The 144,179-nt window shown below is 44.0% G+C and overlaps 2 protein-coding genes and 1 non-coding gene across 3 annotated transcripts; 2 read left to right on the top strand and 1 right to left on the bottom strand.

Annotated features, from left to right (window-relative positions):
* Positions 1-35,340: 35,340 nt before the first annotated feature.
* Positions 35,341-35,434, bottom strand: trnai-uau. The gene is made up of 2 exons: positions 35,397-35,434; positions 35,341-35,376 (listed from the first exon to the last, which is right to left on the bottom strand). It is a non-coding gene; the product is annotated as a tRNA-Ile (tRNA).
* Positions 35,435-42,373: 6,939 nt separating this feature from the next.
* On the top strand, positions 42,374-61,332 carry LOC124038165 (3-hydroxyanthranilate 3,4-dioxygenase-like). The gene is made up of 10 exons (XM_046353685.1): positions 42,374-42,567; positions 42,843-42,921; positions 49,351-49,434; positions 49,599-49,705; positions 51,454-51,543; positions 51,647-51,690; positions 59,993-60,138; positions 60,450-60,518; positions 60,686-60,768; positions 60,996-61,332. The coding sequence occupies exons 1-10, from the start codon at positions 42,479-42,481 to the stop codon at positions 61,066-61,068; spliced, it is 864 nt and encodes a 287-aa protein (XP_046209641.1). The 5' UTR covers positions 42,374-42,478; the 3' UTR covers positions 61,069-61,332.
* Positions 61,333-80,527: 19,195 nt separating this feature from the next.
* On the top strand, positions 80,528-87,937 carry LOC124037194 (hydroxycarboxylic acid receptor 2-like). The gene is made up of 2 exons (XM_046351864.1): positions 80,528-80,676; positions 85,443-87,937. The coding sequence occupies exon 2, from the start codon at positions 85,542-85,544 to the stop codon at positions 86,547-86,549; it is 1,008 nt and encodes a 335-aa protein (XP_046207820.1). The 5' UTR covers positions 80,528-80,676; positions 85,443-85,541; the 3' UTR covers positions 86,550-87,937.
* The last annotated feature ends 56,242 nt before the right edge of the window (positions 87,938-144,179 follow it).

Genomic DNA, 144,179 nt, shown 5'->3' on the forward strand with positions numbered 1-144,179 from the left:
TCCTTGAGCTCTGCTTTAGGCCACAAGTGGACAAGATTGGACGTGATAAAACTATGAATAATTACTACATGACTGAATTTGCCTAGTTTAATTAGAGGTTCTATAAGATTCGGATCTATGCCAAACATGTTGGTCACAATATTATGATGAAACATGTAGAGAAAGAACTGTTTTAGGGAAAAACCTTAAGCCTTTACTTAAATAGAAGGTATTAGCTAAATCCAAGATGTTGATTGATTCTAGTCCAAGGGCCCTGTTCAGTCAAAACCCAGAACGGCTAATAATTAAATAAACAATTCCTCCTCCACTGCAGACCACCCAGTTTTTGCCCTGGAATCCCAATATACAAATTCATACCACAAGAGAAACAATGTTTTTAACTTATGCTAGTTAGAAGGTTTGATGGCATTTGGGCAGGTTAGGTCACAAAGGGAATAAAGGTGATAAAGTGAGTGCTGTCACAAACTCTCTTTCTCAGTGAACTCTGTATCATTTCACCAGCCCCGTAATGCGATTGACTAGTACTCCAAGGGCCGGCCTGCCTGCCTGCCTGCCTGCCTGTAGTTGTCTGGGTGAGTGGGTACATCTGAGGGAAGACAGCGGGTAACTCATGGCCCGAGCCCTAGGGTAGTAAATTCGGGCTGTGGGGCTGGGGGGTCAGAGGGGTGGCTCCAGGCTTGTGTTGAGTCCTGAGGAGCTCCCCTTCTTGGCCCTTCAATCAGCAGAGCAACATGGTGGAATTCTCACGTCATAACTCAAGGGTTAATAACTCTTGCTCCTCCCCCGCCACAAATGAGGTGATTCTAGGAGCTGCAAGATAATCTGCTGGCACATGTTGACCTTTAGAGAGTCAACTGTGATTGGTCGTCTCAGTGGGTGAAAACCCCATATCGCTAGGTATTTGCTGCTTTTGTCAGCAACTTCAAAGTCTCTGGGGAGGGTTGACTGCAAGTGAGGGATAGTGTATGTGTGTGCGTTTGTGTGGGGTGTGTGTTCTTGTGTCAGTGTGTGTATGTGTGTGTGTATGTGTGTGTGCGTGAGTGTGTGCGTGTGTGTGTACGTCTGCGTGCATGTGTGTCTTTCAGCTCACATGCACTGCTCATAACTGACTTTCACAGTTCAATAGACACTGACAGGCATGATCAGACCTGTACTTGGCACACTGAGGTGTGAGTCAATCATTTTTAATAATAAGCCCAGGGTGAATTAACTTAAATCAAAATAACCTTGACAACACCTCTTGCTTCTTGGAAGACTCTCTGGTATATAGAACAGGTTCTGTTGGGTCTTTTTAGATGTCGGTCATTTTGAAATCCCCCAACACAGATAGAGTGCTTTCAGAAAGCATTCACACTCCTTGACTCCCCCCCCCCCCCCCCCCCCAAAGACCATGGATGTTTTCCAGTGCCTCGCGAAGAAGGTCACCTATTGGTAGATACAAAAATAAAAAAGCAGATATTGAGTATCACATTGAGCATGGTTATTAAGTTATTAATTACACTTTGGAGCAAGGGTAGAGGCACCCTTCATACTGTAACTCCGGAGATGAAGGAAACCACTCAGGGGTTCTTTTGGAGAGATTGGAAACCCAAATTGGTCTACACGGACAAGTTCTGGCCTGGTTTAGATCTTATCTGTCGGAAAGATATCAGTTTGTCTCTGTGAATGGTTTGTCCTCTGACAAATCAACTGTACATTTCGGTGTTCCTCAAGGTTTTGTTTTAGGACCACTATTGTTTTCACTATATATTTTACCTCTTGGGGATGTCATTCGAAAACATAATGTTAACTTTCACTGCTATGCGGATGACACACAGCTGTACATTTCAATGAAACATGATGAAGCCCCAAAATTGCCCTTGCTAGAAGCATGTGTTTCAGCCATAAGGAAGTGGATGGCTGCAAACTTTCTAATTTTAAATTCGGACAAAACAGAGATGCTTGTTCTAGGTCCCAAGAAACAAAGAGATCTTCTGTTGAATCTGACAATTAATCTTAATGGTTGTACAGTCGTCTAAAATTGTCATGACTTCTACCGAAGTCGTTGCCTCTCCTTGTTCGGGCGGTGCTCGGCGTTCGACGTCACCGGTCTTCTAGCCATCATTGATCCTTTTTTCATTTTCCATTGGTTTTGTCTTGTCTTCCCATACACTGTTTTCAATCCCATTCATTACCTGTTGTGTATTTAACCCTCTGTTTCCCCTCATGTCTTTGTCAGAGATTGTTTTATTGTCAGTGTAGTGTGATTGTTGTATAGGTGCGCGTCGGGTCCTCGTACCCATGTTTGTTTGTTTATGTACAGTTAGTGTTATGGAGAATACTCGTTGGACTTTATTAAAAGACTCCATTTTACACTCCATTTGACTCTCCTGCGCCTGACTTCCCTGCCACCTATTACACCTATGCATGACACAAATAAAACTGTGAAGGATCTCGGCGTTACTCTGGACCTTGATCTCTCTTTTGAAGAACATATCAAGACCATTTCAAGGACAGCTTTTTTCCATCTACGTAACATTGCAAAAATCAGAAACTTTCTGTCCAAAAATGATGCAGAAAAATTAATCCATGCTTTTGTCACTTCTAGGTTAGACTACTGCAATGCTCTACTTTCCGGCTACCTGGATAAAGCACTAAATAAACTTCAGTTAGTGCTAAATACGGCTGCTAGAATCCTGACTAGAACCAAAAAATTTGATCATATTACTCCAGTGCTAACCTCCCTACACTGGCTTCCTGTCAAAGCAAGGGCTGATTTCAAGGTTTTACTGCTAACCTACAAGACGTTGCATGGGCTTGCTCCTACTTATCTCTCTGATTTGGTCCTGCCGTACATACCTACACGTACGCTACGGTCACAAGATGCAGGCCTCCTAATTGTCCCTAGAATTTCTAAGCAAACAGCTGGAGTCAGAGCTTTCTCCTATAGAGCTCCATTTTTATGGAACGGTCTGCCTATCCATGTCAGAGACGCAAACTCTGTCTCAACCTTTAAGTCTTTACTGAAGACTCATCTCTTCAGTGGGTCAAATGATTGAGTGTAGTCTGGCCCAGGAGTGGGACGGTGAATGGAAAGGCTCTGGAGCAACGAACCGCCCTTGCTGTCTCTGCCTGGCCGGTTCCCCTCTTTCCACTGGGATTCTCTGCCTCTAACCCTATTACAGGGGCTGAGTTACTGGCTTACTGGGGCTCTCTCATGCCATCCCTGGAAGGGGTGCGTCACCTGAGTGGGTTGATTCACTGATGTGGTCATCCTGTCTGGGCTGGCACCCCCCCTTGGGTTGTGCCATGGCGGAGATCTTTATGGGCTATACTCAGCCTTGTCTCAGGATGGTAAGTTGGTGGTTGAAGATATCCCTCTAGTGGTGTGGGGGCTGTGCTTTGGCAAAGTGGGTGGGGTTATATCCTTCCTGTTTGGCCCTGTCCAGGGGTGTCCTCGGATGGGGCCACAGTGTCTCCTGACCCCTCCTGTCTCAGCCTCCAGTATTTATGCTGCAGTAGTTTGTGTCGGGGGGGCTAGGGTCAGTTTGTTATATCTGGAGTACTTCTCCTGTCCTATTCGGTGTCCTGTGTGAATCTAAGTGTGCATTCTCTAATTCTCTCCTTCTCTCTTTCTTTCTCTCTCTCGGAGGACCTGAGCCCTAGGACCATGCCCCAGGACTACCTGACATGATGACTCCTTGCTGTCCCCAGTCCACATGGCCATGCTGCTGCTCCAGTTTCAACTGACCTGAGCCCTAGGACCATGCCCCAGGACTACCTGACATGATGACTCCTTGCTGTCCCCAGTCCACCTGGCCGTGCTGCTGCTCCAGTTTCAACTGTTCTGCCTTATTATTATTCGACCATGCTGGTCATTTATGAACATTTGAACATCTTGGCCATGTTCTGTTATAATCTCCACCCGGCACAGCCAAAAGAGGACTGGCCACCCCACATAGCCTGGTTCCTCTCTAGGTTTCGTCCTAGGTTTTGGCCTTTCTAGAGAGTTTTTCCTAGCCACCGTGCTTCTACACCTGCATTGCTTGCTGTTTGGGGTTTTAGGCTGGGTTTCTGTACAGCACTTTGAGATATCAGCTGATGTACGAAGGGCTATATAAATACATTTGATTTGATTTGAGGGGTTTCACCATGAAGTCACCATGTGACTTTAAAACATCACAGCTATTTACATATTTTTTTAAACAAAAACATGTACACATTTTAATAGCTGTGATAGGAGAAAACTGACAATGGATCAATAACATTGTAGTTACTCCACAATACTAACCCACAATAAGATTGGACACACCTACTCATTCAAGGATTTCCCCCTTATTTTTACTATTTTTTACATTGTAGAATAATAGTGAAGACATCAAAACTATGAAATAAAACATATGAAATCATGTAGTAATGAAAGAAAAGTGTTCAACAGATGTAAGGGTGCGTGCTGGTGGCAGGGAAGTCAGGCGCAGGAGATCGAACTTAGTACAGAACAGAGCAGTATAATAAGTGCTCAGAAATTCCAAAAACCAAAATATACAAGATAATACAAGTGGGTACAAAACCCGTCGCACACCAGAACATATCTTGCACATAGCTTACAAACAAACAATCACCGACAAGGACAATGAAGGGGAAACAGAGCGTTAAATACACAACATATAATGAATGGGATTGGAACCAGGTGTGATACAAGACAAGACAAAACCAAAGGAAAATGAAAAGAGGATCAGCTATGGCTAGAAGGTTGGCGACTTCGAACGCCGAAAGCCGCCCGAACAAGGAGAGGGACCAACTTCGGCGGAAATCGTGACAACAGATCAAAATATATTTAGTCTTTGTGATTATTCAAAGGAGCCAACCTTTGCCTTGATGACAGCTTTGCACATTCTTGGCATTATCTCAACCAGCTTCACCTGGAATGCTTTTCCAACAGTCCCCACATCTGCTGAGCACTTGTTGGTTGCTTTTCCTTCACTCTGTGGTCTAACTCATCCCAGTTGTGTTGGGAGGTGTGTTGGGTCATTATCCTGTGAAAAACAAACGATAGTCCCACTAAGTGCAAACCAGATGGGATGGGGTATCACTGCAGAATGCTGTGGTAGCTATGCTGGTTAAGTGTGCCGTGAATTCTATATAAATCACAGACAGTGTCACCAGCAAAGCACCCTCCACACTATCACACCTCCTCCTCCATGCTTCATGGTGGGAACCACACATGCGGAGATCATCTGTTCACCTACTCTGCGTCTCACAAAGACACTGCGGTTGGAACCAAAAATCTCAAATTTGGACTCATCATACCAAACGACAGATTTACACAGGTCTATTGCACATGTTTCTTGGCCCAAGCAAGTCTCTGCTTCTTATTGGTGTCATTTAGTTGTGGTTTCTTTGCAGCAATTCAACCATGAAGGCCTGATTCACACAGTCTTCTCTGAACAGTTGATGTTGAGATGTGTCTGTTACTTGAACTCTGTGAAGCATTTATTTGGACTGCAATTTCTGAGGCTGGTAACCCGAATGAACATATCCTCTGCAGCAGAGGTAACTCTGGATCTTCCTTTCCTGTGGCGGTCCTCATGAGAGACAGTTTCATCACAGCGTTTGATGGTTTTTGCGACTGCACTTGAAGAAACGTTCAATGTTCTTGAAGTTTTCCGTATTGCCTGACCTTCATGTCTTAAAGTAATGATTGGCTGTTATTTCTCTTAGCAAATTTGAGCTGTTCTTGCCATAATATGGACTTGGTCTTTTACTAAAATAGGGCTATCTTCTGTATACCACCCCTTTATGTCCTGAATACAAAGCCTGAAGTTTGGGACAAATCCAACACAACACATCACTGAGCTATACCACTCTTCATATTTTCAAGCATGGTGGTAGCTGCATCATGTTATGGGTATGCTTGTCATCGGCAAGGTCTATGACATTTTTTTTAGGATGGAAAGAAAAGAATAGACCTAGGCACAGGCACAATCTAGGAGGAAAACCTGTTTCAATCTGCTTTCCATCAGACACTGGGAGACAAATTCACCTATCAACAGGACAATAACCTGAAATACAAGGCCAAATATACATTGGAGTTGCTTACCAAGATGACATTGAATGTTCCTGAGTGGCCGAGTTACATTTTTGACTTAAATGGCAAGACTTGAACATGTCTGTCTAGCAATGATCAACAACCAGCATGACAGAGCTTGAAGAATAAAAAATAATAATAATGTGCAAATATTGTACAATCCAGGTGTGCAAAGCTCTTAGAGTCTTACCTAGAACGACTCACCGCTGTAATCACTGCCAAAGGTCATTCTAAAATGTATTGAGTCAGGTTTGTGAATAGTTATGTAAATGAGATATTTCTGTATTTCCATTTTTAATACATTTGTAAACATTTCTAAAAACATGTTTTCACTTTGTCATTATGGGGTATTGTGGGTGTATATGGGTGAGGAAAAAAAGCTATTTAATCCGTTTTGAATTAAAGCTGTAACACAACAAATTGTGGAATAAGTCAAGGGGTATGAATACTTTCTGAAGGCAACGTAAGTCAGTCAGAGCTGAGGCTGTGTCAGATCTTTCAGTGTCAGATCCAGCATCGGAATCTAGTTTCCATCTGCTTCTCATTGATATTATCACCTCATTATTTCCTCAGGAACACCCTTAACCACAGTGACGTGCACAAAACAAAGAAGTCGGGTACATTTCAGCACATACACATGAGGCTGTACTGACTACTGACACATCTGAATGGAACATGAACTGCCCTGAAATGGGCCGGTGATAACTGGCAATCACAACAACTCACACGAATGTGAGAAAGTGTTCGCGGTTCATGGCGGCCGGGCATTGTGCTGAAAGCTATGTTTCTGTTGTTATTGTTATGATATTGAGTAGTTAGGAGAAAAGTGAAATATTTATATTTTTAAAGAGGAAGTAGGCATGGTGGCACATCGATATCCAGCTGGTTTGGCTTCCTCTCTCCCCTTTCACCTCTCCTGCTCTTTAATGTCATTGTGGAAAGCGCCGTTGAAAACAAAGCAGGACAGAGACAGCCTAAACTTCCCATGGCACCACCACGACACTATGGGCTGGGGGCCATGGTGAGAGAGAGCTTCTGGCTGGTGGGAGCATTGAGGATTGTAGAAATCTCTGGTCTGTGTCTCTATGTTTCTTAAGACCATATGAAGAATATTCTTGAATGATTCCATTAGCTTTAGGATTGGGAAAGCTAATGCTAAGCCGAGGCTGTTGAAAGTAACTAAATAATCCAAATGGGAGAGTTCATCCAAATTACAAAATAAAATATTGGTTAGTTTACCCTGTAAGCAATCTTTGGACAAGGTGTGAGAGCAATCTATGCTTCGGTTTTGTTTACCTGGCCCTGTTTCCAAATGCTAACTTTATAGCCTTTGTGGCACAAATCCAATGCAAGTCAATGGTACATGTTAGCATTTATTTTTTGTGCTTTCATCAATTAATCTACAAGTAACTTCATTGAGCTACACAATACATTTGATATACATACTCCTTGAGTATACATACTCCTTGACGTATTCCATATTTTGTTGTGTTACAGCCTGTTGTGTTACAGCCTGAATGTTACGCCCTGGCCTTAGTTATCTTTGTTTTCTTTATTAATTTGGTTAGGTCAGGGTGTGAATGGGGGATTTATATGTTTTTCTCTGGTCTAGGGCTTTTGTATGTTTATGGTGTCTTTTTTCCCTAGTCTAGGTGTTTATGTAAGTCTATGGTTGCCTAGATTGGTTCTCAAATAGAGGCAGGTGTTTATCGTTGTCTCTGATTGGGAACCATATTTAGGCAGTCATGTTCTTTGGGTATTTTGTGGGTGATTGTTTCCTGTGTCTGTGCCACACGGGACTGTTTCGTTGCCAATTCACTTTGTTATTTTGTATTTGTGGTCATGTTCAGTTTTCCCTATTAAAACATGGACACCTGCTATGTTGCATATTGGTCTGATCCTTGTTTCACCTCTTCAGAGGAAGAGGAGGAAATCTGCTGTGACACTGAATTAAAAATGTTTTTTATTCTCACCCATCTACACACAATACCCCATAATGACAAAGTGAAAATGTTTTTTCTATTTTTTGGCAAATTGATTGAAAATTAATTGAAGGAATATCAAATTTGCATAAGTATTCACTCCTCTGAGCCAAATCAAATCGTATTTGTCACATGCGCCTACAATAGGTGTAGACCTTACTGTGAAATGCTTACTTACATGCTTGCCCTTAACCAACAATGCATTTTAAGAAAAATAAGAGGTTCGGAAATTATTTACTAATGAAACGTCATTAAAAAGTTTGTAAAAAAAGTACCACAACAAAATAAAAATAATGAGGCTATATAAACAGGGGGTACCGGTACTGAGTCAATGTGTGGGGATACAGGTTAGCCTAGGTAATTGAAGTAATATGTACATGTAGGTAGGTGTAAAGTGATTATGCCTAGATAACAACCAGAGAGTAGCAGAGGCGTAAAGAAAGGGGGGTCAATGTAAATAGTCTGGGTAGACATTTGATTAGCTGTTCAGTAGTCTTGTGGGGGTAGAAGCTGGAGCCTTTTGCATGTTAGAATCACCTTTGGCAGTGATTACAGCTGTGAGTCTTTGTGGGTAAGTCTCTAAGAGCATTGCACACCTGGATTGTACAATATTTGTACATTATTCTTTCGAAAATGATTCAAACTCTCTCAAGTTTGTGATTATTGCTAGAAAGCCATTTCCAAGTCTTGCCATTTAAGTCAAAACTGTAATTCAGCCACTCAGGAACATTCAATATGTTGTGTTGGATTTTCCCCAAACATGGCGCTTTGTATTCAGGACATAAAGTACATTTCTTTGCCACATTTTTTGCAGCTTTACTTTAGTGATATATTGCAAACAGGATCCATGTTTTCGAATATTTTTATTCCGTACAGGATTCCTTCTTTTCACTCTGTCATTTAGGTTAGTATTTTGGAGTAACTGCAGTGTTGTTGATCCGTCCTCAGTTTTCTCCTATCACAGCCATTAAACTCTGTAACTGTGTTGAAGTCACCATAAAGTAACTGTGTTAAAGTCACCATAAAGTAACTGTTTTAAAGTAACTATTGGCCTCATGGTGAAATCCCTGAGCGGTTTCCTTCCTCTCCGGCAGCTGAGTTTGGACGGACGTCTGTATTTTTAGCAGTGACTGGGTGTATTTATACACCCTCCAAAGTGTAATTAATCACTTCACCATGCTCAAGGAGATATTCAATGTCTGCTTTTTGCTAATAGGTACCCTTCTTTGCGAGGCATTGGAAAACTTCCCTGGTCTTTGTGGTTGAATCTGTGTTTGAAATCCACTGCTTGACTGAGGGTGTCACGTTCTGACCTTAGTTCTGTTGTTATGTCTTTGTTTTAGTATGGTCAGGGCGTGAGTTGGGTGGGTTGTCTATGTTAGTTTTTCTATGATTTGCTATTTCTGTTTTTGGCCTGGTATGGTTCTCAATCAGAGGCAGCTGTCAATTGTTGTCCCTGATTGAGAAGCATATTTAGGGAGCCTGTTTTCTATTGTGTTTGTTGGGTGATTATTTTCTGTTTCCTGTTGTGTGTCTGCACCAGCCAGAACTGTTTTTGGTCGTTTCTCTTTGTTATTTTTGTTATTTCCGTGTTCATTCTAATAAATATGGACACAGACCACGCTGCACCTTGGTCCTCACCTTCTGCCACCAACAATGGCCGTTACAGAGGGACCTTACAGATAATCGCATGTGTGGGGTATAGAGATGACATATTCATAAAACAATCACGTTAAACACTATTAATGCACACATATTGAGTCCATGCCATTTTATTATGTGACTTGTTAAGCACATTTTTACTCCTGAACTTATTTAGGCTTGCCATAACAATGGGGTTGAAGACTTATTGATTCAAGACTTTTCAGCTTTCCATTTTTTATTAATTTGTAAAAAAAAAAAAATGATAATACATAATTCCACTTTGACATTAGGGGCATTTGTGTAGGCCAGTGACACAAAGCAATGGAACATTTCAAGGGATATGAATACTTTCCAAAGACGCTGTAGGTACCATTGACTTGCATTGGATTTGTGACACAAATGCAAAGAAAATAGCATTTGGAATTGGTGGTAAACAAAACCAGAGCATGGATTGCTGTCATACCTTTTCTATAGACTGCTATATGTCATGTAATTTGGGTGAACAATCCCTTTAAATAATGTCTGACTCAAATCAACAACACCCCAAAGTGGAAAATCGTATCCATCAGTAGTTTAAGTGAATCATCCCTTGAAGCCCATCCTAGAGGAAAGGAGAGGGATGGTGTTCATGTTAAACCTGCAGGCTCTGACATCTTTCAATTTGCCAAACATTTACATTTCACACCTGGAGCTTTAGGCTAAGGGGACTTTGGTGGGCAGGGTAATGATTTAATGAGAGCATTAGGGCTGGGGCAGTAGCATGGAAAAATGTGTCTGCATGCCCCACAGACCTACAGCCCCCCACCCCACCCCCACCCCAGCCACTTTAGAGCAGCTATCATCTGTTCACCCCAGGGGCTCTGGACCAGGTACCAATTAGCCTCTACACACACGCACACACACGTGCACACAGCCACAAAGACAAACACACACAGAGACAGACTACACATGTGAACTCTCACACACACACGCGCGCGCGTCTGTTTTCAATGTGTCTTCCTCTCCAACGAACCCCCACCCCACCCCACCCCCACCCTCGTGAACATGGCCTGTTGTGTTTTAGATCCAAAATGGATTACAGGTTGTTTTGTTTTGTTTTCTCCTTCCCCAAATTCAATTTGCTAACATAGGCCTACATGTGGACTGTATGTTTAACGCAATCATCCATTAGGTCATATTGTTCAACCATGACATGCAGGCTGTTTTTCTCCCGATTGAGTTACAGTTAACAGTACAAATACAAGACACCTCATCTCACCGTGAAGTGTTATCTCCAGAAACCACTGGACCCAACATGGCTGTATATACACTGCATGAATAGATGACCAGTTTCTGGAAAAAGCCTCTGAGTTCAATTAGAAAATGGTAACTGCCGTACACACATTGGCTCTGCAGACTCCTCCTCCCCATAAAGATTGGGTTTGAGTGAAAAACACACAACACTCTACATTCCAGCTGTGGTTCTGTACGGCTGTCTAGCTTACATATGAACAGGATTTATGTTCTCCTGCTGGCATGCTATGTTCTCCTCCTTACCGTCTGACGCATGTGAAAAAGCATCCGATTTCACCATCAGCATCCCCAATGGAAAACACATTTGTAAAAATGTGAAAAGATAAGAAATGATAAAACGAAAACGTCAGAAAGTGAACGAACATAGCTTGTCAAAGTTGATATGTGTTCATGTATTTCTGTTGAAGCAGTGGTAGGACATCATGGTCCGGGGGGGGGGTAGAGATATCATTGGCACCAGTTTGGCAGGTACCGCCAGCAAGTGTAGGAGGATTAGAGGGGCACAGCATCACTCTCCAGGGGTAGAGGGGGCTCTGATCTACTGCTAAATGTGTGCTGAGAGACTGGAAAGTGGAAGAGTAGATGCCGGATTCCTCACACACATAGGCCTAGATATACATGCGCACTTACGCACACACACAGCCCAGACTTACCTTTAATTTATTTATTTTTACTATTTTTTAACCAGGCAAGTTCTTATTTTCAATGACGGCCCAGGAACAATGGGTTAACTTGTACAGGGGCAGAACGACAGATTCGTACCTTGTCAGCTCGGGGATTTAAACTTGCAACCTTTCGGTTACTAGTCCAACGCTCTAACCACTAGGCTCCCTACAGTAGGAACCACAAAAGATCGTACAGATGTGGAGGCATATAAAGCCTGAAACCTCAGGGAATACAAGTTGATGACCTGCAGTCAGAGGTACATGATTCAGACTGAGCCGCCATGGAGTCACTGCTGCAGCCTGGTGCTCCAGAGGTATGCTGTGTACTTCTGGGACTGCCTCACACATGTACTAAAGAGCCAGGCATTTCCCTTGCAGGCATTTCTGCGGGCGGCTATAGCTCTTTAGTGGTTATAATCCAGACGCAAATGCAGTCAGAAATAAGCTGCATGGAAATATCAGGCCCTCATTAGCACAGATGATTCAGCCCCTTTCAGAAAGACCATTGGTGAGATGAGAGAGACAGAGAGAGAGAAGCTCAGAAAAGGGGAGAAACCTGGCGAGAGTGGAGAAACAGAGTGGACCGTGTGGGTGTGAGAGCGTTAGGTCGATTGTTACAAAGGTTATGACCCTATATAAACTGGTCTCCGCCCTAGGGGACACAGGGCTGCAGGTGACCACAGTTGTGCAATCATCACAAGGGTGTGGTTTACAGGTAGGTTGGGGTCAAAGGTAAAGAGGCAGTGACAGTGTACCATAATGCATTGCAACTCTGTTAATAACTGTTTGTCTTGTTAGTCCTCGAGTAAATGTACAGGGAGAGAAAGAGAAGTACAGAAGTACAGAGGAAGGAATGAGAGATCCGGCCACTAAAGGAAAAAAGACGTGAGGGATTTTCCTCGAGTCTGTAGGCATTAATTAAACTCTGTTATTAAACACGGTTCTGTAATTAATGCAGCTGAAGGAATCTTTAAAAAATAGGCTCAGTCCCCAAAGCCCCTCCACAGCACCCGCCCAAAACTGTGAACACCTGAGGGCATTCTGGGATTACCCCCCCCCCTATCCCCAGCTCCAGCCCCATTAAGAGCCAGCTCCAGGAAGAAACACCCACTTCCTCAAAATTCCTGAAGGATTTTCCATACAGTGTATAGTAAACAAACCCTAGCGAACAAAGACCCGAAAAAAGAACACGTCAATGTTATTTCCTTCGGCGTAGTAAATCAAACTTGAGCACAGGAGATTTTTCTTTTGTGAGTTCGGAGAAGCTATTTACCAGCAGGAGCGGTGAGGGAACAAATGCCCAGATGAAGGCATGCCCTCCCCCCTCCCCTCCCCCGCATGGCCGCCCGCATTCACAAACACCAGCCTGCCACAGCCATGGGGGAGAGGAAGGCCTCCTTATCAGCTTTCAGCATGGGAAACTCATGTGTTGTTCACCGACTCGTGTAAAAATCTGGATCAGAACTTGAGAAGAGAGAGAGAGCAAGAGAGAGAGAGATAACGTAGAACATAGAACAGAAAGACAGAAAGAGAGCGAGAACGGAGAGGAAGGGCCAAATTAGAAGAGTTAAACAGTCAGTTGAGCCGTTTACTGACAGCAAGTAGGAACAGGAGACAGACAGACGTACGGACGGACAAACAGACACATGGACAGATGTCAGATGTCAGAGTAGTAATGAGGAGGAAAGGTAACTAGAGGGAGAGACAGTACATTTTTCCCACAGGCAGGTGAGTAGGATGGGGAGCCATGGGTGACATCTATTGACGGGGGAGAGCGTGGGAGGGCAGTTTGGGTTGAGCCGGGTGTTGAGTTGAGTCTGGCCCGGGTGGGGCCTATAAGGAGCAGCAGTACTGAAAACTAGAGGCTCCTGGGAGAGAAGAGAGGGGAGAAGAGAGGATAGAGGAGTGGCCCGCTGTCAAGCAGCTGTTGACTTTTAAAAGGTGGCTTTTTTAACATTTGTTAGCGGTTTAATGATCTCACACTGGCACAGACCCACACACAGCTACTCCACTCAGAGATTCCCAATAATTTGCTGTGGTTCACAGTATCAGAGGGCAGGTAAAGTTAACTAGAGATGCTGTCCAAAAACTATAAAACAAATCATTCTTCTGAAATTGTTCCCTTTCCCAGAATATCTGCTCATATTTTTTTTAACAATATATTTGAACCATCTGTGATCAGTGTCACATAAACCAAGTGTGAATGACTCATCTATAGCACAGTTCTTCTGTCTTAGTGGCCCTTGGTGGGCCTTTTGCACAATCCCTCTGGTACAGGCCAGGGAGAGCAGATCCTGTCTCAGCTTGTAGAGCAGTTGGGCTTTGTTTTGACACTGGAATGTACTATTGAGAAAGCACTTCACCACAAACCCCTCCCAGCCTTTCCACCCCATAATCACATCCAGTCTGTCAACCCCCATCCCGTCTCTAATGTCTCACACACACACACACACACACACACACACACACACACACACACACACACACACACACACAGACAGCCACACACACACAACGTTGACATTATAAAGACAGGTTGGTTGTTTGGCTTACATTGTTGACAACATATAAACTATATTTAGTCTCCAATGTTTATCGAAAACATAAATACATTTGCACAATGAGCACGTATAGTCTCTCAAATACATTGTTACAGTTGGTTAGCTAGCTAGTGAATTTTTGCCATATTAGCATAGACCTGACATCAATCAAAACGCGCAAGACCAGGTATCAAGAAAAAGATTAAACTCGCTGAAACGAGCCACCAACGATTCTTCACAAGGCAGCTTCTTGTCAGTGACAGTATCTAGCCATCCAGAATCACAACATTGAAGCACGCACACAGCTAACCCGTCTAGAAGTCAATGAATATCCATACGCAAATTCAACAACTATCAAGCAGGCCAGCTAGAAGTAACTTTATATAGTGGAGATTCATAAATGTACAATACAGGAAGACACACAACATCATAGAGATGCACACTCTGTTATGCAGGTGAATGAGGACCCAAAAGCGACTTGGCGAAAACAGAGTCTTTAATCCAGTAAAGGAAATATGCAACACTCCTAGACAAATCGGAGCGGTAAATAAAGCATAAAAAACAATTCCACTCATAATGACGAGAACAGACTGGAGACTCGATCATAAACTGTAGGTTGCCTCGGGAAGGCACTTGACCGTAGCAGACTCAGACACCTGCTCACCACGCAGCATCTGAGGGAAACACGACACGACAGGGCAATACAAAGACACAGCACGGTGAACAATATACAAGGATCCGACAGGACAGAAACGGAAAATAAGGGGAGAAATAGGGACTCTAATCAGGGGAAAAGATAGTGAACAGCAGTGGAAAGACTAAATGATTGATTAGGGGAATAGGAACAGCTGGGAGCAGGAACAGAACGATAGAGAGAAGAGAGAGAGGGAGGGAGAGAGAAAAAAGGGAACGAACCTAAAAAGACCAGCAGGGGGAAAACGAACAGAAGGAAAAGCAAAATGACAAGACAATATAAGACAAAACATGACACACTAGGATAAAGGCTTCCAGATGAAGCTATGTGGACTTATTGGGTAGGCTATATGAGATTTCCCTCTAAACATAGTGGGTAGTCTGTCCATGAAGGAGTCATCATATTGTTTAATCTGTTTCATCACACACACACACACACACACACACACACACACACACACACACACACACACACACACACACACACACACACACACACACACACACACACACACACACACACACACACACACACACACACACACACACACACACACACACACACACACACACACACACACACCCGATTGGCTATCATCACTTCTGTACCATCCCTCCTTCCTTCCTCCGTCTCCAGGTCCAGAGAGCAGTCAAGTGTGGATGAAAATATTTCTTTAAGCTCCTTTGTCTCAGGAAACCCTGCCAGCGGGGCTGTTTTGCTAGCTTTCATTAAGTTCCGGGACCACACCCCTTTCCCAAACCGCAGCGTCGATTACATAAGGCAAACCTCGCAATACGGAGTAACCAAAAGGTGTTTTTAATAATTACAGATATATACACACACATCTGTCAATTCAGGGAACATCTGCCGTAAATCTACAGCAAACGACCAAAAACATTGCTAAAATAGGAATGACTCACGCACACAGAGTTACACTGCTCCATTGTCGGTACCGGTCTATTTGCAAGCTGTTTTTTTTTTTTAGCTGGTCACAGCTGCGGAAATGAATGTCAAATGTGGTTCTGCTCTCCTAAGTCATAACTGTTCAGCGCGCTCTGGGTCTCTTTCCTCCGTCAAAAAAACAGAATTCACGGGGTCGTGTGCGTTACTAGGAACAATGTCTTTAACTCTCTCCGTAGACCTCTTCTCTAAGGCGTGTCTCGGAGCTGAGGGTGAGAAGAGAAGGAATCTGTTGAACACAGACATAGACGTGTACACGGTGTGAAGAACACTGACGTGCTGAACAGATAAGGTGAGGCAGGAGCAAGAGACTGGGCACCACATCAGAAAATACACAACTCAGTCAATAAGCACAGGGGATAATGTGAGGAAGTGAAGCCGCATGTGCACCACATGATTTTGGCTACGATTTAGCTGTCCCAGACAAGCTTTTGAGATCAGAGACCAAATACCCACGTCGTTGCCAAGTCGTGGCGCATCCGTCTCCGACCCCTTCTCCGAGCCATCCCAGACGTCCAGATATATTCTCGCAATGCTCTTGCGGTGTGAGATGTTCAACAGCAGGTTTTGAGAACGGTGGTCAGCAATAGCCAATGAGAGCTGACAAGAGAAGAAGCCAGTGAGAGGACGACGTTGTGTAGCACATAGACATCCTAATAAATGATTCCTAACTCTTTGGTATCACATCACCCAGAATGTGTAGACTCTCAAGCAGGATCGATGACTACAACTAGTATGCGTCTGTCCATACCTTTTTAGACAAAACCAAAGCATTACAGCTCGGAAGTTCACACGCAACGTTATTCAACTCAAAATGTAGACTATTGGATAGATATTTCAACTCCGGGTGGGAAGCGTGAGGGCCTGACTGAAACGTTTATGAGGCTGTCTTGGAGCCACAGTTGGTTGTAGCTTATCTAATCACATCACTGTATGACGTTATTGTCTTGTCACTGCGTGATATCGAGAATCCTCACGACCAAGTGAAGAGTCTTGTAGTGTGTGACCCCTGTACTGTGCCACATCGTTTAGTGTGCGCACCACTACGCTGTCAAGACAAAACACTACAGGAAAGAGAGTTGGTTAAAGTGAGAGGCTAAGGATGTTGAAAATAGTGTAAACCTGGCATTTGTATTTAGCTAGGCAAGTCAGTTAAGAACAAATTCTTATTTTTAATGATGGCCTAGGAGCAGAATGACAGATGTTTTACCTTGTCAGCTCGGGGATTCGATATTGCAAACATTTGGTTACTAGTCCAACGCTCTAACCACTAGGCTACCTGCCACCCCAGCCTAAGGGGAAATATTCTGCTATCTGTATCTATTTACGTACTCTAACTTCACAGTAATCTATCTAGGATATCCAGAGTGTTTGACATAATACAAATAACTCCTCATATGCTGTCACACACAGTGTGCCAATCTATCCATTCCACCAACTCCCCATAGCAGTACAGCAGGATGGCATGCAGGCCAGGCCCTCTCTGGGAACACCCCACACTCCACCTCTGTCATTCTCAAAGAATCGTCTGTCCACAAGACCTTTAAGCCACGAAAGTAACGTATTACATAAGAGATGGACGACATTGAAAAGTACATTCAGAATCACTGTTCAAAGACTCTGGAGACAGAAGGTAAATATGTGTCGCATGTAAACCAATAGAGCCAAGCATGTTTAATCACGCCATCAATCCCGACAAAATAAACAGGAATCAAAGTTCACCAAAAATAACCATCCACATCAGGTAAGAAGTTTAGGAGTGTGTTACATAACAACAATGCTATCAAAGGCATAAGGGCTTGCAGATGGATGGAGATCACGAATGTACTGAATACAGAATCAAACATGATCTTCTTCCATTAAGAAAAACAAACTTCCTGTTTACTAAGGTCACATGACAGGTAAGGTCAAGGTCACAAAAGGCTGCTTATAGAACACCACTAGCAGGGTGGGAAAACACACACCCCAATGGTAAATGCATACCCATATAACAGAACAATCACTCAGAAGTACAGTGGGGCCAGGAGTTCTTGGTCACGTGACCTGAACAGGGAAAAACACTGGGCCCTAGTTTTAGCCTACCTTGGCTCTAAGAATAAGATTTAGGCAGACTATAAAGAAAGCTGGGACCTGTTCAACTCGCTAGTCACTGGTCTTGACTACTGTTGAAATGTAGGCTAAACCACCCTGCTGAAATGTATTGTGTGAGAGGGGCTGTGCAGGTGTAGGCTCATGTGGCCACATCTCCCACCCGGGGACACGGCTCTATAGCCTGGCTCTCGCTCTCTTGGATTAAGTCGGATCAAACGCTATCCAAACGTTGTCCTAACCAAGCGGCGGGACCAAACCAACAACCAACCTTGGGCCCGTAGCGGAGCACAATGGGGCCCGGGCGAGTGTTGATTTAACAGGTCTGAGGGATATGTTGCTGGGGCCCTTCATAGTGCAAGGGTTCTCTGCGCTAGGGAGAGGGGGCATGGCTTGGGTGAAAGCCATGACCAAGGGGAAAGTGTGTGTGTGTGTGTGTGTGTGTGTGTGTGTGTGTGTGTGTGTGTGTGTGTGTGTGTGTGTGTGTGTGTGTGTGTGTGTGTGTGTGTGTGTGTGTGTGTGTGTGTGTGTGTGTGTGTGTGTGTGTGTGTGTGTGTGTGTGTGTGTTGTGTGTTTTACATGCGTGTGTGTGCCTGCGTACGTTTAGCGAGGAATGCGAAGGAGGAGAAGGGACCATGGGTTTGATCCAAACCATAAAAGCCAGGGTAATCTCTGCCATGAGCGCCGAGTACACAGAGGGAGATAGCGACAGAGGGCCAAGGTCAGGAGAGGGGAGCTGAGCACAGTGGAACGGCTCTCCTGCATCACTGAGCGATGGGTATGCCTTTGCATGACACGGTTAGACAGTTAGTCTCCCTCCATAGCAGGACACATATCCTATTTCATCCCAGCTCAACGGGCACCTGCTCTATAGCTCTCATCGTTCGCTTCCCATGTAGAGTGCTTCAATTGAACCTTTATTCAAATCTATTGTGGATGATTAGCCGATTTGATGACCTCACTCTGTACCAGGAGAGCAAGGGCTTGGTTCGCTTAGTTATCCTGAAAGCATCTCCATGAAATCGTGACTGCTTATAAAGACTTTGGCTCTCCTTGAACGTGTGCAAGTGCCTACTTGTGTGTGTGTGGGTGTGTGTGGTTAATTAACACATAAAGACATGTTTTGCCCAGGTTGTTGGTACCAGCAGCAGTGGTTAATTAAGACAAGGAGATTTACAGTTCATCCTCTGCCATAATTGGCGGTTCTTCTTGGAGTGATAATGCAACAGTGTCAGCCACAGGTCCCATGTTGTCTGTAATTAACGTCTACAGGGGCCCATGTAGAACCCACGTTGTGTGTGTGTGTGTGTGTGTTGTGTGTGTCTGTGTGTTTGTGTTGTGTGTGTCATGGCGGCATAATGACAGAGCCCCTGTGAAGTCTCCAGAATGTTTGCTCTAGCTCTAGCACCCGGGCCCAGTATGGCAGGGAAAACATCCCCTACAGCAGTGGCAGGAGTGATGTCATGTCAGCCTTCACCCCTGGCCAGGGCGTCAGCAACGCCCCCCCCTCCACCCCACCGGCCAGCGTGGATCAGATCAGACACTGGCACGCTGACAATGGGGAGAGAGGGATACCTTAGCAGACACTAATGGGCACACACTATTCCTTTATTTTGCTCTAGGGGCCTGATCGAGTTGGGCTGAAGTGGGCGTACTGAATAGGCCATTCATGTAGGACCGGTGTGAAAAATAAAAGAGCATGAATTAAACAGCAGGGGGGTGAATGACACCTGACCGGTGCTGCCAAAACATACCGTATAGCCACATCGAATAACAAGTGTTGTCATAGTCGTCATACCCAAGGTGTTAGCCTATAAATAATCATGTGGAAAGAAACACGAAGTGAAACATTTGTTGAGTCGTTTTGGGTGAGAACAGGGTGGCACGGCAACAGTATCAGCCGCCAAAACGCGAGTTTGTGCTAATAACACGGAACATCACACCACGAGGTGAGGGTCCCGGTAGAAAGAACAGGTATTAGTAGAGAACAGCGGAGCTCTGCTCGACCAGCCAATGGAATAACACTGTTACAGCAATGTTCAAAATGATATTACAGGACACAGCCAATGGAAAAAGCAGCAGTACTGGGCCAACGAACCGTCCAACTCTGGATGAATCTCTCGGGGCAGAGAGGAGGAGAAGGAGAGAGGGGGGAGGTGGAGAGGGGTGTGCAGCACCTGTAACTCCACTTGCCTGAGAGCCCTGAGAGCAGGGGGGGGGGGGTCTGTGCAAGGTTTTAGCCCTGTGTTTTCCCAGGCCGAGCTCTGAATGGGGAGCGTTGTTCCCTGTGCCGGCTCTGCTCTGCTCTGCCAGGATCTTACTGGAGGATCTCTTTGAACTGGGCGGTGTCAGCAGCTCCCGGCCCAGCCGCCATACCGGCCTTGATGTGCCTGTAGAGAGTGAAAGCATGGGCGCCGAAAGATCCGCCTGCCTTCTTTCTACCCCCGTACCAACATGCCTGCTTTCTATGACCCCTACACACACACACACACACACACACACACACACACACACACACACACACACACACACACACACACACACACACACACACACACACACACACACACACACACACACACACACACACACACACACACACACACAGTTCTTGCCTCCCTCCCCCTCTGGCGTCACTACCAGGGTCATCTGGGGCGGCAGGGTAGTCTAGTGGTTAGAGCATTGGACTAGTAACCGAAAGGTTGCAAGTTCAAACCCTGAGCTGACAAGGTACAAATCTGTCGTTCTGCCCCTGAACAGGCAGTTAGCCCACTGTTCCTAGGCCGTCATTGAAAATAAGAATTTGTTCTTAACTGACTTGCCTAGTAAAATAAAGATAAAAAAAGTAAAAATCTAGTTGGGAAGGGAGTACAGGTATACTACCAGGCTGTACAGCCTCTGCTGTCTGGATACTGCATCTTCTCCTATTCACACACATGGCTATGAACCACATTCTGTATTATATGAGACCATCCTAATCTGGTTTCACCTCATTGTGTAATATTAATGTTGATACATTCAGATCATATTGAGCATTTAAAAAAATGTACGAAACGCAGCTGCGCAAGACATAATGATGATTGGGAAGTTATAGTCACAAAGTTTCAAACACAAAACACAAATAGTACGGCAACAAACACACAATTTATACTGACCAGAGGGGGTCTGTTTGTTTCACTCAGGCATGGTCAAAGCAGATGTTTAAAATCAAACTCAGTGTGTGTGTGTGTGTGTGTGTGTGTGTGTGTGTGTGTGTGTGTGTGTGTGTGTGTGTGTGTGTGTGTGTGTGTGTGTGTGTGTGTGTGCGTGTGCGTGTGCGCGTGCGCGTGTGCATGCGTGCGTGCGTACCTATGCTTGTGTGAGGTAGCTCCGACGGTCACCCTGCCATCCGGGTATTAACAGGATTTAACAGGGGCCTTGCTCAGATGAGCTCAGGCCCGTTTGGGGGGAGCTGGCACCAACACACTCCGGGAAAGGAGAAAAAATGCTCCGGAGGATCCTGGACCTGCATCAGGACACACACACATCCTCTGCCAGAGGCCATGCACGCACATAAATCACAAGCAGCTACTTCCAATGAACAGCCCATTATTCGTGACATATATCTGGATGGGCTGTGGCGGTAAGAGGATGTGGTCTGCAGTCCGGTTCAGACTCACTGGCCAGACAGAGAGGGGTGTGGGTGGGAGAGAGAATCTCTGGCCCACAGTTTTAAACAATCTTTTATTGATAAATGGCCTGGAAATTCAGGCCCCTAAAAGCCAGTAGTAAACCAAGCAACAGCACTGCCACAGACAGTTACAGTGCATTTGGAAAATATTCTGACCCTTTAACTTTTTCCACATTTTGTTACGTCACAGCCTTATTCTAAAATTGAATAAATCGTTTTTTCCCCCTCATCAATCTACTTACAATACCCCATAATGACAAAGCAAAAGCAAGTTTTTAGAAATTTGTGCAAATGTATTACAAATAAAAAACAGAACTATCACACTTGCATAAAAATTCAGTTCCTTTACTCAGTACTTTTTTGAAGCACCTTTGGCAGCAATTACAGCCTTGAGTCTTCTTGGGTATGATGCTGCACTCTTGACACACCTGTATTTGGGGAGTTTCTCCCATTCTTCTCTGCAGATCTTCTCAAGCTCTGTCAGGTTGGATAGGGAGCGTTGCTTCACAGCTATTTTCAGGTCTCTCCAGAGATGTTCAATTGATCGGGTTCAAGTCTGGGCTCTGGCTTGGCCACTAAAGGTTATTCAGAGACTTATCCCGAAGCCACTCCTACATTGTCTTGGCTGTATGCTTAGGGTTATTGTCTTGTTGGAAGGTGAACCTTCGCCTGTCTGAGGTCCTGAGTGCTCTGTAGCAGGTTTCATCAAGAATGTCTCTGTACGTTGCTCCGTTCATTTTTCCCTCGATCCTGACTAGTCTCCCAGTCCCTGCCGCTGAAAAACATCCCCACAGCATGATGCTGCCACCACCGTGCTTGATCGTAGGGACGGTGCCAGATTTCCTCCAGATGTGACACTTGGCATTCTGGCCAAAGAGTTCAATCTTGGTTTCATCAGACCAGAAAATCTTGTTTCTCATGGTGTGAGAGGCCTTTTGGTGCCTTTTGGCAAACTCCAAGCGAGCCGTTATGTGCCTTATACTGAGGAGTGGCTTCCGTCTGGCCACTCTACCATAAAGGCCTGATTGGTGAAGTGCTACAGAGATGGTTGTCCATCTGAAAGGTTCTCCCATCTCCACAGAGGAACTCTGGAGCGCTGTCAGAGTTGTCACCTCCCTGATCAAAGACCCTTCTCCCCCGATTGCTCAGTTTTGCTGGGAGGCCGGCTCTAGGAAGAGTCTTGGTGGTTCCAAACTTCTTCCATTTAAGAATGATGAAGGCCACTGTGTTCTTGGGGACCTTAAAAGCTGCAGACATTTTTTTGGGTCCCTTCCCCAGATCTGTGCCTCGATACAATCCTGTCTTGCAGTTCTATGGACAATTCCTTCGACCTCATGGCTTGGTTTTGGACATGTACTGCAACAGTGGGACCTTAAATAGACAGGTGTGTGCCTTTCCTAAATGAATTAACCACAGGTGGACTTCAGGGAAGTCATCAAGGATGATCAATGGAAACAAGATGCAACTGAGCTCAATTTCGAGTCTCAGAGCAAAGTAAAATCAAAATCAAATATTTTTTTTATATAGCCCTTCGTACATCAGCTGATATCTCATTAGTGCTGTACAGACAACCAGCCTAAAACCCCAAACAGCAAGCAATGCAGGTGTTGAAGCACGTTGGCTAGGAAAAACTCCCTAAAAAGACCAAAACCTAGGAAGAAACCTAGAGAGGAACCAGGCTATAAGGGGTGGCCAGTCCTCTTCTGGCTGTGCCGGGTGGAGATTATAACAGAACATGGACAAGATGTTCAAATGTTCATAAATGACCAGCATGGTCAAATAATAAGTCTGGGACAGGTAGCACGTCCGGTGAACAGGTCAGGATTCCATAGCCGCAGGCAGAACAGTTTAAACTGGAGCAGCAGCAGGGCCATGTGGACTGGGGACAGCAAGGAGTCATCATGCCATGTAGTCCTGAGGCATGGTCCTAGGGCTCAGGTCCTCTGAGAGAGAGAGAGAGAAAGAAAGAAAGAAAGAAAGAAAGAAAGAAAGAAAGAAAGAAAGAAAGAAAGAAAGAAAGAAAGAAAGAAAGAAAGAAAGAAAGAAAGAAAGAAAGAAAAAGAAAGAAAGAAAGAAAAGAAAAGAAAGAAAGAAAGAAAGAAAGAAAGAAAGAAAGAAAGAAAGAAAGAAAGAAAGAAAGAAAGAAAGAAAGAAAGAAAGAAAGAGAGAAAGAGAGAATCAGAGAGAGCATACTTAAATTCACACAGGACACCGGATAAGACAGGAGAAGTACTCCAGATATAACAGACTGACCCTAGCCCCCCGACACATAAACTACTGCAGCATAAATACTGGAGGCTGAGACAGGAGGGGTCAGGAGACACTGTGGCCCCATCCGATGATACCCCCAGACAGGGCCAAACAGGAAGGATCGGATTACAAAGGATCGGAATATCTCTGTAAATACTGCATTTCTGATTTTAATTTCTTTCTTTAATTTCTTTAATTTAATTTCATTTGCAAACATTTCTAAACACCTGTTTTTGCTTCGTCATTATGGGGTATTGTGTGTAGATTGATGAAGAAAAAAACACATTTAATGAATATTAGGCTTAACAAAATGTGGAAAATGTCAAGGGGTCTGAATTCTATCCGAATGCACTGTATGTGTGGCGCTGTAACTAGAGTGTTACATGGAGAAAACATTTCCCAGTTGCAGAATTTGAGGTATCTAGCTACGTACATACAGTGGCTATTCACCCCCTTGGCATTTTTCCTATTTTGTTGCCTAACAACCTGGAATTAAAATAGATTTGGGGGGGATTTGTATCAGTTGATTTACACAATATGCCTACCACTTTGAAGATGCAAAACATGTATTATTGTGAAACAAACAAGGAATAAGACAAAAAAATAGAAAACTTGAACATGAATAACTATTCTCCCCCCAAAGTCAATACTTTGTAGAGCCACCTTTTGCAGCAATTACAGCTGCAAGTCTCTTGGGGTATGTCTCTATAAGCTTGACAAATCTAGTCACTGCTCCAGCTCCTTCAAGTTGAATGGGTTCTGCTGGTGTAGAGCAATCTTTAAGTCATACGACAGATTCTCAATTGGATTGAGGTCTGAGCTTAAACTAACTAGGCCATTCCAAGACATTTAAAGGTTTCCCCTTAAACCACTTGATTGTTGCATTAGCAGTATGCTTATGGTTATTGTCCTGCTGGAAGGTGAACCTCGGTCCCAGTCTCAAATCTCTGGAAGACTGAAACAGGTGTCCTTCCAGAATTTCCCTGTATTTCACACATTCCATCATCCCTTCAATTCTGACCAGTTTCCCAGTCCCTGCCAATGAAAAACATCCCCACAGCATGGTGCTGCCACCACCATGCTTCACTGTGGTGTTCTTGGGGTGATGGAGCTGTTGGGTTTGCACCAGACATAGCGTTTTCCTTGATGACCAAAAAGCTCAATTTTAGTCTCATCTGACCAGAGTACCTTCTTCCATCTGTTTGGGGAGTCTCCCACATGCCTTTTGGCGAACACCAAACATGTTTGCTTATTTTTTTATGGTTATGGCCACTCTTCCGTAAAGCCTAGCTCTGTGGAGTGTACGGCTTAAAATGATCCTATGGACAGATACTCCAATCTCTGCTGTGGAGCTTTGCAGCTCCTTCAGGGTTATCTTTGGTCTCTTTGTTGCCTCTGATTAACGTCCTCCTTGCCTGCTCCATGAGTTTTGGTAGGTGGGTCTCTTGGCAGGTTTGTTGTGGTGCCATATTCTTTCAATTTTTTAATAATGGATTTAATGGTGCTCTGTGCGATGTTCAAAGTTTCAAATATTGGTTTATAACCCAACCCTGATCTGTACTTCTCCACAACTTTTTCCCTCACCTGTTTGGAGAGCTCATTGGTCTTCATAGTACCGTTTGCTTGGTGGTGCCCCTTGCTTAGTGGTGTTGCAGACTCTGGGGCCTTTCAGAACAGCTGTATATATACTGAGATCATGTGACAGATCATGTGACACTTCGATTGCACACAGGTGGACTTTATTTAACTAATTATGTGACTTGAGGATGAGGGTATCTTATTTAGGGGCTTCATAGCAAAGGGGGTGAACACATATGCACGCATCACCTTTCCCTTTTGAATGTATTCTGTTTTTCATTTCACTTCACCAATTTGACTATTTTATGTATGTCCATTACATGAAATCCAAATAAAAACCCATTTAAATTACAGGTTGTAATGCAACAAAATAGGAAAAACGCCAAGGGGGGTGAATACTTTTGCAAGGCACTGTACAGGAAGGCACATACCCACACACGTACCCACACGCATGCATGCAAAGAGGTATTGTTAGAGACCTGAGGGGTAGTAAAGCAAGTCTGAAGTGCTATAAATCCTGTCAATCCAGTGTACTTTCTAGAAAGAGAGACAAAGAGAAAGGGGAGGAGACAAGGAGAAAGGGGAGGAGACAAGGAGAAAGGGAGTAGAGTGTGTGATGGGAGTTTGCGAAGGAGCAGGGCTGTTGGAGTGATGTTTAATTAGCTTAAGGAGGCGCAGGGGGAGGTGAGCCAATGGACCCTATATTCTCTGGACACCCCCCCTCCCCTCATCCATCTCCATAGTGTACTTGGCTCCTCCACCTCAACACAGTGTTCAGCACTGAGAGTTCATCAGGCTGAGAGTCCTCTGGAAGCTACCACTGCCTCCCTGCTACTCTCTGCTACGTTATCAGAGAGCCTTCCTAGCCACGTTGGGATCGAGCTCACAGAGGAACACAAACACACACCCATACGCACTGTTATTGTCATGTTATTGTGAGTATGTTTGAGGCTTGAAACATATCATGTTTATTGTATTTAGGAACTGTAATTAGGTTTTACATTTGACCAAGTTGTTAGTGAGACACACAACCGATAAACTTCACAAAGTCTTATACTAAAGACTAACATACGTGGGCTGAGTTTGAATCTCCAACAGCAGCACACACCTGAGAACTTCTAACCAGAGAACCAAGCAAATTCAGCAAGAACGTGGAGAAACTGAAAGAGAGGAACTGAAATGAAGCAGAAACTCTCCCTCGCACCACAACTCCCTCATCCTCCCTGTCCTCGAGTTGCAGCAAAGAGAGACAATCTGACAAACCCCAAACTCTGACCTCCAGTCTGCTGTTCTTCTGCCTAGAGCGCCATGACATCACTTCCCCTTGGCGCTCTGACAGGCTCTTCATCACCAACCTGCCCGAGGTGCGAGCTCTGTGGGAAGGAAATCAAAATAATGATAATAATTATACCTTCACACATAATGAGTACAGCCCCACGGGCCACTATGTCACTGCTCCCAGACGCCTAGCACTCAGTGCTAAGCAAAGACACGTGAATTATAGCTCATGACACATAGCTCTGTCGTTAGTCACGAGGGGCCCGAGATCTAAAGATTATATGCGTACAGTTGCATGAGGCCTTTCAAAACATTGAATCGCCTGAATTCAGTCCCACAGAGTTGCGGGACAACGTCTCCCGACAATTAGAGGAACTGACTGACATTGTTGTACGGCAAAAGGGTTTCGTTTCATTTGACTGTAAAATATGCGATAATGATTCTGTTTTACAGAGTGGATGTATTTCCCACATCCATTTTATACGGTTACTTCACTAGTCTTGGCAAACACACAGTGAAAACAGCTGTTTTGAATCCAGTGTTGATGCTGGGCTCAGATAAAATTGGGAAATTCATATTTCAACCATCTGTTCCTCGAATAAAGGAGTGATCGTGACAACGAAACTAAACAACTATAACTAAAGGATTTCCAGCATCTATAACTACAACTAAATACTAATAGGATTTCCTCTTTTGTTCAAAGCTTCACTACATACTAGCAGGAAAGGCATTTCATCAGAGCACGTGGCAATAGAAATGTGAAACTTAATATTGACTGCTCTGTCTCTTCCTAAACGTTGTGTGCACATACAGTCATACGGGATCCAGTCTTCCCCATGACTATGTTACCACACCACTGCAGTATCCTTCGTCTTAAGGGGTTTTAAAGATGAGTCGGCTAAGAAAGAGTGATGGATTGATTGTCCACTGAATGATTGGTCGGATCACCCCAGGGTAGATGAATGAGGAGATAAAGAAACAGGCCCAAACACCACGCCCAAAAACGCTTCGCACGGTGTTTATTTTCAAGTCTCGCCACCGTCTTGCCCTTTCACAGGTCTTCTCTCCCCCGAAAAGGGTCTGACTAGAGTTTCTGTTTGAACCCTGGATGCACCGCAACTTCTCCAAAGCATCTTGCCTGCTCAATGTGTACATTTCTGTTTTTATTCAACTGTAGCGCTTTGTATTCTATGTTTCAGACGTGTCTTTGTATTCTATGTTTCAGACGTGTCTTTGTATTCTATGTTTCAGACGTGTCTTTGTATTCTATGTTTCAGACGTGTCTTTGTATTCTATGTTTCAGACGTGTCTTTGTATTCTATGTTTCAGACGTGTCTTTGTATTCTATGTTTCAGACGTGTCTTTGTATTCTATGTTTCAGACGTGTCTTTGTATTCTATGTTTCAGACGTGTCTTTGTATTCAACTTAATGTGCCGCTACTGTCTTTTGGTCTGGTCTGTCTTTAAAAAAAAGATTAGTAATCTCAACGAGACTAAACTGGTAAAAATAAAGGTGACATTTTTATTTTATAACAATAAGTTGATGAACCAAACCCTTACATTAGCTGCTAGGCCTAAATCATGCCATATTTAGTCCTCAGACTGAGAAAGGTGATTTTAAGAGGAATTTAGCTTTGATATATGGAGACTGTGTGAAATCAATGCGACAGAACACCATCCAGCACAATACAACTCTGGAATGGGAAAGACTGTGTGAAATCAATGCGACAGAACACCATCCAGCACAATACAACTCTGGAATGGGAAAGACTGTGTGAAATCAATGCGACAGAACACCATCCAGCACAATACAACTCTGGAATGGGAAAGACTGTGTGAAATCAATGCGACAGAACACCATCCAGCACAATACAACTCTGGAATGGGAAAGACTGTGTGAAATCAATGCGACAGAACACCATCCAGCACAATACAACTCTGGAATGGGAAAGACTGTGTGAAATCAATGCGACAGAACACCATCCAGCACAATACAACTCTGGAATGGGAAAGACTGTGTGAAATCAATGCGACAGAACACCATCCAGCACAATACAACTCTGGAATGGGAAAGACTGTGTGAGCACAATACAACTCTGGAATGGGAAAGACTGTGTGAAATCAATGCGACAGAACACCATCCAGCACAATACAACTCTGGAATGGGAAAGACTGTGTGAAATCAATGCGACAGAACACCATCCAGCACAATACAACTCTGGAATGGGAAAGACTGTGTGAAATCAATGCGACAGAACACCATCCAGCACAATACAACTCTGGAATGGGAAAGACTGTGTGAAATCAATGCGACAGAACACCATCCAGCACAATACAACTCTGGAATGGGAAAGACTGTGTGAAATCAATGCGACAGAACACCATCCAGCACAATACAACTCTGGAATGGGAAAGACTGTGTGAAATCAATGCGACAGAACACCATCCAGCACAATACAACTCTGGAATGGGAAAGACTGTGTGTGTGAAATCTGGAATGGGAAAGACTGTGTGAAATCACCAGAACACCATCCAGCACAATACAACTCTGGAATGGGAAAGACTGTGTGAAATCAATGCGACAGAACACCATCCAGCACAATACAACTCTGGAATGGGAAAGACTGTGTGAAATCAATGCGACAGAACACCATCCAGCACAATACAACTCTGGAATGGGAAAGACTGTGTGAAATCAATGCGACAGAACACCATCCAGCACAATACAACTCTGGAATGGGAAAGACTGTGTGAAATCAATGCGACAGAACACCATCCAGCACAATACAACTCTGGAATGGGAAAGACTGTGTGAAATCAATGCGACAGAACACCATCCAGCACAATACAACTCTGGAATGGGAAAGACTGTGTGAAATCAATGGAATGGGAAAGACTGACAGAACACCATCCAGCACAATACAACTCTGGAATGGGAAAGACTGTGTGAAATCAATGCGACAGAACACCATCCAGCACAATACAACTCTGGAATGGGAAAGACTGTGTGCGCCAGTTTGCTGGAACACATACCTGTGTCACATAAGAAGTGCACACAAACAACTACATGAACAACACAAACACACATTCAGCGCTTCAGTACAGTCCTGCTCATCATTTAGCCTACACAACCCACACAAAATCTTGTAGCGAACAGAGGGGGCAGGAAACACACTCAGGTCTCTGGCATAAAAGGCAATCACCCTACATTACACCAATAGGTTTAACCCTTTTGGTGGGAATTGTAACGCGGGCTCATATCGAGAGGATCACTGCACAGGCGTTTTAATGTGACACTGCACAGGCGTTTTAATGTGACACTGCACAGGCGTTTTAATGTGACACTGCACAGGCGTTTTAATGTTACACTGCACAGGCGTTTTAATGTTACACTGCACAGGCGTTTTAATGTTACACTGCACAGGCGTTTTAATGTTACACTGCACAGGCGTTTTAATGTGACACTGCACAGGCGTTTTAATGTTACACTGCACAGGCGTTTTAATGTTACACTGCACAGGCGTTTTAATGTGACACTGCACAGGCGTTTTAATGTGACACTGCACAGGCGTTTTAATGTTACACTGCACAGGCGTTTTAATGTTACACTGCACAGGCGTTTTAATGTGACACTGCACAGGCGTTTTAATGTTACACTGCACAGGCGTTTTAATGTTACACTGCATAGGTGTTTTAATGTGACACTGCACAGGCGTTTTAATGTGACACTGCACAGGCGTTTTAATGTTACACTGCACAGGCGTTTTAATGTGACACGGCACAGGCGTTTTAATGTTATACTGCACAGGGGTTTTAATGTGACACTGCACAGGCGTTTTAATGTGACACTGCACAGGCGTTTTAATGTGACACTGCACAGGCGTTTTAATGTTACACTGCACAGGCGTTTTAATGTTACACTGCACAGGCGTTTTAATGTGACACTGCACAGGCGTTTTAATGTTACACTGCACAGGCGTTTTAATGTGACACTGCACAGGCGTTTTAATGTGACACTGCACAGGCGTTTTAATGTGACACTGCACAGGCGTTTTAATGTGACACGGCACAGGCGTTTTAATGTGACACTGCACAGGGGTTTTAATGTTACACTGCATAGGGGTTTTAATGTTACACTGCATGGGGGTAGCGGGGAGCTGCACAAAACAACAAACCTAGCCTGAACCAGCTACCCATAAATCCCAGTACAGCAGGAGGCATCTCCCCAGAGAGATAATAACGAGAGAAAAATGGTGCTCTTCCAACTAGCTATATCCCCAATCCTACGTTCAGCTTCCCCCTCTTCTGTTACCACGACAACATAATAAACAAGGAACGTGACTGGTGCTGCCAGCCAGGGGCAGGGTCGGCTCACCCTACCACCTGAGGGTCTCTACAATACGTTAGTGAAGAACCCATGCCTAATTTACCCAAGGGCACATTTGAGTTGAGTGAGAAGTGAAACGTGGTGTGAGGAGAGGAGAGAAAAAATAAAACATCTCAGAGGAAAAAGAACATTCCTGGAAATGTTTGGACAGACAAGTGCATTGTGGTGACGATGGTGTGTTTGGCATGTCTCCATCCAAACCTGTCTGTGCTGAACAGACGAGCTTGCATTACAACACACTGCCTCCACAAGTGTAGACAGGATATGGTGATGAGGGACTCCATTGCTGTTTGTGTGCATGCATGAGAGGGTGCATGTGCAACTTTAGAGACGGCCTGCATGGGCAGAGAACCGCAAGAGGGGCCTACGACTCCCAGGGTGCAGTACAAGAACCTGTCTTACTGGGGCTAATGCCTCCACTATGCCAACAGAGGAATTGCAGACTCAAAGAAAACCTGCAGATTGAGCATATTATACCGAAATATTCTGAGAAGTGGCCACCTAAGGGCCTGGTTCTCGTGTCCAATTGTCCACTTGAGAACTCTGACTGACAATTTGTTGGAGACGCTACATCCCTTCAGGAAATAAACAAAACTCCTCCATACTGAATGTAAGGGAAAAAGGGTAAGCTACAGAGCTTGTGAGAGTCTTGAGAGTACTGGTGGGAAGATGGTTTTTCATTTTTGTAGTGCACGAGGGACAAGTTCCTCCCCTCCTGTGACCTTGTTTTCCACTGATCTCATGCTAATTGCATCTGGCCTCAAGTGTTCCTGGGAGGGCACTAAATGAACGAAGGTTAAATCCCTCGACAGACCATGTTTTTTAAATCAGCTGTGTTCTTTCCGTGTAACAGTCAATTATATGAATCTTAGTCATTTAAATTGGGATGATGTCGAAATCTGAGTGTGTGTGTACTGAGGTCGGGAAGAGGAGGAGGGGGAGAGGGGAGTAGACGGGGAGGCCAGCTGCCAAAGCTCTCTGCTCAGTGCTCAGTTTTCTCTACAGTAAATCTCTCATGTGTTGCTCATCTTCAAAATGGATCCATCCACTGAAACTCACTTATACAGTTGTAGGAGCCCTATATAGCAGGGGTTCAACAACGTTTTTGCTTTGTGACCCACTAAAGGGGTTGAGCGCTGAAAAAACATACAGACCAAAGAATAAGTACAAAATATTATCTTGGCAGCGGACAGAAACATGTGGAGTTTAATAGCTAATCTCCTGTAATTCCACACATCCTGCCATGGAGCTGAAATAACTTCTTTAAAAAATTCTACACATTTTGACATGGCTAATGCTGTGTTCTTACCCTCAAACATTATAACACAATCAAAGGGGGCCTGATTGTCAAGCTTTTATTTAGTTGATTGTAAATTCTCAAAGACTATAAACTATTATTGAAAAATATACACTGAGTGTACAAACACCTTCCTAATATAGAGTTGCACCCCCTTTGCCCTTTGCCCTACAAGTCCTTGAAAGCGTTCCACAGGGATGCAGACCATATTGACTCCAATGCTTCCCACAGTTGTGTCAAGCTGGCTGGATGCCCTTTAGGTGGTGGACCATTCCTGTATACACACTGGAAACTGTTGAGTGTGGAAAAACCCAGCAGCGTTGCAGTTCTTGACACATTAAAACCGGTGTGCCTGGCACATACTCCCATACCCTGTTCAAAGGCACTTACATCTGGACCATTCACCCTCTGAATGGCATGCGTACACAACCCATGTCTCAAGGCTTAAAAATCCTTCTTTAACCTGTCTCCTCCCCTTCATCTCCACTGACTGAAGTGGATTTAACAGGTGACATCAATAAGGGATTATAGCTTTCACATTGATTCACCTGGTCAGTCTATGTCATGGAAATTCCTAATGTTTTGTGCACTCAGTGTGTAAGTCCATTATCTTTGCTACATACTTTCTGTTTGGTTTTAGTGATTGAAGTTTACACTGAAAGTGTATTTCTATCTTGTTATGGAGGTGGGGGGGCAATGTCATCCAGCAACCCACCTTTGACCCCTGCCATCTCGACCCACAGTTTTTAACCACTGCTCTATGGGACACCACACGCACTAATGTGCGTCGTCCTATGTCGTCCGATATAGAGCTAACTCACATAAGGTTGTTTAAATGAATTAGGTGCTACCTAAAAAAACAGCTTAAAGCCTATTCCAAGAGAGTTTTCTTTTCAGCTTTTATACATTCCCCTAATCTATTTGTCCAGGTGTTCAACATGTTCTTCCCATTTATACTTCACAATGTTTTAATAGCCTATTGCATTTGTTTAACATCCAACTAGTATAGAACATTCTGATCAAGTTCAGGAAGCATTGTAATGTTAAAATGATAGACTGTTCATTTTTCTAACTGTCTTTTTCCTCAGACAAGCGCACACACACACACACGTAATCAGTATAGGAGAACATTCTTACATTTCAAACAAACATAAATGTTTGGAATGATAAATCAATCAAATGTGTCTCAATGCTGTTTTCATTCAAATAAAGAGTCGTAGCGATTCACTACCAGCCACCAAACCTCATTGATGTAACCAGAGATGGTACACCCCACTCATAGCATGGATAACAGCGCCCCCCAGCGGGAGTTGATACAAGACATAACAGGCAGGCAAGAGAAATAGAGTATAGTAACTACAACATTCTAATGTAATCTGGTAGATTACCTCAATCAATCAAATCAATCAAATTGATTTATAAAGCTCTTTTTACATCAGCCAAATCACAAAGTGCTGAACAGACACCCAACCTAAAACCCCAAACAGCAAGCAATTCAGATGTAGAAGCACGGTGGCAAGGAAAAACTCCCTAGAAAGGCAGGAACCTAGGAAGAAACCTAGAAAGGAACCAGGCTCTGAGGGGTGGCCAGTCCTCTTCTGGCTGTGTAGGGTAGAGATTATAACAGTACATGGCCAACATGTTAAAACATTCATAGATCACCAGCAGGGTCAGATAATAATAATCACAGTGGTTGTAGAGGTTGCAACAGGTCAGCACCTCAGGAGTAAATGTCAGTTGGCTTTTCAGAGCCGATCATTCAGAGTTAGAGACAGCAGCTGTGGTAGAGAGAGAGTCCAAAACAGCAGGTCCGGGACAAGGTAGCACGTCCAGTGAACATGTCAGGGTTCCATAGCTGCAGGCAGAACAGTTGAAACTGGAGAAGCATCATGACAAGGTGGACTGGGGACAACAGGGAGTCATCAGGCCAGGTGGTCCTGAGGCATGATCCTAAACCCCACCCACTTTGCCAAAGCTCAGCCCCCACACCACTAGATGGATATCTTCAACCACCAATCTACTAACCTGAGACAAGGCCGAGTATAGCCCACGAAGATCTCCCCCACGGCACGAACCCGAGGGGGGCGCCAACCCGGACAGGAAGATCACGTCAGTGACTCAACCCACTCAAGTGTCGCACCCCACCTAGGGACGGCATGGAAGTGCACTAGTAAACCAGTGACTCAGCCCCCATAATGGGGTTTAGAAGCAGAGAATCCCAGATAGTCTCAACTACAGTCCCTCTCACCTTGTCCAAGAACAAATGCAGTTCATTATCAAAGACCAACCCCTCTAGTGAAGTAAAACTGCAAGTCATTCATGCTGCCTCCTATCGATAATAAGAGGGAACTACTTCAGCTCAGTTGAAGAAATACAGTATGAGTTCACAACAAACATACACGTCTGACATTTATAGCTAAAAACTAACACTACACTTGCACGTTTATATAAGCAAATTCATCCCACCAAATCATAACACAAAAGCAGAATAACTACAACATTGATAGCCTATCATGAAAAGATTTCGCATAGAAGTCAGAATATCAATACTCTTATGAGGGAAAGGGCAAGAAACATGCCTACACATTGAGGTGCGTTGCAAGGGAATGTGGATAATTGCTACTGTATTTTGTATAATTTCATTTTGAAGCAGGCAGGGATGTGAATGTGATCTTCAGGCTCCCCTTAACCCATGCATGATAAAATGTTGCTAAGAAATGATAGCGTATTCATCCAATTGTTACATGGTTACATGATGTACTAGGTTGAGGCTAGAGACAAGAAAATACAGTTCATACAGGGTATATTCTTTGACTATGCTGCTGAACTGTCGAATTGTCAGACACCGATCGTTTCGGTTACTGCGTTTAGGCTGGTCAACGTATTCCATGTTAATACAACTTCAATGGGATAATACATACCTATCGCTCTCTCTTAGTAAAAACACTGCTCCAGGTGAGGCTCGAACTCACAACCTCGGCATAGCTCTACAATGTACTGTCATATAAGTACCGCGCGCTAACCGATTGCGCCACTGGAGCTCCGCTACTTCGGCTCAGCAATACAGTGTATGAACCCTCTAATCTGGATGTTAGCTTCCTATTCTTCCGGTTTCTGATTTACTTAGAGATCAGTATGTTATGTGTTGCAACATAGTCAGCAACGTACAGTAACATGCATAGAAACTGATCTAGATCTGCCTAAACTCTGATAAATTACTGATTTGCCAAATCACTCGTTTGCGTTGTTTGAACATAGCTAATCTGGCTAGCTAACGTTAGCTCGCCTGAACTGTTTACTGGATTGATATAGCTGTCCGTTGTTGAGTGTATTGTGTTTTACAACTTCAACGGATAATTGCCTGTCTTAGTTGTATTGTCCCATATTGACCTGTATGTATTTGACACCTAATCTGGAAAGTGATCAACTGTGTGCTTGTAGTATGAGTGTTCATTTCATAGCAGGTTGCTAATGCTATCTGTGAAATACTGGCTGCTACAGGGTACCAGATTGAGACTTCCGCATAATGTATTTCTCACGCATGCTCAGTTTGTCTGAATTGGTACCGTTCGAAATTATCAATAAGGAATCATATTAAATAATATATAATAATATAATAATAATGTATATTTTACAGATGTTTTGATGTCTCAGCATGAATCAACATCTCCTTGTATAAACCATATAATTCTCTATTGACTAACCGTGTACTTTTTCTTAAGGCTCCATGACGTCAGGTTTGCCTGTATAGTAATATAACGACCCTGGGTTTATAAACGCATAAATCAACTCTGCCACATCAGTATGCTTTTGCGGCACAGTCGATAGCGCGCTGGACCTCGGGCTAGAGGGTCGAGGGTTCGAGACCTGATCCCCTGCTGTTTCATTACAATAATAGCCTATTTTTGGAAGTCTGCTTTGTTGTAGTAGTATGTACTAGTAATTTAAAAGAAAAATTATATATATAATTTTTTGTATTATTTGATTTTTTTAGTGGGTATATCATTTTCAATGTAATTGTCTACGTAATTTCCAATCTCCCATATATTTTTGGTAAATACAGACTGTATAATATATATATATTTTTTTATCTAGATATTTTCCTTTATTATTTTCCCCAAACCATACCATCCCTCCCCTAATTTGAGTAAACTAATGGACAACAACACTTAGGCTTCTACTTCCAGTTTATACACACTATATCCATTTTTACAGACCAAGTATTATTTTACAGTAGTTATCTTTTGATTGTTTTGAGTCCGACCCTTCAGCTCTACTCAACCCCTCCAATCTATCTCTGAACACCATCCAGTTTTGATTTATATTTGCCATATATCTTTGAACTGTGCTGTTTCACAAAAGTTCTGAAACTTTTATGCTCATAGATTTTGCATATTGTAAATTAAATATATATATATTTTTTGCTAAGAGTATTATTATATTATTGAACCCAGCAATGCTATTTGCAGATTTAGCTCCAGGTGAATGTTGCAGGTCTTCAGCCATTCCTAAACCTGCTACCAAAAACAAGCTACATACGGACAGTACCAAAACAAATGATCTAATGTTTTTGTCTCTTCACAGCCAAATCTGCAGAGCTGGGATGGCTGCATCCCCCATACATACAGTTCATAACATTCTATTGGTTGCAAATATTTTAGATCATAATTTAAATAGAAAAACTAAAAGTTTTGAATCCAGCGTTGTTTTGTGTATCAGTTCATAAACCATGTGCCATGGCATCGGTACCACAACAATCTCTTCCCAACTATTTTGCAATCTATATATGTAATCAATTTTGTGTTCATTTTGTGCCATGAAATGAGCAGCAGCAGCAGTACAGAACCATCATTGGTCTGCCATATTCTTCGCTTCTGTCTATTTGAGCTGGTCAGTATGTAATCCTGTCTAACGTGGCTTTAAAAAAATGTATGCCATTTTGCATTGCTAGTTATAGTCGAATGTTAGCTAGCTAACATTGAGCCTATTTGGTTAATTTTAGCCAGCTATGACAATCGGTTTGTATCACTAGTACTTCATGGATTAGGATTATGGTTCATTGTTTAGCTAGCATGTCTAAACAAAAGACTCCACTTCGCAAGATGATTTACATGACCCATCAAGATAGCCGTGTTTGTTTGTTGGTGATTACGGCTATCTATTGTATAATAATGCCAAAATATTTGTATCTGGAATTTGTCTTTCAGCATCAGTAGAACACACCTGATTCTCCTCCACCAGTCATACAAGGAGATTGGTCTAATGCCTCCCATCAAAAAGAGAGCTGGCCCAAGCAAGCACAGGTTACACATAAAGCGTGAGGACTTGCAGCGAGTGTTGAACTTCATCAACAGCTACGCAGAGGATAATGCAAAAGTATTACCAGGAAGCCACCCAGGACACAAACACTTTGGTGGAAAGCTGCTGCCATCCCATGTGACAAAAGTAGCAGTGTGGCATCTCTACAAGAAATCGATGACATCACTTGGTATGTAAAGCATAAACAACATATTTTTTATTATTTAATTTACCTACTTTTATTGATATTAAATTATTTCTGTATTCCCCAGAGGTACATGTATTCGGGTTGTGTTATCATTTTAACTTCCAGTTACCAAGAGGATGTTTCTGTATGCTGTGTTGCTGCTCAGCATTTGTAGGTAAGTGAAACTTACCTGATAATGATGCATAAAAAAAATGATGTTACGTTTTACATGACATTTTATTTTTATTAATTTATCTTCGTGTTTTTGTTGTTGTTTGCAGATGCACTATCCTTCTGACACTCCGCAGCCAGGTCCCATCTACTTTCGAACTCCTTGCAACTGCAGTGGCCAAAACATGAACAAGTTTGTGCTCTGGTATTGTGCCTGGCTGAACAAGCTCCACCACAGTCTGGACCTTCACTTCCTGATCACCAAGTTTGCCACCGACCGGTGCTTTGGCCTCGTCAAGCAGCGCTTCAGAAAGACCAGAGTGAACACATTGTCTGAGATATCAGGTGTTGTGAAGGACAGCACTGTGACGGGTCAACATCACACAGCTGGTTGGACTGGAGGATGGTACGGTGCTGGTGGAAAGCTATGGCTGGCAACAACAGCTGACTCTGCACTTCAGGCCGCTGCCACAGTTCAAGCAGTACTAGCACTTAGGTGAATATCATTTTCATTGCATTGTATGAAGTTATTCTTCTTATCTAAACATGGGAGGTGAATTGATGTTGTCTAAGGTTGTAATGTCGTCTCATTTTTTTGTGTTATTTCCTGTTTTACAGTTTCGATGCTCTGGAGCCTGGTGTTGTTGTCGTCGAGGAGCGTTCGGACTCAGTCAGGACCAGGTTTCAGCTGCTGCGCAACGCTGACATCCGTCCTCCCATAGATGGTCTACAAGCACCGCCTGGACTGGACACAGCAAGACAAACTTTTTGAGAAGATCAGGGAGTTTTGTGACGAAGAGGCTATGGACATCACATGCCCTGCACCAAAGTCAGGGGCAGGACAGAAACAGGCTCTCCGAATATAGATTCCCTTGTTCATGCATGGTTCGGACAGACCAGTCATCAGCACTATCTGCAGTGCCTCTATTTAAGTGACTCTCTCCTAACACACGTTGCTGCTCCTATTATTTTTGTATCCTGCTGCTCAACCACTTTACCCCTGATTGTATGCATATAACTAATCTATCAATGATATTGATATTGTTCTTACTGTATATTATTATATTTTGATTGACACTTTCTATTTCTGATTATGCTACTATGCAAGGAACCATTTGGCTGTACCGTTTACACCTTCTGTAGAGACCCAGCCACTTGGCAAGATATGGATGGGGTTTATAGCATTTCTTTAGCGTCACCTAATATTTATCTGGACACTTTCTGTTTAACTGGAAATGTTCCTTATTGTAGGCTATTGGCCTTATTGTAAGACGGAATTGAGCCGGTTGGTCACATTTGTGGTAACTCCTTCAAGACTGTTGAAAGCTGGTTGAGAGAATGCCAGGAGTGTGCAAAGCTGTCATCAAGGCAAAGGGTGGCTACTTTAAATAATCTAAAACATATTTTGATTTGTTTAACACTTTTTTGGTTACTACATGATTCCATATGTGTTATTTCACTGTTTTTATGTCTTCAGTTTTATTTTACAATGTATAAAATAGGAAAAATAAGTAAAACCCTTGAATGGGTAGGTGTGTCCAAACTTTTGACTGATATTGTAGCTATTGGCCATTTTTACCATAGGTTTCCGATATAAATCTGTCACATGACCTTCCTCACCAAGGAGGCAGGCTAACAAGAACAAACCTGATTTCAGCAACAATTACATGTCTAGACTGAGCTCCCAACAGACTGTGACTCCTGCCAAGCTACAGGATATCGACAGAGAGGGGATGTAGTGTGGAGAGATGGAGCTCATTAACACATTAATGGGGAAGGAAACTGTGATAAACCGCTCTTTAGTCCACCTGGGGCTTGATTACTGTACCATTCAATCTGTGAGAAACAGGAAGTTTATTATTGGAGAGTGTGTGAAGATGATGATGCCATTTTGCCCTGCTCTACCCATGCCAGACCCTTCTCTCTGGGCCAGGAGAGACTGAGGGGATCAGAAGAGAAACGGATGTCTGGATATGCAGGTGGTATGTGTCTTCCCCACGCATGTATCTTATAACCATTCCTCAGCTACTTAGCTGTTACGCCAACTTTGCTCACATTTTCTCTTTATACCTCTCACATTGTCCTCCTCCTATGACTCTAGCCAATAGTCTCCTCAGTCTTCAGGAGAAAGTCTGCTCATTTCTTGACAGAGCCAGTGAGATTGCAATGTATATGTAAGAATACAGTAAAATATTTTACAGTAAATGCTAGTGTTTAAGAAGGTACAAGAGAACATTAAGAAGAGTACAGTACAGTATATTGTGTATTTCTTAGTTTCCAGTGGAGGTGGGCAGAGGAAGTTGCCCTAGTCATCTTAATGAGTGCAGTGAGGAAACCTAACCTCTGACCTCTGATGTCATCAACCTAGTTGTGTGTTGTAACTCTGGACCCAGGGAGTGAGAACAGATAGCAGGATAGTATGTCCTTATGAACCTTGAGATAATGTGGTAAAGTAAGGGGATTTTAAGGTGGTGACTTCAGCCAATTAAACAGTAGGCTATTGGTATGAACATACAAAGACACAGTCAATTCATACACAGTACCAGTCAAAGGTTTGGACACCTACTCATTCAAAGGTTTTTCTTTATTTTTACTATTTTCTAGATTGTAGAATAATAGTGAAGACATTAAATTATGAAATAACACATATGTAATCATGCAATAACCAAACAAGTGTTATACAAATCAAAATATATTTCACATTTTATATTCTTCAAAGTAGCCATCCTTGGCCTTGATGATAGTATTGTACCCTCTTGGCATTCTCTCAACCAGCTTCATGAGGTAGTCAACTGGAATGCTTTGCCAATAGTCTTGAAGGAGTTCCCACATATGCTGAGCATTTGTTGGCTGCTTTTCCTTCTCTCTGTGGTCCAACTCATCTATAACCATCTCAAGTGGGTTGAGGTCAGGTGGTTGTGTAGGCCAGGTCATCTGATGCAGCATTCCATCACTCTCCTTCTAGGTCAAATATCCCTTACACAGCCTGGAGGTGTGTTTTGGGTCATTGTCCTGTTGAAAAACAAATGAGATTCCCACTAAGTGCAAACCTTGTGGAATGGCATATCACTGCAGAATGCTGTGGTAGCCATGCTGGCTAAGTGTGCCTTGAATTCTAATTAAATCACTGACACGTCACCAGCAAAGCACCCCCAAACCATCACACCTCCTCCTTCATGCTTTATGGTGGGAACCACACTTGCGGAGATAATCCATTCACCTACTCCGCGTCTCACAAGAACACGGCGGTTGGAACCAAAAAAAATCTAATTTGGACTCATCAGACCAAAGGCCATATTTCCACCGGTCTAATGTCCATTGCTCATGTTTCTTGGCCCAAGCAAGTCTGATTATTATTTGTGTCCTTTAGTAGTGGTTTCTTTGCAGCAATTCGACCATGAAAGCCTGATTCACGCAGTCTCCTCAGAACAGTTGATGTTGAGATGTGTCTGTTTCTTGAACTCTGTGAAGCATTTATTTGGGCAGCAATTTCTCAGGCTGGTAACTCTAATAAACATATCCTCTGCAGACAAGGTTACCTTTCCTGTGGCTGTCCTCATGAGTGCCAGTTTCATCATAGGGCTTGATGTTTTTTTGCGAATGCACTTGAAGAAACTTGCAAAGTTCTTGAAATGTTCCAATTGACTGACCTTCATGTCTTAAACTAATGATGGACTGTCGTTTCTCTTTGCTTATTTGATCTGTTCTTGCCATAATATGGACATGGTCTTTACCAAATAGGGCTATAATCTGCATACCACCCCTACCTTGTCACAACACAACTGATTGGCTCAAACGTATTAAGAAGGAAATAAGTTCCACAAATGAACTTTTAACAAGGCACACTTGCATTCCTCATGAACCTGGTTGAGAGAATGCCAAGCATGTACAAAGCTGTCATCAAGGCAAAGGGTGGCTACTTTGAAGAATCTCAAATATAAAATATTTTTGTTTTGTTCAATATTTTTTGGGTTACTACATGATTCCCATATGTGTTACTTCACAGTTTTGATTATCCTACAATGTAGAAAAATCTCGGAATGAGTTGATGTGTCCCAAACTTTTGACTGGTACTGTATGTTTATGAAACATGATAGAAACAAAAATACAACTTATTTCATTGTATCTTTTAATCAAATGCATTGTTTGTTCATGTTCATTCTATGACGCTACAGACGCTCATTCTCACATGATTCCTGCTTCCTCATACTTTCCTCTTTTCTATTATATGACCGCCCACACCCAATCCCACTAGTTTAATTATTGTGGAAATGAAAGCAACCTTTGACCGTCATGCTGGACTCCTCCCCTTAGTTATACAATGGACTTTAACTCAATCAGGCTCTGAAACAGGAGAGAAAACACACAGAACTAAAGTGATTCAGCACACAATTTTCACAGTGACAATTTTGACATCGGGTTTGCAATAATGAGTGTGAAACCCCTTGTTGTGAATGTGGACAAATGGATTGCAGAGAATGAGACGGCCTTTTTGCCACCAGTGTGCAATAAACTCATGTGAGTAGCAGCCTGGGCTGGTTTCATTCACACATAGTTTCAGTTTGAGTTGAACACTCTGGTGTCGCTAGATTTGTGATGAATCACCAAATGAACTATAAAGGCTTTATACAGCATGCATCATAGATGCTTCACAAATGTAGTAATTGAGTTATTATCATGTTGAGCTGTAACAAGTACTGTTTACCCCCTGACTATCTACACTAGTCCAATAGTAATCATTTACACTATGTTGGCAAAGATAAGTGAATGTTTATATTATTTTTCTCCGCAAGGCATTTGTCACAGCTGAACATCATGTTTGTTGGAGGTCCCAACAGCAGAAAGGACTACCACATAGAGGAAGGGGAGGAGGTGAGAGAAAATGCCACTATTCACCTATCACATTGGCTAAATGACGTGGAGTTTGTGTGACCATTCATATTGCAGAAAATGGTATTCAAAACCTACGAGATATGCAATGTCCCTATCTGAAAGTAAAGCAACAAATGCAAGGACACTACCATACTATTTAGTTAGCAGTCACCTGGCCCTCTGTGACAATGCCCTAGAAGCTGGTGTTCGGAGGATTTATTGGCACTGGTGTTGTTAGGCCCGAGATAAAGTTGAGTATATCCTCCGAACACCGGCTTCGAGGGCATTATCACTTTCATACAATGGGTTACCAACATATTCAAATTATGATTGACATGTTTTCATTAAAAACGTTGTTTTGATGAATTTATTCATACTATTTCATCTTTCCACGAGATATAGTCCCAACATAAATCTAAGGTTGCTACCCATGCAGGCTGGTCGTTCGTTCTATTGGTTCGGTTGCCAGAGACGAGAGACCCTGTCATGTTTGTCATTTATTGTCATGTCTTGTCCCTGTGCTCCCCATGCTATTCGTTTCCCTCTGCTGGTCTTGTTTGGTTCTATCCCTCTCTCTCCCCCTCCCTCTCTCACTCTCTCGCTCTCTCTTCTCTCTGTCGTTCCGTTCCTGCTCCCAGCTGTTCCTATTCCCCTAATCATCATTTAGTCTTCCCACACCTGTTCCCGATCCTTTCCCCTGATTAGATTCCCTATTTATTCCTTTGTAATCCGTTCCTGTTCCGTCGGTTCCTTATATTGTATTCACCATGCTGTGATTGCGTTTCGCCCTGTCCTGTCGTGTTTTTTGCCGTGAGTGTGTATCACCCTGTTCTGTCGTGTTTTGTGCCTTCATCAGACGCTGCGTGTGAGCAGGTGTCTCAGTCGACTACGGCCTGCGCCTACCCGAAGCGACCTGCAGTCTGTGGCCGCTTCTCCAGTTGTTTTCCCCTCTACAAATCTAGAGGATGTCAGTTATTCCGTTTTGAACATTATTAAACTCTGCTTCTGTTAAGTCGCTTTTGGGTCCTCTTTTACCAGCATGACAGAAGGAACCGACCAAGGAATGGACCCAGCGACTTCAGACGCTCGTTACACTGCCGTCGAGTTCCAAGGAGCCATGCTCGGCAGACACGAGCAGGAATTGTCTGCTGCTCGCCATGCCGTGGAGAACCTGGCCGCTCAGGTTTCCGACCTCTCTGGACAGTTCCAGAGTCTACGTCTCGTGCCACCTGTTACTCCCTGGCCTGCCGAGCCTCCAGAACCCAGGGTTAATAACCCACCTTGCTACTCCGGGCAGCCCACTGAGTGCCGCTCCTTTCTCACGCAGTGTGAGATTGTGTTCTCTCTCCAACCCCACACATACTCTAGAGAGAGAGCTCGGGTTGCTTACGTCATTTCACTCCTTACTGGCCGGGCTCGAGAATGGGGCACAGCTATCTGGGAGGCAAGGGCTGATTGCTCTAACAGATTCCAGAACTTTAAAGAGGAGATGATTCGGGTTTTTGACCGTTCAGTTTTTGGTGAGGAGGCTTCTAGGGCCCTGGCTTCCTTATGCCAAGGTGAACGGTCCATAACGGATTATTCCATTGAGTTTCGCACTCTTGCTGCCTCTAGTGAGTGGAACGAGCCGGCGCTGCTCGCTCGTTTTCTGGAGGGACTCCACGCAGCGGTTAAGGATGAGATTCTTTCCCGGGAGGTTCCTTCAGATGTGGACTCTTTGATTGCTCTCGCCATCCGCATAGAACGTTGGTAGATCTTCGTCACCGGGCTCGTGGAAGAGAGCTCGCATCAACGGTGTTTCCCTGCTCCGCATCGCAACCATCTCCCTCCTCTGGCTTTGAGACTGAGCCCATGCAGCTGGGAGGGATTCGCATCTCGAATAAGGAGAGGGAACAGAGGATCACCAACCGCCTGTGCCTCTATTGCGGAGTTGCTGGACATTTTGTTATTTCATGTCCAGTAAGAGGCCAGAGCCCATCAGTAAGCGGAGGGCTACTGGTGAGTAGCTACTACTCAGGTCCCTTCATCTAGATCTTGTACTACTATGTCGGTCCATCTACGCTGGACCGGTTCGGGTGCTACATGCAGTGCTTTGATTGACTCTGGGGCTGAGGGTTGTTTCATGGACGAAGCATGGGCTCGGAAACATAACATTCCTTTCAGACCATTAGACAGGCCTACGCCCATGTTTGCCTTAGATGGTAGTCATCTTCCCAGTATCAAATTTGAGACACTACCTTTAACTCTCACAGTATCTGGTAACCACAGTGAGACTATGTCTTTTTTGATTTTCCGTTCACCGTTTACACCTGTTGTTTTGGGTCACCCCTGGCTTGTATGTCATAATCCTTCTATTAATTGGTCTAGTAATTCTATCCTATCCTGGAACGTTTCTTGTCATGTGAAGTGTTTAATGTCTGCCATCCCTCCCATTTCTTCTGTCCCTACTTCTCAGGAGGAACCTGGCGATTTGACAGGAGTGCCGGAGGAATATCATGATCTGCGCACGGTCTTCAGTCGGTCCCGAGCCAACTCCCTTCCTCCTCACCGGTCGTATGATTGTAGTATTGATCTCCTTCCGGGGACCACTCCTCCTCGAGGTAGACTATACTCTCTGTCGGCTCCCGAACGTAAGGCTCTCGAGGATTATTTGTCTGTGTCTCTTGACGCCGGTACCATAGTGCCTTCTTCCTCTCCGGCCGGGGCGGGGTTCTTTTTGTTAAGAAGAAGGACGGTACTCTGCGCCCCTGCGTGGATTATCGAGGCTGAATGACATAACGGTTAAGAATCGTTATCCGCTTCCCCTTATGTCATCAGCCTTCGAGATTCTGCAGGGAGCCAGGTGCTTTACTAAGTTGGACCTTCGTAACGCTTACCATCTCGTGCGCATCAGAGAGGGGGACGAGTGGAAAACGGCGTTTAATACTCCGTTAGGGCATTTTGAGTACCGGGTTCTGCCGTTCGGTCTCGCCAATGCGCCAGCTGTTTTTCAGGCATTAGTTAATGATGTTCTGAGAGACATGCTGAACATTTTTGTTTTTGTCTATCTTGACGATATCCTGATTTTTTCTCCGTCACTCGAGATTCATGTTCAGCACGTTCGACGTGTTCTACAGCGCCTTTTAGAGAATTGTCTCTACGTAAAGGCTGAGAAGTGCTCTTTTCATGTCTCCTCCGTTACTTTTCTCGGTTCTGTTATTTCCGCTGAAGGCATTCAGATGGATTCCGCTAAGGTCCAAGCTGTCAGTGATTGGCCCGTTCCAAGGTCACGTGTCGAGTTGCAGCGCTTTTTAGGTTTCGCTAATTTCTATCGGCGTTTCATTCGTAATTTCGGTCAAGTTGCTGCCCCTCTCACAGCTCTTACTTCTGTCAAGACGTGTTTTAAGTGGTCCGGTTCCGCCCAGGGAGCTTTTGATCTTCTAAAAGAACGTTTTACGTCCGCTCCTATCCTCGTTACTCCTGACGTCACTAGACAATTCATTGTCGAGGTTGACGCTTCAGAGGTAGGCGTGGGAGCCATTCTATCCCAGCGCTTCCAGTCTGACGATAAGGTTCATCCTTGCGCTTATTTTTCTCATCGCCTGTCGCCATCTGAGCGCAACTATGATGTGGGTAACCGTGAACTGCTCGCCATCCGCTTAGCCCTAGGCGAATGGCGACAGTGGTTGGAGGGGGCGACCGTTCCTTTTGTCGTTTGGACAGACCATAAGAACCTTGAGTACATCCGTTCTGCCAAACGACTTAATGCCCGTCAAGCTCGTTGGGCGTTGTTTTTCGCTCGTTTCGAGTTTGTGATTTCTTACCGTCCGGGTAGCAAGAACACCAAGCCTGATGCCTTATCCCGTCTGTTTAGTTCTTCTGTGGCTTCTACTGATCCCGAGGGGATTCTTCCTTATGGGCGTGTTGTCGGGTTAACAGTCTGGGGAATTGAAAGACAGGTTAAGCAAGCACTCACGCACACTGCGTCGCCGCGCGCTTGTCCTAGTAACCTCCTTTTCGTTCCTGTTTCCACTCGTCTGGCTGTTCTTCAGTGGGCTCACTCTGCCAAGTTAGCGGGTCATCCCGGTGTTCGAGGCACTCTTGCGTCTATTCGCCAGCGCTTTTGGTGGCCGACTCAGGAGCGTGACACGCGCCGTTTCGTGGCTGCCTGTTCGGACTGCGCGCAGACTAAGTCGGGTAACTCTCCTCCTGCCGGTCGTCTCAGACCGCTCCCCATTCCTTCTCGACCATGGTCTCACATTGCCTTAGACTTCATTACCGGTCTGCCTTTGTCTGCGGGGAAGACTGTGATTCTGACGGTTGTCGATAGGTTCTCTAAGGCGGCACATTTCATTCCCCTCGCTAAACTTCCTTCCGCTAAGGAGACGGCACAAATCATTATTGAGAATGTATTCAGAATTCATGGCCTCCCGTTAGACGCCGTTTCAGACAGAGGTCCGCAATTCACGTCACAGTTTTGGAGGGAGTTCTGTCGTTTGATTGGTGCGTCCGTCAGTCTCTCTTCCGGGTTTCATCCCCAGTCTAACGGTCAAGCAGAGAGGGCCAATCAGACGATTGGTCGCATACTACGCAGCCTTTCTTTCAGAAACCCTGCGTCTTGGGCAGAACAGCTCCCTGGGCAGAATACGCTCACAATTCGCTTCCTTCGTCTGCTACCGGGTTATCTCCGTTTCAGAGTAGTCTGGGTTACCAGCCTCCTCTGTTCTCATCCCAGCTTGCCGAGTCCAGCGTTCCCTCCGCTCAAGCGTTTGTCCAACGTTGTGAGCGCACCTGGAGGAGGGTGAGGTCTGCACTTTGCCGTTACAGGGCACAGACGGTGAGAGCCGCCAATAAACGCAGGATTAAGAGTCCAAGGTATTGTTGCGGCCAGAGAGTGTGGCTTTCCACTCGCAACCTTCCTCTTACGACAGCTTCTCGTAAGTTGACTCCGCGGTTCATTGGTCCGTTCCGTGTCTCCCAGGTCGTCAATCCTGTCGCTGTGCGACTGCTTCTTCCGCGACATCTTCGTCGCGTCCATCCTGTCTTCCATGTCTCCTGTGTTAAGCCCTTTCTTCGCACCCCCGTTCGTCTTCCCTCCCCCTCCCGTCCTTGTCGAGAGCGCACCTATTTACAAGGTACATAAAATTATGGACATGCGTTCTCGGGGACGGGGTCACCAATACCTAGTGGATTGGGAGGGTTACGGTCCTGAGGAGAGGAGTTGGGTTCCGTCTCGGGACGTGCTGGACCGTTCGCTCATCGATGATTTCCTCCGTTGCCGCCAGGATTCCTCCTCGAGTGCGCCAGGAGGCGCTCGGTGAGTGGGGGGGTACTGTCATGTTTGTCATTTATTGTCATGTCTTGTCCCTGTGCTCCCCATGCTATTCGTTTCCCTCTGCTGGTCTTGTTTGGTTCTATCCCTCTCTCTCCCCCTCCCTCTCTCACTCTCTCGCTCTCTCTTCTCTCTGTCGTTCCGTTCCTGCTCCCAGCTGTTCCTATTCCCCTAATCATCATTTAGTCTTCCCACACCTGTTCCCGATCCTTTCCCCTGATTAGATTCCCTATTTATTCCTTTGTAATCCGTTCCTGTTCCGTCGGTTCCTTATATTGTATTCACCATGCTGTGATTGCGTTTCGCCCTGTCCTGTCGTGTTTTTTGCCGTGAGTGTGTATCACCCTGTTCTGTCGTGTTTTGTGCCTTCATCAGACGCTGCGTGTGAGCAGGTGTCTCAGTCGACTACGGCCTGCGCCTACCCGAAGCGACCTGCAGTCTGTGGCCGCTTCTCCAGTTGTTTTCCCCTCTACAAATCTAGAGGATGTCAGTTATTCCGTTTTGAACATTATTAAACTCTGCTTCTGTTAAGTCGCTTTTGGGTCCTCTTTTACCAGCATGACAGACCCAGTCGTTTAGTCTTTTTGTTCTCTATCTAAATGTTCCATTTCCATACTGTCATATAAACTCAGTCAGTTCTTCCTACCACCATAGGGACAAATTCCACAAGAATGTTGCACTGTCACCTTTCGGTCAACACTATTTGCTCTGGCTATTTGTCTAGTTGAAGCCCAAAGTAAATTCCTGTTCATGTGTTTCTCTTTTTTTTAAATCTTTGGTAGGACGAGAATGTCCCACTTTAAACAAACTACAATTTATAAAGGCTTTATATAGCATAAATAAAGTCTTCATAAGTATAACATATAAGCTTCACAAATCATCTACAACCTTATCTCTTACTATGTAAAGGGTGACATAACAGCACAAAGCAAAGGATTGTAATTGCATTTTCAATAACATAATCTCGCCACTGGAGGTCAGCATAAACACATGCATATCATAGTGAGGACTATTGGCTGTGATTTGAAGCTGAAGACATCCTCCATATCTTGTATATGTACCTTTTCTAGTCTGTACTTTTCACTGTCATATCCTCTTCCTGTCTTATTTTTGTGCAGCTCTTTTACCAGGTGAAAGGGGACATGTGTCTGAAGTTGGTTGAGAATGGCAAACATAAGGATGTGCATATCCGCGAGGGGGAGGTGAGAGAAATGGCAATCATTCCACGGTTCTCTCACTAAGCCCACTGTTTAACATAAGTGACATATCAAGCTATGCAGATTTGTTACATTAGTGTTTGTGTCATACACACCCCATGTCCTTCTGTGTCCTTCGGTGTCCTTCTGTGTCCTTCTGTGGTCCTCAGATGTTTCTGCTCCCAGCTCGGATCGCCCACTCCCCCCAGAGACAGGCTAACACTGTGGGGCTGGTGGTGGAGAGAAGGAGGCTTCAGTCAGAGACCGACTGTTTAAGGTACCACCATCCACCATGTCATCTTATCCTTTACATGTATCTCACTCTTCTTACACATTCTTTATCCATCTACAGTTGAAGTCGGAAGTTTACATTCACCTTAGCCAAATACATTTAAACTCAGTTTTTCACAATTCCTGACATTTAATCCTAGTAAACATTCCCTGTCTTAGGTCAGTTAGGATCACCACTTTATTTTAAGAATGTGAAATATCAGAATAATAGTAGAAATAATGATTTATTTCAGATTTTATTTCTTTCATCACATTCCCAGTGGGTCAGAAGTTTGCATACTGTCAATTAGTATTTGGTAGCATTGCCTTTAAATTGTTTAACTTGGGTCAAATGTTTCGGGTAGCTTTCCACAAGCTTCCCACAATAAGTTGGATGAATATTGGCCCAATCCTCCTGACAGAGCTGGTGTAACTGAGTCAGATTTGTAGGCTTCCTTGCTCGCACACACACTTTTCAGTTCTGCATACAAATGTTCTATGGGATTGAGGTCAGGGCCTTGTGATGGCCACTCCAATGCATTGACTTTGTTGTCCTTAAGCCATTTTGCCACAACTTTGAAGTATGCTTGGGGTCATTGTCCATTTGGAAGACCCATTTGCAACCAATCTTTAACTTCCTGACTGATGTCTTGAGATGTTGCTTCAATATATCCACATCATTTTCCTTTCTCATTAAGTCATCTATTTTGTGAAGTGCACCAGTCCCTCATGCAGCAAAGCACCCCCACAACATGATGCTGCCACCCCAGTGCCTCACGGTTTGAATGGTGTTCTTCAGCTTGCAAGCGTCCCCCTTTTTCCTACATTATGGTCAAACAGTTCTATTTTTCTTTCATCAGACCAGAGGACATTTCTCCAAAAGGTACACTTTGTGTCCCATGTGTAGTTGCAAACAGTAGTCTGGCTTTTTTTATGGTAGTTTTGGAGCAGTTATGTCAATATAGGACTCATTTTACCTTAGATATAGATACTTTTGTACCTGTTTCCTTCAGCATCTTCTTAAGATACTTTACTGTTGTACTGGGATTGATTTGCACTTTTCGCAGCAAAGTACGTTCATCTCTAGGAGACAGAACGCGTCTCCTTCCTTAGTGGTATGACGGCTGCGTGGTCCCATGGTGTTTATACTTGCATACTATTGTTTGTACAGATGAATGTGGTACCTTCAGGCATTTGGACATTGCTCCAAAGGATGAACCAAACTCGCGGAGGTCTACAAAAAAAATTCTGAGTCCTTGGCTGATTTCTTTTGATTTTCCCATGATGTCAAGCAAAGAGGCACTGGGTTTGAAGGTAGGCCTTTAAATTCATCAACAGTTACACCTCCAATTGACTCAAATTATGTCAATTAGCCTATCAGAAACTTAAAGCCATGATATAATTTTCTGGAATTTCCCAAGCTGTTTAAAGGCACAGTCAACTTAGTGTTTGTGAACTTCTGAACCACTGGAATTGTGATACAGTGAATTATAAGTGAAATAATCTGTCTGTAAACAATTGTTGGAAAATGACTTGTCTCATGCACAAAGTAGATGTCCTTACCAACTTGCCAAAACTATAGTTTGTTAAGTAACAAGAAATGTGTGGTGTGGTTGAAAAACACGTTTTAATGACTCCAACCTAAGTGTATGTAAACTTCCCCTTCTCCTTGACCCCCTTACAAGAGAGAGCACGAAAGAGGGCGAGAGGGGTGAGAGAGAAAGAGTATGAAAGCATGGCTCTTTGTGGTTTCAGGTACTATGTGGACAACACTTCAGACACCCTTTTTGAGAGATGGTTTAACTGTGAAAACCTGGGGACCCAGCTGGTGCCACTGATTCAAGAGTGAGACTTATATAATTGATTTTAGTCTGGCATGAAACATAACACTTTCCAATGGACATTAGTGCTCAGCAGTGTTATACTCAGCTGATGCTGTGTTTCTCAGGTTCTTTGCGTCGGAGCAGCACAGAACAGGCAAGCCAAACCCAGGTGAGTCCCCATCTCACAAAATGACACAATGGGAATGTTGAGCTTCAATAGGTTGACATCAGTTTGGCACACTACTGACTGAAAATGCATTATGTCCCGATTTGCCCACCTTTTATTTTTGTGTGGTTTTACGTCGGGTCTGTAGATATTTTGCTGTGCTGGTGTATCCCACTCCCCGGGAGCCCTGGGCAACTTTCATGGGGACCACAAAAAATGTAACTCATCATAAACGGCCACAGTGGCTCGTGGATCTGAATACGCCATGGGGGGAGAGAAGATTTTGCATTTACCAATCAAAAAAATGTTAGCTGATATGGGCTAAATGAGTGACTGCTGATGCACAACCAAATTTCGAAATGGCACCTTGTGTATTCTATTATTCTAACTCTAAAGAGTAAGTTAAGACCCCAACTGAGTCCTCCCCCAAATAAAAAAAATCAATAATAAATAATAAAAAAAAAAAAAATTAACTCAGCAAAAAACAAAACGTCCTCTCACTGTCAACTGCGTTTATTTTCAGCAAACTTAACATGTAAATATTTGTATGAACATAACAAGATTCAACAACTGAGACATAAACTGAACAAGTTCCACAGACATGTGACTAACAGAAATGGAATAATGTGTCCCTGAACAAAGGGGGGGGGTTCAGAATCAAAAGTATCTGGTGTGGTCACCAGCTGCATTAAGTACTGCAGTGCATCTCCTCATCATGGACAGAACCAGATTTGACAGTTCTTGCTGTGAGATGTTACTCCACTCTTCCACCAAGCACCTAGCCCTCACTCTCCAATCCAACAGGTCCCAGATGTGCTCAATGGGCTTGAGATCCGGGCTCTTTGCTGGCCATGACAGAACACTGACATTCCTGTCTTGCAGGAAATCACGCACAGAACGAGCAATATGGCTGGTGGCATTGTCATGCTGGAGGGTCATGTCAGGATGAGCCTGCAGGAAGGGTACCACATGAGGGAGGAGGATGTCTTCCCTGTAACACACAGCGTTGAGATTGCCTGCAATGACAACAAGCTCAGTCCGATGATGCTGTGACACACCGCCTCAGATAATGACGGACACTCAACCTCCAAATCGATTCCACTCCAGAGTACAGGCCTCGGTGTAACGCTCATTCTTTCGGCGATAAACGCAAATCCGACCATCACCCCTGGTGAGACAAAACCGCGACTCGTCAGTGAAGAGCACTTTTTGCCAGTCCTGTCTGGTCCAGCAACGGAGGGTTTGCGCCCATAGGCGATGTTGTTTCCGGTGATGTTTTTATTTCACCTTTATTTAACCAGGTAAACTAGTTGAGAACAAGTTCTCATTTACAACTGCGACCTGACCAAGATAAAGCAAAGCAGTGTGACAGAAAAAACAACACAGAGTTGCGCATGGAATAAACAAGCATACAGTCAATAACACAATAGAAATCAATAAAGTCTATATATATTGTGTGCAAATGGCATGAGGAGGTAAGGCAATAAATAAATAGGCCATAGTAGCAAAGTAATTACAATTTAGCAGATTAACACTGGAGTGATAGATGAGCAGATGATGATGAGCAGATGATGGTGTTTAGGTAGTGATACTGGTGTGCAAAAGATCAGCAAAGTATATAAAAACAATATGGGTATGAGGTAGGTAGATTGGGTGGGCTATTTACAGATGGACTATGTACAGCTGCAGCGATCATTTAGCTGCTCAGATAGCTGCTGTTTAAAGTTAGTGAGGGAAATGGAAGTCTCCAGCTTCAGCAATTTTTGCAATTCGTTCCAGTCACTGGCAGCAGAGAACTGAAAGGAAAGGCGGCCAAATGAGGTGTTGGCTTTCGGGATGACCAGTGAGATATACCTGCTGGAGAGCGTGCTACGGGTGGGAGTTGTTATCGTGACCAGTGAGCTGAGAGAAGGCGGAGCTTTACCTAGCATAGATTTATAGATGACCTGGAGCCAATGGGTCTGGTTACGAATATGTAGCGAGGGCCAGCCGACTAGAGCATTCAAGTCGCAGTGGTGGGTGGTATAAGAGGCTTTGGTAACAAAACAGATGGCACTGTGATAGACTACATCCAATTTGCTGAGTAGAGTATTGGAAGATATATTGTAGATGACATCACCAAAGTCGAGGATTGGTATGATAGTCAGTTTTACTAGGGTAAGTTTGGCGGTGAGAGTGAAGGAGGCTTTGTTGCGAAATAGTAAGCCTATTCTAGATTTGATTTTGGATTGGAGATGTTTGATAGGAGTCTGGAAGGAGAGTTTACAGTCTAGTCAGACACCTAGGAATTTGTAGTTGTCCATGTATTCTAGGTCAGAACTGTCCAGAGTAGTGACGCTAGTCAGGCAGGTGGGTGCGGGCAGCGATCGGTTGAAAAGCATGCATTTCGTTTTACTAGCGTTAAAGAGTAGTTGGAGGCCACGGAAGATGTGTTGTATGGCATTGAAGCTAGTTTGGAGGTTAGTTAACACAGTGTCCAAAGAAGGGGCAGATGTATTGAGAATGGTGCCGTCTGCGTAGAGGTGGATCAGGGAATCACCCGCAGCAAGAACGACATCGTGGATATATACAGAGAAAAGACTGCCTCGCCCGAGAATTAAACACTGTGGCACCCCCATAGAGACTGCCAGAGGTCCAGACAACAGGCCTCTCCGATTTGACACACTGAACTCTGTCTGAGAAGTGGTTGGTGAACCAGGCGAGGCAGTCATTTGAGAAACCAAGGCTATTGAGTCTGACGATAAGAATGCGGTGATTGACAGAGTCGAAAGCCTTGTCCAGGTCGATGAATGACGGCTGCACAGTACTGTCTTTTATCGGTGGTGGTTATGATACCTTGAAAGTGGATGAGGTGCACCCATGACCAGCTCGGAAACCAGATTGCATAGCGGAGAAGGTACGGTGGGATTCGAAATGGTCATTGATCTGTTTATTACTGTGGCATTCGAAGACTTTAGAAAGGCAGTGCAGGATGGATATAGATCTATAACAGTTTGGGTCTTGAGTGTCAACCCTTTAGGGATCTCGGATGATAAGAAAGAGAGGTTGAACAGACTGGTAATAGGGGTTGCAACAATGGTGGCTGATCATTTTAGAAAGAGAGGGTCCAGATTGTCTTGCCCAGCTAATTTGTAAGTGTTCAGGTTTTACAGCTCTTTCAGAACATCTGCTATCTGGATTTGGGTGAAGGAGAAGCTGGGGAGGCTCGGGCAAGTAGCTGCGGGAGGTGCAGAGCTGTTGGCCGGGGTTGGGGTAGCCAGGAGAAAAGCATGGCTAGCCGTAGAGAAATGCTTATTGAAATTTTCGATTATCATGGATTTATCGGTGGTGACCGTGTTACCTAGCCTCAGTGCAGTGGGCAGCTGGGAGGAGGTGCTCTTGTTCTCTATGGACTTTAAAGTGTGCCAAAACATTTTGGCACACTTTAAGAGCTACAGGATGCACATTTCTGTTTGAAAAAGTTAGCTTTTGCTTCCCTGACTGACTGTGTGTAATGGTTCCTGACTTCTCTGAACAGTTGCATATCGCAGGGACTATTTGATGCTATTGCAGTCCGCCACAGGATGTTTTTGTGCTGGCCAAGGGCAGTCAGGTCTGGAGTGAACCAAGGGCTATATGGTGAGGAAATGTGTATATATACTGTATATATACAGTTCAATCGGAAAGTATTCAGACCCATTCCCTTTTCCACATTTTGTTACGTTAATAGCCTTATTCTAAAATGAATACACACAATCTACACACTATACCCCATAATGACAAAGAGAAAACAGGTTTTTAAACATTTTTGGCACAATCCCTACGGTGAAGCATGGTGGTGGCGGCATCATGCTGTGGGGATGTTATTCAGCGGCAGGGACCACAAGACTAGACAGGATCGAGGAAAATATGAACAGAGCAAAGTACAGAGTGATCTTTCATGAAAACCTGCTCCAGAGAGCCCAGGACCTCAGACTGGGGCGAAGGTTCACCTTCCAAGTGGACAACGTCCCGAAGCACACAGCCAAGACAACGCAGGAGTGGCTTCAGGACAAGTCTCTGAATGTCCTAGAGTGGCCCAGCCAGAGCCCGGACTTGAACCAGATCGAACATCTCTGGAGAGACCTCAAAATAGATGAGCAGCAAAGCTCCCCATCCAACCTGACAGCGCTTGAGAGCATCTGCAGAGATGTATGGGAGAAACTCCCCAATTCCTGCCAAAGGTGCTTCAACAGAGTACTGAGTAAACAGTCTGAATACTCATATAAATGTGATATTTCAGTTTTTTATATTTAATACATTTGCAAAAAAATCTAAAAACCTGTTTTTGCTTTGTCATTATGGGGTATTGTGTGTAGATTGATTAGAGAAAAAAAACATTTTGTCACACCCTGACCTGTTTCACCTGTCCTTGTGCGTGTCTCCACCCCCACCAGGTGTCGCCCATCTTCCAATTATCCCCTGCGTATTTATACCTGTGTTCTCTGATTGTTGCCAGTTCATCTTGTTCGTTCAAGCTTACCAGCATTTTTCCTGTCAGTGCCTATCGGTTACCAGCTTCCGGATTTGACCTTTGCCTGTCCTGACCCTGTACCCGCCCGCCTGACCTCTCCGCCTGACCCTGAGCCTGCTGTCCTGTACCTTTGCTCCACCACTGGATTACTGAACCCTGCCTGTCCCTGACCCTGAGTCTGCCTGCCGTCCTGTACCTTTGCCTTACCATGGATTTTTGACCCCTGCCTGCCTTGACCTGTCGTTGCCTGCCCTTGTTGCCACATTAAACAGTGTTACTTGAACAGTCTGCATCTGGTCTTACCTTGATTCCTGAAACATTTTCTACGTTGTAGAATAATAGTGAAGACATCAAAACTATTAAATATCACATATGGAATCATGTAGCAGCAAAAAAAGTGTTAAACAAATCAAAATATATTTTAGATTCTTCAAAGTAGCCACCCTTTGCCTTGATGACAGCTTTGCACACTATTGGCATTCTCTCCACCAGCTTCACAAGGTAGTCACCTGAAATGCATTTCAATTAACAGTTGTGCCTTGCAAAAACTTAATTGGTGGAATTTTTTTCAGTCTTAATGTATTTGAGCTAATCTGTTGTGTTGCGACAAGGTAGGGGTGGTATATAGAAGATAGCCTTGCCTAGTTAAATCAAGGTTAAATTAAAAATGCATGCCCTATTTGGTAAAAGACCAAGTCCATATTATGGCAAGCACTGCTCAAATAAGCTAAGAGAAAAGACAGGTCATCATTACTTTAACCTCTTAGCGATCATTGGGACGCTAGCGTCCCATCTCGACAATATCCGGTGAAATTGCAGAGAGCGAAATTCTAAAACCAAAAGTAGTAATATTAAACGTTAATAAAAGTGTTATAAACCATTCAAGTGGTATAAACCATTCTTTAGCTTACAATCTTGGTAATCAAACCGCTTTGTCCGATTTACAATAGGCTTTACGACGAAAGGATAGTATTTGATCGTCTGAGGACAGCGCCTCACCCCACTTCCTGCATTAACATTAATTCATAACCTGCACAGGTGTCACAAAACTCAAAAATAGCGCTAAAATTAATCACTTACCTTTGAAGATCTTCATCTTTTTGCAATCCAAAGGCTCCCAGTTACACAATGAATGGTCGTTTTGTTCGATAAAGTCCTTCATATCCCGCGTTTGATTCAGAAATCCACCTGTTCCAACCTGTTCCAACTCGCCCAACATGCCTATAAAGAAATTTAAAAAGTTACCTGTAAACTTCGTCCAAACATTTCAATCAACCTATCTAATCCAACCTCAGGTACCCTAATATGTAAATAATCAATCAAATTTAAGACGGAATATACGGTGTTCAATATCGGAGAAAAATAATGAGGAACGCACACTCATTCACGCGCGCCAAAAGACTAGAGTCCTTCTGAGTGACACTTAGAAAGAATACGAATACTTCTTCATTTTTCAAAAAACAAGCATGAAACAAATTATATAGACTGTTGACATCTAGTGGAAGCCATAGGAACTGCAATCTGGGTCCTAAATAATAGACCTTCCCATAGAAAAGCATTGAAAAATTCAATAAAAATCATCCCTGGCTGGATTGTCCTCTGGGTTTTGCCTGCCAAATCAGTTCTGTTATACCCACAGACAATATATTAACAGTTTTAGAAACTTCAGAGTGTTGTTTATTCAATGCTTGCATATGCTAGCTTCTGGGCCTGAGTAAGAGGCAGCTTACTTTTGGCACATTTATCAAAATACTGCATGAAGGTCAGTCAATCTGGAAAATGTCAAGAACTTTTAAAGTTTCAAGTGCAATCGCAAAAACCATTAAGCGCTATGATGAAACTGGCTCTCATGAGGACTGCCAGAGGAAAGGATGACCCTGAGTTACCTCTGTTTAGAGGATAAGTTCATTGGAGGTACCATCCTCAGAAATTGCAGCCCTAATAAATTCTTAACAGAGTTGAAGTAACAGGCACATCTCAACGTCAATTGTTCAGAGGAACCTGTGAATCATGAATCAGGCCTTCATGGTCGAATTGCTGCAAAGAAACCACAACTAAAGGACACCAATAAGAAGCAGAGACTTGCTTGGAATAATGCACATTAGACTGGTCAAAATCTATCCTTAGGTCTTATGAGTCCAAATTTGAGATTTATGATTCCAACCGCTGTGTCTTTGTGAGATGCAGAGTAGGTGAACAGATGATCTCTGCATGTGTGGTTCCCACTGTGAAGCATGGAGGAGGAGGTGTGGGGTGCTTTGCTGGTGACACAGTCAGTGATTTATTCAGAGTTCAAGGCACGCTTAACCATCCCATCTGGTTTGCGCTTAGTGGGACTATCATCACACCTCTAGGCTGTGCAAGGGCTATTTGACTAAGAAAGATAATGATGTAATGATGCATCAGATGACCTGGTCTTCACAATCACCCAACCTCAACCCAATTTAGATGGTTTGGGATGAGTTGGACCGCAGATTGAAGGAAAAGCAGCCATCAAGTGCTCAGCATATGTGGGAACTCCTTCAAGACTATTGGAAAAACTGGTTGAGAGAATGCCAAGAGTGTGCAAAGCTGTCATGAAGGCAACGTGTGGCTACTTTGAAGAATCTCAAATATAAAATGTTTGCCCACTTTTTTGGTTACTATATGATTCCATGTGTTATTTCATAGTTTTGATGTCCAAACTTTTGACTGGTACTGTATATTTTTGGAGTGTGTGAAATTGGTCCGCAGGCCTACAAAGGTTTGCCACCTGTTGCCCATGTTGTGGAAATTCTAATCAATAATGAGGAGAGACAAGGTCAATCACCAATCAGGATATTACTTTATTAAAATATTATTAATAAGGAAAGCATAGAGTAATTGCTTCCATAATGATCAGGCTGGTCGGCTCACAACATCCAAGTGTTGTGGCGAGTAGCTCTGACATACGAAGAATACAAATATATGTTATAGAAAAGATACACCCTTTTAGTCTTCATGAAAAACATCAGATGTATAGAATGGGTCACAAGGTGAAACTTGATATTTGAGAAAGGAGTATCCCGCAGCCAGATAGCATTTGCTATGATGACTGTTCTTATTGTTCAGTCTGGCTCCTAAGACGAGGCTCCGATCTCGTTCCCGGTACTTCATAGCACAGAAACACCAATTCATTCTATGGCATAAATAACTTGTCAACTCCAGATACTCCCATCTCATACAAAACCCCTTCTTGACAACACGCCTTGACGAGTTCACTGAGGGGAGTGAGCCTCTAGGTCACCTACCCCAGGATAGGTGCAACATCAGAGATGATATACAATGGTTCCAGACACTATCCCACACATCTTGTCTCAGACATTATCTCCCCCAAGGCCAAAAGAGGGAGTGACTGGTGCACAGACATTGTGGAGACAAGTAATTAGTTCCCCGTTAATCACGCCATCACTTCACACGGTTTAGAATATGTAAAACATGTTCACATATGAAGACAATGTTCCCTCCTGTCCTCTTCTCTTTCTGATATTCTGCATATCACCAGGGACAAGTGAAAGACAAGCCTGACTTCACCCCTCTCTGGGCCCCAGGTGACTGAGCCCCAGCTGACGGAGGAAGTGCAACTGCCAACACCAGAGTCCAAAGAGATATATTCTAATAACAAGCATATCATATAAGCATATTATGAAGATAAGACATCTTAATTATCTATGTTAACTAACTAATTCTGATTCTTCCGCTACACCCGTCCCTGTTCTATGTGTTATCATTTCTTGTGCTATCGTTGTGCATACTGTATCGCACTGAGATGCATTCCTGCCTCTGTTTGTCTAGATGAGGTCTTCAGACAGCCTCCCTTCCCCATGAACACCATGGATGTGATGACCCCCTTCCACTTTAGAGACTGGGTGGACAAACAGCAACCCTCACTGGCCAGTGGACGCCCCATAGACATGTTTGGGGCCCAGTTTGAGACAGAGGTGACCCTGGCATATCCCAATTATGACTTAGTTATTTTTCTGACCTTTCGCATCGATTGAGACCTTTCAAAGCGATCAGTCTAGACTGAGCGCCCCACTGATTCAAACTCATGACTCGCTAATATTGAAAGTTGAATACAATGTGGCTCATTTGTGTGTTGATTATGCTGCTCATTGTTGTAGTAGGAGGGAAGTGAGCTATAATTAAATTAGGACTGGTTTATCAGTTTAGTGAGTGTATAGATGATGATGGTGGTGAGGATGATGGTGATGGTGACTATAATGATGTTTCTTCTACTACTCTGTGACAGACCCTTCTGTATGGGCCCGGGCAGACAGAGGCTTGTGAACGAGAAACTGATGTCTGGATATGGCAGCAGGTATGTCTGCTATTACTGCTCTATTAGAGTATTTGCATTTATTTCATGTTATCATGCCTTCAGTATTTATTTCAATTTGTGCTATTTCTCTCTCTTCCTTTACATCTATCTGCTTCCCTCTGTCTATTTGCACTTTGTCTCACACTCACCCTCTCTTCCTCTATCAGGAGGGATCCTCCCATGTGACTCTGGATGGCCAAGAGTTCCCTCTATCCACAGGAGACAGTCTACTCATTCCTGGACACAGCCAGTGAGTGGGATGATGAGTATGATAATAAGAGAAGGAAAAAGATGATTGAGGGGATGTGTGCATGTTTGTGAATGACCCCAAGAAATGGCATTTGAGGAAAAATGTTGAATTCAAGCAACACAAAGAGAAGTTAGGCAACTGTCTGTCAGATACAGTAGATGCTGTTATTTTGTGGTTCGATAGAGGAATCTGTTTGACTTTGTATTTGTCTGATTTCTATGCTGCAGGTACCAATGGAGTCGGGCCGAGGGGAGTGTTTCCCTGTTTGTTGCTCAGAACCCAGAGAGAAAGCGTGCATGACCTCTGATGACCCCACTCTCTTCTGTGACACACAAGGAAAAAGGAGGGTCAGCAAAAGAGATTGTATGCTCTTTTGCTACAGAGAGCATAATTATAACCCTGTCATAAATTACGTTGAAGAATAACTCTGCAATGAACTCAAAGATCAGATATGGAGAGGTAGAGTAAAACAGGGAGTAAAACTATTTGTTATTTTCAGAACAAATTATAATGGAACATCTTCACAAACGTAATTTAAATAATAAACTTGATTAAGTTGCAGTATATTTTCATACTTTCGGAATTATTTTGAAACTGAATTGAATTGAAACTGAATTGTACATTTGTAACTCGTTTCAGGAAACTAGTTATATGTTGCGCATCACTAATTCACAGGAGATCAATTTGCATGTAAACTTTTTTTAAATCAAAATGCGTTTTTTTTCGCAGAAATAGCTTCTGGAACATATGAACTTTCATGTGCCTTAATAACAAACTTGTATGCCATCTGTAAATTCTAACACAGCTTTTTTTGAAAGATATCCTGTAGTAGAACTGCATAAGTGTTGCTCACCACTTTTCAGAGGACCGAGTTTTGAAATCAGTGGAATTAGAGTACGATAGCTAAGGGGATTATATCTTCAAACTAAGGGCAACCAATCCGTGACAGAGAGGGAGAAGCGTCCATCCATGTATATGGGTAAGATAGTATAGCTAGCTACATTTACAGATATTACACATTTCAAATTTTGTCAGAAAGTTGATTTAATTTCAAGTTAAAGTGTAGTGTTATCTAGCCTGCTAACCTTAGCTGTCTAGCTCGCTAGTTAACGTTACGTGTATGATATGTGTAATAATATTATTTGTATCTCAGAGACATTTGTTTTGCTAGTTATAGGCTAAAGGTAGCTAGCTAACATTGAACCTGATTCATGCACGGTAGAAACATCATGATTTGGGATTATGGTTAATTGTTTAGCTAGATAGCCACATGTCTTAACAAACTACTCCACTATGCAAGTAATCATTTCAAAGGAATGTTTGTTCCAGATGTCACTGTGACAACTGTTGATAGACATAGCTGGTAAATTCTCTCTGGCTATCTACTCCGATTTCAGAGCACTCTCTTCTGATTGTGACAGAGTGCACAATAACTGACAAATTTACATCTGCTGAAAATGGCGCCGGAGGGGATGGCTGACATTTTTTGCATTGTTTTTAGCTTATTTTGTAAATAATGTTGCTGCTACCGTGTCTTCTGACCAAAAAGAGCTTCTGGACATTAGAACAGCGATTAATCACCTTGAACTGGATGAAGAATTTTTCTTTAACGAGTCGGACGAGAGGGATTTACTCCAGACCCCCCTGAACAAGCCCTCATCCCCTTCATTCGCAGGAGAATGAGACAGACGTATCGCAGAAGGTGATCGGGGTGCCTTGTGAGGGCAGGCACGAGTGGATAATCTGCCTTGGCGTAGGTACTGGACAATAAAGTGGACGAACCACAAGCATGTATATCCTACCAACGGGACAATTAAAAACGAATATCTTATGTTTCACCGAGTCGTGGCTGAATGACGACATGAATAACATACAGCTGGCGGGTTACATATTGTATCGGTAAGATTGAACAGCATCCTCTGGTAATACAAGGGCTGGCGGTCTATATATATTTGTAAATTACAGCTGGTGCTACAGTTGGCGCTGGGCCAACAGCCTGGCATGCTGGCCCTCCATGAAGAAGATGGCCAAGGCATAGATAGGGTGGGCCCAAAGGCTGGTGTGTCCTGCCAGCCTCCTTTCCTAAGTCTTCCACCAGTCACATAAAGCGGTACAGCCCATCTCACACAGGCAGCCGTGCAGGGCATAAACATAGAGGCGGGATTGAGGGGACAGGGGGTTGATGGGTTACTCTCATCAGCCTCTGTCACAAGAGGACAAGATTAACACTTGTCGCACACCATCAGAAATGTTATCACCTGTCCAGACCATTCAAAGGACAGTACAGTCAATGATGTGTGATAAGTGCACAGAGTCAAATCAAATCAGGAAAACCTTCCATGATGCCATCTATCCGAGAACAACAACAAAGGACCTTGTGAAGATGCTGGAGAAAACAGGTACAAAAGTATCTATATCCACAGTAAAACGAGTCCTATATCGACATAACCTGCAAGGCCACTCAGCAAGGAAGAAGCCACTGCTCCAAAAACGCCATAAAAAAGCCAGACTACGGTTTGCAACTGCACATGGGGACAAAGATTGTACTTTTTGGAGAAATGTCCTCTAGTCTGATGAAACAAAATTAGAACTGTTTGGTCATAATGACCATCATTATGTTTGGAGGAGAAAGGGGAGGCTTGCAAGCCGGAAATCAACATCCCAACCGTGAAGAATGGGGGTGGCAGCATCATGTTGTGTAGGTGCTTTGCTGTAGGAGGGACTGGTGCACTTCACAAAATAGATGGCAACATGAGAGAGGAAAATGACGTGGATATATTGAAGCAACATTTCAAGACATCAGTCAGGAAGTTAAAGATTGGTCCCAAATGGTTCTTCCAAATGGACAATGACCCCAAGCATACTTCCAAAGTCGTGGCAAAATGGCTTAAGGACAACAAAGTCAAGGTATTGGAGCGGCCATCACAGCCCTGAACTCAATCCTATAGAAAATTTGTGGGCAGAACTGAACAAGCGTGTGTGAGCAAGGAGGCCTACAAACCTGACTTCAGTTACACCAGCTCTGTCAGGAGGAATGGGCCAAAATTCACCCAACTTATTGTGGGAAGCTTGTGGAAGGCTACCTGAAACGTTTGACTCAAGTTAAACAATTTAAAGGCAATGCTACCAAATACTAATTGAGTATATGTAAACTTCTGACCCACTTGGAATGTGATGAAAGAAATAAAAGCTGAAATAAATCATTCTCTCTGCTATTATTCTGACATTTCACATTCTTAAAATAAAGTGGTGATCCTAACTGACCTAAGACAGTGATTTGTTTTTAGGATTAATTGTTAGGAATTGTGAAAAACTGAGTTTAAATGTATTTGGCTGAGGTGTATGTAAACTTCCGACTTCAACTGTATGTCTCTCTATTATGCAAATATTTGTGAACTGATTTCCAAAATTAAAATAAATTGTGTCTGATTTCCTCATGTTTTTTCCTCGTGTCTTATGACCAACAATGAAAAGAAAATGTTTTTTTCAACATGAATTTACATTTTGTTCTCAGAAAACTTGGGGGGGCCAAATAAAACCACCCGCGGGCCAAAATTTGGGGAACCCTGCTCATCAGTTTCCCGCGTGTATTAATAATGGTCCACCGCACAAAGAACATCCAGCCAACTTTACACAAATGTGGGAAGCATTGGAGTTAACATGAGCCAGCATCTCTGTGTAACGCTTTCGACACCTTGTAGAGTCCATGCCCCAATGAATGAGTGCAAAAGGGGGTGGGGGTGGGGGAATGAGTGCAAAAGGGGGCGCAATATTGAAGGTGTTCTTAATGTTTTGTACACTCCTGTGATACTTCCCTTACTGTGAACCCCACATTGAGGCATGACTTTTGTTATCTTCCATATTGTCACGGCTGACTAGGTGTGTAGAGAGGAATCAGGCGCAGAGAGCAGAGAGGTCCAGAGGAAAGATGCACTTTAATGTGGCACCAAAAGTAAATGCCCAAACACGCAGGGCGCAAAACACTGACCAACCCAAAACAACGGGTAACACGGTCCAGAGCACAAACAACACCAACGACACAAACGTGAACATCAAAATAATCCCGCACAACAAAGGGGTGGGTTCCACACGCTAAATAGGGAAGCAAATCAAACACACACAAAATAAGAGCAGGTGTAACTAATGAGACAAAACGAACCAAAAAGAAAAAGGGATCGGTGGCGGCTAGTAGGCCGGTGATGACCACCGCCGAGCACCACCCGAACAGGCGGGGGAGCCAACTTCGGAGGGAGTGGTGACACATATAACATTGATGCAATGCTGCACTATATTAATATAATTAAGACCAAGTTAACCCCCGAGTGTAAAGCCCCAACCGGATATATGTAAGATACAGATCTGTTATCTTCATTTGACTTTCACAGCAGGAAAAGAATCATGCAGCCACAGGAAACGTGAATTATTATCTGGATTCTTCAAAAAAAAATTGTAGGGGTTGATATATTTTTCATTAGGGCAAATCAAGTCTGCCATTTGAAAGTGGAAATATCACATTTTAGGATGATTTTTTAAACCTTACCATGTTGACAGTTTCAAATCAAATCAAATAGTATTTGTCACATGCGCCATATACAACAGGTGTAGAACCTTACAGTGAAATGCTTACTTACAAGCCCTTAGTCAACAATGCAGTTTGAACAAAAAAATAAGTGTTAATGTAAAAATGAATAATACTTAAAGAGCAGCAGTAAAATAACAATAGCAAGGTTTTATAAAGGGGGTACCGGTACTGAGTCAATGTGCGGGGGCACAGGTTAGACAAGTAGACAATACAGACAATTAAAATACCTGACAGGAAACACATTTAACATTCAGTTGATGCTTTCTATTTCCTGTCCAGTCATAAGGTCTATCTTGAAGGTAGATTTACTTTTTATACTGAGAAATATGGATTGGTAAAGAGTTCCATTCAGCTATGGCTCTATATAAAACTATAGATTTAAGGTGATTTGTCCTTGTGTAACGACGTTCGTCTGTTGAAGAAAGAGAGTCGGACCGAAATGCAGCGTGTTGGTTACTCATGACTTTAATGAAAGAAACGCGGTACATGAAATAACTGATACTAAATACAAAAACAACAAAACGTAACGTGAAACTTATTACAGCCTATCTGGTGACCACTACACAAAGACAGGAACAATCACCCACGAAATACAAAGCGAAACTATGGCTCCCTAAATACGGTTCCCAATCAGAGACAACGAGGATCACCTGACTCTGATTGAGAATCGCCTCAGGCAGCCAAGCCTATACAACACCCCTAATCAGCCGCGATCCCAAATACTACAAACCCCAATACGAAAAACAACATATCACACCCTGGCCTACCCAAACATATAACAAAAACACAAAATACAATGACCAAGGCATGACACCTTGACTTGGGTTGTTTTAGCTGCCCTGAATTTGCCTGTCTGGTTTGATGGTACTGTCCTTTGAACAGTCTGGACTGTTCAACGTGAGAACAGTCCAGACTGTTCAACAAAAATAACATGGCTATATACAGGTAGCACCAGAACCGGGTCGATCTGCAGGGGTACGACGTAATAGTGGTAGCTATGTACATATAGGTAGGGGTAAATTGACAAGGCAACAGAAAATATAGATAATAGAATGAGCTGTGGCAACAGTGTATGTGGTGATTGTGAGAGTATGTGTGTGTGAGTGTGTGTGGCATCAGTATGCATGCATGCATAGCCGCAGGAAGTAGGTGTGCTGAGAGTGCTGCTGCATCCCCTGAATTTTTTGTTGTTGTTGTTGTATTTATTAATAATATATTACTTTTTCTTCACAAAAGTAGTGCACTGGCCCTTTACTAGTCCTGTGTTAGCAGACCGATATATGCAACACACACACCCCCAAACATCTTCCCACGGCTATGCATGTGAACACATGTTTTGTGTGTGTGTGTGTGGGTGTATGTAGTGTGTGTGTTTGTTAGGGTGTCAGTGTAACTATTACATGTGTGAGTGTGTGGGTAGAGACAATTGTGCGCATAGAGTCAGTGCAAGAGAGTTAGATCAAAAAAGGGTCAATGCAGGTAGACTGTGAAGCCATTTGATAGGCTATTAATTAAGCAGTCTGGTTTATCAGTCTTATTGGTGGTAGAAGCTGTTCAGTGTCTTGTTGGTTCCAGACTTACTAGTACCTCTTGCTGTGCGGTATCAGAGAGAACAGTCTATGGCTTGGATGGCTGGAGTAAATTGACAATATTTTGGGCATCCCTCTGACACTGCCTGGTATGGCAACTGCTCGGCCTCCGACCGCAAGGCACTATAGAGGGTAGTGCATACGGCCCAGTACATCACTGGGCCAAGCTTCCTGCCATCCAGGACCTCTATACCAGGTGGTGTCAGAGGAAGGCCCTAAAAATTGTCAAAGACTCCAGCCACCCTAGTCATAGACCGCCGCAGCCCGCCGCAGCCCGTCTGGTGTTCAACCTTCCCAAGTTCTCTCACGTCACCCCGCTCCTCCGTTCTCTCCACTGGCTTCCAGTTGAAGCTCGCATCCGCTACAAGACCATGGTGCTTGCCTACGGAGCTGTGAGGGGAACGGCACCTCAGTACCTCCAGGCTCTGATCAGGCCCTACACCCAAACAAGGGCACTGCGTTCATCCACCTCTGGCCTGCTCGCCTCCCTACCACTGAGGAAGTACAGCTCCCGCTCAGCCCAGTCAAAACTGTTCGCTGCTCTGGCCCCCAATGGTGGAACAAACCCCTCACGACGCCAGGACAGCGGAGTCAATCACCACCTTCCGGAGACACCTGAAACCCCACCTCTTTAAGGAATACCTAGGATAGGATAAGTAATCCCTCTCACCCCCCCCTTTAAGATTTAGATGCACTATTGTAAAGTGACTGTTCCACTCGATGTCATAAGGTGAATGCACCAATTTGTAAGCTAAATGACTTAAATGTAAATGTAAATAGACTGTTCTATCTGCTACCACATGGCAAGCGATACCAGAGCTCCAAGTCTAGGTCCAAGAGGCTTCTAAACAGCTTCTACCCCCAAGCCATAAGACTCCTGAACATCTAATCAAATGACTACCCAGAATATTTGCATTCCGCCCTCACTGCTGCTACTCTCTGTTATTATCTATTTATAGTCACTTTAATAACTCTAAAAACATGTACATATTACATCAATTACCTCAACTAACTTGTGCCCCTGCACATTGACTCTGTACTGGTACCCCCTGTACATAGAATCGCTATTGCTATTTTACTGCTGCTCTTTAATTATTTGTTACTTTTAATTGTTATTTGTTGTTATTTAAATTAAATAGAAGCCCTAACCAACATTGTATCTCACTGTAAGATCTACAACTGTTGTATACAGCGCACGTGACAAATTACATTTGATTTGATTTGATAGAGGTCCTGGATAGCAGGGAGCTTGGCCCCAGTGATGTACTGGGGCATACTCACCACTCTCTGTAGCGCCTTGTGGTTAAATGCCTTGTAGTTGCCGTACCAAGCAGTGATGAAGCCAGTCAAGATGCTTTCAATGGTGAAGCTGTAGAACGATCTGAGGGCCCATCCCAAAATCTTTTCAGCCACCTGAGGGGGAAGAAGCGCTGTCGTGCCCTCTTTACAACAGTGTGGGTGTGTGTGGACCATGTTCATTTCTTAGTGATGTGGACAGTTATGGTATTATGCAACACAGAGAAGTTAATCATTTTCACAAAACACATTTTCTTGACTTCTCCATATATCTGTATGGTCTGGGTTAGTGCACATAGTCATGGTAGACCCATGCCAGTGCATATCAGGAGACAACTCTATTAATCTCTGTCACATTTATGCTTCTTTCTTAATAATCTGTTGCCGTTATGATTCATTACCATGTCCAAGTGGGATGGATTGATATGGTTCTCTCCGCATATTTTCATTTTCATTTACAGCTCGGCTACTGGATCAAATATTTGTGAAACCTACTAACCATTTAGTTATGCAATATTACAAATGTCATTTTGACAGGTTCACCAGGCAAGGAAACAAAAAGATCCCAAAACATTCAAAGACAGATCGAGAAGGAAATGTTTGCCACCCTTATTATATCCAAATCATTTCCACTTGTGTTTAGAACTTAGTTTTTTTCCACTGGTTGCATCATCAACTTCCTTCTCGACTTGTGTTTAACCCTTACGTCCAGTGTGACTCTTACACCGAGTAAAGTTTGCTAAATGGTTGTAAGAACACACTCTAAAAAAACATTCTACCACTGCAGTTATACAGTATATAGTTAAACATGTAGTTATATGCTTACTACTCTATTTGTAGCACCACCCATGTTTGATTGTATGTACGTCACATGTCTTATATTGATAAAAAAAGAAAATGATTTGCCAATCTTTTGACGCTCCTTACCAAGTGCAATGAATGTTGAAGCTGTGACTCATAGGGGAAACACCTGCTGACTCAAACAGGAAACACAACTTCAACACATGCTTTCCTATTGAATGCCTCTCTGGTATTCCATTCAAAGTTTGAGGGAATGCCAAGATTGTGCAAAGCTTTCACCAAGGCAAAGGGTGGCTATTTGAAGAATCTGAAATAGAAAATATATTTTGATTTGTTGAGCACTTTTTTGGTTACTACATGATTCCATATGTGTTATTTCATAGTTTTGATGTCTTCACTATTATTCTACAATATAGAATATAGTAAAAATAAAGAAAAACCCTTGAATGAGTAGGTGTTCTAAAACTTTTGACCAGTAGCGTAAATATGCAGTACTAGTGTAATGCTCCGGGTGTCGTGGGTGTGGAGTCAAACGCAGGAGACAGAGTGCAATGCTGTGCTCTTTAATTGCACCAACGCACCACAGGGTGCTCACAATAATGACGGCCCCAAACACGGGGAATGAAAAATGTACAACTGAAAAATGCACGACCAGGAACAAACACGTTCCTCTACTACAGAGCCGAAGGTTACAATAATTAATCCCGCACAACAAACAGGCAGGCCGGCTGTCTAAAGAAGCTCAACTAATCATCACCAAGAGGTGCTACCAATAAACATACAAGGAGGGGGAGGAAAGACAATCAGTGGCAGCTAATAGGCCGGTGACGACGACCGCCGAGCGCCACCCGACCGGGAAGGGAAGCCACCCTCGGTCGGACTCGTGACAACTAGCCAAAAGTTTGGACACACCGACTCAAACCCTGGAATGAGTAGGTGTGTCCAAAATTTTGTCTGGTACTGTACATGTTTACATATACAGTTGAAGTCGGAAGTTTACATACACATTAGCAAAATACATGTTCTGGGATTGATTTGCACTTTTTGCTCTAGGAGACAGAACGCATCTCCTTCCTGAGTGGTATGATGGCTGCGTGGTCCCATGGTGTTTATACTTGCGTACTATTGTTTGTACAGAGGAACGTGGTACCTTCAAGTGTTCGGAAAATGCTGCTAAGGATGAATCAGACTTATGGAGGTCTACAATTTCTTTTCTGAGGTCTTGGCTGATTGCTTTTGATTTCACCATGATGTCAAGCAAAGAGGCACTGAGTTTGAAGGGAGGCCTTGAAATACATCAACAGGTACACCTCCAATTGACTCAAATGATGTCAATAATCCTATCAGAAGCTTCTAAAGCCATGACACCATTTTCTGGAATTTTCCAAGCTATTTAAAGGCACAGTCAACTTAGTGTATGTAAACTCCTAACCCACTGGAATTATGATACAGTGAATTATAAGTAAAATAATCTGTCTGTAAACAATTGATGGAAAAATTAATTGTGTCATGCACAAAGTAGATGTCCTACCCGACTTGCCAAAACTATAGTTTGTTAACAAGAAATTTGTGGAGTGGTTGAAAAATGAGTTTTAATGACTCCAAACTAAGTGTATATATACTGTATATATGTATATATGTATTTGGCTGTATATATAGCCAAATACATTTAAACTCAGTTTTTCACAATTAATCCTAGTAACAATTCCCTGTCTTATGTCAGTTAGGATCACCACTTTATTTTAATACCTGTTAGGGATGATGCGAATTTTCGCAGCTTTTTGTTAAAAATCGCGCAACATTTTAAAGTCCTGCTACTCATGCCAGGAATATAGTATATGCATATGATAAGTCTGTGTGTATAGAAAACACTCTGAAGTCTAGAAAACTGGTTAGATCGTGTCTGTGGCTATAACAGAATGTGTTTAGGAGTAAAAATCCCTGGTAAAACTGTTTACCAAAAACACAAAATAAAATATTCATCCGCCATTCAATGTATTGTCTAAGGCGAAAGAAAATAAATGATGATCCCGTGTAAACGCCTACAGCTTCCACACAATGTCGCCAGTACTGGCATTTCAAGTCTGCTTTATCCTTGGTTAGATGACGTATAGGCCCTTCCTGTTTTAGGCTCACCACAGGATGTTGTGAAATTGAAAACATGGATGATGATTTCAAGACTTGCTGCTATCGAATACAGATCGCCCGTGATCAATTTGATAGATTATTAACGTTTATTAATACCTAAAGTTGGTTTAGAAAAGTAGTTTGAAGTGATTTGTAAAAGTTTATAGGCAACTTTTGTAATTTTAAAAAGTGATGTTGCGTCTTGTAAAGGGGCATTTTCCTGGATCAGAACGGCTTTCAGCAAATTACATTTTGGGTATACAATGACGGATTTAATCGGGAAAAAGACCCAATTGTGATGTTTATGGGACATATAGGAGTGCCAACAAAGAAGCTCGTCAAAGGTAATGAATGTTTTATATTTTATTTCTGCGTTTTGTGTAGCGCCGGCTACCGCAAACTATTTTGTTTAGGTGTCGTTCAGCTATTTTGGGGGGTGCATGCTATCAGATAATAGCTTCTCATGCTTTCGCCGAAAAGCATTTTACAAATCTGACTTGGTGGCTAGATTCACAACGAGTGTAGCTTTAATTCAGTACCTTGTATGTGTGTTTTAATGAAAGTTTGAGTTTTATCGAGTACTACAGGTGGCGCTCTTTAATTGCATGGATTTAGGTTCCTGCAAAGGAACTAAATTCCGCATCACCCCTAAGAGGTTTAAGAACGTGAAATGTCAGAAAAATAGAGAGAATTATTTATTTCAGCTTTTATTTCTTTCATCACATTCCCAGTGGGTCAGAAGTTTACATACACTAAATTAGTATTTGGTAGCATTGCTTTTAAATTGTTTAACTTGGGTCAAACGTTTATGGTAGCCTTCCACAAGCTTCCCATAAAGCGTTGGGTGAATTTTGGCCCATTCCTCATGACAGAATTGGTGTAACTGAGTCAGGTTTGTAGACCTCCTTGCTCGCAAATGCTTTTTCAGTTCTGCCCACAAATGTTCTATTTGATTGAGGTCAGGGCTTCGTGATGGCCACACCAATACCTTGACTGTGTTGTCCTTTTTGTCAATAACAGCTGCCAATGTTTAATATTAAAGAAGTCTCGAGGTATTGCTTGCCTGAGGCAGAGTACCTTGTGATAAGCTGTAGACCACACTATTTACCAAGAGAGTTCTCATCTATTTTATTCATAGCCGTCTATTTACCACCACAGACCAATTCTGGCACTAACAACACACTCAACCGACTCTTTAAATCAAATCAAATCAAATCAAATTTTATTTGTCACATACACATGGTTAGCAGATGTTAATGCGAGTGTAGCGAAATGCTTGTGCTTCTAGTTCCGACAATGCAGTGATAACCAACAAGTAATCTAACTAACAATTCCAAAACTACTGTCTTATACACAGTGTAAGGGGATAAAGAATATGTACATAAGGATATATGAATGAGTGATGGAACAGAGCAGCATACAGTAGATGGTATCGAGTACAGTATATACATATGAGATGAGTATGTAGGCAAAGTAAACAAAGTGGCATAGTTAAAGTGGCTAGTGATACATGTATTACATAAGGATGCAGTCGGTGATGTAGAGTACAGTATATACGTATGCATATGAGATGAATAATGTAGGGTAAGTAACATTATATAAGGTAGCATTGTTTAAAGTGGCTAGTGATATATTTACATCATTTCCCATCAATTCCCATTATTAAAGTGGCTGGAGTTGGGTCAGTGTCAATGACAGTGTATTGGCAGCAGCCACTCAATGTTAGTGGTGGCTGTTTAATAGTCTGATGGCCTTGAGATAGAAGCTGTTTTTCAGTCTCTCGGTCCCAGCTTTGATGCACCTGTACTGACCTCGCCTTCTGGATGATAGCGGTGTGAACAGGCAGTGGTTCGGGTGGTTGATGTCCTTGATGACCTTTTTGGCCTTCCTGTAACATCGGGTGGTGTAGGTGTCCTGGAGGGCAGGTAGTTTGCCCCCGGTGATGCGTTGTGCAGACCTCACTACCCTCTGGAGAGCCTTACGGTTGAGGGCGGAGCAGTTGCCGTACCAGGCGGTGATACAGCCCGCCAGGATGCTCTCGATTGTGCATCTGTAGAGGTTTGTGAGTGCTTTTGGTGACAAGTCGAATTTCTTCAGCCTCCTGAGGTTGAAGAGGCGCTGCTGCACCTTCTTCACGATGCTGTCAGTGTGAGTGGACCAATTCAGTTTGTCTGTGATGTGCATGCCGAGGAACTTAAAACTTGCTACCCTCTCCACTACTGTTCCATCGATGTGGATAGGGGGGTGTTCCCTCTGCTGTTTCGTGAAGTCCACAATCATCTCCTTAGTTATGTTGACGTTGAGTGTGAGGTTATTTTCCTGACACCACACTCCGAGGGCCCTCACCTCCTCCCTGTAGGCCGTCTCGTCGTTGTTGGTAATCAAGCCTACCACTGTTGTGTCGTCCGCAAACTTGATGATTGAGTTGGAGGCGTGCGTGGCCACGCAGTCGTGGGTGAACAGGGAGTACAGGAGAGCGCTCAGAACGCACCCTTGTGGGGCCCTCGTGTTGAGGATCAGCGGGGAGGAGATGTTGTTGCATACCCTCACCACCTGGGGGCGGCCCGTCAGGAAGTCCAGTACCCAGTTGCACAGGGCGGGGTCGAGACCCAGGGTCTCGAGCTTGATGACGAGCTTGGAGGGTACTATGGTGTTGAATGCCGAGCTGTAAGTCGATGAACAGCATTCTCACATAGGTATTCCTCTTGTCCAGGTGGGTTAGGGCAGTGTGCAGTGTGGTTGAGATTGCATCGTCTGTGGACCTATTTGGGCGGTAAGCAAATTGGAGTGGGTCTAGGGTGTCAGGTAGGGTGGAGGTGATATGGTCCTTGACTAGTCTCTCAAAGCACTTATATATATATGCCATTTAGCAGACGCTTTTATCCAAAGCGACTTACAGTCATGTGTGCATACATTCTACGTATGGGTGGTCCCGGGGATCGAACCCACTACCCTGGCGTTACAAGCGCCATGCTCTACCAACTGAGTGCTACGGGCGGTAGTCGTTTAGCTCAGTTACCTTAGCTTTCTTGGGAACAGGAACAATGGTGGCCCTCTGTGTGGGAACAGCAGACTGGTATAGGGATTGATTGAATATGTCCGTAAACACACCGGCCAGCTGGTCTGCGCATGCTCTGAGGGCGCGGCTGGGGATGCAGTCTGGGCCTGCAGCCTTGCAAGGGTTAACACGTTTAAATGTCTTACTCACCTCGGCTGCAGTGAAGGAGAGACCGCATGTTTTCGTTGCAGGCCGTGTCAGTGGCACTGTATTGTCCTCAAAGCGGGCAAAAAGTTATTTAGTCTGCCTGGGAGCAATACATCATGGTCCGTGACTGGGCTGGGTTTCTTCTTGTAGTCCGTGATTGACTGTAGACCCTGCCACATGCCTCTTGTGTCTGAGCCATTGAATTGAGATTCCACTTTGTCTCTGTACTGACGCTTAGATTGTTTAACCACTTGCTCCTACCTGGCACGCAGGCGTCCCATCTAGAGCTCTGGAAATGCAAATGCGCTACGCTAAATGCTAATAGTAATAGTTAAAACTCAAACGTTCATTAAAATACACATGCAGGGTATTGAATTAAAGCTACACTCGTTGTGAATCCAGGCAACAAGTCAGATATTTAAAATGCTTTTCGGCAAAAGCATGAGAAGCTATTATCTGATAGTATCTAACATCACAAAAGACCCGCAGGGGACGTAAACAAAATAATTAGCATATTCGGCGCTACACAAACCGCACAATAAAATATAAAACATTCATTACATTTACATTACATTTAAGTCATTTAGCAGACGCTCTTATCCAGAGCGACTTACAAATTGGTGCATTCACCTTATGACATCCAGTGGAACAGCCACTTTACAATAGTGCATCTACATATTTTAAGGGGGGTGAGAAGGATTACTTTATCCTATCCTAGGTATTCCTTAAAGAGGTGGGGTTTCAGGTGTCTCCGGAAGGTGGTGATTGACTCCGCTGTCCTGGCGTCGTGAGGGAGTTTGTTCCACCATTGGGGAGCCAGAGCAGCGAACAGTTTTGACTGGGCTGAGCGGGAACTGTACTTCCTCAGTGGTAGGGAGGCGAGCAGGCCAGAGGTGGATGAACGCAGTGCCCTTATTTGGGTGTAGGGCCTGATCAGAGCCTGGAGGTACTGAGGTGCCGTTCCCCTCACAGCTCCGTAGGCAAGCACCATGGTCTTGTAGCGGATGCGAGCTTCAACTGGAAGCCAGTGGAGAGAGCGGAGGAGCGGGGTGACGTGAGAGAACTTGGGAAGGTTGAACACCAGACGGGCTGCGGCGTTCTGGATGAGTTGTAGGGGTTTAATGGCACAGGCAGGGAGCCCAGCCAACAGCGAGTTGCAGTAATCCAGACGGGAGATGACAAGTGCCTGGATTAGGACCTGTGCCGCTTCCTGTGTGAGGCAGGGTCGTACTCTGCGGATGTTGTAGAGCATGAACCTACAGGAACGGGCCACCGCCTTGATGTTAGTTGAGAATGACAGGGTGTTGTCCAGGATCACGCCAAGGTTCTTAGCGCTCTGGGAGGAGGACACAATGGAGTTGTCAACCGTGATGGCGAGATCATGGAACGGGCAGTCCTTCCCCGGGAGGAAGAGCAGCTCCGTCTTGCCGAAGTTCAGCTTGAGGTGGACCTTTGACCATCTTCTTTGTTGGCACTCCTAGATGTCCCATAATCACTATTGGGTCTTTTTGTCGATTAAATCGGTCCATATATAGCCTAGATATCGTTCTATGTAGACTGTATGATAAACAAACAAAAAGAGCGTTTCATAACGTAACGTCATTTTTTTTAATTCAAAAAGTCGACGATAAACTTTCACAAAACACTTCGAAATACTTTTGTAATGCAACTTTAGGTATTAGTACACGTTAATAAGCTATAAAATTCATCAGGAGGCGATGTAACTTCTATAGGTGTCGTCTTGAAAAAAAACATGGCCGAGAGAGCTCGACCAAAACATCCGGTCGGAGAACGGAGGGAAGGAGTTCCCTTGAACCGGTTAGACCAAGAATCAATTGCGAATCAAATGACAAGACTCTAGACAACGTGTGGTAGCTGTAGGCGCTGAAGCCTCGGTCTCATGTAATTCTGTTCACTTTGAACAATTCCTGGAATTAAGCGCAAGGATATTTATTTCCATTTTCAGTGATCAGGTTTTCCTGCGCTATTCGATGAAACTCACGCTCTGTTAAAGTCACAGCCGTGATTTAACCAGTTTTAGAAACGTCAGAGTGTTTGCTATCCACACATACTAATAATATGCATATACTATATTCCTGGCATGAGTAGCAGGGCGCTGAAATGTTGCGAGATTCTTAACAGAATGATCGAAAAAGTAGAGGGTCGACTTAACAGGTTAATAGCCTTGCGGAGGGAATAGCTGCATTGTTTATATTCGGACATGTTACCAGACACCTTGCCCTGATTAAAAGCAGTGGTTCGCGCTTACAGTTTCACGCGAATGCTGCCATCAATCCACGGTTTCTGGTTAGGGAATGTTTGTATCGTTGCTATGGGAACGACATCTTCGACACACGTTCTAATGAACTCGCATACCGAATCAGCGTATTCGTCAATATTTTTATCTGACGCAATACGAAACATGTCCCAGTCCATGTGATGGAAGCAGTCTTGGAGTGTGGAGTCAGCTTGGTCTGACCAGCGTTGGACAGACCTCAGCGTGGGAGCCTCTTGTTTTAGTTTCTGCCTGTAGGCAGGGATCAGCAAAATGCTTTAGGGAGTCTTATTTTCAGATTAGCTTTGTTAAAATCCCCAGCTACAATGAATGCAGCCTCCGGATAAATGGTTTCCAGTTTGCAAAGAGTTAAATAAAGTTCGTTCAGAGCCATCGATGTGTCTGCTTGGGGGGGGGATATATACGGCTGTGATTATAATCGAAGAGAATTCTCTTGGAAGATAATGCGGTCTACATTTGATGTGAGGAATTCTAAATCAGGTGAACAGAAGGATTTGAGTTCCTGTATGTTTCCTTCATCACACCATGTCTCGTTAGTCATGAGGCATACGCCCCCGCCACTCTTCTTACCAGAAAGATGTTTGTTTCTGTCGGCGCGATGCGTGGAGAAACCCGTTGGCTGCACCGCATCGGATAGCGTCTTCCCAGTGAGACATGTTTCGGTGAAGCATAGGACGTTGCAGTCTCTGATGTCCCTCTGGAATGCCACCCTTGCTCGGATTTCATCAACCTTGTTGTCAAGAGACTGGACATTGGCAAGAAGAATGCTAGGTAGTGGTGCGCGATGTGCCCTTTTTCGGAGTCTGACCAGAAGACCGCCTCGTTTCCCTCTTTTTCGTAGTCGTTTTCTTGGGTCGCTGTATGCGATCCATTCCGTTGTCCTGTTTGTATGGCAGAACACAGGATCCGCGTCGCGGAAAACATATTCTTGGTCGTACTGATGGTGAGTTGACGCTGATCTTATATTCAGTAGTTCTTCTCGACTGTATGTAATGAAACCTAAGATGACCTGAAGTACTAATGTAAGAAATAACACGTAAAAAAAAAACTAAAACTGCATAGTTTCCTAGGAACGCGAAGCGAGGCGGCCATCTCTGTCGGCGCCGGAAGTTCAAGGCCATAAGCAAACAAAAAATGCTCATTCAGAAGCGGCGCTCCTATTGGCCGGGGACTTTAATGTAGGCAAACTTAACACATTTTTACAAGCATTTCACATGTGCAACCAGAGGGAAAAAAACTTTAGACTACCTTTACTCCATACACAGAGATGCATACAAAGCTTTCCGCCGACCTCCATTTGGTAAATCTGACCATAATTCTATCCTCCTGATTCCTGCTTAAAAGCAAAAACTAAAACAGGAAGTACCAGTGACTCGCTCAATACGGAGGTGGTCAGATAAATCGGATGCTACGCAACAGGACTGTTTTGCTAGCACAGACTGGAATATGTTCCGGGATTCATCCAATGGCGTTGAGGAGTATACCACCTCAGTCATTAGCTTCATCAATAAGTACATTGACGATGTCGTCCCCATAGTGTCCGTACGTACATATCCCAACCAGAAGCCATGGATTACAGGCAACATCCGCATTGAGCTAAAGGCTAGAGTTGCCGCTTTCAAGGAGCAGGACAATAATCCGGAGGTTTATAAAAAATCTGGCTATGGCCTCAGATGAACCATCAAACAAGCAAGGCTTCAATACAGGATTAAGATTGACTCCTACTACACCGACTATGACGCTGGTCGGATGTGGTTAGGGCTTGTAAACTATTACGGACTACAAAGGGAAACCCAGACGCAAGCTGCCCAGTGACGCAAGCCTACCCGATGAGCTAAATGCCTTTTATGCTTGCATCGAGGCAAGCAACACTGAAGCATGCACGAGAGCACCAGCTGTTCTGGATGACTGCATGATAATGCTCTCGGTAGCCGATGTGAGCAAGATCTTTAAATGGGTCAACATTCACAAAGCTGCGGGGACAGACGGATTACCAGGACGTGTACTCTAAGCATGCACGGACCAACAAAGTTAACTAACTAAATGATTACCGCTCCATAGCACTCATGTCGGTAGCCATGAAGAGATTTGAAAGGCTGGTCATGGCTGGCTCACATCAACAGCATCCTCCCGTATACCTTGGACCCACTCCAATTCGCATACCACCTTAAAATATCCACAGATGACGCAATCTCAATCATAGATTGCCCTTTCCCATCTGGACAAAAGGAACACCTATGTGAGAATGCTGTTCATTGACTACAGCTCAGCGTTCAACACCATAGAGCCCCCAAAGCTCATCATTAAACTTAGGATCCTGGGATTAAACACCTCCTTCTGCAACTGGATCCTGGAATTCCTAATGGGCCACCTCCCAGGTGATAAGGGTAGGCAACAACACGTCTGCCACGCTGATCCTCAACACTGAGGCCCCTCACGGGTGTGTACTTAGCCACCTCCTGTACTTCCTGTTCAACCACCACTGCGTCGCTCAAACACGACTCCAACACCATCATTAAGTTTGCTGACAACAAAACAGTGGTAGGCCTGATCACAGACAATGCTGAGACAGCCTATAGGGAGGAGATCAGAGAACTTGCAGTTTGATCTCAGGACAACAACCTCTCCCTCAATGTGATCAAGACAAAGGAGCTGATCGTGGACTACAGGAAAAGGCGGGCTGAACAGGCTCCCATTAACATCGAAGGAGCTGTAGTGGAGCGGGTCGAAAGTTTCAAGTTCCCTGGTGTCCACATCACCAACGAACTATCATGGTCCAAACACACCAAGACAGTCGCGAAGAGGGTACGACAAAACCTTTTTCCCCTCAGGAGACTGAAAAGATTTGGCATGGATCCCCAGTTCCTCAAAAAGTTCTACAGCTGCACCATCGAGGGCATCCTGACCAGTTGCGTGACCACCTGGTATGGCAACTGCTCGGCATCTGACCGTAAGGCACTACAGAGGGTAGTGCATACGGCCCAATACATCACTGGGGCCAAGCTTTCTACCATCCACAAACTATATAATAGGCGGTGTCAGAGGAAAGCCTATACAATTGTGAGAGACTCCAGTCACCCAAGTCTGTTTTCTCTGCTACCGCAAGGCAAGCAGTACCGGAGCTCCAAGTCAAGGACCAAAAGGCTCCTCAACAGCTTCTACCTCCGAGCCATAAGACTGCTTGATCAATTAATCAAATGGCCACCGGATTATTTACATTGTTTTGTACACTGCTGCTACTCGCTGTTTATTATCTATTTATAGTCACTTCATCCCTACCTACATATACAAATTACCTCAACTAACATGTACCCCTGCACACTGACTTGGTACTGGTGCCCCCTTGTATATAGCCTCGTTATTGTTATGTTATTATGTAACTTTTTTATATTTTTACTTCATTTGGTAAATATTTTCTTAACTCTTATTGAACTGCACTGTTGGTTAAGGGCTTGTAAGTAAGCATTTCACGGTAAGGTCTACACTTGTTGTATTCGGCGCATGTGACGAATCAAGTTTGATTTGATTTGATTGGATGACTCTTGGGTAAAAGCGGAACTGTGTGCCTCAGAAAAAAGTCGTCCCCCAGATGTATGCCTAGTTTTCTTCTTATAAGGCCAGCACATTTCACCTTCTCGTATCTCATATTACGTCTATATCATGATTCAGTGGTATTTGGAACAAAATCCCCTATTGCTGTGAACAAGCAGTTGCATGTCAAAACAATGACAAAGATAAAGCGGTGTGGGAAGAGGACATTGAAATGAAGGTTGATTGCAAAACTTCCTGAATTACCTCAGAGATCTTGCTGTTTGTGATGTCACACTGGCTCTGGCCAGTCCTCAGAGGAAGTCATTCTTAAAGTCAATCTAAAGACGTTCCTCTTGAAACCAACAGAAACGCCTGAACAGTGGAGACACACAGGAGAGGAGATAAAATATGTTGAGGGGAGCATAGACTGCCTTTCAAACCCAATTGTTGTTACACTGACCCCAAATGCATGACTCAACTGGTGAGTAGTGGATACATATTCTAAACATGTTAAAATGTTATAACATTGTTGTGATTACACTTGTGAGGTGTGTGGGTGAAAGGGATTCCACGACACGACCGGTAACTAGATGGTTGAGTTTAATGTCCTCCTTAGACAACTGACTCATACACTATTACAATGCTGGAACTTGCAATATTAGCTAGCAGTTGTCTTTATTTGACCTTTAGTTGACTTTTAGTTGGCTCTCCTTATTTTGATTTGTAGACAAACAAATCCTTTATCTGATTTCCCCAGATGTAGTTTTGTCCACCTTGTTGGTTTGATTCCTGTCTTTAAGTTTGTTGTGTTTATTTATTTTTTGCCTCTTCTTGGGCAAATGTAGTGGCCGCTCATGATGGGTATCTTTTAGGATCCAATGTCTTTCAGAACCCTGCTTAAAGCCCCACCTGTTTCATTTTGGTTGTTGGTCAGCGACTCTTGTCAGTTTCTGTCAGTGGAACGTAACAATATATATAACTGTATGTTGTTTCTAAATGTTGTTGCTCATGTCTGTGTCATGTTTCTCATCAAAGGCTTATTCTACATCAAAAGGCAATTTCATCAGCTGTTCATGAGAAATACAGTGTTTACAAGCAAACGTAGCAAGCATTTCCAGTAAACATGCACTGAAGGGAGGAGTCCATTTTGAGCTTAGAACACACATCGTTTAATTCTACGCTGTGTGTTTCTGAATGCATGGCAAGTGAGGCTGGAATATACAAAGAAGTGAAAGGGTGTGTAATATTTGAATTTAAAACAGAACATTGTTTAATTGGAAAAATGTGAAGTCACTAGTCACTAAAAAAAATGGGAAGTCACTAGTCACTAAAATGTTATTGGTCACATACACATATTTAGCAGATGTTATTGCGGGTGTTTAGTGAAATGCTTGTGTTCCTAGCTCCAACAGTGCTGTAGTATCTAACAATTCACACATCTAAAAGTACATCTAAAAGTAAAAGAATGGAATTAAGAAATATATAAATATTAGGACAAGCAATGTTGGAGTGCATTGACTAAAATACAGTAGAATAGAATACAGTATATACATATACATATACATACCTACCTCATCCCCATATTGTTTTTATTTACTTGTTTTGCTATTTTACACACCAGTATTTCTACTTGCACATCATCATCTGCACATCTATCACTCCAGTGTTCATTTGCTAAATTGTAATTACTTTGCTACTATGGCCTATTTATTGCCTTACCTCCTTACTCCATTCGCACATACTGTATATAGATTTTTCTATTGTTATTGACATTACTTTCGTTTAACCCCTGTTTCCTGAAGTCCACGATCAGCTCCTTCATTTGGTTGACGTTGAGAGGGAGAAGTTATATTCCTGTAAACCACTCCGCCAGTGCCCTCACTTCCTTCCTGTAGGCTGTCTCATCATTGATGGTAATCAGGCCTACTGCTGTTGTGTTGCCTGCAAACTTGATGATTGAGTTGTAGGTGTGTGTTGCCACGCAGTCATGGGTGAACAGGGAGTAAAGGAGGGGGATGAGCACGCACCATTGTGGGGCCCCTGTGTTGAGGAACATTGTGGGGCCCCTGTGTCGAGCCGTCCCCTTTACTGGGGATGGCTCGTTAGGAAGCTCAGGACCGAGTTGCACAGGGCGGGGTTCAGACCCAGGGCCCTGATCTTAATGATGAGTTTGGAGGGTACTATGGTGTTGAAAGCTGAGCTATAGTCAAGGAACAGTATTCTTACGTAGGTAATACTCTTGTCCAGATGGGATAGGGCAGTGTGCAGTGTGATGGTGATTCCATCATCTGTGGGTATATTTGGGCGGTAATCAAATTGAAGTGGGTCTAGGGGGTCAGGTAAGATCCTTAACTAGCCAGAAGTGATTGCTACGGGGCGATAGACATTTAGTTCAGTTACCTTTGCATTCTTGGGTACAGGAACAGTGGTGTACGTCTTGAATCATGTGGGGACATCAGACTGGGATTGGAAGAGATTGAATATGTCCGTTAACACTCAAGCCAGCTGGTCTATGCATGCTCTGAGGACGCGGCTAGTGATGCCATCTTTGCTGGCAGCGTTGCTAGGGTTAAAACACTTAGGGCAAGGGCTTACTCACGTCGGCAACGGAGAACAAGAACCCAAAGTCCTTGGGAGTGGGTTGCGTTGGTGCCACTGTGTTATCGTCAAAGCGGGCGAAGAATTTGTTTACTTGTCCGGCAGCAAGACGTCGATGTCCGTGACGTGGCTGGTTTTCCCCTTTTGTTATCAACGATTGTCTGTAGACCCTGCCACATACGTCTCATGTCTGAGCCGTTGAATTGCGACTCCAGTTTGACTCTGTACTGACGTTTTGAATGTTTGATTGCATTACGGAGGGAATAACTACACTGTTTGTATTCAACCATATTCCCAGTCACCTTGCCCTGGTTCAATGCGGTAGGTTTTAATAGTCACAGTGGGAACTCCAGTGCATTGCAAAAGTATTCATCCCCCTTGGCGTTTTTCCTATTTTGCTGCATTACAACCTGTCATTTAAATGTATTTTTATTTGGATTTCATGTAATGGACATACACAAAATAGTTTACATTCGTGAAAGGAAATGGAATAAATTACTTGTTTAAAAAAATTCTAAAAAATAAAAGACGGAAAAGTGGTGTGTGCATATGTGTTCATCCCCTTTGCTATGAAGCCTCTAAATCAGATCTGGTGCAACCAATTACCTTCAGAAGCCACATAATTAGTTAAATAAAGTCCACCTGCGTGCAATGTAAGTGTCATATGATCTGTCACATGATCTCAGTATATATACACCTGTTATGAAAGGCCCCAGAGTCTTCAACACCACTAAGCAAGAGGCACCACCAAGTAAGTGGTACCATTAAGACCAAGGAGCTCTCCAAACAGGTAAGGGACAAAGTTGTGGAGAAGTAAAGATCAGGGTTGGGTTATAAAAGTTTTTTGGGGAACATCCCACAGATCCCCATTAACCAGTTGGATTTAGGGGGCGCTATTTTAATTTTTGGATGACAAACGTTCCCGTTTTAAGCAAGATATTTTGTCACGGAAAGATGCTCGACTATGCATATAATTGACAGCTTTGGAAAGAAGACACTCTGACGTTTCCAAAACTGCAAAGATATTGCCTGTGAGTGCCACAGAACTGATGTTACAGGCGAAACCCAGATAAAAATCCAACCAGGAAGTGCCACAGTTTTTTAAACCGCCTCATGCCAATGACTCCTTATATGGCTGTGAATGAGCTATGAATGAGCTTACGTTTTCCACCTTTTCCCCAAGGTGTCTACAGCATTGTGACGTTTTTTTAGGTATTCCCTTGAAGAATGGCTGTAAGGGACCATATATGGCATGTGGTCACATGGTGTCTCCCGCAGAAAACCTTGCATAAAATACTGAGGTAGCCATTTTTCCAATCGCTTCTTATGAGAAACCAACTGCCTCGACGGATATATTATCGAATATGTTTTTTAAAAACACCTTGAGGATGGATCCTAAACAACGTTTGCCGTGTTTCTGTCGATATTATGTAGCTAATTTTGAAAAAAGTTTGGCGTTATAGTTGTAGCATTTTTCGGTCGATTTCTCAGCCAAGCATGGTGAAGAAACGGGAGCATAGGGGTGAATAGTTATACATGCTCAAGCTTTCTGGTTAAAATAAGCGAACCTGTCTATATAAAGTCCTACAGTTGACAGTGCCTGTCAGAGCAAAAACCAAGTCATGAGGTCGAAGGAACTGTCTGTAGAGATCCGAGACGGGATTATGTCGCAGCACAGATCTGCGGAAGGGTACCAAAACATTTCTGCAGCATTGAAGGTCCACAAGTACACAGTTGCCTCCATCATTCTTAAGTGGAAGAAGTTTGGAAACACCAAGACTCCTAGAGCTGGCCAGGGAGGTCACTAAGAACCCTACAGTCACTCTGACAGAGCTCCAGAGTTTCTCTTTGGTGATGGAACCCTCAAGAAAGACAACCATCTCTGCAGCACTCCACCAATCAGGCTTTTATGGTAGAGTGGCCAGATGGCAGCTAGTCTCTGAATTTCCTTGAGTGATCCAGCCAGAGTCCAGACTTGAACCCGAATGAGCATCTCTGTAGAGACCTGAAAATAGCTGTGCAGCAACTCAGGGTCTGAACAATTATGTAAATGTGATATTTCAGTTTTTTATTTTAAATACATTTGCAAAAAATGTATAAAAAACTATTTTTCCTTTGTCATTATGGGGCATTGTGTGTAGATTGATGAGGGAAAAAAGCTATTTAGAATAACACTGTAGTAGTGTTTTGTTGTTGTCTTGCTAACGCCAGCTTCTCTACTTCAGCTCGTGTAGTCACGTGGGTTGCGGCTCAACCAGGCTAGTTTTGCTGAGCTCTTTCCCATGGGAATGCATTATTTATTTATTTGACCAAATAAGGGATCCCCGAATGATGCTGCGGTTTAAGGAACTGCATCTCAGTGCAAGAGGCGACACTACAATCCCTGGTTGGAATCCAGACTGAATCACATCGGCCGTGATTGGGAGTCCCATAGGGCTGCCTGCAATTGGCCTGGGTTTGGCCGGGTTTGACTGTCTTTTTAAAGAAGAATTTGTTCTTAACTGACTTGCCTAGTTAAATAAAAGTTAAATAAAGAAATAAAAATGAACAGACATTTCTTAGAAAATACATTTGTCTGTGTGTCTGTCTTGAAAGCATGACCCAGTTAAAAATGTACTTCATTTTCTCACATGTTCCTTGTTTCTACAGATATTCCCCTGAGATGCTTTGAAAAGAGGAAGAGGTGGATTTTGTGAAAAAACGGCAACATCCAAAGTTTCCTGGAAACAAAATCATACTCAATCAAAGATGGCTGAAATGGCTACAGTTGCACACGATAACTCTACTGGCAGAGAGAACCAGTCCTTGCACTGCATATCCACTCAGCATCTGGTGGCCGACATACTGCCTCCTGTCCTGATTATAGAGCTCCTACTGGGCCTGCCAGGCAACGTAGTGGCCCTGTGGATCTTCACTTGCCGTCTGAAGATCTGGAGGGTCAACACTCTGTTCCTCTTCAACCTGGTCCTGGCTGACTTCATGCTGCTCATCTGCCTGCCCTTCCGCATTGACAACCTGCTCCGTGGGGAACACTGGGTGTTTGGCGACGCCTGGTGCCGGATCAACCTCTTCATGCTGGCTGTCAACCGTTCGGCAAGCATTGCCTTCATGACTAGCGTGGCCTTCGACCGCTACTTCAAGGTGGTCCATCCGCACCACCGCATCAACCACATGACGTCTACCCAGGCGGGAATGGTGGCGGGGGGCATCTGGGCGGTAGTGATCTCCCTGCGGGTCCCCCTGCTGGCCACCAACCTCCTAGGGGAACATGGCAACATCTCCCTGTGCCGCAGCTTCAGCTCCTACACCGTGATTCCCCCGGCGATCCTGCTGCACTACACGGTGTTCATCGGGGAGTTCTTCCTGCCTCTGCTGCTCCTGCTGTTCTGCTCAGTCAGGATCGCCTGCATCCTGCGCCAACGGCAGCTGGACAAAGAGAAGAAGGTGCGGCGGGCCATCCGGGTGGTGGTGCTAATTGTGGCTGTGTTTGTGCTGTGTTTCTTTCCTGGCATCGCCACAGGCCTGGTTTCACTCTATATCAAGGCGTTCAGACCTTGGGACTGTGAATCCTACAAAATGGCAGGCCAGCTTTTCAGCCTGTCCATTGGCTTCACCTACCTTAACAGCGCCCTGGACCCGGTCATCTACTGCTTATCCAGCTCCATGTTCCAGAACTCCCTCAAGAGCTCCATCAATAAGATGGGCCTGGTGGAGTTGAGGCTGAGCCGACGGGGAAGCATGGCCAGCGATGGGTGAGGGAGGCAACTCTGGCCCTTTCCTCCAGAGACAGGCCCCACCTTCTAGAAGGTCCTAATAAGGAGAACAGACTCATGGCAGTGAATTGAATGGAGACTAGACAGTGGAATTTTACAGCTGTAATTAACAAGCCATATGTTATATTCAGAAACATTTCGTAGCTATGTGGGATACGTACTTGAAATGGCTGAATACCAGTTAGTGTGAAACAAAGATAAGAAACATTTCGTAGCTATGTGGGATATGTACTTGAAATGGCTGAATACCAGTTAGTGTGAAACAAAGATAGGAAAAGGAATAAAACCATTCCATCTGAATTTGACATTATTTTCACAACCATGTGATGTTGTAGAATGGCATTATGTTTTTGTCTTGATTTACTAACATGTCTGTCAAACACACCATCATTTTTTACCAAATACAGTATTCATACAGCAAGATGTTTAATCAAGTGTATGTGTTACTCAGTTCTTTATAAAATATATATTTTTATGTGATGTTTGTGCTTAGAGTATACTGTACACTGTGTACAAAACATGTTCTTTCCATTATATAGACTGACCAGGTGAATCAAGGTGAAAGCTATGATCCCTTATTGATGTCACCTGTTAAATGAATTTCAATCATTGTAAATGTAGGGGAGGAGACAGGATTTGTACGTCTTGAGACAATTGAGACAGGATTGTTAAGCCTTGAGACAATTGAGACATGGATTGGGTATGTGTGCCATTCAGAGACAATAGATTTAAGTGCCTTTGAATGGGGTATGGTGTTAGGTGCCAGGCGCAGTGGTTTGAGTGTGTCAAGAACTGCAACGCTGCTGGGTTTTTCACAACAGTTTCCCGTGTGTATCAAGAATTGTCCACCACCCAAAGGACATCCAGTCAACTTGACACAGCTGAGGGAAGTATTGGAGTCAACATGGGCCAGCATTCCTGTGGAACGCTTTCAAAACCTTGTAGAGTCCATGCTCCAAATTGAGGCTGTTCTGAGGGCAAAAGGGATGCAACGCAATATTAGGAAGGTGTTCCTAATGTTTTGTACACTGAGTGTATATTTTTCCATCTATATATTTTGTTCATTTGTGATGAATGAAATGGCAATAAAGATTATCCTGAATGTTATGTAAAATACATATGAAGCCACAGATGAAGCCTGTCAAAGCCACAGAAGCCACAGATGAAGGGGAACTCTTGATTGCTGCTGGGGGAGAGAGACTCTTCTCTTCAAAGACTCACATTATCCACACAAAAGTGCTACATATCATCCTTTGTTGCACAGCAGCTGGTAGCAGCAAGGGAACTCAATCAATGGCTGTAGGTGTAATTACTGCTGAGCTACCACTGCTGTGCCAACATGTGACTCTGACATGTGGCTTACTGGGACGATACACGGCAGTGCAAACAGAGGTATTAAATATCTTTCTCTCAAGTTTCCATTATTACTCACAGATGATTTTTTTTTTCGCTCAAATATCTCCAAAGCTAATATACAGGGGATTTGGAAGGCTGTCGTCTAACTCTATAATAAGAGAACAAATACAATCCACTGTGATCATGCACACTGTCTGTGTGTCTTTAATAGACACAAAAACCAAAGGCTTGGATTTTAATGCAGTGTTTATAAACCGTTTCCTTTCCGGGGACCACCAGATCACCATCAAAAGCTCTTGAGGACCACCATGTTATGCAGGTGAGTGAGGACCCAAAAGCGATATAACAGAAACAGAGTATTTTAATGTCCAAACAGGGAAAACATAAATCCTCAATCATTACAGGGGAAGTCCAAACAGGGAAAACACAAATCCTCTAGTTTAACAGGAGAGTCCCCCTTCTAGTTGTTGAGGAGAGTTGCAGGGCTAGCGGCAACAGACTGCAGGTCCCTTCGGGTAGGCGCGGGCCGTAGCGGATAGAGACACCTGCTCACACGCAGTATCTGATGACGAGGCAGAATACAACAGGACGGAACAAAGGCAACGCAAACAAGAATCCGACAAGGACAGAAGCAAAAACAGAGAGAGAAATAGAGACTTAATCAGAGGGCAAAATAGGGGACAGGTGTGAAAGAGTAAACGAGGTCGTTAGGAGAATGAGGAACAGCTGGAAGAAGGAACGGAACGATAGAGAGAGAGAGGGATAAAGAGAGAGAAAGAAACCTAATAAGACCAGCAGGGGAAACGAAGAGAAGAGAAAGCACAGGGACAAGACATGACAATACAATACATGACACACCATGCACATTACCGCAGAATTGTTCAACATAAAATATCTTAGTGGGAGTGAACTTTTATGCGCTTTAGAGAAAAGTTTAGAAATAGGGCGATAATTATTTAGGTCACAAGGGTCATCACCTTTGGGAAGGTGGAGTACATGGGCCACCTTCCAAACCTTGGGGATAGTGTCATGCAGGTGAAAGAGGACCCAAAAGCGACTTAACAGAAACAGAGTTTATTTAAATCCAAACAGGGAATAACAAAAATCCTCTAGTCTGTAGAGGGGAATAACTAGAGAAGCGGCCACAGACTGCAGGTCGCCGGGTAGGCGCAGGCCGTAGTTGATAGAGCCACCTGCTCACACGCAGCATCTGATGAAGGCAAAAAACACGACAGGACAGGGCGAAACACAATCACAGCATGGTGAATACAAAACAAGGAACCGACGGGACAGGAACGGATCACAAAGGAATAAATAGGGACTCTAATCAGGGGAAAGGATCGGGAACAGGTGTGGGAAGACTAAATGATGATTAGGGGAATAGGAACAGCTGGGAGCAGGAACGGAACGATAGAGAGAAGAGAGAGCGAGAGAGTGAGAGAGGGAGGGGGAGAGAGAGGGATAGAAGGAGGGAAAGAACCAAATAAGACCAGCAGAGGGAAACGAATAGCATGGGGAGCACAGGGACAAGACATGATAATAAATGACAAACATGACAGTACCCCCCACTCACCGAGCGCCTCCTGGCGCACTCGAGGAGGAATCCTGGCGGCAACGGAGGAAATCATCGATGAGTGAACGGTCCAGCACGTCCCGAGACGGAACCCAACTCCTCTCCTCAGGACCGTAACCCTCCCAATCCACTAGGTATTGGTGACCCCGTCCCCGAGAACGCATGTCCATGATCTTATGTACCTTGTAAATAGGTGCGCTCTCGACAAGGACGGGAGGGGGAGGGAAGACGAACGGGGTGCGAAGAAAGGGCTTAACACAGGAGACATGGAAGACAGGATGGACGCGACGAAGATGTCGCGGAAGAAGCAGTCGCACAGCGACAGGATTGACGACCTGGGAGACACGGAACGGACCAATGAACCGCGGAGTCAACTTACGAGAAGCTGTCGTAAGAGGAAGGTTGCGAGTGGAAAGCCACACTCTCTGGCCGCAACAATACCTTGGACTCTTAATCCTGCGTTTATTGGCGGCTCTCACCGTCTGTGCCCTGTAACGGCAAAGTGCAGACCTCACCCTCCTCCAGGTGCGCTCACAACGTTGGACAAACGCTTGAGCGGAGGGAACGCTGGACTCGGCAAGCTGGGATGAGAACAGAGGAGGCTGGTAACCCAGACTACTCTGAAACGGAGATAACCCGGTAGCAGACGAAGGAAGCGAATTGTGAGCGTATTCTGCCCAGGGGAGCTGTTCTGCCCAAGACGCAGGGTTTCTGAAAGAAAGGCTGCGTAGTATGCGACCAATCGTCTGATTGGCCCTCTCTGCTTGACCGTTAGACTGGGGATGAAACCCGGAAGAGAGACTGACGGACGCACCAATCAAACGACAGAACTCCCTCCAAAACTGTGACGTGAATTGCGGGCCTCTGTCTGAAACGGCGTCTAACGGGAGGCCATGAATTCTGAATACATTCTCAATAATGATTTGTGCCGTCTCCTTAGCGGAAGGAAGTTTAGCGAGGGGAATGAAATGTGCCGCCTTAGAGAACCTATCGACAACCGTCAGAATCACAGTCTTCCCCGCAGACAAAGGCAGACCGGTAATGAAGTCTAAGGCAATGTGAGACCATGGTCGAGAAGGAATGGGGAGCGGTCTGAGACGACCGGCAGGAGGAGAGTTACCCGACTTAGTCTGCGCGCAGTCCGAACAAGCAGCCACGAAACGGCGCGTGTCACGCTCCTGAGTCGGCCACCAAAAGCGCTGGCGAATAGACGCAAGAGTGCCTCGAACACCGGGATGACCAGCTAACTTGACAGAGTGAGCCCACTGAAGAACAACCAGACGAGTGGAAACAGGAACGAAAAGGAGGTTACTAGGACAAGCGCGCGGCGACGCAGTGTGCGTGAGTGCTTGCTTAACCTGTCTTTCAATTCCCCAGACTGTTAACCCGACAACACGCCCATAAGGAAGAATCCCCTCGGGATCAGTAGAAGCCACAGAAGAACTAAACAGACGGGATAAGGCATCAGGCTTGGTGTTCTTGCTACCCGGACGGTAAGAAATCACAAACTCGAAACGAGCGAAAAACAACGCCCAACGAGCTTGACGGGCATAAAGTCGTTTGGCAGAACGGATGTACTCAAGGTTCTTATGGTCTGTCCAAACGACAAAAGGAACGGTCGCCCCCTCCAACCACTGTCGCCATTCGCCTAGGGCTAAGCGGATGGCGAGCAGTTCACGGTTACCCACATCATAGTTGCGCTCAGATGGCGACAGGCGATGAGAAAAATAAGCGCAAGGATGAACCTTATCGTCAGACTGGAAGCGCTGGGATAGAATGGCTCCCACGCCTACCTCTGAAGCGTCAACCTCGACAATGAATTGTCTAGTGACGTCAGGAGTAACGAGGATAGGAGCGGACGTAAAACGTTCTTTTAGAAGATCAAAAGCTCCTGGGCGGAACCGGACCACTTAAAACACGTCTTGACAGAAGTAAGAGCTGTGAGAGGGGCAGCAACTTGACCGAAATTACGAATGAAACGCCGATAGAAATTAGCGAAATCTAAAAGCGCTGCAACTCGACACGTGACCTTGGAACGGGCCAATCACTGACAGCTTGGACCTTAGCGGAATCCATCTGAATGCCTTCAGCGGAAATAACGGAACCGAGAAAAGTAACGGAGGAGACATGAAAAGAGCACTTCTCAGCCTTTACGTAGAGACAATTCTCTAAAAGGCGCTGTAGAACACGTCGAACGTGCTGAACATGAATCTCGAGTGACGGAGAAAAAATCAGGATATCGTCAAGATAGACAAAAACAAAAATGTTCAGCATGTCTCTCAGAACATCATTAACTAATGCCTGAAAAACAGCTGGCGCATTGGCGAGACCGAACGGCAGAACCCGGTACTCAAAATGCCCTAACGGAGTGTTAAACGCCGTTTTCCACTCGTCCCCCTCTCTGATGCGCACGAGATGGTAAGCGTTACGAAGGTCCAACTTAGTAAAGCACCTGGCTCCCTGCAGAATCTAGAAGGCTGATGACATAAGGGGAAGCGGATAACGATTCTTAACCGTTATGTCATTCAGCCCTCGATAATCCACGCAGGGGCGCAGAGTACCGTCCTTCTTCTTAACAAAAAAGAACCCCGCCCCGGCCGGAGAAGAAGAAGGCACAATGGTACCGGCGTCAAGAGACACAGACAAATAATCCTCGAGAGCCTTACGTTCGGGAGCCGACAGAGAGTATAGTCTACCTCGAGGAGGAGTGGTCCCCGGAAGGAGATCAATACTACAATCATACGACCGGTGAGGAGGAAGGGAGTTGGCTCGGGACCGACTGAAGACCGTGCGCAGATCATGATATTCCTCCGGCACTCCTGTCAAATCGCCAGGTTCCTCCTGAGAAGTAGGGACAGAAGAAACGGGAGGGATGGCAGACATTAAACACTTCACATGACAAGAAACGTTCCAGGATAGGATAGAATTACTAGACCAATTAATAGAAGGATTATGACATACTAGCCAGGGATGACCCAAAACAACAGGTGTAAACGGTGAACGGAAAATCAAAAAAGAAATAGTCTCACTGTGGTTACCAGATACTGTGAGGGTTAAAGGTAGTGTCTCAAATCTGATACAGGGAAGATGACTACCATCTAAGGCGAACATGGGCGTAGGCTTATCTAACTCTCTGAAAGGAATGTCATGTTTCCGAACCCATGCTTCGTCCATGAAACAACCCTCAGCCCCAGAGTCTATCAAGGCACTACATGTAGCACCCGAACCGGTCCAGCGTAGGTGGACCGACAAAGTAGTACAGGACCTTGATGGAGAGACTTGAGTAGTTGCGCTCACCTGTAGCCCTCCGCTTACAGATGAGCTCTGGCTTTTACTGGACATGAATTAACAAAATGTCCAGCAACTCCGCAATAGAGGCACAGGCGGTTGGTGATCCTCCGTTCCCTCTCCTTATTCGAGATGCGAATCCCTCCCAGCTGCATGGGCTCAGTCTCAAAGCCAGAGGAGGGAGATGGTTGCGATGCGGAGCAGGGAAACACCGTTGATGCGAGCTCTCTTCCACGAGCCCGGTGACGAAGATCTACCCGTCGTTCTATGCGGATGGCGAGAGCAATCAAAGAGTCCACATCTGAAGGAACCTCCCGGGAGAGAATCTCATCCTTAACCACTGCGTGGAGTCCCTCCAGAAAACGAGCGAGCAGCGCCGGCTCGTTCCACTCACTAGAGGCAGCAAGAGTGCGAAACTCAATGGAATAATCCGTTATGGACCGTTCACCTTGGCATAAGGAAGCCAGGGCCCTAGAAGCCTCCCCACCAAAAACTGAACGGTCAAAAACCCGAATCATCTCCTCTTTAAAGTTCTGGAATTTGTTAGAGCAATCAGCCCTTGCCTCCCAGATAGCTGTGCCCCATTCTCGAGCCCGGCCAGTAAGGAGTGAAATGACGTAAGCAACCCGAGCTCTCTCTCTAGAGTATGTGTTGGGTTGGAGAGAGAACACAATCTCACACTGCGTGAGAAAGGAGCGGCACTCAGTGGGCTGCCCGGAGTAGCAAGGTGGGTTATTAACCCTAGGTTCTGGAGGCTCGGCAGGCCAGGAAGTAACAGGTGGCACGAGACGTAGACTCTGGAACTGTCCAGAGAGGTCGGAAACCTGAGCGGCCAGGTTCTCCACGGCATGGCGAGCAGCAGACAATTCCTGCTCGTGTCTGCCGAGCATGGCTCCTTGGATCTCGACGGCAGTGTAACGAGCGTCTGAAGTCGCTGGGTCCATTCCTTGGTCGGTTCCTTCTGTCATGCAGGTGAAAGAGGACCCAAAAGCGACTTAACAGAAACAGAGTTTATTTAAATCCAAACAGGGAATAACAAAAATCCTCTAGTCTGTAGAGGGGAATAACTAGAGAAGCGGCCACAGACTGCAGGTCGCTTCGGGTAGGCGCAGGCCGTAGTTGATAGAGCCACCTGCTCACACGCAGCATCTGATGAAGGCAAAAAACACGACAGGACAGGGCGAAACACAATCACAGCATGGTGAATACAAAACAAGGAACCGACGGGACAGGAACGGATCACAAAGGAATAAATAGGGACTCTAATCAGGGGAAAGGATCGGGAACAGGTGTGGGAAGACTAAATGATGATTAGGGGAATAGGAACAGCTGGGAGCAGGAACGGAACGATAGAGAGAAGAGAGAGCGAGAGAGTGAGAGAGGGAGGGGGAGAGAGAGGGATAGAAGGAGGGAAAGAACCAAATAAGACCAGCAGAGGGAAACGAATAGCATGGGGAGCACAGGGACAAGACATGATAATAAATGACAAACATGACAGATAGTACCAGATATAACCATCAGGTTAAAAATATGGGTTATTAATGATTCAGCAATCAGGGATTCAGAGAGCTGCATGAAAAAAGGATCAAGCAGATCAACCTCAGTGGATTTTTAAAAACATTTTAAGCAAGGCATCTAGCACATCACAGAAAGTTACATGTTAAAATGAAAACAGATTCACTAGAAGTTGATTGGTTAACCTTCGAGTCAGCTAGAGGCTGGCAAAGGGAAGAGTGGCCTATTGACTGACCAGGGTTAATTAAACCACTCGCAAATGAAATCCAATGGAAATTGTTGCCATTGATGCGAGTTTGGGCATCTTTGAGGGTGTCTTTATGGAGCTTGTTGGTTCTTGCCTACTTTTCCAAATAATCCTACAGAGATCCATGCAGGCCAGACATTTTGATTGCTATACCCTATCTGAAAGAGCATTCCAAGGTTGATAAAGAGCCTAGATTTGCCAAACAGCACAAAATGTTTCACAGATGGTCTCTCTTTCAACGCGAAACGATGGTGAAATAGTTGCACGTGGGCTATTGCTTCAAATCCTATAATAACAATTGGATGACTTTGGGTGTTTCAGTAAGGAACCATTTGATGCCTTCAATTGCAATAGCCTACTTTATTTCAATATTTTTGTAATTCAGTGATATTTATTCCCATAATAATTTATTATGGATCCATCCAGATGTGGTTAGAAAACAGTGCATTTGGTGGGATATGCGAAGCGACATTCCTCGCAAACACCCATTAAAACATGTAAAAGTCCATAAACTTGACAAGAGACCTGTCCTGCTGATAGCTCATCAAGGGTGGATGGATTCTTTTGATTTCCAATTTATTGGAAAGGCTGCTAAACAATTTACACCTGGCCAACAGCACAGTACAGTACACTTTTACTCCATTCTCAGCCTGACTCTCTACCACCAGATGCTTATTGCTATTGTTATTATTTATTTGGTAACATTCCACAAGTAAATGTAATAAATAAAATACATACATTAAATAGCTCAGGTCTGGAAAATAACTTAAAACCTCTTGAAACTCTGGGGGCAGTATTTCATTTTTGGATGAAAAACGTTCCCGTTTTAAACAAGATATTTTGTCACGAAAAGATGCTCGACTATGCATTTAATTGACAGCTTTGGAAAGAAAACACTCTGGCGTTTCCAAAAATGCAAAGATATTATCTGTGAGTGTCTCAGAACTGATGCCACAGGCGAAACCAAGATTAAATTTTAAACAGGAAATGCCCCAGATTTTGGAGGCGCTGTGTTCCAATGTCTCCTTATATGGCTGTGAATGCGCCAGGAACGAGCCTACACTTTCTGTCGTTTCCCCAAGGTGTCTGGAGCATTGTGACGTATTTGTAGGCATATCATTGGAAGATTGACCCTAAGAGACTACATTTACCAGGTGTCCGCCTGGTGTCCTCCGTCGAAATTGGTGCGTAATCTCCAGCTGCATGTATTTTTCCATGTGTTTCAGAGGAGAAACCAAACTTCCACGAATGATATATCATCGAATAGATATGTGAAAAACACCTTGAGGATTGATTCTAAACAATGTTTGCCATGTTTTTGTCGATATTATGGAGTTAATTTGGAAAAAAGTTTGGCGTTTTGATGACTGAATTTTCTGTTTTTTTTCTTAGCCAAACGTGATGAACAAAATGGAGCGATTTCTCCTACACAAATAATATTTTTGGAAAAACTGGACATTTGCTATCTAACTGAGAGTCTCCTCATTGAAAACATCCAAAGTTCTTCAAAGGTAAATTATTTTATTTGAATGCTTTTCTTGTTTTTGTGAAAATGTTGCCTGCTGAATGCTAGGCTTAATGCTATGCTAGCTATCAATACTCTTACACAAATGCTTGTTTAGCTATGGTTGAAAAGCATATTTTGAAAATCTGAGATGACAGTGTTTTTAACAAAAGGCTAAGCTTGAGAGCTAATATATTTATTTCATTTCATTTGCGATTTTCATGAATAGTTAACGTTGCATTATGGTAATGAGCTTGAGGCTATAATTACGATCCCGGATACGGGATTGCTCGTTTCAAGAGAACTTGCTCTCAACTAGCCTACCTGGTTAAATAAAGGTGAAATAAAAATAAAATAAATAACTTCCATGATGCATACAACGCCCTCCCCCGCCCTCCTTCCAGAAAATTTGATCACAGCTCCATTTTGCTCCTCCCTTCCTATAGGCAGAAACTCATAAAGGGACCACCCGTGCTAAGGACTATTCAAAGCTGGTCTGACCAATCGGAATCCACGCTTGAAGATTGTTTTGATCACGCACACTGGGATATGTTCCAGGCAGCTTCTGGGTATAATATGGACATGTACACCGAGACGGTCACTGAGTTTATCAAGAAGTGTATAGGAGATGCTCTACCCACTGTGACTATTAAAACCTACCCTAACCATGCTGCCAACTATAGATGGCAGCATTCACGCAATACTGAAAGCACGAAGCATTGCATTAAATCAAGGCAAGGTGACAGGGAATATGGCAGAATACAAAAAGAGTAGTCATTCCCTCCGCAAGGCAATCAAACAGGCAAAACGGCAATATCGAGTGGAGTCGCAATTCAACGGCTCAGACACGAGACGTATGTGACAGGGTTTACAGACAATCACAGACTACAAAAGGAAAACCAGCCATGCCGCGGACACCGGTGTCTTGCTGCCAGAAAAGCTAAACATTTCCATTGCCTGCTTTGAGGATAACACAGTGCCACCGATGTGCCAACTACCAAGGACCGTGAGCTCTACTTCTCTGTGGCCGACGTGAGTAAGACATTTAAACGCGTTAACCCTCGCAATGCTGCCGGCCCAGACGGAATCCCTCAGAGCATGTGCAGACCAGCTGGCTGGTCTCTCCCTATCCCAGTCTGATGTCCCCACATGCTTCAAGATGGCCACCATTGTTCCTGTACCCAAGAATGCAAAGGTAACTGAACTAAATGACTATTGCCCAGTAGCACTCACTTCTGTCATCATGAAGTGCTTTGAGAGACTAGTCAAGGATCATATCAACTCCACCTTACCTGTCACCATAGACCCACTACAATTTGCTTACCGCTCCAATTGGTCCACAGACGATGCAATCGCCATCACACTGCACACTGCCCTATCCCATCTGGACAAGAGGAATACCTATGTAAGAATGCTGTTAATTGACTATAGCTCAGCATTCAACACCATAGTACCCTTCAAGCTCATCATTAAGCTTGAGGCCCTGGATCTCAACCCCGCCCTGTGCAATTGGGTCCTGGACTTCCTGATGGGCCGCCCCCAGGTGGGGAAGGTAGGAAACAACATCTCCACTTCGCTGATCGTCAACACAGGGGCCCCACAAGGGTGCATGCTCAATGTCAACACAACAAAGGAGATGATCGTGGACTTCAGGAAACAGCAGAGGGAGAACCCCCCTATCCACATCGATGGGACAGCAGCGGAGAAGGCGGAAAGTTTTAAGTTCCTCTGTGTACACATCACTCATAAACTGAAATCGTCCACCTACACAGACAGTGTGGTTAACAAGGCCCAACAGTGCCTCTTCAACCTCAGGAGGCTGAAGAAATGTGACTTGTCACCTTAAACCCTCACAAACATTTACAGATACACAATTGAGAACATCCTGTTGGGCTGTATCACCGCCTGGTACGGCAACTACCACGCCCACAACCGCAGGGCTCTCTAGAGGATGGTGCGGTCTGCACAATGCATTACCGGGAGCAAACTACCTGCTCTTCACGACACCTACAGCATCCGATGTCACAGGAAGGCCAAAAAGATCATCAAGGACAACAACCACCCGAGCCACTGCCTGTTCACCCCGCTACAATCCAGCTTCTATCTCAAGACCATTAGACTGTTAAACGGCCATCACTAGCACAGAGAGGCTGCAGCCTACATACAGACTTGAAATCATTGGCCATTTTAATAAATGGAACACTAGTTACTTTAATAATTCAAATTTAATCATGTTCACATATCTTGCATTACTCATCTCATATGTATATACTGTATTCTATACTGTCTATTGCATCTTAGCGTATGCACTCTCACAGTGCTCATCCATATATTTATATATTCTTATTCCATTCCTTTTCTTAGATTTGTGTGTATTAGCTATTTGTTGGGAATTGTTAGATATTACTTGTTAAATATATCTGCACTGTTGGAACTATAAGCACAATCATTTAGCTACATTCACAATAAAATCTGCTAACCATGTGTTTGTGACCAATAAAATTTGATTTGGATCTTGACTCTTTTCTCTGGTTTCACATAGCTAGACTGTAGCCTATATACTGTATCTGTTTTGTATGGTACGATGTGCTGTACGTCGTACTGTATGTTGATATGGTTTACGCCTTACGTATGAATGGGTTGTCAGAATGAGTGGCACGTCATTAAACGTCTGAAGTGATGTACAATGTAAAACCGTGCAGACGTGCGGTCTTCTACAGCTAAGCTACTGTAGATATAACAGTATCTACTAAAGATACTGTCATCTCCAAAACAAACTAGAAAAATGTATGTTCTTGCGTCAGCCGTTCTAGCTTAAACCAATCAAAGTAAGTTACAAAGCCTTTTATGGAAAGTAGAGAAAAAAATGAAGTGGAATAACAGTATGGTTCTCGCTGACATAAGTACATGAATTAAAATGGCTGAAAACTGCTGTCGTAACGTTCATGTAGGATACATGAGCTGAGCACAGACGTCGTTCTTGTTAGCCTAAATAAGAATAAGAATAACGTGCACAGAAGTCATCTTACTGTACATTCAGAAAGATTACCAGAAAGGGTGCATGTCTGCATGCGTTTACTACATTCATAGGTGTTTGTTTGAGCATGTGTGTCTGTGTGTTTTTTATGCATGTGAGTTCACAAAGAGGGTTATTCTGTCATGTATTTCATATTTCAACTTCAGAGGTCAAGGACAGGGTGCAATGTGCTCCTGGTCAACATTAACAACTGGGCATACACTACTTGGATGTGCTGATATTTCTCGATTTCCCTTTCCCAAATCTTTCATTCCATCCATCCTCAACCCCAGGACGTGGGTGCTCACGTTTTTACTGTGATTTTCATTATTATATATTTTTATTTTATTTTAAAACATAGATTCCACCTGTAGTGAAGCCATCAACATTTACACTACATTCCAGTCATTTAACAAATGCTCCTATCCAGAGCAACCCACAGGCGCAACCAGGGCACATCAACAGATCCCCCACCCAGTTGACACAGAGACCCAAACCAGGGACCTCACGGCTACCGGATCAATGCTCCCAACCACCAGGCCACCCGCCGCACCCAACCATCCAATACCACCCCACTGTCCCCCGAAAACCGCCCGCCCCCCACTGACCCCCCAACATTCTCCATTCCCATCCGACAGGGGTCTGGAAATGGAACAACCATCATTGGTGCATCCTTGACCAGCTCAAGCTAAGCAAGTCCTGACGTACTAATCATGGTGAACTCATGGCATAATCGTGTAGTGTATTCCTGGCATTACACAAGATAAAAACAAGTTCAAAGACTTGGATAAATTATTGAACTCAAGATAATCTTGGAACCAGTGACATACAGAATTCTCATCTCTTCGCACAGCAGGTAAGGGAATTTCTAATGCCTCCCATGCTGGGAAGACAGATCCACACACACGTACACCCACCCCCACACACAAATATTTGCCTTGGCCTCTCTCTCTCTCTGTCAGGCAGAGCTACAGCAGCCAGGTCGAGATCAGTTTTACACTGTGTCTAATCAGTAAGTAATGATTGACCAGGTACAGCCTCATCAAACAGGCCTGCTCTGCTCTCTCCTGACCTTGGCTTGTTTGTCTTACCCTTCTTGTTCTTCCGGGCACAGCGGTAAATTTAACCTGATTCACTGCCTATCTGCCTGGGGATGTCAAACTGCCCGCATGGACTTAGAAATGTATGCCATCACTGTGATTTGTACGACATTCAAAGAGGGTTTTGCTCACCAACCTTTTTCTGGTGGTACAGCAGTATAACATGGTAGTATAGTAGGCGAAGTAAACGTATGCCTGAAATAAACTGTTGTAAATTGAAGTACCAGTGTGGAACCCAAGAGATGTGCAAAATATATCAATTTGAAGTCGGAAGTTTACATACACTTAGGTTGCAGTCATTAAAACTCGTTTTTCAACCACTCCACAAATTTCTTGTTAACAAACTATAGTTTTGGCAAGTGGTTAGGACATCTACATTGTCCATGACACAAGTAATTTTTCCAACAATTGTTTACAGACAGTTTATTTCACTTACAACTCACTGTATCACAATTCTACTGGTTCAGAAGTTCACATACACTAAGTTGACTGTGCCTTTAAACAGCTTAGAAAATTCCAGAAAATGATGTCATGGCTTTAGAAGCTTCTGATAGGCTAATTGACATATTTTGAGTCAATTGGAGGTGTATCTGTGAATGTATTTCAAGGCCTACCTTCAAACTCAGTGCCTCTTTGCTTGACATCATGGGAAAATCAAAAGAAATCAGTCAAGACCTCAGAAAAAGAATTGTAGACCTCCACAAGTCTGGTTCATCCTTGGGAGCAATTTCCAAACACCTGAAGGTACCACGTTCATCTGTACAAACAATAGTATGCAAGTATAAACACCATGGGACCACGCAGCCGTCATACCGCTCAAGAAGGAGACGCATACTGTCTCCTAGAGATTAACGTATTTTTTTGCATCAACATCAAACGACCTTGTGAAGATGCTGGTGGAAGCAGGTACAAAAGTATCTATATCCACTGTAAAAATTAGTCCTCTATCGACATAAACTGAAAGCCGCTCAGCAAGAAAGAAGCCACTGCTCCACTGCTCCATAAAAAAAGCCAGACTACAGTTTGCAACTGCATATGGGGACAAAGATCGTACCTTTTGGAGAAATGTCCTCTGGTCTGATGAAACAAAAATAGAACTGTTTGGCCATAATGACCATCGTTATGTTTGGAGGAAAAAGGGGGAGGCTTGCAAGCTGAAGAACATCATCCCAACTGTGAAGCACGGGGGTGGCAGCATCATGTTGGGGGGGGGGGGTGCTTTGCTGCAGGAGGGACTGGTGCACTTCACAAAATAGAAAATAGATGCCATCATGAGGTGGGAAAATTTTGTGGATTTATTGAAGCAACATCTCAAGACATCAGTCAGGAAGTTAAAGCTTGGTTGCAATCTGGTCTTCCAAAAGGACAATGGCTTAAGCATGCTTACAAAGGTTTGGCAAATTGGCTTAAGGACAACAAGTCAAGGTATTGGAGTGGCCATTGAAAAGCCCTGACCTCAATCCTATTGAATATTTGTGGACAGAACTGAAAAAGCGTGTGCGAGCAAGGAGGCCTACAAACCTTCTCAGTGGGCCAAAATTCACCCAACTTACTGTGGGAAGCTTGTGGAAGGCTACCCGAAATGTTTGACCCAAGTTAAACAATTTAAAGACAATGCTACCAAATACTAATTGAGTGTATGTAAACCTCTGACCCATTGAGAATGTGATGAAAGAAATATTCTGACATTTCACATTCTTATAAAAATGTGGTGATAGTAACTAACCTAAAACAGGGAATTTTTACTAGGATTAAATGTCAGGAATTGTGAAAACTGAGTTTAAATGTACTTGGCCAAGGTGTATGTAAACCACCGACTTCAACTGTATAGAACACAGGAGGCTGATGAGGGGAGGATGGCTCATAATAATGGCCGGAATGGAGTAAATGGAATGGCATCAATCTTGCTTCAATAAATCCACAAAATTTTCCCACCTCATAATGCCCTCTATTTTCTATTTTGTGAAGTGCACCAGTCCCTCCTGCAGCAAACCATCCCCCCAACATGATGCTGCCACCCCCGTGCTTCACAGTTGGGAAGGAAACCATATTTCCACCTATTCCGCTTCAGCCATTACCACAAGCCCGTTCTCACCAATTAAGGAGCCACCAACTTGCTGTGATATAGGTTGGTGAACTGATTATCTTACTGTGGAGAAATGACAGACAGCAGGTGATAACTTAGGTTTACTACACGTGTTCTTTTACCGATCGCTGCCTGCACCCGCATGCCCGACTAGCATCACCACCCTGGATGGTTCCGACCTTGAATATGTGGACATCTATAAGTACCTAGGTGTCTGGCTAGACTGCAAACTCTCCTTCCAGACCCACATCAAACATCTCCAATCGAAAATCAAATCAAGAGTCGGCTTTCTATTCCGCAACAAAGCCTCCTTCACTCACGCTGCCAAGCTTACCCTAGTAAAACTGACTATCCTACCGATCCTCGACTTCGGCGATGTCATCTACAAAATGGCTTCCAACACTCTACTCAGCAAACTGGATGCAGTCTATCACAGTGCCATCCGTTTTGTCACTAAAGCACCTTATACCACCCACCACTGTGACTTGTATGCTCTTGTCGGCTGGCCCTCACTACATATTCGTCGCCAGACCCACTGGCTCCAGGTCATCTACAAGTCCATGCTAGGTAAAGCTCCGCCTTATCTCAGTTCACTGGTCACGATGGCAAAACCCATCCGTAGCACGCGCTCCAGCAGGTGTATCTCACTGATCATCCCTAAAGCCAACACATCATTTGGCCGCCTTTCGTTCCAGTACTCTGCTGCCTGTGACTGGAACGAATTGCAAAAATCGCTGAAGTTGGAGACTTTTATCTCCCTCACCAACTTCAAACATCAGCTATCCGAGCAGCTAACCGATCGCTGCAGCTGTACATAGTCTATAGGAAAATAGCCCACCCATTTTCACCTACCTCATTCCCATATTGTTTTTTATACTGTTTTTATTTATTTATTTTTCTGCTCTTTTGCACACCAATATCTCTACCTGTACATGACCATCTGATCATTTATTACTCCAGTGTTAATCTGCAAAACTGTATTATTCGCCTACCTCCTCATGCCTTTTGCACACATTGTATATAGACTGCCCATTTTTTTCTACTGTGTTATTGACTTGTTAATTGTTTATTCCATGTGTAACTCTGTGTTGTCTGTTCACACTGCTATGCTTTATCTTGGCCAGGTCGCAGTTGCAAATGAGAACTTGTTCTCAACTAGCCTACCTGGTTAAATAAAGGTGAAATAAAAAAAATAAAAAATAAAAATTGTATAAGCCTGGGTTTCTTAATCCTGGTCCTGAAGACACAAAAGTTTGCACCTTTTTGCCCCAGCACTACACACCTCAAAATGTGCACCCCTTTGCATCCCCAGGACCAGGATTAAGAAACACTGATAAAAGCCAAGCTCTCATAAACAGTGCCTGTACACTTCATCCAGAGGCTGTCTCACTCTTTGACTGGATTGAGTATGGATTTCTAACCAACCTGGTATTGAACCCGAGTCAAATATGAGCCAGAAGACTATATTAGCCCACTGAGCTAAAGTCTACATGTTTGCTCTGGGAGTTAACGACAGTTTACAGATCACCAAGGTTACTCATCATCACCTGAGCACAGTTCACCAAGCCACCACTGCTACAGATAAGAAAACAGGACTGACCAGTAATAGCCGTCTACCTCGGGCAGGGTAACAGCTCTCTCCCAAGAATGATCCATGACCATTAACCACTGGTGATAGAGCAGCGCAGTTAATGAAGACATAGTCTCGCGAGCCAGACGTGGTATTCTTGGGATCCATATTCTTGGAATTTTCTGACTCTATACTTCGCAGATTATGAAGAACCTCTCCTTGAATGCTGGAGCCCGAGGCTAGGGAAACCTCATAGGCCCTGGTTTTAATGACCCAAAGCCAAATGTTGGTTTTATTATCTGCACCGAGGCACATTTCAAGTCCCCTGAACAGCAATTCTTCAGTCACACAACATTTCCCCTTAGTGCCTGTGCTTTAAAGCTATACATGTATTGAGATGATAAAATCACCTCTCACGTGGTTGATTTTTTGATAGAGAACTCAAGAACTTAAAGGGAACCACTAGACACTATTTGTGGTGTTTTTCCAGTCTTCCTACATCATTATGAGTGATGAGAGCGTGTTTCAGACATAATTATACACTATAGCGGTATTTCAGAATTTTAACCCGGGAGAGTTCAACCAATGACGTCATTGGTTGTTTGAGCTTACTGTCTGATCTAAAGATGCCATGTTTTGCAGCAGATACTGTGGCCTTTGTGTTTTTCCAATTGCACGATCACGCTAGCAGTGAGTAGATATGTCTCACCTATGTTCCTAACTGCCAAGACATTCTCAACCTCGAAGGCAGGCTTTTCAAAATGGTTTACAGGTTCACGGGAGCTATGTTACCCTGCACTGTCTATCCGAGATAGCTAAATAATTAGCTACAACCCAGACAGCAAAAAATGTCCCCCACTCGCTACACCAAAGACGATAAATTCCTACTGCCAGCGGGAGAGTGGAGTTTGCTGCTCAAGATGTGATTTGCATCTCTGGCGGGTAGCCATTTACATTTACATTTAAGTCATTTAGCAGACGCTCTTATCCAGAGCGACTTACAAATTGGTGCAATCACCTTATGACATCCAGTGGGACAGTCACTTACAATAGTGCATCTAAAACTTAGGGGGGGTGGGGTGAGAGGGATTACTTAACCTATCCTAGGTATTCCTTAAAGAGGTGGGGTTTCAGGTGTCTCCGGAAGGTGGTGATTGACTCCGCTGTCCTGGCGTCGTGAGGGAGTTTGTTCCACCATTGGGGGGCCAGGGCAGCGAACAGTTTTGACTGGGCTGAGCGGGAGCTGTACTTCCTCAGTGGTACAGTAGCCCTCATTCAGAGGACCGCTACAAACCCTCTGCAGGCCGTTTTCGTATCTCTGGCATTTAGCCTCCACTCAGATGACAGCTATACGCCGTAGGCAAGCCATCCTGACCTTTTGTTTTTACACTGCTGCTACTCACTGTTATTATCTATGTATAGTCACTTTACGTGTACCCCCACACATTGACTCGGTACCCCCTTATATATAGCCTCATTTTTGTTTGTTTTATTGTGTACCTTAAAAAAAATACTTTTGTTTACTTAGTAAACATGTTCTTAACTATTTTTTCTTAAAATTGCATTGTTGGTTAAGGGCTTGTAAGTAAGCATTTCAGTGTTGTATTCGGCGCATGTGCCAAATTACATTTGATTTGAATTGAGTTCATTTGAAAGACAATAGCCAGGAATTTCTCTAATCTCAAATTCGGCCGGCCACTTCCAGCTAACCACAGCCAGCCAGAGCCTCTCCTGCTGCTGCTGCTGCTGCTGCTGCTGCTGCTGTCCTTTACCACGCTGCTTGGTCCTTGGTTGGTGGGTGATTATGTAACGGAAGAATTCCCCTTCGTCTGAAGAGGAGTAAGGATCGGACCAAGATGCAGCGTGGTAAGGGTTCATGATGATTTATTTAAGACAAATGAACACTCGAACAAAACCAATAAACAATAACGTGAAATCTACAAAAACCGACAAATACACACACGGAAACAAACACCCACAAACCAACAGTGAAACCCAGGCTACCTAAGTATGACTCTCAATCAGAGACAACTAACGACACCTGCCTCTGATTGAGAACCATACTAGGCCAAAACAGAAATCAAACATAGACTGCCAACCCCAACTAACGCCCTGAACATACTAAATAAAGACAAAAAAAGGAAATAAAGGTCAGAACGTGACAGATATTTAAAGTTTAATGCTTAAAACCAGCAAATAAAATTGTTTGGGGACAGAATTGGTGGAGACAACCGAGCACTGAAGGTGTTCTTTGGTAAAGATTGCCACTCCACCAACTTTGGAAGGTCTGTCTTGCCAAGACAGGGGGAGACATGCCAGGGCAGATGGTGAACAGATCGCCAGGTGGAATTCAAGCAGCAGTATAGCAGGCAATGGGAGTAGGTGTCACACCCACTTGGGAGAAGCTTTTTACGGATGCAGATCCCTTGTAGAAAATCCCAGCTAGCTCACAAACCTAGCTAGCAAGTCTCTGGCCAACGTTTTTTCCACATGGAAAATGAGGTTGTTAGCTAACTATTTCTCTTCAGTTTCGGGGAATGGTCCTTTACGACGTCCAAACAAAGTTGTCCTGTGGCTGTTGTATTTTGGAGACTGCAAAGAGGATACCTTCTGATATGATTCAAGAAATATTGTTTCTTATTGAGGTCATTTACAATATAAGTGGCATGGCTGCATATCAGTTCAAAATAGAGATGAAACCAAGGGGTACTGTATTGTAATGACCTCTGCACAGATGGAGGGGACTTCAAAGGCCTCTGCATTTGGGTGGGGGAGGCTGTGAAACTGTCCTGCCATTGTTTGGCTCAAGGGCTTTAACACCTCTCACTTCACACCTCCGTGCTAATTGAAGTTGCAGCCAAAACTGTTCTGTCCTAGCAAGCTTGGTAGCCATTTAGTCCTCATAAAGTCACATTTATCACTGTAATTTATTTTTCTTATTAGCTTTAAAAGTAGCTTCAGACTAAACTTTACTCACTCAGTTCTAGGTTGGTGGTGTGTTCAGGTCTATTGTGCTTTTTTTTGCCGGTCGTTAGTTTGCCAGGGCATTTGCTGTATAGACCTTGGAAATAAATATTTATTGTAGTAGGAATTCTTCCAGGTAATTTTGTCCACAATCAGGTTGTAGGTTTGGAATTTTCATTTGGAGTGAAGGTTGTGTTGCGGATGGTAGTATCCTGCATATGTCCTTGCGGAGAAAGCCAAGTTTATCTAACTCTAAATCTATATTTTTGTAAAAAATGATGAAAAATGCGGAAGCCCAACTGCTTATTATCTCTCTCTCTCAAGGTTTCGCTGCGTATTGTGTGATTGAAGTGTAAATTATTATTTTTCAATTGCACGTGCTCTTTATGCTTAGTTCTCACTCTTTCTCTCCTGCCTTTAGATCATGAAATATGCCGTAGTTCAGGTCCTGGTTGAAAAGAACGAACCATATGCAGTATGGATCAAAGATGACACCTGCTATTGGCCAACACTCAGCCTCAGGAAAAAGTACAAAATAAATAATTTAGCCATCGTGTGTACACCACCAGACAGCACCTGGGAATGAAGTGAAGCATTCTTAATGAAAAGATCCATTGGAGGATGTATTCTGTCCTGCTAAATACTGATAGAATTTCATAGGAGAAACAAGGCCCTTTAATATATTAATGTAATATCTTTCAACTAGGACATGCATCATATTTCCAGCATCTTATTCACCACAGCAGCATGTAGATAAAAGCCATCGAGGTAAAAATCCACTTAGCCCAGATGAGACTATGCTTATCTGTCCTGTTTTGCACAGTATGTAATTGTATTAAGGTCGCTCCTCTTTTCAGTTCGCTGCAGCTAGCGACTGGAACAAGCTGCAACAAACACTCAAACTGGACAGTTTTATCTCAATCTCTTCATTCAAAGACTCAATCATGGACACTCTTACTGACAGTTGTGGCTACTTTGTATGATGTATTGTTGTCTCTACCTTCTTGACCTTTGTGCTGTTGACTTTGCCCAATACTGTTTGTACTATGTTTTTGTGCTGCTACCATGTTGTGTTGCTACCATGTTGTTGTCATGTTGTATTGCTACCCTGCTGTGTTGTCATGTTTTGCTGCCTTGTTATGTTGTTGTCTTAGGTTTCTCTTTATGCAGTGTTATGTTATGTCTGTGATGTGTGTTTTGTCCTATATTTATATTGTATTTATTTTTGTATTTTTTAAATCCCAGGCCCCTTGTCCCCGCAGGAGGCCTTTTTGTAGGCCGTCATTGTAAATAAGAATTTGTTCTTAACTGACTTGCCTAGTTAAATAAAGGTTAAATAAAGTAACAAAATAAAACAATTAAGAAGGAACCTGTCATTTTCCACAAGGTTAACCTTTAACCTTTTAAATGTAGTTGTATTTTTTCTGGGAAGAAATCCAAAGACTCCGGCAGGAAAACAAATCACTGAAGGAAGACAGGACAGAAATGCAGAGTCCAGTAGGAAAACAGAGCCCTGAGGGAAGAAGTTAAGGTGCTAAGGAGTGGGCCAGCAGTTAAGAACATCATTTGCACATCTATAATTGTTTTCAGGAGTGTGGCAGTGATTAACTGCTCCTTTTGTCCTATAGGTCCAGGTGGTTTTGGATCACTGAGTGAAAAAGTGGTGCAGGTTGCTACCATACTAAGGACCTTTGCTGCAAGTGGGCAATCAGGTAAGAACATAGCTTGCACATCTATTTTTGGTGTATCCTTAAACATCAGGTGCTGTAATTGTTTTCAGAAGTGTGACGGTGATTAACTTCTCTCTCTCTCCCTATATGTCTGGGTAACACACTTTTGCTGCAGCGTATTGGAGCAGAGGTTGATCCAACGCTTGAGCTGGATAACAAGATGTATAACTTGTTAGCCTATCAACAGGCCAATGGGTCGGTTGGAGCTTTATCCTTGCCTGATGATCTCATTCTCCAGATGGAAGACCGTCAAGACCTGGAGCTGCTGGAGACCAGGCTGACCAGGACACGAGCCCAAGGAGAGACTTGTAAGTGTGCTCAGAATTTTAAATAGTATGTATTTTTCCTGGGTGGTAAAAGAGACATTCAACTTTGACCCTGTTGTTGTGATCGTTGTAACCTGACATGATGGCAGCATGTTCTAAATTCCTCCACTCAGTATTTTGGCATAAGGCATTATATTACATGTAAATAATTGACATCCTGTAACGATGTGCGCTGAGAGTCAGGAAGCAGGTTCAGGGAGTGAGTGTTTTAATAAATAAATGCAACATAATACAAAACAAGAAACACTAACAGCACACAGACAAGAATCTGAAACAATGACATCTGGGGAAGGAACCAAAGTGAGTGACATATATAGGGAAGGTAATCAGGAAGTGATGTTGCCTGCTGCCAGCAGAGCCTAGCATAGCATTATGCCATGATAAACTTACACAAATGCTTGTCTAGCGTTGGAAATATATATATATATTTTGAAAATATGAGATGACAGTGTGATTAACAAAAGGCTAAGCTTGTGTTTGAATATATTTCATTTGCGATTTTCATGAATAGGAAAAGTTTCTAGGGGTATTTATGTCCGCTGCGTTATGCTAATTCGTTTGAGGCTATGAGTACGCTCCCGGATCCGGGATTGCTAGTCGCAAGAAGTTAAAACAGGGAATTTTTATTCAGATTAAATTTCATGAATTGTGAAAAACTGAGTTTAAATGTATATGGCTAAGGTGTATGTAAACTTCCGACTTCAACTCTAAGAACAAATTCTTATTTACAAGTACAGCCTACTGCTCCCTCTCCGTCTAGTAATTGATCCCGGTCTCCCGTGTGCCCGCACAACACAGGGATTCTTTAGCGAATTAGCCAAGTACTGTAGCCTACTCCTGACCGTCACGTTGTACAGCGCCAATTCTTTGTTGTATGCCGACCATGCTTACTACACTGAAACATGGACTGACTTTTGGGGCGTCCACATTTTCCACTGTGAAAAATGTGTTCAGTGAATACAGAAGAAGCATGCTAAACCCAAGGAAAGCTCAGACCCATACCTGTGACATTATTTAGGAGACCTCTAACTCAGAGTCAATTGAGCATTGAGATGTGAAGTTTGAGAGGGACTTGACTTGTAAACAGTCTAGTCATGTATTGCTGTGTACGAGCACCTACAGTTGTGCTGTTGAGTAAACAAACACAACAAACATTTGAGTGAATATGCTAGAAGAGTACACAAACAGCCCCTCTCCCCCATGACAAAGAACTGACTGCAAGGGTTTAAAAAGTTTGACAGTTTGACAGTTTAGTTTATTGGTGCTTTTGTTACCTCAAAGAGGGTATTGTGGTTTCATAAATACATTTGGCTGTCCTGGCTTGTTTCAATGTCAGATGATGTGGAGTTTGAGCTTATTCCCAGCAGAAAGCGTTCATCCAATGGGTCTACAGGCTCTGTACTACTAAAGCTGATGTCAAGGTCAGCAACAGCAGCAGGATTAGTCTGTAGAACACACTGTCATGCAGGTGAAAGAGGACCCAAAAGCGACTTGGCGAAAACAGAGTCTTTAATCCAGTAAAGTAAATACAAACAAAAACACAACTTTCACTCGAGATGACGAGGACAAACTGGAGACTCGATCTTGAACAGCAGGTGAACAGCAGGTTGCCTCGGGAAGGCACTTGAACCAGACAGACTCAGACACCTGCTCACCACGCAGCATCTGAGGAAAACACGACACGACAGGGCGATATACAAACACAGCACGGTGAATTCTAGACAAGGAACCGACAGGACAGGAACGGAACACAAAGGAAGAAATAGGGACTCTAATCAGGGGAAAGGATCGGGAACAGGTGTGGGAAGACTAAATGATTGATTAGGGGAATAGGAACAGCTGGGAGCAGGAACGGAACGATAGAGAGAAGAGAGAGCGAGAGAGTGAGAGAGGGAGGGGAGAGAGAGGGATAGAAAGAGGGAAAGAACCTAATAAGACCAGCAGAGGGAAACGAATAGAATGGGAAGCACAGGGACAAGACAAGATAATAAATGACAAAACATGACAGTACCCCCCACTCACCGAGCGCCTCCTGGCGCACTCGAGGAGGAATCCTGGCGGCAACGGAGGAAATCATCGATGAGTGAACGGTCCAGCACGTCCCGAGACGGAACCCAACTCCTCTCCTCAGGACCGTAACCCTCCCAATCCACTAAGTATTGGTGACCCCGTCCCCGAGAACGCATGTCCATGATCTTATGTACCTTGTAAATAGGTGCGCTCTCGACAAGGACGGGAGGGGGGAGGAAGACGAACGGGAGTGCGAAGAAAGGGCTTGACACAGGAGACATGGAAGACAGGATGGACGCGACGAAGATGTCGCGGAAGAAGCAGTCGCACAGCGACAGGATTGACGACCTGGGAGACACGGAACGGACCAATGAACCGCGGAGTCAACTTACGAGAAGCTGTCGTAAGAGGAAGGTTGCGAGTGGAAAGCCACACTCTCTGGCCGCAACAATACCTTGGACTCTTAATCCTGCGTTTATTGGCGGCTCTCACAGTCTGTGCCCTGTAACGGCAAAGTGCAGACCTCACCCTCCTCCAGGTGCGCTCACAACGTTGGACAAACGCTTGAGCGGAGGGAACGCTGGACTCGGCAAGCTGGGAAGAGAACAGAGGAGGCTGGTAACCCAGACTACTCTGAAACGGAGATAACCCGGTAGCAGACGAAGGAAGCGAATTGTGAGCGTATTCTGCCCAGGGAGCTGTTCTGCCCAAGACGCAGGGTTTCTGAAAGAAAGGCTGCGTAGTATGCGACCAATCGTCTGATTGGCCCTCTCTGCTTGACCGTTAGACTGGGGATGAAACCCGGAAGAGAGACTGACGGACGCACCAATCAAACGACAGAACTCCCTCCAAAACTGTGACGTGAATTGCGGGCCTCTGTCTGAAACGGCGTCTAACGGGAGGCCATGAATTCTGAATACATTCTCGATAATGATTTGTGCCGTCTCCTTAGCGGAAGGAAGTTTAGCGAGGGGAATGAAATGTGCCGCCTTAGAGAACCTATCGACAACCGTAAGAATCACAGTCTTCCCCGCAGACAAAGGCAGACCGGTAATGAAGTCTAGGGCGATGTGAGACCATGGTCGAGAAGGAATGGGGAGCGGTCTGAGACGACCGGCAGGAGGAGAGTTACCCGACTTAGTCTGCGCGCGCAGTCCGAACAAGCAGCCACGAAACGGCGCGTGTCACGCTCCTGAGTCGGCCACCAAAAGCGCTGGCGAATAGACGCAAGAGTGCCTCGAACACCGGGATGACCAGCTAACTTGGCAGAGTGAGCCCACTGAAGAACAGCCAGACGAGTGGAAACAGGAACGAAAAGGAGGTTACTAGGACAAGCGCGCGGCGACGCAGTGTGCGTGAGTGCTTGCTTAACCTGTCTTTCAATTCCCCAGACTGTTAACCCGACAACACGCCCATAAGGAAGAATCCCCTCGGGATCAGTAGAAGCCACAGAAGAACTAAACAGACGGGATAAGGCATCAGGCTTGGTGTTCTTGCTACCCGGACGGTAAGAAATCACAAACTCGAAACGAGCGAAAAACAACGCCCAACGAGCTTGACGGGCATTAAGTCGTTTGGCAGAACGGATGTACTCAAGGTTCTTATGGTCTGTCCAAACGACAAAAGGAACGGTCGCCCCCTCCAACCACTGTCGCCATTCGCCTAGGGCTAAGCGGATGGCGAGCAGTTCACGGTTACCCACATCATAGTTGCGCTCAGATGGCGACAGGCGATGAGAAAAATAAGCGCAAGGATGAACCTTATCGTCAGACTGGAAGCGCTGGGATAGAATGGCTCCCACGCCTACCTCTGAAGCGTCAACCTCGACAATGAATTGTCTAGTGACGTCAGGAGTAACGAGGATAGGAGCGGACGTAAAACGTTCTTTTAGAAGATCAAAAGCTCCTGGGCGGAACCGGACCACAGCAACTTGAAAACACGTCTTGACAGAAGTAAGAGCTGAATGCCTTCAGAAATAACGGAACCGAGAAAAGTAACAGCAACTTCTCAGACTTTACGTAAGACAATTCTCTAAAGGCGCTGTAGAACACGTCGATGCTGAAATCTCGAGTGACGGAGAAAAAATCCGAAGATAGAAAAAACAAAGATTTCAGCATGTCTCTCAGAACATCATTAACTAATGCGCTGCAACTCGACACGTGACCTTGGAACCAACTTAGTAAAGGCCAATCACTGATGACATGACAGCTTGGACCTTAGCGGAATCCATCTGAATGCCTTCAGCCGACAGAGAGTATAGTCTACCCCGAGGAGGAGTGGTCCCCGGAAATAACGGAACCGATGAAAAGGTGTAAACGGTAAAAAATTACTCAGACGGAGGAGACATGAAAGAGCACTTCTCAGACTTTACGTAGAGACAATTCTCTAAAAGGCGCTGTAGAACACGTAGTCTCACTGTGCTGACAGATATCTCGTGAGGGTTAAAATCAGGTAGTCGTCAAGATAGATAAAAACAAAGATGACTTCAGCATCTAAGGCAGAACATGGGCGTATTATCTAACTCTCTGAAAAATGTCATGTTTCTGGCCATGCTTCGTCCATGAAACAACCCTCAGCCCCAGAGTCTATCAAGGCACTACATGTAGCACCCGTCCCGGTCCAGCGTAGATGGACCGACAAAGTAGTAAGGATTTTGATGGAGGTCTTGAGTACTTAGTCACCTGTAGCCCTCCGCTTACAGATGAGCTCTCGAAGGCTGATGACTGGACATGAATTAACAAAATGTCCAGCAACTCCGATAATAGAGGCACAGGCGGTTGGTGATCCTCCTTCCCTCTCCTTAACAAAATCCCTCCCAGCTGCATGGCTCAGACTCTGAGCCAGAGGAGGGTAGATGGTTGCGATGCGGAGACACAGACAAATGATGCGAGCTCTCTTCCACGAGCCCAGTGTATAGTCTACCCGTCGTTCTATGCGGATGGCCCCGGAAGCAATCAAAGAGTCCACATCTGAAGGAACCTCCCGGTGAGAGGAATCTCATCCTTAACCACTGCGTGGAGTCCCTCCAGAAAACGAGCGTGCGCAGATCATGTTCCACTCACTAGAGGCACTCCTGTCAAACTCAATAGAATAATCCGTTATGGACCGTTCACCTTGGCATAAGGAAGCCAGGGCCCATAGAAGCCTCACATACAAAAACTGAACGGTCAAAAACCCGGATCATCTCCTCTTTAAAGTTCTGGAACTTGTTAGAAGGATTATCAGCCCTTGCCTCCCAGATGACTGTGCCCCATTCTCGAGCCCGGCCAGTAAGTGAAATGACGTAAAATCAAAAAAAAGAAATAGTCTCTAGAGTATGTGTTAGAGATACACAACCTCACACTGCGTGAGAAAGGAGCGGCAAATCAGTGGGAAGATGACCCGGAGTAGCAAGGTGGGTTATTAACCCTAGGTTCTGGAGGCTCTCTGGCCAGGAATGTAACAGGTGGCACGAGACGTAGACTCTGGAACTGTCCAGAGAGGTCGGAAACCTGAGCGGCCAGGTTCTCCACGGCATGGCGAGCAGCAGACAATTCCTGCTCGTGTCTGCCGAGCATGGCTCCTTGGATCTCGACGGCAGTGTAACGAGCGTCTTGATGGAGTCGCTGGGTCCATTCTTGGTCGGTTCCTTCTGTCATGCAGGTGAAAGAGGACCCAAAAGCGACTTGGCGAAACAGAGTCTTTAATCCAGTAAAGTAAATACAAACAAAAACACAACTTTCACTCGAGATGACGAGGACAAACTGGGGCTCAGACTCGATCTTGAACAGCAGGTGAACAGCAGGTTGCCTCGGGAAGGCACTTGAACCAGACAGACTCAGACACCTCAAGGCACTACATGCCAGCACCCGAACCGGTCCAGCGTAGATGGACACCACGCAGCATCTGAGGAAAACACGACACGACAGGGCGATATACAAACACAGCACGGTGAATTCTAGACAAGGAACCGACAGGACAGGAACGGAACACAAAGGAAGAAATAGGGACTCTAATCAGGGGAAAGGATCGGGAACAGGTGTGGGAAGACTAAATGATTGATTAGGGGAATAGGAACAGCTGGGAGCAGGAACGGAACGATAGAGAGAAGAGAGAGCGAGAGAGTGAGAGAGGGAGGGGGAGAGAGAGGGATAGAAAGAGGGAAAGAACCTAATAAGACCAGCAGAGGGAAACGAATAGAACGGGAAGCACAGGGACAAGACAAGATAATAAATGACAAAACATGACACACACAGTAATCAGTGATTAGCCAACATGTTACTACTTTGTCCCCATCAATACACACTCAAACAAGGTACTATATCTATATCTATGACCTGGACTCCACAATCACCCGACCTCAAGCCAATTGAGATGGTTTTGGCTGAGTTGGACCGCATAGTGAAGGAAAAGCAACCAACAAGTGCTCAGCATATGTGGGAACTCATTCAAGACTGTTCGAAAAGCATTCCAGGTGAAGCTGATTTAGAGAATGCCAAGAGTGTGCAAAGCTGTCATCAAGGCAAAGGGTGGCTACTTTGAAGAATCTAAAATCCAAAATATATTTTGATTTGTTTAACACATTGTTGGTTAATACATGATTCCATATGTGTTATTTCATAGTTTTGATGTATTCAATATTATTCAACAATGTAGGAAATAGTCAAATTAAAGAAACACCCTTGAATGAGTAGGTGTCCAAACTTTTGACTGGAGCTGTATGTTCTGAAGTGTCAAAACAAATCAAATTGTATGTGTCAAATGTGCCGAATACAACAACACCTTACAGTGAAATGCTTACTTACAAGCCCTTAACCAACAATTCAGTTTGATGAAAAATAGAAAGTATTTACTAAAATAAACTGAAGTAAAAAATAATGTAAGAAAATAAAAAATATATATTAAGAAGAAAAATAACAAATAATTAAGGAGAATCAACAAAATAACAGTAGTGAGGCTTTATACAGGGGATACCGGTACAGAGTCAATGTGCGGGGCACAGGTTACACGAGGTAATTCAGGTGAAATGTACATGTACTGTAGGTAGAGGTGAAGTGACTATACATGGATAATAAACCGTCAGTAGCAGCAGTGTAAAAATGGGGAGGGGTGGACAATGCAAATAGTCTGGGTAGCCATTTGTTTAGCTGTTCAGGAGTCTTATGGCTTGGGGGTAGAAGCTGTTAAGAAGCCTCTTGGACCTAGACTTGGTGCTCCGGTACCGCTTGCCTTACAGTAGTAGAGTGAACAGTCTATGACTAGGGTAGCTGGAGTCTTTGGCAATTTTTAGGGCCTTCCTCTGACACCGCCTGGTATAGGGCTCCTGGATGGCAGGAAGCTTGGCCCCAGTGATGTAGTAGGCCGTACGCACTACCCTCTGTAGTGCCTTGGGGTCAGAGGCTTGTATTATTATTATGTGTGTGTTTTTTTACATTTACAGTACCAGTCAAAAGTTTGGACACCTACTCATTCCAGGTTTTTTAAAATTTTTTATTACTATTTTCTACATTGTAGAATAATAGTGAAGACAACAAAACTATGAAATAACACGTATGAAATCATGTACTGTAGTAACCAAAAAAGTGTTAACCATATTAAATTATATATTTGGTCAAAAGTAGCCACCCCAAAGAGGGGTTACAATAGTTTGTAGGACAAACACTGCTCTAGCACTGTCACCTTTCATCGCGGATGCACAAGTGCGACATCGCCGGATGCGGTGGATTGAGTCTCATCTAATGCAAAAGAATCTCTAGCTTAAACTGACAGGTTTTTAGGATGATTTTTTTGTATTATGCTAATTAGATTTCACAGACATCGACTCTTGGGGGATTAAAGCCATACTGTGTAAACTCCTGGTGGAAAACATCTCTATAGAATGCAGAGGAGCGGCCGCGAACGAGACTTTCTGCCTCCTTCTCAACATTTTTGGAGGAGAAAGTCCAGGGTCCCTCTCCCCAGACCTTCTTATCTAATGTGTTTTGAGAATGAGGCGAGGAGGGAGGATGTGAGGAACCAAAGAAGTATGAATTGAGAAAAAAACCCTGAGCCTAAACACCTAGCCTAAAAACACACCTACTTCAACAACCACCCCTTCAACTGGCACCTCTTCAATCAGAGAGCAGGTGACAAATTTACCACCCCAAGGTGAGGCTAGAGAAAGCCGACTCGTGACTCTTGTGTGGTGTGTGGGTTCGATCAGGAACCTCTCAATTCATCTCTTTCTCTCTGGTGGTATCCAGGAAGGCAGAGGAATGTTGCACCTTGGATGAGCATACCTTATCCACTGCTCTACCTATGCTCAACACAGATTCCATCGTCAGATGAAATGATTAGCATATATACTGAGTGTACAAAACATTAGAAACACCTGCCCTTTCCGTGACATAACAAACACAGCTCGGACAGGAACAGTTTAATGAGGGACAAAATCAGACCCATAGCACTGCCACCGTGGCATTTAACACAACGTTTGCTGGGGATGGGTGTGAATGGGTATGAATGGGTGTGAATGTGTGCCAACATCCATGAGATGTCTTGAGTGTCCTTCTCCAAAATAAGAGAACTCTGTGTGTGTGTGTGTGTGTGTGTGTGTGTGTGTGTGTGTGTGTGTGTGTGTGTGTGTGTGTGTGTGTGTGTGTGTGTGTGTGTGTGTGTGTGTGTGTGTGTGTGTGTGTGTGTGTGTGTGTGTGTGTGTGTGTGTGTGTGTGTGTGTGTGTGTGTGTGTGTGTGTGTGTGTGTGTGTGTGTGTGTGTGTGTGTGTGTGTAAGTGTAAGAATGATAGTGCCAGACCAAGTCTGAGGAACATGCAGTTGGTTAATTGCTCAGGCTTTGGACAGGTGTGGATTGAGGAGTGATAATTGGGGAGGTAAGGGTGAATAGTGTGTGTGTATGTGCAAACATGCGTGTATTTGTGTGAAACTCTCTCCTATAGCAAATAAAATACAATTTGGCCCAGGCATGTGTTAGGATGTGTGTGCATGTGTGGGTGTTACAGCATCTCTCCTATAGCGTTGCCCTGGGGCATTGCACTCTCACCACAGTGGATTAATTAGACACAGCACTACCAACGATCACATCTCACGGTCGCAAAGCCTGAGGTTTAAAAATAACCATGAGCAAATGTCTTGTCAGCACAACCCCAGCCAGTATCCATGGGATCTATGAGGCCCATGAGCTATCCAGCCCATCCACATTAGAACCAGAAGCAAACGGGTCTAGCAACCCTGGGTACGATTACAGAGAATTTGATCCATGTCTATTCACTGCAGTGAGATGTTCCTGATAAGAAGGGTTTCAGGGATTACTGTCTGACCATCATATCCATGAGACGGCTGTAGACTCCTTAGGCATGTGGTTCTCAATCCTATCCTCGAGGTCCCCCGGTCGTTCCATGTATAACACGCCCCCCAAAATATTTAAAGATGTCCTCCAGCGATATCCCAAGTATAAATACAGTAAAGTACACATATATACTGTAGGTTTTGGGACAAATACTGTTTTTTTTAGACACACCTGCAAACTTCAACAAGTAGGGCATTCAAGGAGTTGGTCTGATGTGATGTCATCGGCGTCTCCCCTTGCTTGAGGAACAATACAGAAGCAATAGAGAACAAAAGAGGATACATCCACCCCCCCCACTTGTGTCACGTCATACCTGGACCAATGAGGTAAAAAGGAGACTAGAGTAGGACTTGAACCCAAATTCCTTATATTCATTATTCTCTATTCCTCATGTAGCCAAATTTCAACATATACAGTGCATTTAGAAAAACATCCAGACCCCTTCACTTTTTCCACATTTTTGTTAAGTTACAGACTTATTCTAAAATGTATTAAATAAAACATTTTCATCATCAATCTACACACAATATCCCATAATGACAAAGCAAAAAACAAATGAAATATCACATTTACGTAAGTATTCAGACCCTTTATGCAGTACTTTGTTGAAGCAATTTTTGCAGCGATTACAGCCTTGAGTCTTCTTGGGTATGACACTACAGCTTGGCACACCTGTATTTGGGTTTCTCCCATTTTTATCTGCAGATCCTGTCAAGCTCTGTCAGGTTGGATGGTGAGCCTCGCCACAGGCCCAGCTGAGCCACTCAAGGACATTCAGAGACTTGTCCCAAAGTCACTCCTGCATTGTCTTGGCTGTGTGCTTAGGGTCGTTGTCCTGTTGGAAGGTGGACCTTCGCTCCAGTCTGAGGTCCTGAGTGCTCTGGAGCAGGTTTTCATCAATGATCTCCCTGTACTCTTCTCCGTTCATCTTTTCCTCGATCCTGACTAGTCTCCAGCCCTGCCGCTGAAAAACATTGCAACAGCATGGTGCTGCTACCATCATGCTTTACAGTAGGGATGGTGCCAGGTTTCCTCCAGACGTGACGTTTGGCATTCAGGCCAAAGAGATCAATATTGGTTTCCTCAGACTAGAGAATCGTGTTACTCGTAGTCTGAGAGTCCTTTACAGTTGAAGTTGGAAGTTTACATACACCTTAGCAAAATACATTTAAACTCAGTTTTTCACAATTCCTGACATTTAATCCTAGTAAAACTTCCCTGTCTTATGTCAGTTAGGATCACCACTTTATTTTAAGACTGTGAAATGACAGAATGATAGAAGAGATAATGATTTATTTCAGCTTTAATTTCTTTCATTACATTCCCAGTGACTCAGAAGTTTACATACACTCAATTAGTATTTGGTAGCATTGCCTTTAAATTGTTTAACTTGGGACAAACGTTTCGGGTAGCCTTCCACAAGCTTCCCACAATAATTTGGGTAATTTTTGGCCCTCCTGACAGAGCTGGTGGAACTGAGTTAGGTTTGTAGGCCTCCTTTCTTGCACACACTTTTTCAGTTCTGCACACACATTTTCTATGGGATTGAGGTCAGGGCTTTGTGATGGCCTCTCCAATACCTTGACTTGTTGTCCTTAAGGCATTTTGCCACAACTTTGGAAGTATGCTTGGGGTCATTGTCCATTTGGAAGACCCATTTGTGACCAAGCTTTAACTTCCTGACTGATGTCTTCGGATGTTGCTTCAATATATTCACATAATTTCACTCTCTCATAAAACCATCTATTTTGTGAAGTGCACCAGTCCCTCCTGCAGAAAAGCATCCCCACAACATGATGCTGCCACCCCCGTTCTTGACGGTTGGGATGGTGTTCTTTGGCTTGCAAGCATCCCCCTTTTTCCTCCAAACATAACGATGGTCATTATGGCCAAACAGTTCTATTTTTGCTTCATCAGACCAGAGGATATTTCTCAAAAGGTACTGTCTTTGTCCCCATGTGCAGTTACAAACCGTAGTCTTGATTTTTATGGCGGCTTTGGAGCAGTGGCTTCTTCCTTGCTGAGCGGCCTTTCAGGTTATGTCGATATAGGACTCATTTTACTGTGGATATGGATACTTTTGTACCTGTTTCCTCCAGCATCTTCACAGGGTCCTTTGCTATTGTTCTGGGACCCCTCCCCCACTTGAGCCTAGGCCAGGCTAGTCTAGGGGTCATAACGTCATAAACTGTCCTTTCACACCGCGACCCTCGTCACTGATTGGTTTGACAGGGCAGTTGCTAGGGGGGCGGACATCTGTCCATCTTTCTGACTCTCCAGGTCAGACACTTTTCAGTCGTCATCTGTCCTGCACAACAACAAATTGACTAATTTATATCTCTGAACACCTGGTGTGAGTAAAGTGAGTTGTGTATTTGTGTATATTACTGCTAGTTGTTCAGCAGCATATCAGCTTATATTTCTATACAGTCCTTTACCGTGTATTATTGCTCTATTCTGTAAGATTCTGTATCTGTGTATTCTTGCCCTTGTGTATTCAGTTGGTATTTGTATATTCATTGTCTCTGTTTTCTCGTGTTACAGATCCACTACCTTTCGATGTACATTTCATCCATGTGTGTGTCAATAAAGTTTCCTTTTGTATGACTGTGAGGTTGCCATATTCCCCTCTTACCGGGGAAAGTGCTAGTGTGTCACATATCAGCCCAAAAGGAGTTGCTGTATTTCAACTAGTCTTTACCTGTGATTGGAGTTTGTTCTGTTTCTAACATCTGCATTGTAGGCCTACTTAAAAACATTTTAATTGAAGCCTTTCCTGTCCCTGACCTTGAGAGATGATGTACAACTCAAAAAGTAGCCTGTGCTAAGAGTTCCAATACTCTTACCACACTCAGCACCGGTAGCTTCTGGATGTGCAGCAGCAGGAGTACGAGTGCAGTGCGTGGTCAGGTGGTCGCAGAGGGAGGAATACGTCAAGATTTAACTTAGCTAGTTTGATGGGCAATTTTTTACAGAACAGGAGAGAAAAGAGACAGTCAAATTAAATATATTATTAACTTCTCTGGGATATGTGTGACGGTAGTGTCCCACCTCACCAACAGCCAGTGAAATTGCAGGGCGCCAAATTCAAAACAACAGAAATCTCATAATTAAAATTCCTCAAACATACAAGTATTATACACCATTTTAAAGATAAACATATTGTTGATCCAGCCACAGTGTCTGATTTCAAAAAGGCTTTACGGCAAAAGCACACTTTGCGATTATGTTCGGTCAGCGCCTAGCTACAGCCATTTTCCAAAGAAGGAGAGGTGTCACAAAAGACAGAAATAGCATTAAAATAAATCACTAACCTTTAATCTTCACCGGATGGCACTCCCAGGACTCCATGTTAGACAATAAATGTGTGTTTTGTTCGATAAAGTTCCTCTTTTTGTCCAAAATCCTCATTTGAAATTGGTGTGTTATGTTCAGAAATGCATTGTCTCAAATAAACATCCGGTGAAGTGCAGAGAGCCACATCAAATTACAGAAATACTCATCATAAACATTGATAAAAGATACAAGTGTGGAACACACAATGAAAGATAAACTTCTCCTTAATGCAACCGCTGTGTCAGATTTCAAAAAAGTTTTACGGTAAAAGCACACCACGCAATTATGTTAGGTCAGCGCCTAGCCACAGAAAAACATACAGCCATTTTCCAACCAAAGAGAGGTGTCACAAAACTCAGAAATAGCGTTATAAATATTCACTTACCTTTGATGTTCTTCATCGGAATGCACTCCCGGGAATCCCAGTTCCACAATAAATGTTTGTTTTGTTTGATAAAGTCCATCATTTATGTCCAAATCCCTCCTATTTGTTTGCGTTTAGTTCACAAATCCAAATTCAAATCCAAATTCACAATGCGCGAGCACTAAGTCCAAACCGTTCCATTACAGTTCGTAGAAACATGTCAAACGATGTATATAATCAATCTTTAGGATGTTTTTATCATAAATCTTCAATAATATTCCAACCGGACAATTCCTTTGTCTTTAGAAATGAAAGGGAACGCAGCTCGCTCTCACGGCCGCGCGCGTGACTACACTAATGGCATTCTGCCAGACCCCTGATTCAAACAGCTCTTAATCGCTCCCCCTTCATAGTCGAAGCCTGAAACAACGTTCTAAAGACTGTTGACAGTGGAAGCCTTAGGAAGTGCAATATGACCCCATAGACACTGTATATTAGATAGGCAATCACTTAAAACTACAAACCTCAGATTTCCCACTTCCTGGTTGGATTTCTTCACAGGTTTTTGCCTGCCATATGAGTTCTGTTCTACCCACAGACATCATTCAAACAGTTTTAGAAACATCAGAATGTTTCCTATCCAAATCCACAAATTATGTGCATATTCTAGCTTTTGGGCCTAGGTACCAGGCAGTTTACTCTGGGCACCTTGTTCATCCAAGCTACTCAATACTGCCCCCCAGTCCCAAAGAAGTTTAATTTAAAAAACACTAAAACCTGAAAGGGCACTTTTCTCATAAGAGGGCAAAAGGGCAGCTGCTTAGGCACCCCTAGAGCCCTGTATGTGCACGTGCCTGGGGTTCATACCTGCATGTGTCCTTGTCCTCATTTCTCCTATAGGTTGTTATCAATAAAATATCACAATAAGGTGCAGAGTGTTCGATTTGCCTGCTGAGGGGCAAGAAGACCCCAGCTCTGCTAAAACCATTGACAACTGCAATGCTGTTTTAAGGGATTTTTCAATACATTTGTACTATTTGGTTGTAATATCATCACCTCTTGAAGAGCATAGATCAGAACTACACGTTTCAGAATATTCCATGCAAACAATTGCACACATTTAGCTCACATCAGAATTATGCAGCAAGTAACTGTATGCTTTTCATGATCAGTAAATATCAATTGATCATGTAATTTCAAATAAGTGGGGGTAGTCTCGTGATATCGCTCAATATTGACCACCATTAATTGGATATTTGAGTGATATAGAAGTGGTTCAGGTTAATTTCCCATCCTTTGCGGGCTCTGCCTGTCAAGCAGCAGAAGGGCTGATGTACTGTTTGCTGGTGAACTTTACATTGCAAGCTAGTAGCTACCGGTAGAAACTTTGAACAGTTGGATAAGTAATGTTCTTCCATTTCCAACCAAAGTAGGCTTACCTAGCAAAGTTAGCTAACATCCCCTTTTCAACGTTGTTTTTAAGAGTGTTGAAAGGGGAATTTCACCCTGGGGGAATCTGGTCTGGTTTTCATCATGTTCATCGTGAAAATAAATGTAGTCCTGCTTTGTGGCGTTTCGAGAAGGCTATATGTTATACTGATCGTATGATTCGTTTTTGTTCATGAAGATATGGCTGTCCTCGTTGGACGTCTTTCAGCGATGTTCCTATCGGCAGATTGATTGCTAAAAATTGTTTTCCAGTCTCTGAAAAACTACAACTCGTGTGGAGCGGTGCTTCGTGCTCTGGCGCTGTCCCTCCCCGAAGACAGGCTGTTTTGAAAGGGAGGCGGACACTAATACAACATTTGTTTGGGCAAAACTGAAAGAACTGACCAGACCGCAAAGGCTTCAAGTGATTTCTTTCATCAACACGAATTTGATAATGGAGCATTTTTTAAAAATGTTCTATTAGCTAAATGTTGACATTCAACCATACATGTTTCAACCAGAATAACGTGAAGAGGATTTGAAACAAAGAGTTGGATTTAGCTTGAAGCTCAGCTACAGCTGATGCCAGGACCAAGTGGGCGGATGACAAATAGGTTGGCTAGCTACATAAGTTATTTTTCCTGCAAGCCACCAAGCTAGCTAGCTAACTTTAGTTTATCTACTGAACCCCATATTGTGTATTACTGGCTAACATACTAACATACATACTAACACAGTGGGGGAAATTTACTATTTTTAGGTAGCTAGGTAGGTAGGTAGGTAGGTAGGTAGGTAGGTAGGTAGGTAGGTAGGTAGGTAGGTAGGTAGGTAGGTAGGTAGGTAGGTAGCTAAACAACTACAGATTTCTATGATTAAAAATAGAAGTCACAAATAGAAGTCACAAAATCACATTATCTGGTGTAAAAATCTGTAGCTAAAGTTCTCTGCACTTTACTGCACCTGAGACACACTCAAACACACTGAACTGCACTACACTGGTCATGCTGTATATTTTTGTATGTTACTTTTACCACGTAACATTCTTGTTGAATACACAGTTCTATTTTTGAGTTAGCATTAAATAGTGTACACTCTTAGTATTGAGTTGGACCGCAGAGTGAAGGACAAGCAGCAAACAAGTGCTCAGCATATGTGGGAACTCCTTCAAATATTCCAGGTGAAGCTGGTTGAGAGAATGCCAAGCATGTGCAAAGATGTCATCAAGGCAAATGGTGGCTATTTGAAGAATCAAAAATATAAAATGTATTTTGATTTGTTTAGCACTTTTTTGGTTACTACATGATCCCATGTGTTATTTCATAGTTTTGATATTGTCACGCCTTGGTCATTGTATTTTGTGTTTTCGTTATATATCTGTTCAGGCCAGGGCGTGACAGGGGTTTATTGTGTTGTCGTATTGGGGTTTTTGTAGGCATTGGGGTGTGTCTAGTTTAGGCTTGGCTGCCTGAGGCGGTTCTCAATCAGAGTCAGGTGATTCTTGTTGTCTCTGATGGGGAACCATATTTAGGTAGCCTGGGTTTCACTTCCGTTTGTTGTTTTTGTATTTATTAAGTTATTTCATGTATCGTCATTTGTTTCATTAAAGACATGAGTACCCACCACGCTGCATTTCGGTCCGACTCTCTTTCGACAAACGAAGAACGCCGTTACAGATATCTTCACTATTATTCTACAATGTAGAAAATAGTAAAAATAGAGAAAAACCCTTGAATGAGTAGGTGTTATAAAACTTTTGACTGGTAGTGTATGTAAATAAGATATTTTAGAACGTTGAACTAGTAACCGGAAGGTTGCAAGTTCAAACCCCCGAGCTGACAAGGTACAAATCTGTCGTTCTGCCCCTGAACAGGCAGTTAACCCACTGTTCCTAGGCCGTCATTGAAAATAAGAATTTGTTCTTAACTGACTTGCCTAGTTAAATAAAGGTGAAATAAATAAAAAAATGTATGTTTTTTAAAACATTTTTAATACATTTTCAAAAATGTCTAAACATCGCTTTTCACTTTGTCATTATGGGTATTGTGTGTAGATGGACGAGGGGGAAAATAATTGAATACATTTTAGAATAAGGCTGTGACGTAACAAAATGCGGAAAAAGTGGAGTCGAAATGCTGTACTTTCCGAATGCACTATTATGGTATTTTCTTGTTACTTAAATGTAAATGACCATGATCTCTCTAGAAGCATAAGTGTTATTTTCTTTCTGAATAGAAGCTAAATCAGATCAAACAACCAGAATATTGGATTTATGAGACAGTAGTTAAACAGTTCCCTCACGGAGGAGTCTATCCTTGGGCTAAATGTTAACAAATGGGAGCTTTGGAAGAGCCTTTCTTATTTGAAATGTGAGAGGCATCACAATGATTACAACAAACACCTTCTGTGGCAACAGTAACGGCCCTGACCAAAGTACTCAAACACTCACACTGAAAGGTATGAAAACTCCAAGCAATAAGTCAGAGACAAGGTGGCAGACTTGTCTGAGTACACGCGTGCACATGTGCGCGCACACACACACACAATTTCCAACTTTAGTTAAACTTGATCAAACAGCTCACTAAAGCATGACATCATGAACTCAAACATCATCAAAACAGTCAGTGCAAAGTTCCTGTTCAAAACAAGTGTGTGTGTGTGTGTGTGTGTGTGTGTGTGTGTGTGTGTGCGTGTGTGTGTGTGTGTGTGTGTGTGTGTGTGTGTGTGTGTGTGTGTGTGTGTGTGTGTGTGTGTGTGTGTGTGTGTGTGTGTGTGTGTGTGTGTGTGTGTGTGTGTGTGTGTGTGTGTGTGTGTGTGTGTGTGTGTGTGTGTGTGTGTGTGTGTGTGTGTGTGTGTGTGTGTGTGCTTCACCCACATTACATGGTAAATACGGTCAATCTGACTGTGCCAGCCTAGCTGACAGGATTGGCAGCTAGAAAGGCCAGTGATTCTCTGACGTGTTCCTGACTCAGATGATCCTCGGGAATAGCTGGAGAGATTGAATCTCATTTACCACCTGTCCCCATGTAACCCCCAACAAAGCATCAGCAGTCTGGTACACAAATGTAGAGAGATGTCTCTCCCCATGCAAAACCTAAATTGACAACAAGTGTGACAAAGTGCAGTAACTACGTACTACATGAATTATTAATACAACACATAACTGCAGTATCTGCCAGTGTAGAGGTTATGCAGGAGAGGAGAATTGGAGTTAAACAGCCTGCATACATCCAGAATGTAGACAAATACTCAGCAATTACTGACAATTCTGAAACATTCATCCACCTGGCTCATCAGTTTTAGAGCTGAGGCCTGGGCTAGTGTTGTGGAAGTGTATTATTCTCCGCTTCGCTCCAAGCCCCCTCACGCTCTCTGTCTCCCCATACCTCATGTTGATACAGGGGGAAAGGAGAGGAGAGGCTTGGAGATGTGTGTGTGTGTGTGTGTGTGTGTGTGTGTGTGTGTGTGTGTGTGTGTGTGTGTGTGTGTGTGTGTGTGTGTGTGTGTGTGTGTGTGTGTGTGTGTGTGTGTGTGTGTGTGTGTGTGTGTGTGTGTGTGTGTGTGTGTGTGTGTGTGTGTGTGTGTGTGTTTAGCCTTGAAACCTCTTCCATTATTTACCCTGACAGCTATTTTCGATGTGTCATTTAACAAATACATGCATACTTCAAACTGATAGGAAAATTACGAGCAAATCGAAATAGAATGAGGCTTGGGGAGACATAAATACGATATTGATGATAATGAGGGGAGAGTGGAAAAGAGAAGGACACAGATCAAAATAAAGAAAGCATTAAAAAAAATGAACAGAATGCAATCTCCTCCAAACATGTTCAAGGAACAAATCAATTGTCTTTCATTTAATGACAATACTTAAATTTTTGGCTGATTTCCCCTTTTGTGCTATTCCTTAAACTCCATTATCTAGATATTTCCATGCTGATGCACAATGTCAATAAAGCTCGTCAAATCATCATATGGATGAGAACATTGCGTCCTGATGAAGTAAAAAAATATGCTGTTGTGTTCTGAGTGGGGACATCAGGGACATGGCTACTGACAGTCTGCCTTGGTCACGTCCCTGGGAAAGATGAGGACTTGCCGTTTCAAACTAGTCTGTGATACCTGTATGGTACGTGGCTCTGTCCATTACAGTATGTCTCATCTGGGTCAAGATAGTGTGTGCTTTCAGGTGATGAAGTGAGAAAGTCAGCACTGAAGGACAGGGAGCAATATTTACTTCCGCGGTGCTTTCACAGATGAAACAAGTCATATTTACAAGAACTACAACAAGATCAACTCAGATCAACTGGTTTTGGTCCATGACTCTGCTATCATATTCGCCCTCACAACCACTGCCACAGGAGGTAGGAGACACAGCTGGCAGCACATTTTGAGGTGGGACCTCGGGGAGTAATAGGGACTGTAAGGAAAAGAAGGGTGGGCAGTGGCTCAGGATGTGACATACACACTAAACTCAATGGCACTGTGTCCACACTGGTGTATATGAAGAGGAAGCCACCTGACCACGCGGACAACTCATATAGAAAGGAAGCTATAAAGCCATCGCTCAAATAGCCATGTTGTCTTGTTCAATTGAGTTTGTGTACTTCTAGTTGAAGAGGAGTCGTTAAATGTGCCCACGTTTAAATGGCACTGTTGATAAGATCAGAGGTGGGTGGAGGTAGAAAGATGGACTGTATATAAGAGTGAGGGAGAGAAAGAGAGAGAGAGAGCGAGAGAAAGAAAGAGACAGAGACAGACAGACAGACAGACAGACAGACAGACAGACAGACAGACAGACAGACAGACAGACAGACAGACAGACAGACAGACAGACAGACAGACAGACAGACAGACAGACAGACAGACAGACAGACAGACAGACAGACAGACAGACAGACAGACAGACAGACAGACAGACAGACAGACAGACAGACAGACAGACAGACAGACAGACAGACAGACAGACAGACAGACAAACGAAGAGATAGCGAAAGAGCAAGCAGATAAGTTACCAGATAAAGGTCCTTTATGTGCCTGCAGACTAAGCTAACTGGAGACAGAGTGAGTCGGGCCCACCCCCAAGCAGACTTCTCCCTCTCTTGCTGCATCAGGATGAGGTGTGGGGCAAACACAGAGTGGTGAGTCTGAGTGCCCACTGAATAGCAGAATAATACACTTCCACAGCACTAGCACAGCTCTCAGGTGTAAAACTGTACAGCAAAGGAGGAGAATAGGTCCTTATTGTCTGTAATTGCTGAGCAAAACCCATATTTGTCTAAGCTCTAGCTGTAAGCAGGCTGTTTAACTCCATTACCCAGCACGCACTCTCATGGCAGATACTGCAGTAATGCATTTCTGTTAATGATTTCTATTATTTAGTTAATGCACTTTGTCACACTTAATGTGAAAGGATTTGCATGGGGAGAGACATCTCTTTACTTTTGCATTACAGACAGACGATGCTTAGTTGATCTGGCATGTGGGGGTTATATGGGGACAGGTGGTGAATGAGATGCAATCTCTCCAGCTATTCCCAAGGACCATCTGAGCCAGGAACACATCAGAGAATCACTGGCTTTTCTAGCTACCTGGCTCTCCTCTCAGCTGGCACGGTCAGTCTGACCTACACAGTGTAGGTGAGACATACGCATGCACACACACACACACACACACACACACACACACACACACACACACACACACACACACACACACACACACACACACACACACACACACACACACACACACACACACACACACACACACACACACACAGACAGACAGACAGACAGACAGACAGACAGACAGACAGACAGACAGACAGACAGACAGACAGACAGACAGACAGACAGACAGACAGACAGACAGACAGACAGACAGACAGACAGACAGACAGACAGACAGACAGACAGACAGACAGACAGACAGACAGACAGACAGACAGACAGACAGACAGACAGACAGACAGACAGACAGACAGACAGACAGACAGACACACACACACACAAATACATTCACGCTGACAAGGGGATAATCCAGGTCACGGGCCACCCATGTAGTGTAAATACATTCCTTGATGGGCTAAGGTAGGGGATGGAGATGGGGTTTTGTTGGTCAGTTATTGTCAGTCCTCAGGCATGGCATGGAGATAAGACTAGTATAAGATTGCCCGTGCTCTCTGACAATAACCAGCAATAACTTTACAAAGTGTATACATTGCAAGTGTATACATTGAGCAGGATAATAAGAGTCTGGTAGGAGCAGTTGTAATGTGTGCTCAGGTTCAGAGAATCAGAGCAGGTGGCCAGGCCTGCTCATGTGTTCAGCAGTATGATGTCTTGTAGATAGAAACGGTCTCTGAGCCGGTTGGTATCAGAACTCAAGCTCCAATACTGTCTGCCCGACAGTAAGGGAGAGAACAGCTCCTGGCTGAGGTGTGTGGGGTCCTTGATGCATGCCTTCCTCAGGCACCATTTCGAGTAGATGTCCTGGATGGTGATGTACTGGGCCATCTTCACCACCTGCAGGAGAGCCTTGTGGTCGTGGACGGAGCTATTCCGTACTAGGCCATGATGAAACGGGTTAGGACGCTCTCAATGGTGCAGTGGTAGTATTTGGAGAGTACCCAGGGTGCCATGCTTAATTTCTTCAACTGCATTAGGAAGTAAAGACACTGTTGTGCTTTCTTGACAAGAGTGGTGGTGTTGTTGGTACATGACAAGTCCTTGGTGATGTGGATGCCGAGGAACATAAAACTGTGGATCGGTGCATGTTTCCTCCTCTGCTTCCTTAAGTCAACAACTCCTTTGTTTTGCTGACATTGTGTGAGAGGTTATTGTCATGACACCATAATGCCAGTTCATTTACCTCCTCCCTATAGGCTGACTCATCGTTGTTGGTTATCAGGCCTACAACCGTGGTGTCGTCAGAAACCTTGATGATGGAGTTGGTGTGGTGCAAAGCCACACAGTCATGGCTGAGGACTGAGGACACACCCCTTGGTGGCCCCTGTGTAAAGAGTCATTGTGGAGGAGCTGTTGTTGCCAATCTTCACAGCCTATGGGCAGCCTGTCAGGAAGTCCAGGATCCAGTTGCAGAGGGTGGTGTACAGACTCGGGGCTCTGAGCTTAGTATCGAGCTCAGAGGGAACAATAGTTTTGAATGCTAAACTGTAGTAACAGCAGTCTCACATATGTGTTCCTTTTGTCCAGATGTGTTACGGCCATGTGAATAGCGATGGAAATGGCACCTTCCGTGGTTCTGTTGGAGCGATAGCAAAATTGGAGTGGGTCCAGTCTGCCTGACATGCTGGCCAATATGTGGGCCAATAACAGCCTCTCAAAGAACTTCATGATGACCGAGGTGAGCGCGATGGGACGATAGTAATTTGGGCAGGTCACCTAGTTTTACTTGGGCACTGGGACAATGGTGGTCTCCTTAAAGCAGGTGGGGACTACAGCCTGTGTGTGTGTGTGTGTGTGTGTGTGTGTGTGTGTGTGTGTGTGTGTGTGTGTGTGTGTGTGTGTGTGTGTGTGTGTGTGTGTGTGTGTGTGTGTGTGTGTGTGTGTGTGTGTGTGTGTGTGTGTGTGTGTGTGTGTGTGTGTGTGTGTGTGTGTGTGTGTGTGTGTGTGTGTGTGTGTGTGGACAGAGAAAGAAAGGTAAAGTGAGATAGAAAGAGACAGCCATAGAATGCACAAGACATCATAAGCAAATCTCTTTGATTGCAGTTTAAAATGCACTTAGCAGATCCATACTGAGGTGTGTGTCATTGGTCCCAGCACAAGAGGAGACAGGCAGAACACTGTCTCCTTTAACATTCATGAGAACTTTGTCACGTCCTCTTCAAAAGTTGCCCCTACCTGCTTCCCATTTCTGCTTTTGCACAGGTGGCGCCAGAACCGGGTAGATATCCAGTCCTGTTTTTATCAGGAGCGATAAGGCCGACAATCTCCATCCATCTGAATCACATGGAGTCACAGATATTCCCCACTTGAACACTTCAAAAGGAGAGCTAATATCTACCTGGTGGGAGGAAGAAAACCATAACAATAAGCAGATGACAGTCTGCACGCTATCTGGGGCAAAAGGTACACAAAGAAAGAGAGAGGAAAACGGGACATTTTGTAACTGGGTTCCCTTGGAGGTAGGAATTAGGGAGACCACTATTTGCAGCAGTACCCATTACTTGAGTAAAGAGGTTCTATGACACATTATCTAAAGTAAAGGAAACATTAGCTTGAGTTAGGACTTGCTAACCATAGTGCTTAATGCTTACCATAGTTACCAAAATGACTTAACTGTAGCGTATTTATCAAACGCAGAAGTGAATCAATTGTAGACTGTCTAAATGTGAAATTCCCTTGCCTTTTAATTTTATTTTAATAGGCAAGTCAGTTAAGAACAAATTCTTATTTTCAATGACAGCCTAGGAACAGTGGGTTAGCTGCCTTGTTCAGGTCAGGGGCAGAAAGACAGATTTTTACCGTGTCAGCTCGAGGATTCGAACCCTGTCGCGTTGATGAATCTTTGCAAATCCAGTCAGTTATCCACGTTGATGCAACGTCATCACGTAGATTTTTTTGTTGGGAAATGACATGGAAACAATATTGATTCAATCAGTTTTTACCCAGTGGGTTACCTCTATTGCTCCGCACCCTGCCTCCCATCATACCTACATCAGCTTTGATCGTTCTGTTCCCCTCTTCCTCTCGTTCCTCTGTAAAGCGATGTCACTTTAAAGCAACCCGAGAGGAAGGTCTCAATGCATCACGCCCATCGATAGTCACCTGCTTGCGCCTCTCTCTGCTTTCTTCAAAAAGATACTTTCAATTAGTGGGAATAATCACCAAAGTTGCACCAAATTGGCTGTGAGTCACACATAATTGTTGTTGCTTACTTTCCCTGACTGAACTTATGTTCCGACTCCTTCTTTCTCAATTTGTGGGTGGTTTTATTGTCCATTAAGAAGCACCATCTGCCTGGGAGCCTTCACACGCCGGGTCGCACATGCACACCACACAGGGGTCCACATCCGGCTCCCCACTCAACAACACTTCTCTAAAATACTCAGCAGGGGGAAAAAAACGCAAGAGAGAAAAAAAAAAATCTAAATGTAAAAAAATAATCACGTTGCCCTCATCACCATGACGATTCCATCAGAGATTCAAGACTTCAAAGATGTGAGTATTGGGCACAGTTGAGCATTTTTTAAACGAATCAAATTGCATTTGTCACATGCGCTGAATACGACAGGTGTAGCGGGGCTATATACAGGGGGTACCAGTACAGAGTCAATGTGTCAATGTGTGGGAGGCACTGGTGTGAAGGTAATTGAGGTATTGTAGGTAGAGTTATTAACGTGGCTATGCATAGATAATAACAGAGAGTAGCAGCAGTGTGTGTGTGGGGGGGGGGGGGGCAATGCAAATAGTCTGGGTTGCCATTTGATTAGCTGTTCAGGAGTCTTATGGCTTGGGGGTAGAAGCTGTTTAGAAGCCTCTTGAACCTAGACTTGGCACTAGGTTCAAGAGGCGGTTCCGCTTGCCGTGCCCTCTTCACGACTGTCTTGGTGTGCTTGGACCAGGTTAGTTTGTTTGTGATGTGGATGCCAAGGAATTTGAAGCTCTCAACCTGCTCCACTGCAGCCCCATCAATGAGAATGGAGGCATGCTCGGGCCTCTTTTTCCTGCAGTCCACAATCATCTGCTTTGTCTTGATCACGTTGAGGGAGAGGTTGTTGTCCTTGCACCACACAGTCAGGTATTTGACCTCCCTGTAGACGGTGTCATCATTGTTGGTGATCAGGTCTACCACTGTTGTGTCATCAGCAAACTTAATGATGCTGTTGGAGTCGTTTCTGGTCGTGCAGTCATGAGTGAACAGGGAGTACAGGAGGGGATCAGCGTGGGAGATGTGTTGTTACCTACCAATACCACCTGGGGGCGGCCCGTCAGGAAGTCCAGGATCCAGAAGCAGAGGGAGGTGTTTAGTCCCAGGGTCCTTAGCTTAGTGATGAGCTTTGAGGGCACTATGGTGTTGAACACTGAACTGTAGTCAATGAATAGCGTTCTCACATAGGTGTTCCTTTTGTCCAGGTGTGAAAGGGCAGTGTGGAGTGCAATAGAGATTGCATCATCTATGGATTTGTTGGTGCGTTATGCAAATTGGAGTGGGTCTAGGGTTTCTGGGATAATGGTGTTGATGTGAGCCATGACCAGCCTTTCAAAGCATTTCATGGCTACGGACATGAGTGCTACGGGTCGGTAGTCATTTAGGCAGGTTACCTTGGTGTTCTTGGGCACAGGAACTAAAGTGGTCTACTTGATATATGCTTGTATTGCAGACTCAGGTAGGTAGAGGTTGAAAATGTCAGTGAAGACACTTGCCAGTTGGTCAGCGCATGCTCGGAGTACACGTCCTGGTAATCCGTCTGGCTCATCGGCTGCAGAAAGCGTGATCACACAGTCGCACAGAACAGCTGATGCTCTCATGTATGTTTCAGTGTTATTTACCTCGAAGCGAGCATAGAAATGATTTAGCTTGTTTGGTAGGCTCATGTCACTGGGCAGCTCTCGGCTGTGCTTCCCTTTGTATTCTGTAATAGTTTGCAAGCCCTGCCACATTCGACAAGCATCGGAGTCGGTTCAATCTTAGTCCTGTATTGATGCTTTGCCTGTTTGATGGTTCGTCTGAAGGCATAGCGGGATTTTTATAAGCTTCCGGGTTAGAGTCCCGTTCCTTGCAAGCGGCAGCTCTACCCTTTAGCTCAGTGCGAATGTTGCCTGTAATCCATGGCTTCTGGTTAGGGTATGTATGTACAGTCACTGTGGGGACAACGTCCTCAATGCAGTTATTGTTAAAGTCAGTGACTGATGTGGTGTACTCCTCAATGCCATTGGAAGAATTCCGCAACATATTCCAGTGCGTGCAAGCAAAAGTGTCTTGTAGTTAAGCATCTGCTTCATCTGACCACTTTTTTTATAGACTGAGTCACTGGTGCTTCCTGCTTGAATTTTTGCTTGTAGGCAGGAATCAGGAGGATAGAGTTATGGTCAGATTTTCCAAATGGAGGACGAGGTATAGTTTTGTACGCGTCTCTATGTGTGGAGTAAAGGTGGTCTAGAATTTTTCTCTCTCTGTTTGCACATTTAACATGCTGATGTTTAGGTAAAACTGATTTAAGTTTCCCTGCATTAAAGTGCCCGGCCACTAGGAGCGCTGCCTCTGGATGAGCGTTTTCCTGTTTGCTTGTGGAGGAATACAGATCATTGAGTGCGGTTTTAGTGCCAGCATCGTTCTGTGGTGGTATGGAGACAGCAACGAAAATAGAGATGAAAACGCTCTAGGTAGATAGTGTGGTCTACAGCTTATCATGAGATACTCTACCTCAGGTGAGCAAAACCCTGAGACTTGCTTAGATATCGTGCACCAACTATTGTTTACAAATACGCATATGCCCCCGCCCCGTACCAGAGGCTGCTGTTAGGTTAGGCTGTACTCTCAACATTTTATAAGGTCTTAATAAGTACAGTAGCAGGCCATTCTGGCTGTATTTTAAGTTCGATATTGAGATGTGCTGTCTGTTGCGGATCACCATTTTCCCAAGTGACCCGAAAATAATTTTGCCACAAACAGTGCCTTCAGAAAGTACTCATACCCCTTGAATTATTCAACATTTTGTTGTTACACCCTGAATTAAAAATGGATTAAACACAAAATACCCCATAATGACAAAGTGAAACTGTGTCAATACTTTGTAGAATCACCTTTTTTCTGGGGTAGTCTCTAAGAGCTTTCCACACCTGGATTGTGCAACATTTCCCGATTATTATTTTCTAAATACTTCAAGCTCTTTCTAATTGGTTGTGATCATTGCTAAGCATTTCAGGTATTACCATAGATTTAAGCAACTCCAGTGTAGATTTGGCCTTGTGTTTTAGTTTATTGTCCTGCTGAAAGGTGAATTCATCTCCCAGTGTCTGGTGGAAAGCAAACCCCCCCACCCCCCAAAAGAATCCTGTAGGATTTTGCCTGTGCTTATCTCCATATTTTATATCTTGAAATCTCCACATTCCTTAACCATTACAAACCATTACAACTACCACGCTTGAAAATATGGAGTATGGTACTTAGTAATGTGTTGTATTGGATTTGCCCCAAACATAACACTTTGTATTCAGGACAAAAAGTTGCAGTATTACTTTAGTGCTTTGTTGCAAACAGGATGCATGTTTAGGAACATTTTTATTCTGTACAGTCTTCTGTCACGGGTTACTGGGAGTGGTGGGTAGGAATCAGGTGCAGAGAACAGAGGGGTTACTGGGAGTGGTGGGTAGGAATCAGGTGCAGAGAACAGAGGGGTTACTGGGAGTGGTGGGTAGGAATCAGGTGCAGAGAACAGAGGGGTTACTGGGAGTGGTGGGTAGGAATCAGGTGCAGAGAACAGAGGGGTTACTGGGAGTGGTGGGTAGGAGTCAGGTGCAGAGAACAGAGGGGTTACTGGGAGTGGTGGGTAGGAATCAGGTGCAGAGAACAGAGGGGTTACTGGGAGTGGTGGGTAGGAATCAGGTGCAGAGAACAGAGGGGTTACTGGGAGTGGTGGGTAGAGTCAGAGAGAACAGAGGGGTTACTGGGAGTGGTGGGTAGGAATCAGGTGCAGAGAACAGAGGGGTTACTGGGAGTGGTGGGTAGGAATCAGGTGCAGAGAACAGAGGGGTTACTGGGAGTGGTGGGTAGAACAGAGGGGTTACTCAGGTGCAGAGAACAGAGGGGTTACTGGGAGTGGTGGGTAGGAATCAGGTGCAGAGAACAGAGGGGTTACTGGGAGTGGTGGGTAGGAATCAGGTGCAGAGAACAGAGGGGTTACTGGGAGTGGTGGGTAGGAGTCAGGCGCAGAGAACAGAGGGTTCAGTGATTTGTAGATTTATTTCTCCGGCACAAAACGGTCACGCCAAATACTGGGAGCATAAACACTGACTTGCCCAAACACAGGGCAAACGATCCGGAGAACGATGAAAACACATCCACAACCGACAGAGAACACAAATAATCCCGCACAAACCTAAGCGTCCTAACAGGCTCAAATGGACCAAAAATCAAGAAACACAAACAGGTGTAACTAATAAGACTTAACTAACAGAAAAGGAAAAAGGGATCAGTGGCGGCTAGTAGACCGGCGACGATGACCGCCGAGCACCGCCTGAACAGGCAGAGGAGCCACCTTCGGAGGGAGTCGGGACATCTTCCTTCTTTTCACTCTGTCAATCGTCAGTTTTCTCCTATCACTGCCTATATCTTTGTAGTGACGGGTAGTGACTGGGTGTATTGATACATCATCAAAGGGTCTGCTTTTTATTGTTAACCATTTACCAATAGGTGCCCTTTGCGAGGCATTAGAAAACCTCCCTGGTCTTTGTGGTTGTTGAACCTGTGTTTGAAATTCAGTGTTCGACTGAGGAAACTTCTTGATAATTTAACAGAATTTGTGTAAAACACTATTATTGTCCACGCAACTCATTATGTGACTTATTGGGCAAATGTTTACTCCTAAACTTATTTATTTAGGCTTCCCATAACACAGGGGTTGAATACTTATTGACTCAAGACTTTTCAGCTTATCATTTTCTATTCATTCGTGAACATTTCGTAACACAGAATTCCACTTTGACATTATGGGCTATTGTGTGTAGGCTAGTGACAAAACACCTACATGTAATACATGTTACATTCAGGCTGTAACACAACAACATGTGGAAAAGGACAAGGAGTGTGAATACCTTCTGAAGACACTATAGGCTCCAGGCCCAGTTATTCAGGAAAGCTTGACATGCTCTCTGCCTCTTCTCCAATCCGAGCCGCTATTCTTCGCTCACCTAGAACCTAAATATTTTTCATTTAACTTCTAAAATGTACTACCTTTTATGTGTGGTATTAACACAACCAGTCACTATGTTCTGATTAGACTACTTCAAAAGTATCCTGTATACTACCTGAGCACGTTCATTCAAAATATAATTCCAACATCCAAAGTTTGCAGATTGTGGTGCGCCCGATGTCGCTATGCTTTCCTTATTGGTTGTGGTGCATTGGCACAGAAACCTGTTAGTGGAAAATGTGTTGCATATATGTTATATCCATTTAAATATATAGGATTTCCGCCTAGCTGATCATTGTCTGATCGTAGTGTAGGTCTAATGAAACAGGCATGGAGAGTTAGCTGGTCTCGTAGTCCTACGGGGCATCGGCTACGCCACAAAAGCATGCAGAAGTGGCAAAGTTGATATCCACATTTATAAACACAGGGTCGCATTTTGTTACTTGAGAAATTTTGAGTTAATTCTGAGGGGAAGTGTGTGCAAATTTAGCAGTACAAGGGGAGGATTGTGTGAAATTTGAGTAAACAGCAGGTACCTCTTTGTACGTGCAATTGTTTTGTTGAAGTCCACAAGTGTGTACGTGTGTGTACGTGTGTGTGCACGTGTGCCTGCCTGCGTGCGCACAGAAACATATGTCTGCAAAAACATGAATTCAATCAAGAGGGAATAACAGATAGGGAAAACACTCAATGATGACAGGAACTGTTTCCCTGCCTGTGAGTTTTATAACTTCATGCAGCTCACCACCCATCCCTCTATGGCGCTAGAGAGCCTAGGCGATCATAAACTGTCTCCCCAAACTCCCAGTGACCTCTGCTACTAGGCCACCGATATGTTACTTAGGTGTGCTGCCTCCTAGCAACCTCCCAACAGTCCTTCTGCCTGCTCAGGACAGAGCCTCCTCAGTCTCTCTCCAAGTGGACAAGGGGGATGGAATGCGTTGGCAGAAGTGAGTGACGTTGTTATTGTGCATTTACTGTTGGTTCTTACTATTGCTAGTTGTAAATAGTAGTCTGATACGATGTGTTATACAGTCCTTTGCTTCTGTCACTATCTCCTTACACAGTTAATATGATTATTGCTCTCGTGCTATTAGTCCTTCCTTCTCATGCTATGTTTATTAGTATATTCAGTCACATATTTTCTCTGTACAGAACCACGTCCATCTCACATGTGCTCTGGAAATAAAGTCATTAAGTTTGTGTAACTCTGTGAGGTTGCCTTATTCCTCTGACCGGGTAAGGTGTCAGTGAATCACAGACCAGCCCAACCCGGAGAACCGCTGCTGCTCTGTCAATGGTGTTAACAATGAATCACTTACAGTCCCTCTTCTTAGATTGCCTATGATGGGAGGAACAGGATGTGGGATTGATGCATTGATTTGCACTCGGTTTCATCATCACGCTTTGTCCTTTCTCCATTTCATCATCATCATCATCTGCCTTGTTCACTTACCTCAAAGTGGTCTGACATGATGGTCTGAAAGTCATTCATAGATATTCAGGTGTCCTGTAGAGATCCTGAGCCTGGTCTCTAGACATGCTCCTCTCTCTGACCTAAGCCTCCCAGGAGCTGTAATTCTGCCTGCGTCGTGGCACTGCCAGTGTTATCCTCTCCAAGTGAGAATCTTCTGTCCTTTAACTGCTGTGAATCATATTGTTGTTCTGACACAGACAAAGAGGGCAGAGCATACACATACGAAAGACAATGTACTGATGCACACAAACATCCTTAACATCATCCCTGCCTAGGCTCACCGTACGCATGTCCCCATTACCAGTAAAACATGATCAAAAACCTATTTATTTCACTTACTTGCTGTGCTGTTTCGTTGTTCATTTGTTTAGTCTCAACCGGGATTTCATCATACATGTCAAGCAGTGAAGTTTCAGCTCTGTCTGTCCATGGCCTCTCTTCCCGGGTGCGCACTGGCACTGTGTCCGTTTCCATCCTGTGTCTAACATTTGAGGAAAACTCTGTTTCTTGTCTGCATCGAAGTAGCGGTCCTTGTACCAGGCATCGAGCATGGTGGCGACACAGTAAAGAGGCTCAGAGAGAATGCCACCGAATCGCTTGTTCACTGCCTCGAGTACTTTTGCAAGTTTCAACCCCACAGTCTGCTTCGCCAGTTTTGTTGAGCGTTTCAACATCACGTCTGCTGCAGATGCAGACAATTTGCTTATTTCTTGACCAGACTGTCACGAGTCGGTCTTCTAGCCATCGCCAATCCACCTTTCATTTTCCATTTGTTTTGTCTTGTCTTCCTGCACACCTGGTTTACATCACCTACTAATTAACATGTGCTTGGCACACTTCCGACTGGTTTGCGCCAGGTTTTGTTTTACCCGTGCTTAATAATGGCAGCCGGTACTTTGTACTTGGGTTTTGTACTTTTGCTGCCTCACTTGTTCTGTGGGCATTTGTTTTGTGACGCGGTTGCGTTCTGTATTATGATTGCCTAAGTAAAGTGCTTTGTCCATTCATCTCTGCTCTCCTGCGCCTGACTTCCATGCACCAGCTACACCCACCATTGACACAGACTAAGTCAGTTGCACAGATGGAACTATCCAAGCAGAAGATCTCCTTCAAAATGTTGATATTTGGTTGAGTTGACGACCAAACACAATTCAATATCCAGTTTGTCTAACAAAAACAATATGAATGTCTCCATCTTAACCAAAAATGTAAGTTAAAGAATATGAGTAAATCTGATCAAACTTGAAATGCACTTCAAATAAAGTTTGATTTGATTTATTCCTATTCTTTAACTTCCTTTTTCGGTTGAGATGAAGACGTGAATCCGACATATTAATGATTAACTAGAAGACTACATTTCAAATCAACCAAAGCTCGAAACCTTAGGCCTATCTGTCTTGTCTCTTTTTAGTTGAACCCTGGGCTGAATTGAAACAATAGCTGTTGATGATTTTGCAAATGCTATATAAAAAGGATCATTCACTGCACGACTTTTAAAGTATGGTTACATTTAATTAGCTCTACGAAGTGAAATCTACCATTTGGAATGACTTCGATAGCAACGGTGAGTATATTTAGTAATTAAGAGATCTCTCAATAATCATTCTCACAATAGCACATTTTTAGTAGTCAGTGTTAAATATCAAAGTTAAGCAGAGCTGGGCTTGGTTAAAAACCTGGTAGTGGATATAACGTTGAAGATCTGATGTTGTTTCAAAGGTAGAAATACAACAATTTTACACAAGGTTTGTCTACATAGAAAATTAGTTACAATGATTATGTAATGCTGCGGCTTAAATTTCGTCCTCAAAACAATTGATTTTCCACGTAGATTCCACATCGTAATACGTTGACAAATACGTTAAAACAGTTTGTGGCCAGTGGGATGTCCATAAGAACATGTAAAACTGAAGGATGCAGCCGCAGATAAAACTCAAACAGGTCAGTCTGTCGTAGCAGATCTAACCCTTGAAATGTGAAGGTGACGTTACAATTCAACAGCCTCCGACACCCACCAGCCTACCGCTGTCTTAGTTGTCACAGCAATTTGAAGTGAAGTGAAATAATTAAACATAAGGGGCACTTTTGAGATCTTTGGCATCACAAAAATACATACAAATTACATTTAGGCTAGAAGAGAATGGGGACCTTTGGGTGACCGCTGTCTAATTCCAAAAACCCAAGATACCATTTGAATCCCAAATGAGGGTGCTGAGGATGAGCAGAGAGGAGGAAAGAGAGAGGCAAGACAATGAGGACATTGGATTGAGGAGCTGAGTTGTTATTATCACAACCCAATAACCTCCCAGTCTATTCTCCTTCCCCTCCTCATCCGTGGTGCTCATTACCCAGTGAATTATGAGTGAAAGCAGGCCAGGGAAACCGGAGCTCACCCTGGAAGGTCACTGGGTTCATTCTGCATTTTTAAACCCTACCTTACATACATACAGTGCCTTGCGAAAGTATTCAGCCCCCTTGAACTTTGCGACCTTTTGCCACATTTCAGGCTTCAAACATAAAGATATAAAACTGTATTTTTTGTGAAGAATCAACAACAAGTGGGACACAATCATGAAGTGGAACGACATTTATTGGATATTTCAAACTTTTTTAACAAATCAAAAACTGAAAAATTGGGCGTGCAAAATTATTCAGCCCCTTTACTTTCAGTGCAGCAAACTCTCTCCAGAAGTTCAGTGAGGATCTCTGAATGATCCAATGTTGACCTAAATGACTAATGATGATAAATACAATCCACCTGTGTGTAATCAAGTCTCTGTATAAATGCACCTGCACTGTGATAGTCTCAGAGGTCCGTTAAAAGCGCAGAGAGCATCATGAAGAACAAGGAACACACCAGGCAGGTATTGTGCACATGATGGAAGTTAAAGGTTAATAGGAATTATTTAATGGGAAACATATGCACTGACTAATATGTGATTAAAATGACTGACTAAAACAAGACTAAAGCGTTTTAGTCAACTGATAAATCAACATAAGGATGTAATTGCTAAAATTGGACAAATTCCATCGATAAAAGACAGTGCTGTGCAGCCGTCTTCATCGACCTTGCCAAGGCTTTCAATTCTGTCAATCACCATATTCTTATCGGCAGACTCAGTAGCCTCGGTTTTGACTGCCTTGCCTGGTTCACCAACTACTTTGCAGACAGAGTTCAGTGTGTCAAATCGGAGGGCATGCTGTCCGGTTCTCTGGCAGTCTCTATGGGGGTGCCACAGGGTTCAATTCTCGGGCCGACTCTTTTCTCTGTATATATCAATGATGTTGCTCTTGATTCCCTGATCCACCTCTATGCAGACGACACCATTCTGTATACTTCCGGCCCGTCCTTGGACACTGTGCTATCTAACCTCCAAACGAGCTTCAATGCCATACAACACTCCTTCTGTGGCCTTCAACTGCTCTTAAACACTAGTAAAAACCAAATGCATGCTTTTCAACCATTCGCTGCCTGCACCCACACGCCTGACTAGCATCACCACCCTGGATGGTTCCGACCTTGAATATGTGGACATCTATAAGTACCTAGGTGTCTGGCTAGACTGTAAACTCTCCTTCCAGACTCATATCAAACATCTCCAATCTAAAATCAAATCTAGAGTCGGCTTTCTATTCCGCAACAAAGCCTCCTTCACTCACGCCGCTAAACTTACCCTAGTAAAACTGACTATCCTACCGATCCTCGACTTCGGCGATGTCATTTACAAAATAGCTTCCAACACTCTACTTAGCAAACTGTATGCAGTTTATCACAGTGCCATCCGTTTTGTTACTAAAGCACCTTATACCACCCACCACTGCGACCTGTATGCTCTAGTCGGCTGGCCCTCGCTACATATTCGTCGCCAGACCCACTGGCTCCAGGTCATCTACAAGTCCATACTTGGTAAAGCTCCGCCTTATCTCAGTTCACTGGTCACGATGGCAACACCCACCCGTAGCACGCGCTCCATCAGGTGTATCTCACTGTTCATCCCTCAAGCCAACACCTCATTTGGCCGCCTTTCATTCCAGTTCTCTGCTGCCTGTGACTGGAACGAATTGCAAAAAATCGCTGAAGTTGGAGACTTATCTCCCTCACCAACTTCAAACATCTGCTATCTGAGCAGCTAACCGATCGCTGCAGCTGTACAAAGTCTATTGGTAAATAGCCCACCCAATTTTACCTACCTCATCCCCATACTATTTTATTTATTTACTTTTCTGCTCTTTTGCACACCAATATCTCTACCTGTACATGACCATCTGATCATTTATCACTCCAGTGTTAATCTGCAAAATTGGAATTATTCGCCTACCTCCTCATGCCTTTTGCACACAATGTAAATAGACTATTTTTTCTACTGTGTTATTGACTTGTTAATTGTTTACTCCATGTGTAAATCTGTGTTGTCTGTTCACACTGCTATGCTTTATCTTGGCCAGGTTGCAGTTGCAAATGAGAACTTGTTCTCAACTAGCCTACCTGGTTAAATAAAGGTGGGGAAAAAAAGGTATTTTAGTCATAAAGACTTCAGCTACAATAGCTGCCAAAATAAACACTGCTACTTTAGCATGTCAAGGTCGAAGGTCAGCCGTGGGGCTAACCCAGGTCAAAGGGGGATCAAATCGGTAGATAGCACCTATAGGTGGTAGCAACGGGGTTTGGGTGAAATGCCACACATGCTGTTAACTCTACTCCCCAGAGAATACTGGTGTCACTTTACACCTAGTTACCCCTTGCCTGGTATTAATGTGTCGAGTTTTGCTGGTGAGATGCTCTGACGGTCACCAATCAAAGCCATCATTAAAGTTTAAGAGACAAATCAGCCGTCTGTTAGTCTCAATACTGTAACTTTACATTCCTGTGGAAACAAACTCCATCTCCTCCTAAGTGCAAGTTATTCATCCAAGACATAAAAAATGCATGCACTTAACAATATAACTTGATCTGTCCCCGGGAGAATGGCCTTTTCGAAGAAAAAAACCTGAGGGTCGAGCGGCAGGTCTGTTCCACCTGAGGCAGGGGCCAAGGACCTCGCAGGATTTCGCTTTGGACTTCCGGACCCTGGCCGCCAGCGCGGGATGGAACGACAGGGCCCTGGTCGATCACTACCGGTGCAGTCTGTGAGAGGACATCTGTCGGGAGTTGGCCTGCCGAGACGCCACCCTCACTTTGGACCAACAAGTGGACCTGTCCATCCGGCTGGACAACCTGCTGGCTACCCGCGGACGTCCGGATCGGGGCCTGTCAGTTCCATTCCCCAGCACCTCCGCTCCGACGCCCATGGAGCTGGGAGGTGCTGCACTTAGGGCGACCGGAGAAGGGGCCATTCCCTGTGGCCGCAGAGGGTACACGGCTGGTTGGTGCTGGGATGGTTCATCAGGGAGTCGAAGCAGCAGGCAGGGCACTATCGTGTCACCCCAGATGAGTCGGCACCAGGCTCACCCAGAGCCCCCTGTTGTTCACATGTATGTGTTTATTACATTTCCTGAGTTTTCCCCGCATTCCCAACATAAGGTG

The sequence above is a fragment of the Oncorhynchus gorbuscha genome, linkage group LG06 (assembly GCF_021184085.1).
Source record: "Oncorhynchus gorbuscha isolate QuinsamMale2020 ecotype Even-year linkage group LG06, OgorEven_v1.0, whole genome shotgun sequence".
Classification (NCBI taxonomy): Eukaryota; Metazoa; Chordata; class Actinopteri; order Salmoniformes; family Salmonidae; genus Oncorhynchus; species Oncorhynchus gorbuscha.

Bases quoted from the DNA above. Each gene is read 5' to 3' on its own strand.
- LOC124038165 (XM_046353685.1), top strand. From the start codon at position 42,479: ATGAGTGTGAAACCCCTTGTTGTGAATGTGGACAAATGGATTGCAGAG. The intron at 51,691-59,992 runs GTGAGTCCCCAT...CTGTTTGTCTAG, and splicing joins AACAGGCAAGCCAAACCCAG to ATGAGGTCTTCAGACAGCCT. The intron at 60,139-60,449 runs GTGACCCTGGCA...ACTCTGTGACAG, and splicing joins GGGCCCAGTTTGAGACAGAG to ACCCTTCTGTATGGGCCCGG.
- LOC124037194 (XM_046351864.1), top strand. From the start codon at position 85,542: ATGGCTGAAATGGCTACAGTTGCACACGATAACTCTACTGGCAGAGAG.